Source organism: Theropithecus gelada, chromosome 3 (genome assembly GCF_003255815.1).
Source record: "Theropithecus gelada isolate Dixy chromosome 3, Tgel_1.0, whole genome shotgun sequence".
In the NCBI taxonomy this organism is placed as follows: domain Eukaryota; kingdom Metazoa; phylum Chordata; class Mammalia; order Primates; family Cercopithecidae; genus Theropithecus; species Theropithecus gelada.
This window is the reverse complement of record NC_037670.1, coordinates 77,615,062-77,743,862: the sequence shown is the minus strand read 5'-3', so window position 1 is coordinate 77,743,862 and position 128,801 is coordinate 77,615,062. Positions and strand designations below refer to the sequence as shown.

At 38.9% G+C, this 128,801-nt stretch overlaps 2 protein-coding genes across 2 annotated transcripts; both read right to left on the bottom strand.

Moving 5' to 3' along the window:
- Positions 1-9,397: 9,397 nt before the first annotated feature.
- On the bottom strand, positions 9,398-12,611 carry LOC112621552 (probable C-mannosyltransferase DPY19L2). The gene is made up of 2 exons (XM_025381029.1): positions 11,728-12,611; positions 9,398-9,529 (listed from the first exon to the last, which is right to left on the bottom strand). The coding sequence occupies exons 1-2, from the start codon at positions 12,062-12,064 to the stop codon at positions 9,501-9,503; spliced, it is 366 nt and encodes a 121-aa protein (XP_025236814.1). The 5' UTR covers positions 12,065-12,611; the 3' UTR covers positions 9,398-9,500.
- Positions 12,612-28,990: 16,379 nt separating this feature from the next.
- On the bottom strand, positions 28,991-81,474 carry TBX20 (T-box 20). The gene is made up of 8 exons (XM_025380613.1): positions 80,821-81,474; positions 77,228-77,480; positions 75,972-76,136; positions 72,212-72,320; positions 68,147-68,305; positions 57,966-58,042; positions 31,031-31,143; positions 28,991-29,331 (listed from the first exon to the last, which is right to left on the bottom strand). Exons 1-8 carry the CDS (start codon positions 80,945-80,947, stop codon positions 28,991-28,993), a joined length of 1,344 nt encoding a protein of 447 aa, XP_025236398.1. The 5' UTR covers positions 80,948-81,474.
- Between the last annotated feature and the right edge of the window lie 47,327 nt (positions 81,475-128,801).

The following is a 128,801-nucleotide window of genomic DNA, read 5'->3' as shown; positions in this document are numbered from 1 at the left end:
AAAAAAAAAAAAAAAAAAAAATAGGCCACTAGATATGACCCAAACTGCAATGGAAGGAGATGAGAAAGAAAGAATAGGAGAGAAAGCATATCTTCATGGAAGGACAGAACTGTGGACAATATTGTATTTTCAAACATGTTTGTAATTAGAATCCCAGAAACAAAAGAGACAAAGGAGCAGAAGAAATATTTGGAAAACTAATGGCTGAGAGTATTCCAAATGTAGTGATAGACACTAAACCACAGAACGAAAAAGCTAAGAAAACACCAACCAGGATAAATATTAAAAACAAAACAAAATACCTAGACATATTATATTTAAACTGTTGAAAGCCAAAAATAAAGAGAAACTCTTGAAGGTAGCTAGAGGAAAAAAAGCAGATTTTCCATCTGAAACTATACAAGCAAGAAGACATTGGAGTGAAATCTTCAAAGTGTTGAATTAAAAAACTGTCACTTGGCATAAAGACAGCTTCAGACAAAACAAAAACTGAGAGAATTCATTGCCAGCAGATGCACTTCACAAGAAATGTTAGAAGAAGTCATTCAGGCAAAAAAATGATATAGGTCAAAAACTTGAATTCACACAAAGAAATGATAAGCACTGGAAATAGAATAAATGAAGGTAAAATATTGTTCTTTAAATATTATTTTTTAATTGCTCTAAAACAGGAGTTGGCAAACTATTTTTGTAAAGGGCCCAATAGTAAATATATTCCATGTCGGGGGCAACATTGTCTCTGTCCTAACTACTCAAATGGGCTATTGCAACACAAAAGTCCTTGCTACTCTTAGGTCTGGAGGGACATGGAGCTGTTATAACAACCGGGAGGGCATCTTTATTGAAAAGGACCCAGTCAACCGGTCTTAGTTTGAGTTCCCCTGGGAAGTGAGCCTCAGGCTTTAAGGACAACTAGTTTGTTTGGGAGATACAGGAAGACTAGTAGGAGAGTAAGGAAGTGATGTTAAGAAAAGGAAGGCAGAGAATTAAGTTACTTTCATTAGCTAGATACTAAATGAGCAACAGGAACCTCATAGAAGTTCAAAATCTAAGTGATCAATTAAATAATAATTTCTGGTTCTTCTGTTCCTGTAATTTGTGGGACTGGCCATGTAAAATAAATAAAATCTGCAGATCCCTATGTGATCTGATGGTCAGCATGGTGGTGAACCAGGGAATCTTGCTAAGTGTCAGAATACGATAAGAAAGTAACCACAGAACAGAAAAATATTCCTGGTGTTATCTTAAGTTACAAAGACAGAGCTTAAAATCGAGCACACATCTTATATCTATGTGAAGCAAATGAAAAAGATGAGCGGATATTAGCCTGTAAGGGAATACACCAAACTGTTAATAGTAGTTGCCTCTGGTTGGTGGGGACAAAAAGTGACTATTTTCTCCTCTATGTTTCTTTATGACCCCTACTGAATCTACACTTGTTTTATGATAGGAAATAACAATGGCCTTTGTTTTCAAAATGTATAAAAATGTTTTGCTTTAGAAGTATACTTCAAGGACACAACCTCTGTAAGGTTCCCATTTAATGGTAACATTCAAAAGAAAGAGAATCTGAAATAAGTTTGCTCTGGCTTGGCTGTCTACAGGAGAAACCTGGGTCATACGTAAGTTAGCTCTTGCCTTAGCCTAGATCCACAGCTAAGTGGATCTAGGTGTTGATGTGCAGTGAGAGCAACTGTGTTAGAACACTTGCCCCTGAGGCACCTCAAAGGCAGACTTTAGGGTTTCTCTTTTTCTCTCTCCCTCTCTGTTTTAGACCAATAAAAAATGTTTATATTTTAGCAAGAAAATGGCTCTTTACACAAACATCTTCAGATAGTAAAAATCACACAGCAATGAGAAATCTGTTGAAACACTGAGTTAGAAAACCAGTTTCACAGGATGTTTGAGTAAAATAGCATGGGTCCCTTCCCCTGCAGTCTGCGGGTCTTAGCTGTGTGTTCAGAGCGCACTTCCTCCTGCCATCTCAGACCTCAGATTTTCTCTGTGATTAGAATACCCCGTGTTCAGCCACCTCTCTGGACAAGAGCTTGCAGAATGCTGCTCCTGCTACCAGGCATCCTGGTGGCCTCCCTGTGGACGTGTGAGTTGCTTTACCCAAGGGACATCTCGCTCATTGGAAGGGAGGCACAGAAAGTGTGGACATTTATTTATTTTTAATGTTTACTTTTATTTTCAGTTCAGGGGTACATGTGCAGGTGTGTTATATAGGTTAAATTGTGTCATAGGGTTTTTTTGTACAGATTATTTCACCACCCAGATACTAAACCTGGTACCCATTCATTATTTTTCCTGATCCTCTCCCTTTTCCCACCCTCCACCCTCTGATATGCCCCAGTTTGTGTTGTTCCCCTCTATGTGCCCATGTGTTCCCATCATTCAGTTCCCATTTATAAGTGAGAACATGTGGTATTTGGTTTCCTGCTCCTGTGTTATTTTGCTAAGGATAATGGCCTCCAGTTCCATCCATGTCCCTGTACAGGACATGATTTTGTTCTTTTTATGGCTATATAGTATTCCATGGTATCCCCATCAATCCCTTTACTGGGTATATAACCAAAGGAATATAAATCATTCTGTTTTAAAGACACATGCATATGTATGTTTATTGCAGCACTGTTCACAATAGCAAAGACATAAATCAACCTAAGTGTGGATACTTAAATCACACTATTTTCAGGTGGAACAAAGCCACATGGTAATTCAAGCTAAGCTGACAAATTCCACCATTACCTTGAGTTCTTCAGGAAGAAAATGTAAACTTCACACCCAAGCTTTCCCTTAACAGAAAACAAACATACTATCTTAGTCAACATCAACATTTCATATTGAAAAATTTCAAAATTTTTGGTTTTTCTTTCAGATACATGCGGAGACAATCTTATAACACAACTTGTAACATCCGTCACCAAGAAAAAAGGAAATACAGCATTTCTTGAATGCCAGATAAAATCCAGTACCTTCAAGAAGAATGTATGTATACACTGGTACCACCAGAAGCCAGACCAGCCCCTAAAGCGAATTCTGTATATCTCCTCAAATGAAAATGTAGTCCATGAACAAGGTGTTAGTGAGGAAAGATATGAAGCAAGGAAATGGCAAAGTGACTTGTCCTCCAGCCTGAGAATACACCGAGTTGCCGAGGAGGATGCAGGGATGTATTACTGCGCCTGCTGGGACACACTCTATCAAAATGCTCCACTGTAACTGAACAAAAATGCCTCCCACGCCCGCTGCACCTGTGCAAACACACACCCCCTCTTTTCTGCCTCCTAGAGGCACCTGGCTGCTGACCACAGAGCACTTTTCTCTGGTGCATGTGTCCTGAGCAAAGTCTGAGCACAAGCCCAAGGGCCCAACCTCTGATGCTCCTTTCAATGAGAAACTTTATCGTCCAACCTCACCCCTTGGGAGCCTGGGCTGGCTTTTGGGCTGGTTAATTGACTTTGAATGAATGAAAGAGTGCTGGAAAATACAAGGCCTTTTGAGTAACATAGACATGGATTTCAAATTCCTGCCGGGCCACTTACTGACAGTGTGATCTAGGAAAGGTCTTAATGCCTTTTCATTCTGTTTATTCAGCTTCTGGTGGGGCTAACATTAGTCACCTCATAGAGTCGCTGAGGTCTAAATGAGCCTCCATATACGAAAGCTTCTGAAATAGCGCTCAACAAATCACTTCCTTTGTGTCCTTTCCCTTCTGACTAAATCACTGAGCTATCTCAGCTAAAATAGCCATGTGTAGAAACTTAAAAACAGGCCAGGCATGGTGGCTCGCACCTGTAATCTCAGGTGTGAGTATTGGAGGTCAGGGTGGAAGGATTGCTTGAGGCTGGAGTTTGAGACCAGTTCGGGCGACATAGTGAGACCTTGTCTCTAAAAAACATACAAAAATTAGCTGGATGTGGAAGTAGTCACTTGTAGCCCTAGCTATTTGGAAGGCGAAGGTGGGAGGGTCACTTGAGCCCACGAATTCGAGGCTGCAGTGTGCTATGATGGTGCCACTGCATTCCAGCCTGGGTGACAGAGCTAGACCTTGTCTCTAAATAAATAAATATAAAATCTTATATTGTCCCCTAAACAACAGTAAATTATAACTTTAATTCTGAAAAACTAAAAATTATGCATGGGAAAAGAGTGGAAGGTAATAAACCAAAAACATTTTTTTCCTCCAAAATTTTGCTTCAGTCACAATAGAGTATAACAGCCCAGTGTCTAAAGCAATAACCACATGAATTGTTAATATTTATCACACTGTGAAGTTTGGGGACATTTCCAATCTATAAAATGTACATAGTACTGCAAGAGGTTGTGAAATTATAATATCGTTTGTTACCATACACAGTGATTATACTTTTCCTCCAATACTCATGATACTGCATAGCTACCCACAACTCTGACAAAATATGGCCAAAACGGGAGTGGAGAAAGAGGTCAAAGATAGACCTATTTAAAGTAACACTTAAAAAAACAATAGGAGGGAATTACTCCAAAGGGGAAGTTAACATTGACTTATTATTACAGAAGTGTTTTCACGAGATCTTCTTGGATTTGATAGTTTCTTTACACCAGAACATGACAAATACCACTTCAACAGAGATCTCCCTGTGAAGGACTTTCATTGGTTTTAAAACAAACCTTTCCCTCCCTGTCACAGAGCAACAGCTGCCACTACATCTTCAGTCCTAATCTGTGCTCCCTTGTAGCGTCTACTCTGACTAGCCACTGGCAATGTCAACCTCATGGGTTTTTCTTGTGTCTTTGGCTTGGGTTTGTAGGTTGACTTTACTCCTTTCTTGTCTTTTCATAATTTTTGTGTCCACAGTCATCTGTTTTCAGTGCCTCTCATTTCTCTTCCTTGTTTTTCAGATGGAGACACCAAAATGAGACTATCTCAGGATCAACTCTCCTCCACACGCAGACAAGACAGAACAGTGCACATAAGGTGCAAGCTATCTGGGGTTCTTCTCGAGAAGACCGTTGTGCACTGGTATCAACAAAAAGAAGGGAAGCCCCTGAGACGAATCCTTTATGGCTCAGCCAAAAATTACAAGCAAGACAGGCCCAATCCCCGCTTGGAGGCAGATGATAAACATGATGGTATTTTTTACCTGATCATTAACAATGTTGCCAAGTTGGATGAAGCCACTTACTACTGTGCCTGCTGGGATCTCACAATGTCACAGAGTCAGAAGGGACCTGAAAGAAAACCTTCCTATGACCACCCCCTGACTGCTTTCATACTCCTGCGACCACAACAGACTCCTTAATGCTCTTGTTCATTGGTTCATAGGCTGTTTGAACAGGGAGGGCCCTTGGAACATATTTAGCCCAATGTCCCCACTTCAAATGAGGAAACTGGGGGCACAGAGACAGCAAGTGACTTGTCTCAAGCTAGTTAACCACAGAGGTAGGGCCACACTCTTGCATTTCAGATTCTCAGTCCAGTGCCTCTTCCTGCCTCTCTTGTGGTCTGTGTTGAACTTCTTTCAGCAGAATCACATTTCTTTCAAAAGGGAACTGTGACAACTTCCCTATGCGTCGTCTTCCTCAGTGGTACCCCTAGGCCCCAATTAACTCTGATATCGGCCAAACATGTAACTACCACACTGCTGAGAAGGGGACAAAGGTCAGCAGGGATGGACTCCACACTCCATCTACCCACGTTGTCTTCCCATAGCTATTTACTGCCCTTTGTTTCTATAGCTTCCTATCTGTTCTGAAATCCCTACTAATCAGAGCAGTTTCCCTGGTATGCCCATCACACATATGGGCAAGTGGGAAGTAGAGATTAACTTTTCTTCTGACTACATTAGTAAATTCTTATAATAGAAGTGCCTGCTGAACCAAGGCTGGAATTTCCTACTCTTCACTCTGAAACCTGGAACCAATCCTAATTGGCTGGCCACACACTTGTTTCAAATTGGGTAGCCCTGGCTTGCTTTCTGCTCTCTTAGAGTGACCTAGGCCTTGTTCATGTCCAAGGCCTTACCAGCCACACCTAGAAAATAGCAAGAACAATAGTAGCAACCATATCTATATCATTACATTATAGCTCAGTACCTCTCTTTTTGGATGTCTGACAAGTAGCCAAAAAATTATTGATTCCAATTCCACTCCCTTCCCCCAATCTCCAAGCATGTATTATTTTCCTCACCAGACTTTCCTATTGCAGTAAATGGCAACAGTATATTGTATCATCTGATGCAATGGCAAGGGTTTTTTCTCAAGCAGATAGTGTTTTGTTGACTTCCATGTTTTTTTGTTTCTCCTGGTAATGAGAGAAGAGTGAGGAGACCCAACTATTATGGAGTTTCCTGTGATATGAGATCTGAAGGGAGGTTATAGGACCTCTGGAAACTGGTTTCACCTGCCAGAAAGACACCCACAAACCAGGCCCAACCTGTGTGGCCCAATCTGAGACTGGAGTAGGCTGTCTCAACAGAGCCCCCGACTGAAACACTCCGGACCCAATGTAGAGAACACCTAGTCTTCTAACTTACTGCAGGTTTAGAAACTCTTTGTGTTCCCCCTGACATGTACAGGGCAACAGGCCAGCCATGACAGCAATGATTGTCATTCTGAAGTGCATGGCTCAAATGGCCTCATGGATGTTATAATTTCCTGGTGTCACTGAAAGACAAATACAAAGAAAATAAATTGTGAGATATAACTTGATATTCAGATTCAACTAGTCCCACTCCTCACAGATTATTTTGCTAGGTGCTGGCACTGCCTACTCATTGCTTTTTAGAATATGCAAATCAGCCATTTCATCTGCTTTTTATTTCATTTGATATGCTCTGTGCTTCCTAGAAAGCAATACCCAGCATCCTTTATATGGCCATTTGAGATACAGATTCTCTGTATTATACAGACCTAGACTATACCTGGGAACTGCGTTCCTTACACATATCTTTCCAAGTAATTGATGAACAGGGTTTGGGATCCGGAAAATTTGCACTGAAATCCTGGCTCAGTTTCAACTCCCTAATTCTGTTTCCTCACATGACTTTTAATAGTAATAACCATTTATAGGGTAAGGCAGAAAGAGAGAAATGCATAATTGGTGCCTGACTCACGGTAGACACTATAATTATGAGTTTTCTTCTCTTTCACTATCAAAAAGCACAAGGCCATGGATTGTCATCCTGGAGCAGGGGGAAGGGAAGCGAAAAGGAGATTTAGGGCTTAGAGTAGAATATTAATTTCCCAAGACATTCTTCCAGACACGAGTCTTTTTATGCAAACATTTCTTGTTTGTCAAAAAGAAACAAGTGTTTCACCAGGCATGTTGCCTGTGGGAGCAGTATCAGTTGAAAAGCGTCTATAATATGCATAGTGGCATGTTAAATACCCCAAGTGCAAAAAAAACCCTAAAAGACTAAATCATCAGGTTAAGAATGAAGGCAAGTGGCACAATTGCTAAAAGGGAGACTGATTGAAAATGCAGTGACCTGGCCTCTCCCAAACACTGCTCCGGTGTTTTCAGAAACAAGTAAAGATCCACTGGACTATATCGTAACATATCTGATATCATCTAAGTGATGACATATGTGAAATCAAATTATGCTAATTTTTGAAAGTTAGTGGTCCACAGATGGTCAGTATGTGATTTTTTTATCTCTTGTACATGTCAGATAATGTGTTTATTTTGCTTCAGACAGTGGTCTCTCTTGGAAGTGTCTTAACTTACTTCTGTACCTGATTTAATTAAGATCCATTAAAATTTCTAAAAGACAAATCAATGTGAAAAATAGTGCAAATTATTATTTTGGTTCATGTTGGCCACCAAACCCTGAAATGAAATGTGAGATATGTCTTCATATCTTTTGATGGCCAAACAAATTTGGTTGAAGCTGTTCTCTATGAAAGTTATTATCATCAAATTTGAAAAAGTGATGCAAAACTTCAAGCAATGCAGTGCCAACTTGTGCTTTANCTTTTAAGAAAAGTTTACTTTAAAAATTAGAACCATTAGTCTGATTTACAGAACATTTAAAGAATAGAAATTTTTCTCCCTTTTCTTAGATATAACAGGACAACTAAGACTGCCCTGGCACCAGAGAAACTGCAATCTAGATGTTCTCTGCTTCCAGTCAGCTGAGAAGCCTGCAGCAAATCACTTAAACACTTAGCTGTTTGTGTGCCGTCCACACCCAATTGGAGCTAGAGACTTTCATTAGCCCCTTTCTGTCTCAGAGCTTTCGGTGGTTCTACAAGTCACCAGCCTAGATCTCTAACAATGTGTCTCTCCAAAACTGTTAATACATTCACATCCAAAATATCTCCAGCCACGAAATCCCAGTTTAGAGGTTGCCTGTTCTTGTTGAAGAAACATTTCTACACAAGTACCTGTTGCCTATACCAGATGGCCATACCAAGACCCAAATACTGACAAATGTTTAAAAGAATTTACTGTACTCCCTTCACTTTATTTTTTTTTTTTTTTTTTTTTTTTTGAGACTGAGTCTGGCTCTGTCGCCCAGGCTGGAGTGCAGTGGCCGGATCTCAGCTCACTGCAAGCTCCGCCTCCCGAGTTTACGCCATTCTCCTGCCTCAGCCTCCCGAGTAGCTGGGACCACAGGCGCCCGCCACTTCGCCCGGCTAGTTTTTTGTATTTTTTAGTAGAGACGGGGTTTCACCGTGTTAGCCAGGATGGTCTCAATCTCCTGACCTCGTGATCCACCCGTCTCGGCCTCCCAAAGTGCTGGGATTACAGGCTTGAGCCACCGCGCCCGGCCTTTATCTTCTTTTTAACCTGATTTCCAATTGGCAGGTGTTACTAAACTTTACCACCAGTTATTTCACTGGCTAGCTGTGCTGGCTCATACCTGTAATCCCAACACTTTGGGAGGCCGAGGCAGGTGGATCATTTGAGGCCAGGAGTTTGACACCAGCCTGGCCAACACGGTGAAACCTCATCTCCACTAAAAATACAACAAATTGGCTGGGTGTGGTGGCGCACACCTGTAATCCCAGCTACTCGGAAGGCTGAGGCATGAGAATCACTTGAGCCTGGGAGGCAGAGGTTGCAGTGAGTCAAGATCGTGCTACCACACTCCAGCCTGGGAGACAGAGCAAGATTCTGTCTCAAAAAAAAAAAAAAAAAAAAAAAAAAAGGAAAAAGAAAAAGAAAAAAGTTATTTCACTAGCAACATATAATTACCATAAAATAAAGGAGGGTTTTAAATGAACTACACATGCAAAATACACTAGAAAAGCTAGATATTTAAAGAAACATGTAGTGAATTATTTGGTAAAGCAAAAATATTTTAATTCATAAGTTACTAGTCCCCTAATGCATCTATTTTGTAAATACTGTTTCATATAAGTTTGTAAAAAAGCAGAATATATGCATAAATTGGTGCACATAAAGATGTTTTACAACTATAGCCAGAAGTTATTGTTTTACTGTATGCAAAGAGTGATGGCAATTTTTAATTCAAATGTTTCTAAATATTTCAAACTGAAACTAAATCTTACCAATGTAAAATTGCCACAAAGACGGCTGGAAAAAAGAAAAAAAGGAAAGTTATTAAAAGCTGCTTTATTATAAAATACCATTTAAACAAGTATTTCAAATGTATTATTTTACATGTCTAGAAATATAGCACACAAAGCAAGATGGCCAGCTAATCCTGTCTCTGTGAGCATAGGAAAAAATCCAGGACACAAAGTAAATCCTGAACAGAGCTTACCTCTCTGCAGAGGGGCTTGACAAGCAAAGGGAAAGACTTGAGAGGGTTTTTTTACTTCAGGTAATTGGTAAGAGTGATGGAATTATGGAAGATTGTGACTTTTTTGGTGGTTTTTTTTTCAGTATTATTTTCTATTCCTTTATATGAAATTTTTAAAAGAAGTAAATATATACAGTATGCTTCACTAGTTCTAACCAGGAGGAGCCACTCTAGATCAGTTTCCCTAGAATTCATCAGAAGACGATTAAATATAGGCAATCACTTCCTCAGCAGCACATCTAAAAGCCCCATTGTGCAACTCAACCCTTGATGAACTGCAAGCTCTTTACAAGCGCCCAGACCTAGGAGCTACTAGATGGCCTAGGAGACTAATCTGGAGTCACCTGTGCCAGCGCCCCATGTATACGTAAGACTTCACCAGGGAGCTGGGAGACACTGCTCTGGGTATGGAGCTTTTACAGGAGCTGCAAACGCAGCCTGTGCCCCTATTTGGTTGGGGAATTGCTTGTTTTCAAAGGTACCATGGAGCTGGAAGAGAAGAGTGGGGAATAGGACAAGTTAAAACACCACAAACTTTGCTGTTCTTATAGAGGTTCAGCAGCTTTTCTTGAATTAATGCCCTTTAGATTGTTGTAAACCTTTGCTTAATTTCCAAAGTTTTGAAGATAATGATTTTGATAATTTTCCAAGTATTTTCATTGTCGTCATGGAGGAGTGCATTTCCTTGGCTATTCCAGAAGTCCTACCTCCCCTCTGAGATTTTATAATGGTATTTTTTATGGTTATCCCAAATATACTTGGCAGGTCATCTTATAACCACCAATAATAGCCTCTTAAAAATTCAAAAATTACTCCACTTGGCTAACAAAATAAATGCAAATTAATTCAATAATTATTGAAGAAATTAAATTTTTAAAAATTAAACAATTGCAATGTTGAAATTCTCAACCATGCTTATCCAGATCTTTTCCTACATCACTAACTCTCCTGGGATTATCTTAAATACTTCTCAGATTTACTTGTTTTATATCAAGATAGGCAAAGTATGGCCCATGGTGTATTTCTGGACTGTCTGCAAGTGCGGTTGCTATAATTTTTAAAAGGTTGAAAATTGTAAAAAGTTGTAAAGAGGCTCATTAACTGTTATTAGGCTTCATTAATTTTAAAATATACAGAGACTCTCCTATTCAACTATATTTGTATCCTATTTCTAATTCTCCTAACAATTATATACACTGGCAAAAACTCTTCAGATGATATATAAGGAAAAGGTCAAATATACTACGAAATTCATCCAGCTTTCCAAAGATGCTCAAAATCTTTGTGTCTCTCAATCCCTCCCTTAACCCACATAACACATCTGAAAAAAAAAAGGACACGGTGTAGTGATGCCAGTATTCTAAAAGCTTGAAGGGCTCATCACATGCCTTTTCCAAGCTGTGACAGAAGCATGTCCCCTGGACCCGGACATCCTATCAATCTCACCTCGGAAGGTGACCCAGCCTCATACTTCACTGAAACAGACCATTAGTCGCCAGCACTCTCAACTTCTTTTATCTCCACTTTAACATTTCTCCGTATAGTAATCCTCGCTTTTCTAGTTCCTGCCATCTCAGAAAAGGAATTCTCTCTCCTCTTTTCCACAGTTAGCTTCTCAGAGTTGTGCCTTTAATTCTACCCTCCCAAATATTCCAACCTTTGCTCCGCTAATTATTTCCTCTCTTGGAATCTTAATCTCATCCTCTTCCCTTGATCCTTCCCCTCAGTCTTTAAAACTCCTAGACCTTAAAACACTCTGCGATCTGACAGCCCGTCAAACTAATATACTCCCCATCTCTCTCTCTCCCTTTGTTCAGCGACAAGATCTTTGGCCAACTCCTTTCTACTCGGACCTTGCTATTATTTACTACTAGGCACCCACAAACCCTTGCTTGTTAAATTGCTCTCCTTCAAGACTCAAGAAGAGCGCCATGCGGCTCCCTCTAGGGCTCTCCTGCCTTCTCCTCACCGATGCCGAGAGTGGTCCTGGTGGAGAACCGCCGCGCCTGCAGTTCGTGCACCTTTTCCCGGAGCTGCGCCAGGAAATTATGGACGAAGTGGAAGGGGCCGAGAAGAAATGTATTGGCCATCACCTCCAGCTCCAAGCCTTTTCGCGCTTTCAGATTTCGGATCCTCCGCGGGGAGGACCTCCTGGTGCCCCTTGGCAGGTTCCCGCCGCATAGCGCCGACCTTCCCACCTCCTCCTCCACCTCCGGCTCCCGGGCGGGGGAGGCCCCGCGCCGCCGCTTAGGCTGGCTGGGGCGGGAAGATTGTAGCGGCTTTGACCTTACTCCTTGTTTTCTCATAATCCCTGGTGGAGCTGGGTCAATTTCAGGCACAGCCCAGGCGAGTCGGGCGAGGTTCAGAAAGGCCTGACTCGCCTGGCAGCCTCAACGGACTTTTCCTCGCAGCCGTTGCGGACCTCCCGGTCGCCATGGCGACTGTGAAATGTGGGGTGGGGCGCGTGCGGTCGAAGCCATTCGCGCGGGCAGTCCCTGTGTGTCCGCCCACGTGCTCCCCAGCGCGCGCAGCAACCCCGCCTCCGCGCTTCCCCGAACGTGCAGCCTCGGGTGAGGGCAGCACCACGCACAGCCCACCACACCCTCCCCAGCGCCTGCAGCCCGCAGTGCGCCCAGTCCCCAAGCCCGCACGTGCAGTCGCCACCTTGCGCGCAGCTCCATGTACAGCTCCCCACACGCTGCCAGCCCCCCTGGCGCAGAACCCATCACCGCTCCCCCTTCACGCGCTTCACTGGGAGGGCAGCCCCCGCCCCCCACCCCGAGCGTGCAGCTCCACGCAGCCTCTCCACACTGCCCAGCGCCCGCAGCACCCCGGTGCGCACAGCTCTGCCAGTCGCTTCCCCGCGCGCCGCTTCGGGCCATAACCTTGCTGGCGACTAAGTCTGAAAAACTTCTCGTGGCTTCATTCCTTCGGGTTTAGTCTTAGCTTTGACATTTTAACCAAAAGGTTACACGTTAATTAACGAGGTATTAAAGGGGAAGATCTCAGCTGCAAGAAATGACTGTAGGAAGTGTGTCAGGGAAGCCAGCGGACCCGCCCGTGGTGCACCCGGCATTAGGAACGTCTCTGCTCTCCTACGATCGCGGGGGTATCCGACAGTCAGTGCCTGTTGCCAACGTTGAGGGAACGGGCCGAGACTGCGGACAACACGTGGCAGAGCCGGCCTGAGTCCGGTGGGTCTGACCCCAGAGCCTCAGGTTGACGCCAGTTCCTTGGCACGGGACAGCGTTTACTGAATCTTAAAGCAAAATGCTTTTCCAGTAAGGTTCCGAGAGGTCGTCAGCCCTAGGAGCGGTGTGCTCAAGCACTTTCAGCACCAGCCAGGACCAACTAAGAGGGGAGCGCTTAGCTCCCAGTCACCGCGCAGCCCTACAGGAGGCCAAAGCGGCTGGCACAGACGCACTGGGACCGTTGACATTTTCCGTGTCCTCTGTCACGGCCCCATGCTGGAGCCCACACCGCTTCACTTCCCATCTGTTTGATGATGGATCAAATTGGACTCCCATATCCTAACTGACCTGTCTAAATCATGGCTCATCGTGGTCAGGTTAATTTTTTCCTGATGCAACACAGCACAAAAATATTCATGGCTCCCCATAGCCCACAAATCAAGTCCTAGGCTTGCTCACCAATGCCTTCAATAATTGCCCCATATACATTTTCAACTTTAATTTCCCACTTTCTCGGGCACAAATCTTCCATCCCAGTCATTTCAGGTGAGGTCCACAGCCTGAGACACCATAACTGCTGAATTCCTTTACTCACATGGAAAAGTCACCCCTTGGCTTTTACATCTTCTCCCCGCCCATCTGAGTGCTATTACCTTCCAAGCCGCAGCCCATTTCTCCAGCCCATATTAATTATGTTTTTTCTGAAGGTCTAGAGCACTTAACTGACAGTACTATTTATCTTGTCACTCATTTAAATTCAGTGCTATTACTGTTCATATTTTGTTTTGGGAGGTTTTTTCAAGGAGCATTTCTACATTCCTGGCATTGTGTTTGGTGCTCAAAATGTTTTCTCACTTAATTCATGCAATAACTACATGCACATTTTAAAATCAAGCATCAGGGATGTAGTTATTTGCCCAAGTTTTAACAGCTAATAAAGTGGAGTGATTGTTTTTCTTTTTGGTCAGTTTGTTTTTTCTGGAGTTTCCAATTGCCTTCTGCATCTCTTGGTGTCCTGGTGGGATATAAAATGCTCTTACCCATGGTCTAGCCCTTGAAAGTACAAATCTGGTCATTTTTATCATTTAAAAAATTAATATTTTTATAAGAATGTTTATTGTGCTATGATTTATGTCGTTGAAAAATAGAAATGGCTTCAGTGTCAAACACTAAGTTATGAAACATTCATATAGTGAAGCATTACAGCCACTAAAGTCATTTTGCATGGATATTTAATGAAATAGGAAAATAGTCATGACACAGTAGTGTTGAAGGAAAAAAGGATATATTTTATGATTCATATGTTTAGTGAACACATAAAATTAACTGTGTGCCATATGCTGCTCTAAATCTCATATAGGAAGAATACTGTATAGAGGACTCATATAGGAATATTACCAATATATGACCTTGAGCTAGTAATTTAGCCACTCTAGGATTAATTTCCTCATCTGAAAAATGAAGACAGCTATATTTGTCTTACTGATGGTATGATTGAATGAATGAATGCTTATGAAGCATCAAAAACATAGCACGTGCTTAAACAAATGTTCCTTTATTATGTTCTAGACTGGCCATCCTATAGGGCACTAGTGAGTATTTTTAGGTTGGTGCAAAAGTAATTGCTATTTTTGCCAGCACTTCCAATTAATATTTTGCTCACTTGGTTTCTTTGTCATCAAGTGATATGTTAGTAATTATTGAACAGTAATACATGTTTTAGGTTCATTAGTTAACTGAGAGATAGTTGCCTAAATAATTATGTATCTACTCCTACTAAGGAGAGGAGTAGGTTTGTGTATAAGAGGGAAATCATGACAGTTTTATGTGCGGTTAAATAGAATCATGGATGTTTTCATGTTTTTACAGCTTCTCTAACAGTGGTCCCTTATTTTGACTTTGTTATTTTGAGTTGTTATTTGAGTCACATTTTAGCTGCATAATAACTAATGACAATAACTTAAAGGAGTTAGGCTGATAATTTAATCTATGATGAATTAACAATTAAAATAGCACATTATAATTAGATATGATGCAATATATTCTTGCATTATCTTATCTTTGAAACAGAGATGCCTCATGATTTAGTGCTTTTTTTTTTCCCCTCAAGATAGGGTCTCACTCTGTCACACTAGCTAAAGTGTAATGGTGTTCACTGCAACCTTGAACTCCTGGGCTCAAGCAATCCTCCTGCCTCAGCCTCCTGAGTAGCTTGGACTACAGGTGCAGGCCACCACACACAGCTAATTTGTTTATTTTTGCAGAGATGGGGTATCAGTATGTTGCCCAGGCTGGTCTAAAATTCCTAGCCACAAGCACTCCTGCCGCCTCTGCCTCCCAAAATATTGGGATTACAGGCATGAGCCATTGCACCTGGCTGCAAATTATTTGTCTTACACAAAGATCTCTAATCCAGTTATGGATATCTAAAACTTGCCTCAGTTTTTCCTTTGTCCTTTAGTAAAACAATTGGGAATTTTAAAAAATGCAATTAAACTATGTAACCAGCAGATGGCAATAATGATCTGTAAATGAAAATTTCAAAACTTTCAGTTACTTATTAAATTCATTCTTTAAAAAAATCATGTTCTTATAATAAATCCATTTACTAAATATGAAATGCAGGAAAATTCCAAATGTAACCCCACATAAAAATTACATTGCATATATCATATGTCAAAATAATTAAGATATTCATCATGGCCAAGATTTAGTTTTCCAAATAATAATGACTTTGTTTTAATTGATTCAGAAAATTTATTAAAGTTTTAACTTCGCACAAATACATAGATATAAATTTAAGTGGATAGTTAAGTTCCATCTCTAGCCTCCAGGCTAGATAGAGGTATTTCAGTGAAGACCATTTTGAAAACATTACAAACTTTTCCAGTTACAATTTGGTAATTTAAAGTATGAATTTCACTGTAATTGAAACTTTATGCATAAAAGATTGGTTTTTATTTGTGCTGTCTCATAATTTCTTATGCATTAAGATACTTTTCCCCCTTTGTACAGTGCAAGGAGTTGGAACTGGCACCAAAGTATTTGTCTCTAGTTTATCAGCATTAGTTATTCTAAGATGGTGGCAAAAATCTTGGGATCTCATAGTTATTTTATTTAGTAATTTTATTCATTTTCATTATACCTCTCTAAGACTTTTTCTACAAATTCAAACATGTTTCTGCCAGGCTTTGGTATCAGGATGATTCTGGCCTCATAAAATTAGTTAGGGAGGATTCCCTCTTTTTCTATTAATTGGAATAGTTTCAGAAGGAATGGTACCAGTTCCTCCTTGTACCTTTGGTAGAATTTGGCTGTGAATCCGTCTGGTCTTGGATTTTTTTTGGTTGGTAGGCTAATAATTATTGCCTCAATTTCAGAGCCTGTTATTGGTCTATTCAGGGATTCAACTTCTTCCCGGTTTAGTCTTGGGAGAGTGTAAGTGTCCAGGAATTTATCCATTTCTTGTAGATTTTCCAGTTGATTTGCGTAGATGTGTTTATAGTATTATCTGATGGTAGTTTGTATTTCTGTGGGATCAGTGGTGATATCCCCTTTATCATTTTTTATTGTGTCTGTTTGATGCTTCTCTCTTTTCTTCTTTTTTAGTCTTGCTAGCAGTCTATCAATTTTGTTGATCTTTTCAAAAAACCAGCTCCTGGATTCATTGATTTTTTGAAGGGATATTTGGGTCTCTATCTCCTTCATTTCTTCTCTGATGTTAGTTATTTCTTGCCTTCTGCTAGCTTTTAAATGTGTTTGCTCTTGCTTCTCTAGTTCTTTTAATTGTGATGTTAGGGTGTCAGTTTTAGATCTTTCCTCCTTTCTCTTGTGGGTGTTTAGTGCTATAAATTTCCCTCTACACACTAAATGTGTCCCAGAGATTCTGGTATGTTGTATCTTTGTTCTCATTGGTTTCAAAGAACATCTTTATTTCTGCCCTCATTTCATTATGTACCCAGTAGTTATTCAGGAGCAGGTTGTTCAGTTTCCTTGTAGTTGAGCGGTTTTGCATGAGTTTCTTAATCCTGAGTTCTAGTTTGATTGCACTGTGGTCTGAGAGACAGTTTGTTATAATTTCTGTTCTTTTACATTTGCTGAGGAGTGCTTTACTTCCAACAATGTGGTCAATTTTGGAATAAGTGCGATGTGGTGCTGAGAAAAATGTATATTCTGTTGATTTGGGGTGGAGAGTTCTGTAGATGTCTGTTAGGTCTGCTTGGTGCAGAGCTGAGTTGAGTTCTTGGATATCCTTGTTAACTTTCTGTCTCGTGGATCTGTCTAATGTTGACAGTGGGGTGTTAAAATCTCCCATCATTATTGTGTGGGAGTCTAAGTCTCTTTGTAGGTCTCTAAGGACTTGCTTTATGAATCTGGGTACTCATGTATTGGGTGCATATATATTTAGGATAGTTAGGAGCTTACTTATTTTCTAGGTAATTTCAAATTGGTCTGTTTATAAATGTTAAAAGATCCTTTCAAATTCTTCTTCAGCAAGTTGCCTCCACTAAAAAAGTGTCTTTGGACGTGTTTATTTTATAAAACAACTGCTTCAGTCTAAAACCTTTCTTGGGTTTACATATCTTGGATTGTCTCATTTTTAAATAGCATATTTGCTGCTGTCGAATTACTTTACAGAGCCTCTTTAAATTCATATTGGATGCAGGTGCTTCATCAAGGAGAAAGTGGAAAGACACCAACTTGCCATGAAGCATACAGCAAGTTTAGATATAAATGCATATGTAAGTAATACTTTGCACTTAGCTGTCTTTTGGACTATGGGAGAAAGGCATCTGTAATAACAAGTTGGAATTTCAAAGAGTTCCAATCTATTTTCTGTGTCCATGAGGGGGCTATCCACTCCCCACTCCTAATCGGCCCCCCCCCCAAAAAAAAACTCAAAACCAAAAAACTAGAGCTCTGTAAGCCACCCATGCCCTGGTCATGTAGTGCTCCAGGCCTATATCAGATAAGACATACCTTATAAACAACTCCAAGCCTTTATCAGATAAGACATGCCTTATAAAGGCGTGTCTTATTCAAAGGGAGGGAGGTGATCCATAAATTAATTGGGAGATTTTTTCAGCTCCAAGTAGAGAGACTGCACAATTGCATACTATATGCACATTCATTTGAACCAGATTGGTACTCAGTTATCACTGTTAAATGACTTAACCAACATATACACAACTATACTTATATACATGTACCATGCCCCCCAAATCTACAAAATCCATTTTTCCCTGGATTTGATGGTAATATACCTTGTACAAACTCCATCATATTGAGATTATTTTTATTTACCACCAAAGTAACTAATATAAGAATTACTACATTCGATATTAATAAGCAAAAGCCTCTACTATATTAGTCCATTTTCCCCATTTAGTAAAAAAAAAAAAGTGCAGCTTGCTGCCAGTGCTCATTTAATTTTACATAAACACTTTATTTGAGGCTGACGCAAATCTGACTGATTTTCAACATGAAAGTAAAATATAAAAACTGTTCTTGGCCGGGCTTGGTGTGGCTCATGCCTGTAATCCCAGCACTTTGGGAGGCCGTGGCGGACGGATCGCAAGGTCAGGAGACCGAGATGAGACCATCCTGGCTAACGTGGTGAAACCCCGTCTCTACTAAAAATACAATAAATTAGCCGGGCATGGTGGCGGGCGCCTGTAGTTCCAGCTACTTGGGAGGCTGAGGCAGGAGAACGGCTTGAACCCAGGAGGCGGAACTTTCAGTGAGCTGAGATCATGGCACTGCACTCCAGCCTGGGTGACAAAGGGAGACTCCATCTCAAAAACAAAAACAAAAACAAAAACAAAACAAAACAAAAAAAAAACTGTTCTTGGAGTTATTTATAAAGAGAATTTGTCTCTAATCCTAATGTAACAGAAATGTAGATGATGATGTTACAGTAGGATTAGAGACAAGTATTTTGGGGGCAAACAGGAAATGATTTAAAGAATGAGTTTCAGAGTATTTCTCGGCATATTAAATGTAAAACATAGTAAAAGTGCCAATGATACATAATGAATCTGTGTGCTGTGTTTTACATTATATTTTAGCTTAAGATTGAACTTTGATTATAATATAGAGATGAAGATATATCACTAGACTAGGCCCAGTATGCTTTGGGTAATTTACTTTGTTTCTCTAGTTCTGATTTCCTCAACTATAAAATACTTTAGATGACATGGCCTAAATAAGGTCTTTTAAACTTATTTGATTCTAGTTGGTATTTGTACACATATTTAGGTAGATGCACCTGCTGAGTCATACAGTGGCCTGTACTAAGATCTCTTTTTACCACTTTTTCCCTTCCCTCCTCCTCTGCCTCCAGCTATGTGTTGAGACTCCACCCTGAGGGTCTTACTCTGCAATCTATCCCGCAGTTTGTCCTCCAGTACCTACACTTGTCATTGCCCACCCAGAGGGCTGAACTCATCTCTCTCTCATCTCTTCCGCCCAGCCCCAACCTGGCCTCTCCCTTATCCCTGCCTTTATTCCTCTGATTCCTTCTCACCTGCACTGCCCAGTCTCTAAGTAGGGTGGGCCTCCTTGTTCCTATTTTCTGATTACTTCTATCTACTAGCAGCCTAAATGGCAACTAGAGAATAAGGAGAGTGAGACAGCCCTAAATAAATAATAAGTATTTATATCAAGACCACCAGATTTGTTAGGGGCAGCAGAGCTCTGCTTTCACACAGGTATGGACCCATCTCCTAAAGATAAATATGGAACTTTAAAATGCTCTCCTCATCTTTGCTACCATCTGTTGAAACTCTTTTTGAGATACTTATCAGTGACAATTTATAATCCATTAGTAGAAAAACCATTGAGTTTTGCAGCTTTTATATTTCCTAATTAAGGCTGTATACCTGGGTTCAATAAAAGCAAGGTAGACTTTTTTTAAAAAATTAAAATTTGGAAATATTTAAAGGGCTAGTGCAGTGTCTCAGTTATAAGTGTAAATAGAATTTAAATCTCCACTATTCCTAAGAGAAACCCCATACCCACTTGCAGTCATTTCCATTCCTCCCTCCTTCCAGCCTCTGGCACACACTAATCTATTTTCCGTCTCTATGGATATTTCTATGCTGGACATTTCACATGCATGGGATCATATAACATGTAGTCCTTTTTGACCGGCTTCTTTCTCTTAGCATCCTGTTTTCAAGGTTCATCCATGCTGTAACATTTATTGTACTTCATTTTTTATAGCTGAATAATCTTCCATAATATGGATATGCTGCATTTTATTTATCCATTTGTCAGTTGATGGGCATTTGGGTTGTCTCCACTGTTTGCCTATCATGAATGATGCTGCTATGAACATTCGTGTACAGGTTTTTGTGTGGACATATCTCTTCATTTTTCCTAGGTGTACACCTAGGAATGGAATTGCTGAGTCATATAGTAAGTAACCTTTTGTTTGTCCTTTTCATGAACTGCCAGACTGCACCATTTTATATTCTTACTGACAATATATAAGGGTTACAATTTCTCCATATATATATAATTATAATTATAATTATAGCCATTGCAGTGGTTGTGAAGTGGTATCTCATTGCTGTTGTTGTTTTACTAAGAGGCTATTTTTAGAGCAGTTTTAGGTTTACAGAACAATCGAGTAGAGAATATAGAAGTCCCATATATCCCCTCTCCCCCACCCTGGCAGTCTCCCCTATTATTAAACGATTGCATTATTGTAGTGCATTTGTTACAATTGGTGAACCAATATTGGTGCATTATTGACTAAAAAGTCCATAGTTTACATTACGGCTTACTCTGAGTTGCACAGTTGCATGAATTTTGACAAATGCATGATTTCATGTATCTACTATTACAGTAGCATCATAGAGTTATTTCACTGGCCTAAATATCACCTGTGAGCCATCCCTTCATTTCTCCCTCTCTCCCCCCAAACCGTGGAAACCACCGATCTTCTTACCATCTCTGTAATTTTGCCTTTTCCAGAATGTCATATAATTAGAACCACCCAGCATATAGCCCTTTTTTCACAAGCAATATGTATTTGAGATTCCTCCAAGTCTTTTCACAGCTTGATGGTGCATTTCTTTTTATTCCTGAAAAATATTCCATTGTATGGATAACGAATGTACCACAGACTGTTCATCCATTACCTATTGAAGGACATCTTAGTTCTAAGTTTTGGCAATTAATGAATAAAGCTGCTGTCAACAGTCATGTGCAGATTTTTAAGTGGATATAAAATTTCAACTCACTTGGGTACATACCCAGGAACATACTTGCTAGATCATATGATAAGACTATGTTAGCTTTGAAAGGAGTTGGCCAACTATCTTTTTAAATGGCTGTACCACTTTGCATTCCACCAGCAATGAATGAGAGTTCCTATTGCTCCACATCCTCACCAGCATTAGTGTTGCTAGTGTTTTGAATTGTAGCTCTTCTAATAGGTATGTAGTTGTAACTCATATTTTAATTTGCAACTCCCTAATCACATGTGATGTTGAGCATCTTTTCATATGCCTATTTGCCATCTATATATCTTTGATTAAGTATCTGTTCAGAGAGATCCTTTGCCCATAATTTCTTTCCTTATTGTTGAATTTTAAGAGCTCTTTGTATATTTGAAATACGAATCCTTTATCAGATATGTGTTTTTGCAAATATTTACTCCCAGAGTGTGGCTAGTCATTTTATTCTCTTAACTATGTTCTTCACAGAAGTTTTTAATTTTCATGCAGTCCATCACGTTAATTTTTTTGTTACTGGATTGTGCTTTTGGTATTGTACCTAAAAAAACAAAACTACCTAGATTTTCTCCTGTTACTTTCTAGAAGTTTTATAGCTTTGCATTCTGTATTTAAGGCTATGATCCATTTAAGTCAATTTTTGCAAAAGATTTAAGGTCTGTGTTTAGACTTATTATTTTGCATGTGGATATTCAGTTGTTCTAGTACCATTTGTTGAAAAGATTATTATTTCTCCACTGAATTGCCTTTGTTCCATTGTCAAAGGTCATTTAACTATATTTATATGGGCCTAGTTCTGGGCTCTCTGTTCCATTTATCTAATTGTCTATTCTCTTGCTAATAGTACACTGTCTTTATTACTATAGTTTTGTAGTAAGTTTTGAAGTTGGGTAGCATAAGTCCTCTGACTTTGTCTTTCTTCTCCAACACTGTGTTGGCTATTTTGGGTCTTTTGCCTTTAAAGAAACTTTAGAATCAGTTTGTTATTAGCCACAGGTAACTGGCTCGAATTTTGGTTATGTTTGCATTGAATCTATGGATTAAGTTGAGAAGAACAGATATCCTCACAATATTGAGTCTACCTATCCATGAACATGGACTATCTCTCCATTTATTTAGATCTTCTTTGATTTCTTTCACCAAAGTTTTGTAGTTTTCCTTATATAGCTTTTGTGAAAATTTTATTTATACCTATTTGTTCTTTTTTCTTTTTTTAGTGATGATATAACTTTATTTCAAATTCCAATTGTTCACTGCTGGTATATAGGAAAGCAACAGTCTTTTTAAGTATTAATCTTGTATCCTTTAACCTTGCTATAATTCAACCTTGCCATAATCACTTATTAGATCTATGAGTTTGTTGGAAGCACATTATTTTCTATTTAAAAAAAAAATCAATAAAAATAGGAAGGAAAAGATCCATTAAAACTCCAAACAAACCGAACAAATAAACCCACTTTTATTATGCGTAACATAACTATCCAGGAGGACAAAAAAATGAATTAATCAGAGTAACTGCTCAACATATCATTTGGCTATATACTCGTAGTTGAGTAGTACAGAAACAATGCAAACAAACCCTGACCTCTTTTTAGAAGGTTTGTGTATTGTAGTTGTACAGGTGAAGCAATCCGAAATTAGTTTTAAGTGTATGGTACAGTTGAGTAAATAAATATGTGGAGGTAATTGTTGAGCCTTCTTCCACTGTATTCCATACAGATATGGAATGGGGCAAAGCAAGAAAAGAGGACTCTGTGGGAGTGCATTGGAATTGGAGGTATCAGTATGAATTCATGATTTCTAACACAATGGGAATCCTTCTATCAGGAAAGACAAAGACAGGCTGAAGAGCTATACTATATTTAAGGAGACTAAAGTAGCATGATGACTAAATGCAGTATGTGATCTTGAAGTGGGTCTGTACTGAAGAAAAGATATGCTACAAAAGACATTACTGGGTCATTTGATAAATCTGGAATACAGATGATACATCACAGTATTGCACCATTGTTAAATCTCCTGAAGTTGCTAACTCTACTGTGATTATTTAGTGAAATCTTGTATTTAGGAAATACACTTTCAATTATTTAGAGATAATGGGGCATGACATGCTACTTACTCTCAAGTGATTCAGAAAAATAATTTGTATATATTACATATCTATGCAGGTGCATGTGTGTTTATGCACACACTACTCACTGCAAATGCACACGATAAAGTAAATGGGGCAAAAGCTTAACAATTGTGAATCTGCATAAAGGGTGTACAGGGTTTCTTTACGGTCTTCTTGCAACTTTTCCATAAGCATGAAATTCTTTCAAATAAAATATTTCTAAAAGGTTGCTGTTAGTCATGCACAAAAAATTTAAGGGTAATAGAGTAGACTTTTGAAAGCAGGAGGTATGATAACATCAAATATTTTGAAGGACTGTCATGTGGAAGGAGGATTAAGACTTATAATTTGGCTAATCTTATTTGGTGTCATTCTGGTTTGTGTAATATCATTACAGCATATCCAAGTGCTCATGGCTGAAATAAGATACAGGAGTTTTTAAGTTTTATGGAGTCTTCAGTATAATTCAGTACAGAGAGGCGCAAAATCATGTGATTCTGAGGGTTCATTGGGTAGCATACATGAGTGAAGGGCACTGAGTGCAGAAAATGGAAAATGGTGAGAACTTGAGAGCAATGTCCTTTCCAAATGCTTTCAAATGCGACTAAAGACAAACCCAAAACACTGTGCAGTAATCCCAGGCTGTGTCCAGCCTGTGAGTGGCCAGTTGGAACCCACAATCTTATCTAATCCTTTTTGTCAGGTGAGGAAACAGGTACCAAACATCATAAAACGTGTAAGAGAATGAAAGGTGTAAATGGGTGCATATATATTTAAAAAAAAAAAAACACCATTTTTAATGAAAGAAACTAATATCCACACATTTGTACTTATGTACAATTGGGGTAATATATAATTTTAAGCTGTTTACAAATAATATGTAATGCTTCAAATATTATATAAGGTTGATAATATATTTCTAGCAGAAATAAATATATTGCACTTAAAAAGAACTGCATTAGATGTTACTTCATAGTATTAGGCTTATAACTTTTTTCATAAAACATTTCCCATGCCCTTCCCCCCACCCCCAGCACACACATTTCATTACAGTGACTGTTCTCACGCAATTCATTAAGCAAATGAACACAGCAAACAACAGAACTGTGATAGTGTCTACTAAAGAGGCTATATCCAATTTTATCCTTTAGGAAATAAAACAATTTCTTTTACATTTCTGAAAATAAGGGAGGAAAAAATCCAACTAAACACAATATTTTAATGAACTAGAAGTAAAATACAACTTGTATTTTTTGTCCATATGTATGATTTCACAAAAATGATTTTGTTTTCTTATCAAGATATTTCATTTACAAAGGAGAGGGTAATGAAGTTATTTGAGGGAAGGACAGAGAAAGAAGGGCTAGAAAATACATATGGAATATTTGCCGATCAAATATTTATAAATAAACCTTTCCATATTTAAGCATTCTGAAGAAAGGTAAGTCTTGGAATATTATAATTGGCATAGAATATGAGTAGCAAAGAAAGGATTTGATGGTTTTCTAAAGTTTAAGGAGTTTGTAACCTTCCCTTTGCGTGTTTACAAAAAAATCTGTAATTCTAAAATAACATAAAAACTTCTATAAAACCCATCCTCCAGCCAGGCACAGCTCTTTAAAGGAGAAAGCTGAAAATCTTATCATCTGTCCAGTGATTTGTCTAGATTTAGGGTAGAGTATTGCTTTGTTTGTAATAATTATCAATTTCCTACATGTTTAATAGTGACAACAGTTTTTCTTACTTAGTCACTGGAAGATTAAGTTGTTTTTCTTGCAATTTGTTACTCTGCACATTACATAACTGGATTTTTTGAACTTTTTAGTTACTGAGTCATGGCTAAGCTTGACTAAGTATTTAATGGGGTGTAAAGTCATTTCATCCTCTTTATTCAAAAGTGATTTTTCTCAATATAAATCAGCTTATATTTAAGCAGGACAGCCTTTCAGGCTGTTTATCCCAACATCCTTTTGAAAAAGGCAGCATGGGATAAGGATGCTTTACTTCTAAGAATATTTATTCCTTGGCCTTTCAGAGGGTTTTTTTTTTTCTTTTTTGGTGGGAAGGGAGCAGTTAGAGAGGAAAGTGTGTGTTGTGGCTGGAGAAGCAAAATGACAGAGGTATGGATAAGGAGGGGAGACCTTGGAATGCCCCAGAAGTCAGTGTAACTCCTACAATATAGCTGTACACAGGGCCTTTGCTAGATGATGATTCATCAGGAAGCTTCTTAATATCTCTTACTCTGTGCCCACCTACTAGGAATGACGGTAGGCCTTCTGGACAAGTTACCATTGTTATTAACTCAAAAGATCCAGCAATACAATATAAGCTCATTAATCTACATCTTGTTAACTAATAATCTGTGATGTGTTAGACAAGTTGGATATGTTTACCTACATATTGCTAAGGGTAGACAGAGGAGAGGAGAAGACTAAGTTAGTGAAAAAAAAAAAAAAAAAATTGAGGCTGGGCGCGGTGGCTCACACCTGTAATCCCAACACTTTGGGAGGCTGAGTGGGCAGATCACAAGGTCAAGAGATCGAGACAATCCTGGCCAACATGGTGAAATCCCGTCTCTACTAAAAATACAAAAATTAGCTGGGCATCGTAGCGCGTGCCTGTAATCCTAGCTACTCAGGAGGCTGAGGCAGGATAATTGCTTGAAACCAGGAGACAGAGATTGCAGTGAGCCGAGATCGTGCCACTGCACTCTAGCCTGGGAACAGACTGAGACTCCGTCTCAAAAAAAAAAAAAAAAAAAAATTGAATCTACTCAGAATTATTGATATTTTAAAAACAAACCACAACTGCAAAACCTATTAAGTTCTGAATTAATTCCTCAGGATTAGATAAAGCACGTCTGGCAGGACCTCTTTTTAGCAGCACTTCCCATTAGCCATGCTTTTTGACACTATAATATACTCGTGGCTTGGGGAGAGAGGTGGGAGGAACCCTGAATATATGCCAAATATATTATAATTCATGGCCTTTATTATTCAATTGGCTTTCCCATTAAATATGTAGTTCTTGAAATTACTTTTGCCAGAATGGGCTTTGGAATTTTAAATACTAAACTCCCAAGGGTTTAATAAGAATCAACCACCAGGATACCTCAGAAAGGCCTGGGGGGGGGAAATTTCTACCCCTTGGTTTCCATGACTCAAGTGACTCTGATGAGGTTAAGCTCTGTTTCACTTGTGCTTCTTTTCTCTGGTTCGGATAATACTTAAAAATATACATCCAATTTAGATTTTAGGTCTGACTAGTCTTTGTTTTCTCTAAGCACTCTTATTTATAGTCTTATATTGCTTAATTACAAAATAAAATTATGAAGTCAGGAAATACTAGTGTAAAACCATATTTAACAAAAACACACAAATATCTTTGAGACATGCAGATTGGCAGAAATGTATGTATTAAATGTATGTATCAAAACAGTATGTATTAAAACAATCTTTTCATCCTGTTTGAAAATAAAATTCAGACACAGATTTCACCTTAGTAGACCAGTAAGTTATCAGGGTATTGAGTAGCATTATGTAAAACAGCATCTTTTGTTATTCCTGCTTTAAGCAGCAGTACTCTATATTCAAAAGAGCACTGGCAACAGGCCAGCTATTAAATAGTAAACCCCTATCCTAGCTCTATGGATAGTTTAAACATTACTCATAACAGGTTTTTTTTAAAGAAATGACACCTGTACTTTGTTTGAAAACAAACTACCTGTGGATACTACAGCATAACATGCAACAAGTTAAAAATTAGCCCAGAGTGTTTGCTGTAGGATCGTGAGATGCTTTGTTAACACAGCCTATGCTTTTCTGTAAGTAAACTTCAGAGTATAGTGGAGAATAGCAAGTGCAAAATCCAACAACAGCATCACCTAGACAGGCTGTGCCATGATGCCTTGTTTCACAGGCTGGAAGTGCCCACAAAAGCATGTGATATGGAAAAGGCTAACATTAAAACCACCAAATAAAATCCCACGGGAGTCTGATGTGATAAGTATATTGCATTTCCCCCAAAATACACTTCTACTGTCAGTAGAAATATTTCCCATCTCTTTTAACAGATTCAATACTTTTGTAGCAAGAAGAGTAGAATGAATATTACATACAAAAAATTAAATTAGAGTTTTGGAGAAATTTGCTAAGACGACAGGTTACATCCTGTAGTTGAAGTGCATTAAATCTGAAGTTGAAAAACTATTAATTTCATTAAATATGTTATTAGGGAAATAAATTGTTGCAAAATGCCAAATGTGTTACCCTGACTGTAAATGCTTATATATATATATCTATATATGCTGTTCAAAAACAATATACAGGTCATATATAACTAAAATATAATTTGTTGCTATTATAAACATTAAAGGAAGGCTTAAGAAGATAGCAAAAGTTGAAAATAAAGTAGAAGAATGCTTTAGTTGACTTATAAGAACTGCCAACATTTCAGTTATGAAGCCATTATGTTATCAAGCAATTTAAGATTACAGACCTAGCAAAATGGTAAAGGAGTCACTAAATGTAACACAGTAAGGAAAAAGGCCAAATTAGATGTATGGACACGTTTCCACTCAGGAGTACAGGTTAAATCATGGCTATCCTGGCATTTAGAATGGTCATTCTCAAATCCTTGTCAATCAGTGGCAGCAACAACAAGACAGATTTGCTGAAAATGCGAATTTGTTCAGATGCATTTTAACATCCACAAGGTCTCCCAAAACTAAAGGAAAATGAAGGGACCTCTGGCACTAATGGCAGAGAGAAATCCTTTTGGAATAGAATCACCATCCTTCTGTTGCAGCTGTAAGTGAAAGCAAGCCTCACATAACATCATGCCTAGGCTTTGGAGTGTTCCTCAGTGAATTAGTCAGTAGTGTGTTTAGAACGCAGCCCAGAAAAATCAAACTTCAGTTTTACCATGTAATATAGAGAGGCTCTTGCTTCAAAACTGTACATGGAAGATTTTTCCTCCATAACCCTAGCCCCAACCCTAACTCTGGCAAGTATTGCAATAAAGAAAACTAGGAAGAAAGAAGACTATGAAAACCAAGCTTGTTGGTTACTGGCCCTTCAGTATTACAAATAGAACTTTGTGAGGTCATTACCATGTATTCATCCACAAAACAGGATGCATTAGCATTATCTCAGCTCCTTCCCCAGCAGACTAACACAAAAGAAAACGAAACATGCGTATGCTACGGCACTACAAGTATTTCTCTACTGGCTCCCCTTTTCTACAGGGATAAATTGACTTCAGTTAGTCATTATGGTCAGTATGCTATATAGTATGGCCTCTTTGAAGATTCTTTTATCCTGTGAAAAGCAGAAAGAAACCCTATACACAGTGATTTTATACATTACCGCATCAACACAGCGTTTTAACCATGAGGAATAATGCACTTTAAGATTCATCAGCCTTGTATTATTAAACTTTCAGGCTGGCTGAGAACTTTACATGGATTCTCTCCTGAACCCAAGAGCTGTCCCTCAACTACAGATGAATCCTGGTCCGTGGTGCATTCCCTCAGTGGTAGGTTTTATTGTGAGTCCAGCTCTCCTCTTTGATAGGTCCTGTGTCTCCTGGAAAGCCCCTGCTCCAATACCCCACATCCCACCCACCCAGCCCTGTCCTATATTTCCATACCCATTTGCGCATTCTGGGTCTCCATTTTTAGAAGAGTCATACAAATGGCGTCATCACAGCAGAGGAATGGCGTAGTCCTTGAATGGCAGCATAGGGCCCCTGCTGAAAATAGTGATGGTATCGTGGCATGTGGAATGAAGGGAATGTGGGGCCACTCCCTTGCATGGAGCTGGCAATGGCCGATGGGGTCAGAGGCATTCCCAGTCGGCTATATGGTGGCAGAGAACCCTGGATGGGGTGAGGAATGGGTGTTGCTATGGATGCTGTGCTGGTGCCAAGAGCAGTCAGGGACTGTGGGTGCTGAAACCCAGGAAAACTGGAAGAAGATGATACCCAGGAGCTGAGAGACAAATTATCAGATGTTGTAAAGGCTGACCCTGTAAGGAAAAATACTCATTAGACTGGAAACACTGTGTCAATGTACAGATCAAGAATTAAATTATCTGTAAAGACCCATTTGTGTTTAAGAATATTTAATACATCTGTAATTTAGAAAGACAAACACACATGAGATCTGCCATGAGGCAAATCCACCTTTCTAGATAAGAAGATGATATTTACACCTCCATGGAATAGAGAATTTACTAAATGGAAAAAGACAACTCATTGGATAGCCTGCAGCCTCCCACAGAGTGGCCAAAACATTAATACCCTGCCTGCAGTTAATGACCTGATTCTCTTAAAAGAAACTGCAAATACCTGATATCTGTTCTGACCTCTGTAATGTCATAAGGAAGACTGAATGTATTAAATCTCTTCCAAGCTGTCTGGTTTCCGAAACTGTTGTGAGAACCTAAGAAAGTAAGTTTTCCTACCACAGCATCCAGAAATGTAGAATAGAGTTGACACTGAATTTTCTGACTGTACACAGTTGACCCTTGAACAACAGCGGTTAGAACCGCATGGGTCCACTTACATGCAGATATTTTTAAATACAATTTACACTGAGTGTGCCTGACCCCTCTTGCCTCACTTTCACCTCCTCCACCTCTTCAGCCTCTACAACCTCCGAGACAGCAAGACCAACCCCTCCTCTTCCTCCTCTGCCAACTCAGTGTGAAGATGAGGATGAAGATCTTTATGATAATCCACTTCCACTTAAGGAATAGTAAATATATTTCCTTTCTATGATTTTCTTAATAACTTTTTCTCTAGCTTGATTTATTATTAGAATACAGAATGTAATACATGTAACACACAGGATATGTGTGAATTGACTGTTTAAGTTACAGGTAAGGCTTCTGATCAACAGTAGGCTATTAGTAGTTCAGTTTTAGGAAGTCAAAAGATATATGCACATTTTGGACCACACAGGAGTTGGTTCCCTAACCACTGTGTTGTTCAAGAGTCAACTGTAATACTAGTGGTTCACTTGGACTGAGTAATAAGAAATGTCCTATGTTTTCACGGATTATATAATTTCATATTAAGGACATAAAACAATGACAGAGGACTCTCTCCCCACACGAACTTCCCTGTTCCCAGAATGGAGCACCTCTGAGCTCTTTTCTCTGGACTCTCTTCCCAGATGCAGAGGGCTGCTCTCTGAGCCTTGGGAACAGAGAAACTTTGTTCAGTTCCTGCTGTCAACATTGGGGCCACTGCCTCTATGTATTATCCTTCATTACGAAAATCCTCTTTTAAAAGTGTTTTCTATTTTGGTCTTTGATTCTAACAAATTGTTCCTGACACAGATGGAACAGATATATTCCCTGATTTTCAGATTATGAAACTGAGGTTCAGAAGGACTTGGGGACTGACCCCAAAGTTCAACAGCTCTTATGTACTAAATCATGGACAAGTAACTCCTGATCCCTGACTCAAAGGCTCAGTTTCTTTCACTAAGAAAAACAAACCACAGGAAACCTGCAGGCAGCATCATCGCCTATGATTCAAAGGCAAAATAATGAAATGTGTGAGAATCAGTGTAGGGGCTCTTCCTTCCCAGGGAGGCTCCTGAAATCCTTTCCGGGCATCGTGTACTCTGAGGACTGGCCGTCTCATCAACGACCTGCCCCCATTCTCCTTTAGGTGCTCTGGCTCCCAGCAATTCCATGGCCTTGGAAGCTACCTTACCTCGATTTGGGGTTGTCTGACTCTCATCCCCCAAGACATCTTCTTCTCCTCCATAGGTACGGATGGGTGAGCGCGCATAGGAATGCTTTTGAATCAGGCTCTCCACACTTTCCCTAGGTTAGAGTGACACATCACAGGTTAATTAAAATGTAAAGGACTCAGAGATAGAGAGAGGTCTTAGAGGTAACTCACTAATCAGTAAAGCCATTTTCTCAGCCAAAAAGCAACCACTGCACAGAAAGATGAAATTCAAAACATGTACATTTATTCTACTGTACAGTGACTCCTCAGAGACATGACCTCAGGTGTATGACTGCAAGCAAACATGACTGACTAGGACATGGACAATCCCCTGAAATACTTTAAAATGAAGGACAAAGGGGTGAACAGGAGCTATGAAACCTGACCACAGGAATATGGAATTCCATGATGTGAAAAATAATGGGTGAATGAATTTACTACAAGGAGCTGCAATGACTCTTCTTACTGACTTCATCAGCTAACAAATACAAAACAAATACTCAGTTGATACAAATTGCACTGATCCAACAACCAATGAAATGTTGGCAAAAAGTTCAAATTTTCATTAGTCATCAAAAGACTGTAATACACACCAAGAAATCAAGCAAATTCATAGATTATAGTACAATATGGATAGTTTGGATAATGAACACTAAGATCCTTGTTGCTGTAAGACTGAAAATTACAAAAAACCCATGAAGAAAACACAAATGGCCAATAAGGAGTTTTAGCCTCTAGGTAAATTGGTACATTGTTTTGTAGATGGTCTTCCTCCTGTAACACAGTCCATCAACCAAAGAGTGAGGTTAACTTTAAAAAATAAAAAATTATTTTGGCATTGGACAATCTGACCTTCTGCTTTAAAAAACAAAAACAAAAACAAAAAAAGGCAGTACAATTTTAGCCAATTTGTTTGCCAAAACTGCATACTGATAACAGATTAGTCTGCATGGCACACATTTCTGGAACAGCTGTGGCCCAAAGACCAATGCCAAACTGACCACCGAAGGACAAAAGAGGACTTATAAAATACGTGTTAAATAAGGAAGGACAAACAAAACACCACATTTCATATTGAGGGAATAAGCACAGCAAATAAAATGTCATAATAACTTTTTAAAATGTTAACACTTCAACATTTCACATAAGTATGCAAACTTTACCTGTGAAAAATTACTACCTAATTCATAGTAAATTTGGTGTTGTAGAAAGCTTGTATACCCACATAGATGAAGGCATTTTATAATATATAGTATGACTATGAGGACTTAAGGATATGCCTAAAAGGAAAATTAATTCTGCAACTATTTAAGTTATATCTCTATTCTCAAACGGTTTTAGAGTAAGAAGAAAGCACCACCTCATATTGTCAAAATAACACAGCATTAACACATAGGTGTCAAAAAGAATGAGGTCATTCCATATGTACAGATATGGAATAATTTTCAAGATGCAGTAAGTGAAAAAAGTAAAATACAGAATGATATGTAAAGTATGCTACCATTTGTGAAGTTAGAACACAGGATATGTATGTTCACATATGCCTGCACGTGCATAGGATTTCTAGAATGTTCCAGTTTCCAGAACAAGAAACTGCCTAGAAGAGGTTGCCTCTGCGGGGTGAAACCAGGAACCTGAAGGATTGGAGTAGTGATTCTCAAATTTGTGTATCTGTTTGAATCAACTAGGGATCTTGAAACAAACAAAAAAAACTATATTAAGATATGATTAAAATACAGAAAGTGGCACATATTTAAAGTGTACGGGGCCGGGGCCAGTGGCTCACGCCTGTAATCCCAGCACTTAGGCAGGCCCAGGCGGGCAGATCACCCAAGGTCAGGAGTTCAAGACCAGCCTGGCCAACATGGCAAAACCCTGTCTCTATTAAAAATACAAAAATCAGCTGGGCATGGTGGTGGGCACCTATAAACCCAGCTACTCAGGAAGCTGAGGCAGGAGAATTGCTTGAACCTGAAGGCAGAGGTTGCAGTGAGCCGAGATCACGCCACTTCACTCCAGCCTGGACAAAAGAGCGAAACTCCATCTTAAAAAAATAAAATAAAAATAAAGTGTATAGTTTGATCAGTTTGGACATATGTACGCACCAGTGACAGCATTGCCACAAGTAAAACAATGAAAATATCTAACACTTACGAAAGCTTCCTCAAGCTCCTATGCTCCATCGTCCCCATCGCAACAAATCTTTCCAAGGAAACCACTAATATAATTTCTGTTTTTGCAGATTAGTCTGCATTTTCTAAACTTTTATAAAGATGAAATCTTATCTAATATATGCTTTTTTATCTGGCTTTTACTCAGCAGATTTTAAGATTTATCATGTTGGGGCATACATTAATATTTCTTGCTATGAGTAGCATTATATTACATGGATATATTATGGTTTATTCACTTATTGATGGATATTTGACTTGTTTCAGTTTTTGAATGTTACAAATGAGGCTGCTACACATATTTATGCATACTTTTTAATAAATGGATATATACTTTTATTTATCTTGGAAAGACACCTAAGGATGAAATGACTAAATTGCATGGTTAGGTATAAGTGCAATTTATAAGTGCCAAACTATTTGTCAAAGTAGTCATACAATTTAGCATTCCCACCACCAGCATATGAGAATTCCAGGTCCTCTATACTCTCACTAACACCTGATATGGTCAACATTTAATTTTAGCTATTGTAATACGCATATGCTGGTATTCTATCATACTTTTAATTGTGTTCCCCCAATGACTATAATGTTGAACATCTTTTTCTGTGCTTATTTGCTTCCATATTTCTAGCTGTTAATATTCTGTTCATTTAAAAAATCAGGTTGTTTTCTGAGTTTTGAGATTTCTTTTTCTATTCTGGGCACTGGTGTTTATAGAATATATGATTTGCAAATATTTTCTTCTAGGCTGTGGCTTGTCTTTTCTCCATCCTAAACAGTTTCTTTCTAAAAGCAGAGTTTTTAATTTTGATGAAGTGCAATTTATCCATTTATAATTCTATGGATCATGCTTTTGGTGCCATATTTTAAGATCTTTGCCTAACCCAAGACCACAAAAGTTTTCTCCTAATTTTTTTCTGAAAGTGTTATAGTGTGAGGTTTTATGTTTGTGTCTATGATTCATCTTGAGTTAATTTTATATATGAATGAGTTATCAATTGTTCATTTTTGTGCTTATGAATATCCCATTATTTCAACATTACTTGTTGAGAAGACTGTCCCTTCTCCATCACATACATGTGGGTCTGCTCTTGGACTCTCTATTCTATTGATGTGTTTGTGGAACTTGACACCAAAACTATACTGTCTTGATTATCCTAGCTGAATAAAAGTGTTAGTACTTTTGACATTAGAATTAGTATTCTATCTTTTTTTTCAAAGTTGTTTTGGCTATTCTAGTTCTTTGCATTTCCATGTGAAATTTAATATTACTTTGTCAATCTCTACAAAGAAGACTTCTGTAATTTTGATCAGGATTATTTTAGATCTACATATCAATTTGTGCATAACTGACATCTTAATATTGCATCCTTCAAATTATGAACCAGTATATCCTTCCATTTCATTAGGTCTCCTTGAATTTCTCTCAGCAATGTTTTTGTAGTTTTAAGTACATACATCTTGCATATCCTTTGCCAGATTTATCCCTACTTTGTATTATAGTAAATACTGCTTTTTAACTTCAACTTCTGATATTCATTTATAATAGATAGAAATACAATTTATTTTTTATATTGATCTTATATTCTGTGAACTTGCCAAACACTTATTTGTTCTAGTGGGTTTTGGAGATTTGGGGTTTTTGTATAGATAATCATGATGCCTGTACACAAAGATAGTTTTACTTCTGTCTTTCCAATCACAATGACTTTGATTTTTCCTGACTTATTGCAATGGCTAAAACTACCTGTACAATGTTGAATTGGCAGTGGTAAGAAGGGCTGGGCACAGTGGCTCATGCCTGTAATCCCAACACTTTGGGAGACCAAGGTGGGCAGATCACCTGAGGTCAGGAGTTCAAGACCAGCCTGACCAACATGGGGAAACCCTGTCTCTACTAAAAATACAAAATAAGCTGGGCGTGGTGGTGTGTGCCTATAATCCCAGCTACTTGGGAGGCTGAGACAGGAGAATTGCTTGAACTCGGGAGTCGGAGGTTGCGGTGGGCCAAGATTGAGCCATTGCACTTCAGCCTGGGCAACAAGAGAGAAATTCCGTCTCAAAAAAAGAAAAAGGAAAAAAGAATGGACTTGTTCTTTATCTTACAGAAAGCATTCAATTTTAAAGGTTAAAAATAACCTTTACCAGACTAAAGGTTCTCTTCTATTCCTAGTTTGCTGAGAGTTTTCAAGAATTGAGGTTGAATTTTGTTAAATGCTTTTTCTGTGTCTGCTGAGATAATCATATAGTTTTTAGTTTGTCAGTATGATCATTACATCCATTGAATTTCAACTGTTAAATCGACCTTCCATTCCTGAACTAGGCCCTAGTTATTTATGTCATATATTATCGTTTTTTAAATTCAATTTCCTAAAATTCTCTTCAGAATTTTTCCATGTATATTCATGAAGAATATTGATCTTTCTCTAGTTTTAGTATCATGATAAGGCTAGTCTCATAGAATTAGTTAAAACTCTTCCCTCCTCTTCAATTTTCTAGAAGATTTCAGGTAGAATCGTCATTATTTCTTCCTTAAATGTTTGGTATCATTCACAAGTGAATGTGGACGTAGAGTTTTCTTTGTAAAAGGTTTTTAACTACAAATTCAAAATTATCAGAGTATCTGTTTTCTCTTGAATGAGCTTTGGTAGATTCTGTCTACAAGGAATTTGTCCATTTTGTTTAAATTGTTAAAATTTTAAGCGTACATGTTCACAATATTCCTTTATTATCTTTCCTTTTAATACCTGTAGAATCTGTAGTGATATTACTCCTTTCATTCTTGATTATGGTAATTTACATTTTCTTCCCTTATTTTCTTGGTCAGTTTGACCAGCAAACTGTCAATTTTATTAATCTCTGCTTTTTGTTTCATGGATTTTTCTCTACTGCTTCCCTGTTTTCTAGTCCATCAATTTCTACTCTGATATTTATTACTTTCTTTCTTCTACTTGCTTTGGGTTTCATTCACTCTTGTCCTAGTTTCTTGAGATGGAAGATGAGGTTATTGATTTAGGACCTTTCATTTCTAAAGTAGAGATGTAGCACTATAAATTTCCTGGAAGTAATGTTTCAGCAGAATCCTGCAAGTTTTTATACGTTGTATTTTCATTTTTATTCAATTCAAAATATTTTCTAATTTCCCTCTTGATATCTTCCTTCCCGCAAGGGTTGTTTAGACATGTGTTATTTGACTTTCAAATATTTGGGGACTTTAGAGATATCTTCCTGTTATTTTTTCTAATATAATTCTATTACGGTCAGAGAGCACACTTTGTATGACTTGAATGCCTTTAAATTTATTGAGACTTTTTTTGCGTAGAGTGTATGATCTTTATAAACATCCTGTGTATACTTGCAAAAAAGGCATATTCTGTTAACTTTAGATAATATTTTCTTTTTTTTTTTTTTTGAGATGTAGTCTCGCTCTGTCACCCAGGCTGGAGAGCAGTGGCACGATCTCGGCTCACTGCAAGCTCTGCCTCCCGGGTTCATGCCATTCTCCTGCCTCAGCCTCCTGAGTAGCTGGGACTACAGGAGCCTGCCATCACACCTGGCTAATTTTTTTGTATTTTTAGTAGAGACAGGGTTTCACCATGTTAGCCAAGATAGTCTTGATCTCCTGACCTCATGATCTGCCCGCCTCAGCCTCGCCAAGTGCTGGGATTACAGCCGCGAGCCACTGCACCTGGCCTAATTTTAGATAATATTTTCTAAACATCAATTGGGTCAAGTTAGTTGATACTGTTGTTCAGATCTTCTGTGTCTCCACTCATTTTCTCTCTACTTGCTCTATCAATTATTAAGAAAGGGATATTAAAATTTCCAACTATGATTGTATATTTGTCTGTTTTTTCTTATACTTCTGTCAGACATAAAGATGTAGGACTGTATATTACCTTGAAGAATCGAGCCCTTTATTAGCATTAAATTATCTGCTTTATACCTAGTAACATTCTTTGCTCTGAAATCTACTTTGATATTAACACAATAACTCTACGTTTTTCAAAATTGTTAATATGCTACTTTTTTTCATTGCTTTACTTTCAACTTACGTCTTTACACAGAAAGCACATTTGTTACAGGCAGCATATAATCAGTTCTTACTTTTTAATTCAAAGCAATCTCTGCTTTTTGAGATATTTAGTGTATTTATATTTAATGTGAATGTTGATATAGTTAAGTTGAAGTCTGGCTATTTGTTTTCTATTTGTCCCATCTGTTCTTTGTTATATCATTCCTCTTTCTTGCTTTCTTTTGGGTTTTCTTTAAATGATTTCATTTCATATCCTTTGTTGGTTTATTAGATATAACTTTGTTTTGTTATTTTCGTAAATGACTTAGGATTTATAGTAAATATCTTTAAGTTGTCACAATCTGCCTTCAAGTGATATTAAATCTTTCAAGTTGGTATAAGACCCTCAAAATAATATATTTTCGTTTCTCCCTTACAGCCATTGTGCCATTCTTGTCAAACATTTTATTTTTTACATAAACTCTATTCTAATTGTTATCATATTTGTTTAAAAGGTTAGCTATCTTTTTAAAATATTTACTTAATAATAAAAAATTAATCTACTTATCCATGTAGTTCTTATTCCTGTGCTCTTCATGCCTTTGTTTACATCCAGATTGACATCTGGTATAATTTTCTTTCTGGTTGAGGGACTTCCTTTAACATATCTGTACCACAGTTTGCTGGTGGTGAATTCTTCGCCTTTTGTATGTCTGAAAAAATCTTTATTTTGCTTTTGTTTTCTTGAAAGATATTCTTGCTGGGTAAAGAATTCTAGTTAACAGAGTTGATTTCTCTTTCAGTACAGATGATCCCCAACTTGCAATGGTTCAGCTTACAAATTTTCAGCTTCACAATAGTGCAAAAGCAGTAGGCATTCAATACAGTCCTCGGCTTATGATGGTGTTATATCTGGACTTAGACACTTTTGACTTATATTTTCAATTTATGATGGGTTTATCCAACCATGACCCCATTGTTAGTCAAATAGCACCTGTTCTTTAAAAATGTTGCTTCACTGTCTCCTCATTTACTTTGTTTCTGATGAGAAATCTGTTCTCATCCTTATCTTTGTTCCTCTTATGTAATATGTCTATCATTCTCTGGCTGTTTTAATTTCTTTATATCACTAGTTTTGTGTAATTTGACTACAACGTAATTTGGTATTATTTCTTCTTGCTTTTTGAGCTTGGGTTTGTTGGGCTATTTTGGATTGTGTTTACAATTGTCATTAAATTTGAAAAATTTTTAGATTTTTTTGGGAGGTTTATTTTTTGTCCCACCTCTCAACTACCTTTAAGGTCTCCAATTACACAGATATTAGGCCACTTAAAATTTTCCCACAATTGACGTGCTTTCAATTTTTAAAAATTTATCTTTGCTCCTTGTGTTTCATTTTGGATAGTTTCTATCACTATGTCTTTCAAGTTCACTAATCTTTTCATCTGCCATGTCTAATCTGCCAATAATCCCATCCAGTATATTTTTCATTTTACACACTGCCATTTTCATCTTTAGAATTGTGACTTTGATTTGTGGTAAATCTTCTACATCTCTCCTTAATTTCTGGAATGTATGGAATGTAATCATAAAAAGTGTCTGAATGTCCTTGTTATTAATTAGAATAGCTATGTGAGTTCTGACTTAATTTCAACTGATTATCTCTTCATTATAGGTCATATTTTTCTGCATCTTTGCATTCCTGGTAATCTTTAATTAGATACGAGGCATTGCCAATTTTGTCAGGTACTGAATTTTTTTAATTCTATTTATAAAGACATAAATATAAGACATGTGTTGAGGTTTCTTTTGGGATATAGTTAAGTTACCTGGAAATAATTTGATCCTTTGGGAGTTTGCTTTCAAGATATTTTAAGTAGGACTGGAACACTATTTAGTTGAGGGCTAATTTTTCTTCACTACTGAAGCAAAACTCTTCTGAATACTCTACCAAATGCCTTCTAAATCACAAGGTTTTCCAGTCCAGCTGATTACAACAGGCATTATCTCTGGGCAAGCACAAGGTACTGTTTGTTTCCCCCTAATCTTTTCAGGTGCTCTTCCCTGCAGCCTCTGATAGCTTCATCATATGGATTCCCTTAGCAAATCGCAGCTGAACACTCAAAAGGGATCCTCTATAAATCTTCGGAGTTCTTTAGGATCCTCTGTAGATCTTTGAGTGCTTTTTCCGTGCAGCTTTCACCTCTCCTATTGTCTTTCCTATGAATTCTCACTGTCTTGGTCTCTGCAAACTCAGCTCCAACCTCTCAACTCAGGGAGTCTGGTGGACTCTGCCTGTATTCTTCACCACTGCCCTCATTTGTTTCCCATCCCTCAGAGATTATTGTCTTTTGTTGCCTGATACCCAGTATCATAAAAAGCATTGTTTTGCATATTTTGTATGTTTCTTAGTTGTTTCAGGCAACAGGGTATATTCGGCCTTTGCAGCTTTACCTTTACTAAAAGCAATGTCTCTCCAGGGGAACTTCTAAAAATTCCAAAGCCGACACCACACTCCATACCAATTAAATCACAATCTTTGGGAGTGGGACACAGGCTTCAGTAATTGTTAACATTCCCCCCTGGTGATTCCAATGAGCAGGCAAGTTTAGAAATGGAAGATAGATGTGTGGATGGATACTTTTCACCATATACTCCTGTATAACTTTTCAATTTTTGATATATGTATTATTTATTTAAAATTAATTTCACATTACAAAATGAGACTGTGATAACCCACCAATGAACAAAAACAAAATAACTGCTGGTCTAACATTGGTACTTTGGGAACCTATTATGAGTTGGTTAAAAAATATAATTATGCTGATTTTTAAATCAATGTAATTTATGTATGGTAAGCTGTGCAATATTTTGGAAATATGGGCTTTAATTTCACTTATCAAATGCATGAATGAATAGATGAGTAGGTGGATCATCTACAACCATTTTCACATTCTGGCTTTGTTACTTTCTTAACCTCTCTTCATCTGCAAATTGGGGAGCGTAACATCTGCCTCATAGGGCCACTCATTCATTGAAAAAAAGGTATTGAGTCACTACTACGAACAAGGAATTGAAGAGATAGCAAAAAAAAAAAAAAAAAATCCCTGTCTAATGAGTGATGAGGGTAAAGAGAAAACTGGGAGTCGGGGTGAAAAGTGGGGGAGAGAATAAGAAAAACATGCAGTATATTAGATGTTGATAATAGTGCTATGGAAAATAAAAATAAAACAGAATAACAATAAGAAGCATTACTATAAGGATTAAATCAGAAAATGCATTTGAATTGTCTAAAATAGTGTCTGGCACATAGAACTGACAGTAAATTTAAGTGCCTTTAAACATATATCTAAAACAGGCAAAAATATTTTATTCTCTTAGATTATATTTTTTCCGATCTGTTCTACCTGTCTGTATAATCCTAATTCAGAATAATGTGGTCCAAAAAAGAGGATTTTTCTCAGTGACTGAATGCTAAAGTCGGTGGAGAAATTGACTAGAATATTACTTGCAGTTCTATTACAAAACTATATCTGACATCAAAGAGAAATGTTAAGCTTTAGTGAGTCCATTATCACTTGTTTAAAAGTGTAACCTATTTTTAAATATCCCTTGAACAGACTTACTGAATCCCATGAGTTACGCTTGTTGAAGTGAAAACATTTTATCATTCACTGAGAGGTACTGGTGAATATATTCAAAGCAAAATTTAATGGGGAGGATAATTTGGCATAACATGGACCCTAATTAATTTACCAGCTGCCATATATTTTAATCTTTATATACAAACACCTGATAATGTTGAATCCCAGCAGCCTAAACAGCTGATGTTATTTACTCACAGGCTTAATTTACTACAATATTAGAGAGTGACTATCTTTTGAGGTCATTAAGAAGAAAGTCAAGTGAGCTGAGCAACCCCTAGTAACACGACAACTATAACATACATTCAAGCTGATGTCCTTTAAGTCTGAACCATAAGTCATAGTAACAAAATTTTACATGAACATAGGAAAGAATTAGGTGCTGGTTGTTTTCACATGCAAAGGAACTTGTTTCAACATCTTGGAAGATTTTTTTTGGTACATTTATAAAGGATTTGCTGTCCATGGGCCCAAATTCTGGATGGTATTTTTCTAAGGGGTATTCCTCTTCCCACAAATTGCATATAACTACTAAATTCATGCGCTTAATATTTTTTTTAGAAAAGAGTGTAATAGTTACATCTCTAAAAAGCACACTTAATAAGATCATTTAAATATCTTTCACATAACACACACAAGACAAATAATTTCCCAAGTAATACAGTGAAACATTGTGAAACATTTTGCTTTTCTATAAGAACATTATATTCATTTTGCCCTGGCTAGATCACTGGTATCATTACTTACGCTAGTCTCTAGGAGGGGAAAAAGAGGGATTTTATTGAAATGATTTACTTGTGTCAGGCCTGGAAGTGAACTGAAAGCAATGGCAGTTCTTATATAAAGGACGGCATAATTGAATTATTGCCTTTTAAGTGATTGAAAACAGTGGTGCATATCAGGGCCATCTCTTCGAAGATGTTACAAAGAGAAGTCAGGCCATGTTGTTTACTTTATGTCTAATCCCTGTTTCCAGCAGAACAAAAAGTGCAAAGAATTTGTTTAGCCTAGAAGCCCACTGTGAGAATTTCTAAAATGCTGTACCCTGAAAAGTGAGGATGACTCACCAAACAGGTCAAGTGATTTTGGTATCACAAGCTATGACAGTATCTTGTAATGCTAGTTCTGTCACATCCCAATGGAACAGACTGTAGTTTTAGTAGACTTACCTTTGGATTTAATAGGTAGATAAAATGGGTACTGTTATTGAAAGTCAGTCTTTCTAACATCTAATGCTAAATATTTTTTCTAGGCAAAAAAAGTGCATCATTACCTTATTTGATCTGTAAAACATCTCCTCTGACTACTTTGTAACCATCAATTTCAGAAACAGTACACATGTCAGAGACACAATCATGGCCAGAAAACTGGCAAAACAGGATCACTACAATGATTATCGTGCTCTGCCAAAACATTCAGAACCATTTGAAGTCATTTGGACTATTTATTCAAACTCTAGACAAGCAAAACCAGCACTCTTATCAGTACTGAAACCAGTTGCCCTTCCTCTATCTTTGAAACTAAAGTGCAAATTTCTGAATGCTCAAAAAGCAAAACTTTCTCTTCCCCTCACATTCTCCTTTGCAAAACCACTGTTCCTAACACAGTCCTCTTTTACTGCAATTACTAGATTGATGGCAATTATATGTTTTCAGGTCTGTCTCCACTACTACACTGCTGGTCCTTGATTGAAAATAGTAATACTACTTTCTTGATCTAGGCAGATCTCAGACTAAAGTCTGAGAACTAGAAGCACCTGGAGGGTTCATCAAAGGACAGATTGTCAAGCACTATCCTAGAGTTTCTGTCTCAGTAGGTCTGGGGTGTGGCCTGAGAAGGTGCTTCTCAATATGTTCCAGGTGCTGCTGATGCTGCTGAGAACCACTGCCCTAGTGAAGTGGTTAGGGGCATGTTTGCTGGAGCAAGTCTGCATATCTTGAACCCTGCCCAGCTACTTGCCAGCTGTGTGCTCGTGGGCAAATTACTTCACTTTTTCATGCCTCCCTTTTCTCATCTGTAAAATAAGGATATCAATATGATCAAGTTCTTAGAGTTACTAAGATTAAGTGAATTAATACAGAGAGCTTAATTGGTACCTGACACATAAGTGCCAATAAATGTTTATAGATAACAAAATTAAACTATCTTTATTGTTATTATTGAGCATCAAGATCACGTGTTCCAGAAGCTGCTTACATGATCATAATCATTTTAGATGAACTTGAGACTACCAGTCTCTATAACTTGCCATGCTTTGTTTAAACCTTCCTTCCTTATACACGCCAGAGACGAAATTAATATTAAGTGTTATTTCAATTTACATTTCTCTCCTAAATATAGACCTGGCAAAACTGTGTTCAAGGAGAAAATGTCAAATCCATTAAAATCAAATATAATTTGTAAAAAACAAAATATATAAAGTTGTTTTTGGTCATTAATTTGTTCATTTTTATATCACATCTTACTGAGACTGTAAATAACTCCTTGTCACAACATTTTTCTAAAGATTGATGCAGATATATTATAAATTACTGGAAGACAATGTATCAATATTCATAACTTCCACAAAATACTTAATAAATGAAAACTTTAGATAATACAATTTAGGAGGTATTATAAATCATTAATTTTAATTTGAGAACTGAAATATACAATCCATTTTGGAAAAACAAAATGACTCTAACTTAATCTTTGAAAAAGCTTTTAGGTTTTAGTTTATTTCTAATTATTTGACTTAATCTTATTGATTTTTCTTTTCAGTAATATACATTTCTGGTTTTGTATTATCATTAGAAACTTAAATAAGTAAACTGTACCACTGAAAAAACCCAAAAACTATTATGCTTAGTTTTCTAAGTTGTATGACTATGACAACCAAATAAAAAGTCTGACAAAGTACAGATTACTCAGCTCAGAAAAAACATCAGTAAACTGTGAGGCAGGCAACAAATACTCTTCATACACAGATAGAAAGAAAGACACAGCAAGAAAAAAGGGATAATTTACAACCATAAGTTAATTGTGAATAACTCTATCAAACTCACTGGTCTGGCACCTTCAATTCATACCATTTTATAAAATAAATGCTTCCTCTAAAAAGCTGTGGATAAATGAGTAGCATTTTAAGTGCAGAAACACATCTTGCTAACTAAAAAATTTTGTGGTGACCCCTTCTATAATTTGAAAATAAATTAGTTCTGTTTAACACCATTCCTTCTTTCTTGCTATTGCTGTCAACGGATTTTGATTTTATTAAATTAACATACTTTATTTAAAAGCAGACTTGTTTTGAGATAGAGTTTCGCTCTTGTTGCCCAGGCTGGAGTGCAATGGCACAATCTCGGCTCACCGCAACCACCACCTCCCCGGTTCAAGTGATTCTCCTGCCTCAGCCTCCCGAGTAGCTGGGATTACAGGCATACACCACCATGACAGGTTAATTTTGTATTTTTAGTAGAGACAGGGTTTTTCCATGTTGTTCAGGCTGGTCTCAAACTCCCGAGCTCAGGTGATCCACTCACCTAGGCCTCCCAAAGTGCTGGGACTACAGGTGTGAGCCACTGCGCCCGGCCCAAAAGCAGACTTTAATCTGGCTACCAAACAAATCTGCTTCCATTATATGCATGCAGACTTTTATACTAAGTCTATCTTTGCTAAAGATGTAAAGAAAATTCTTTCTTTCCCAAGAAGCTGTGCATTCAGATTCTTTATCTATATCTGGGCTTTGGCATCTTCTATACAGTAAGCAACTTCTATAAAATAAAGATGTGGTGGAATGGATTAGATGATCTTGAAGATTTACTATGGTTTTAACGATTTATAAATCTGTAAATATATAAACAAAAGTAAACACTTTAAAACAGCTGTTTTGAAAAATCCCAGTACTAACTGCAAAAAACCTGCAGTTCTAGACCCATGTCTTCTACTATTTGTGTGGCACTAGGTAAATCACTTGAACTCCTGTGGCCCTAACCGCTGCATTGTTATAATGACAAGGATAAACTAAGCAACTCCTGAATTTCATTCTAACTTCAAAATAAATACTTCCTAGAAAACCAATTAATTGTAGTCTGGAAGTTTAAAATCAAAATACCAGGGTATGCTTTAGTATATAATTTTAAAATATGTTTTTACTATTTATTTTATATGTGAGAAAGAATAAAGCACATACTAATAATTAAATATAAAGTTATTTCCATTTTTACAGGATTGTAATATTATAATATGTTGCTCTATTTTCCAGAAAAAAAATTCACTCCTTGAGTTCTGTCTCTTTGTTCTGACATCTATTATAGTCTGAACATTTATGTCCCCTGAAGATTCATGTGTTGAAACCTAATCACCAATGTGACAATATTGAGAGGTCAGGCCTTTGAGAGGTGACTAGGATGAGAGGGTGGAGCTCTCATGAATGAGACTAGGGCCCTTATGAAAGAGCCTGAGGAAGCTTACTTGCCCTTTCCACCAAGAAGGCACCATTTATGAAGCAGAGTGCACGTCCTCACCAGACACTAAACCTGCCAGTGCCTTGCTCTTAGACTTTCCAGCCTCCAGAGTTGTAAGAAATAAACGTTGCTTAGAAGCTACCCTGTTTATGGTCTTTTGTTATAACAGCCCAGATGAACTAGGATACATCTAAGCACCATTGTATTCCTGGATCCCATCCCTCCAAGCAGAAGGGATGCAGCTGTCCTCCTCTGTCTCAGAAGCCTAGTCTGCTCTGTGACTCGTCTTACAGAATGTGGGTCTCAAGGGGAACACTGTGGGTTAGTGGGAGCAGGGGGCAGCAAATGTTTTTCTGTAAAGGGCCAGATAGTAAATATGTTAAGTTTTACAGGTCATATGGTCTCTGTCAAACATACAACACTGTCATCATAACACAAAAACAGCCACATACAATACTTAAACAAAACAAAACAAAACAAAAACAGACCATGTTCCAATAAAACTGTATTGGTAAGCAATAGAATTTACTTTCATATTAGTTTCACATGTCAGGAAATATTACTTTAAAAAACTTTTCCAACCATTTAAAGAGGTGAAACCCATTCTTAGCATTGGGCTGTACCCAGCAGGTGCCAGGCTGCAGTTTGCCAACCCCTGCTCTAGGCTGTTTACCTGATTAGATGTGTGCCCCACTGACCCTGCACTGCTCCTAAGGAAACATGCTTTGAAAACTGTACAACCCAACCCAATGCTATGTTAGAACCAAACACCACTTTCTTTCCAGCACCCTAAATTATTATGAAAGACCCAGGAATATTCACAAACCATGAACTTCTTTAGCAACTACGCCAAAATATTTACTTCTTCATTATGCTGACGTAGATCAAATTTCCCACAAATTCCCAGAATATTAGATTTGCAACTTGCTTTCCTAAAGTCTCCTTCCTCACCTAAACTAATAGAGAACACTTGAGCTCCGAACAAAAAGGGCCATATCCCACTGGGCTTATGTCCAAACTTCATGTGTTTGAAAGTTTTATTCAGTGCAAGTGGTTTTAAAATCACTTTTATAAAGACTTTCAGTATGAATTTTGGACCAATCGGGTGATATAAGCCTTTATATTTAATTCCCTGACCTACTAATATGAAAAAGAAAACAAGAGAAACTCAAGAAATGAGGGATGGTGCCAAGTATATATTACAATATTTCAGCCACACACAGCTAAGGAGTAAGGGCAGCACCAGTCAGCATGCCATCCATCAGCACGTAAGGAAGAAAGATACCTGGGGTGGAAACAAACAAGGCTTCTGTTGGAACTTCATCAAAACCCCAACTTGGAGTGAATGGGGTTAAAGATGAAAGCAGATCTTTGAGCAGTTCTTTTGTGAACAGGTTCCTACACAGCTGAAGTCTAGGAGGAAGGAATCCCACGGCAGCCCTCCCAGCCAGCATATGGTATATTTGGCACACTGAACAGTGTGGGCCATCACCATTGCCAGCTCTGGAGGGGGACATGAGGCTGCTGTGCTGGGTGAGGGAACCAGCACTGCCCCAGCTGGTTTCTAGCTGCTGAGGCAGAGAGGGTAGCCACATCAATGGCAAGTCAACACTCCTTTTTCAGAAACGACTTCCTTATCTATCTGTAACAACTCTCTAACTTAAACAGAATTTCCACATTGGTAAAATAACAATAAATGTGTTGCCCCTTCTTCAGTCTATACCTGGAAGATCTAACAAACAGCCTCAGGCTTTTACTTAGAATCAATTTCAGCTCCTAATATTAAACAGACATTCTATTCTACAGATGAGCTAGAGAAAAATAATTGGACATTACAAAATATTCAACAGTTCAAAAGAAGAAAAGTCATTAACAGAGCAGAACAAATGACTTCTTCTGAAGCAGACTTATTGCAAGAAACAGAAGGACACATTTTAAAATCTCTAATTTGTGCTTTTAAAATTTTAGTAAGATTTAAGAAAACCCTCTATTAATAAAATAGGGACAAGTAGCCATTTGAAAAGGAAACAATCTGAGCATGTAAAATTACACTTAGAAATAACACAACAGTAATTCTCACATTTTAAAGGAACTCAGTAAAGACAGAAGACAGAATATTAGATGCTGCAGAAAACAGAATCAGCAAATTAGAAGATATAAGAAGTTCTCCCAAAATTCCGAGTAAAAATCTAAAGAGAGAAGATAAATGGGGAATAGATTAAGGAGATGCAACATACGTTTACATTAACATTAAGAAGATAATTTCTAAAGGATGATAAGAAAGACCAATGAATAAAATTCGAAGTCCAAGATTATTTAAGCAAAAATGATTTGTTGAGGGAGGAGAAGTACAAAAAAATCTCTATTTCCTATTTTATAGGACAACAAAATACACACTTTCAGTCTTGGCAAAAAAAAAAAAAAAAAGAGAAATATCAAAAGAAAAAGAAAAGAAGAAAATTTCCCTGAGATCAATTAAGGCTTGAATTTTCAATTGAAAAGGCTCAATTATATTTAAATACTAATAAAAAAAACTACAACTGAACAGATACTGACACAATTTCTGAATTTCAAAGATTGAGAAAACGTTCTAGAAACATTTTATCCAGACAGAGAAGAAAAAAGTAAGTTTCCAACCTAGAAAGACAATGGGTTTGGTATCTTTTATTCCACAATACTTCAAAACTAGATAACAATACTTAAAAGGAAGGTTGAAAGAGTTCTAGGCAAAAGGACTGTGACTCTAGTCAGGTTCATACATAATGGCAATGGAGCCTCTCAGTTATGCAAGAACTCATAAAGAAGATGACCCACTTATATCATTCCTCAACCAATTACTCAATGTTTACCAACAACTGACAATAAAGTCCGAACACAATTCCAATAATTGAAGAGAGTAGAGAAGAAATGAGCAGTAAACAATGAATATGCCTGCAAGTAAATTTAAAATAATTGCGGCTAATCTATCACAATCCTGATGTTCATTAAGAAAATAATTTAAGAAAGATGATAAGAAAGACCAAGGGCTAAAAATCTGATTTTAAGTCCCAGATTATTTAAACAAAAATTACTGGCTGAGGGAGGAGTAGTATCCTATTTTATAGGATAACAAAACATATACTTTAATTCTTGGCAAAAAAAAAAAAATTGAGAAATATCAATTTTACAATGATGTTCTATTAGAATTTAAGGGCAATAATTATTAAAAAGGAATATAGTGAACATTAGAGAAAAGATTTTGGTTTCAGATTAACTAAACTGGGTTTAAGGTTCAGCTATCACAAATCATGTGAATTTGGATAAATTATTAGCATCTTGAAGTTTTCATGATCTCATCTACAAAATAAGAATAATAGTTTCTTTGTTAGATGATTTTTTTTGAAATAATATATATATATGTAGCCCATTATCTTACACATGGCACATGTGAGTGTTGGCCATTATTGTTAATAATAAAGGGAAGAAAACTCGATAAATATAACAAAAGACAGAAAAAATAAATAAAAACTAAAGCCAATAGTTATATTAAACAGAAAGCAGAAACGGTTCAAAGAAACACCACCAAAAGTATCAGTTATCATAATGCTTGAAGCTGGGTTAAGTTTTTCTATTGAAAAATAAAGACCCTTAGATAAGACTTTAAAAATATAGCTACTCTGTATGCTGTTTTTATAAAGACACATCATTCACTCACTCAACAAATATTTGGATGCTCACTGTGTGCCAGACACTATTCTGGGATCTGGGGATATGGTTAGGAAACAAAATACAAAGGCTTTGACCATTCAGATATGCAGGGCAGCACAATCCAGTAGGAAGGTTAAAGACCCTTGGGCTGGGACAGGCCTCGCCATATTCAAGAGATGTAAGCAGGTCTGTGTGGTGAAGCCAGCAAGCCAGGGGAGAGTAGAGTTCAGAGAGGTAACTGGGACAGGTGGGGTAGATTCTACAGAACCTTTGAGGCCTTGTCTGGACTTTAGATTGTACTCTAAATTAAAAGGTGAGGAATTGGAGGGCTCTGAGTATGAGTGATGTGATCAAATTTCCTTTCTTTGGGAAGATTATTCTGATGGCTGTATTGAATAAAAATAAGGCCAATATTGAATGAAGGCCAATAAGAGTGGAGGCAGAGAGATCAGTTAGAAAATTAATGTAATAATCTAGGAAAGAAAGGACAGTGGCCTAGATCAGAGTGGTAGCAGTGAAGACAGTAAGTAGTTGGACTCCTCTGGACTAGAAGGATTAGTTGACAAGATGAGTTAATTGTTTGGATGTGTAAAATATGAGAAAAAGAAGAGTCAAAGATGACTCCAAGTTTTTTGGCCAGAACACTGAGAAGGATGTGGTTATGAGCAGCTACGATGGGAACAGTAAGGGAAGAGGTGGTGTGGAGGAGTGTGGTTAGGCAGCCAGGTATAGGTATGTGAAATCTGAGGTGCCCTTAGGGGGACAGGGAAAAGTAAAAGCAATAGCCAGTCAGATATTTGAATCTGGAGAGACCAGAACCAGAAATGTAAGTTCAATAGTCATCAGCATATAATGGTACTTAAAGGCATAAAACCAAGACACAGCACCCAGAGACCAGATGTAGACTGAGAAGTACAAGGACTAAGGTCTGGAACACATGGTGTTTACAGACGAATGAGATGAGGAAGAATCAATGAGGGACGTACAGAAAGCATGGTAAATGAAGTGGAATAAAAAACAGAAGACTGAGTGGTCTAGGAAGCCCAGAAAGGAAAGAGGGGAGAATGAACAACTGTGCCAAGGGCTGCTGACAGGCCAAGGAAGATGAGGTCTGAGAACTGACCACTGGGTTTAGCAATAAGGAGGTCACTGGTGACTTTGACAAGGGTGGACTAGAGGGTAGTGGGGATGAATGTCTCAGAGGCAGAGTAGAAGACAGAAAGGGAGGAAAAAAATGGGAAAAGAGAACATACAAAACTTTTTCTGAGGAACTTTAAGGAGTGGATAACTGGGAAAGTCAGCAATTCAAAAGACAAATGGGGTCAAGAAAGGGTTGTTTCTTCTTAATGAAAATGACAGGATATTGATGAGAGAGAATATTGCTGTAGTCCTATAGATTTTTAAAAATTAAAGGGTAAACAAAAGAAAGCAAAAATTTAAAAAGGGTAGCCATATAAGATTAAAGTAGAACTTGAGACAAAAACAATTATGTGGGACAGATATTAACACATATTTGACCAATAAACAATGGAACAGACTAAGAAAGTTGTTAAAGTAGTATTCCCCAAAAGAATACTGCACCCAGGTGAATTTATGGACAAGATTTATAAAATCTTCAGGTAAATGATCATTTCTTTGCTATTCAAACTGATTCTGACAATAAAAGGAAGGAAAATATTTCAATTAATTTGAACAAATTAGCAGAAACCAATACCAAAAACTGACAAGAGAAGGTACAAAATCAAATAATTGTTTTGAGACTGATACAAAAGGTCTTAAATAAAATATAAGTAGTTTAAATCCAGTAACTTAAGAAAACAGATAAAAATCCAGGCAGGAATATAAGGATGGTTCAACATAGACAATATGACTATATTATAATGTCATTTAAAATTTTAGAAAAGGAAATAATCTCAATAGATGTTAAAAGATCATTTAGTATAAATTCAATTAATGTTAAGATAAAAATCATTAACTTAGGTATGAAAGTTATTGCTTTGGTATAATAAAGAATATTCTTCTGAAACCAACAGCCACCAAAAACCATACATAATGAATCAAGAACAAGACAAAAATGCCAACTATTATTATCTTTCAATGGCGTCCCAGAAATTTTAATCAGTGTAATAAAACAAGAAAAAGATTTTTTAAGTATAACTATTAGAAAGGAAGAGATACAATCATAATTTTTGCAAATGAGATAGCAATTTAACTAGAAAACACAAGAGACTAAAACGAAAATTTATTAAAACTGATTTTTTAAGTTCAGTAAAATGGCAGAATGCCAGACACATAGGAATCAACAGCTTTTTGCAGACTAAATTAGGCAGATTTCTAATTTAAAGTTCTATTTACAAAAGTAAGCACCTCCAAAAAATCTCTCTAGTGTTTTCCAATAAAAATGTAATGTGAGTCACATATGTAATTTTAGATAAGCCCAGTTGCCACATTAAAAAATATATATTAAAAATATATTTTATATTAAAACACAATAACCCAAATTATTATTACAATATATCTAATTGATATTTTTAAATGATTTTTTTTCATATTGAGTCTTCAAATTTTAGTGATTTTTGGTAGTTAGCTAACCTGTTTGTGTGTTTGCCACACTTAACAGTGTATTTCACATCCTCACTAGCCACCTGTGGCCAGCAGCTATTGTATCAGACAGAGCAGCTATCATAGGCCTAGATGTGTGCCTAAGAACATCTGTGCAGAACTTACAAACTCGAAAATGGCAAACTGCTACATAACACAGGAGATTTCAGAAAGAGGACAAACATATTACATATTCATAGATGAGAATAGGAATTTGTGTCTTTGAATACTGATATCACTGTTAAGATATCAATTTTCCCTCCCAGGTTGTTATATAAATTCAACACAAGTCTAAGCTAAATTCCCATAACATTTGTGTAGAAAACCTGACAAAAGGATTTCAAAGACTGGAAGCATAAAGATCAAAGACTATCAAGAAATTTTTAAAATGACAAGTAAAAAAAGATTGGAATTTGCCATATCAGATATTTAAATATCAAGTATTTACAATTTAAGAAAATTACAACAATATCATACTGGCAGTTCAACAAACAGACTGTAAGAACTAATATGCATAAGAATTTGGTACAGCATATGACAAAGGGAGAGTGAAAAATAAGTGGGAAATGAATACATTAGTCAATACATATTCATAGTATTCAGGCCACTTGTAAAAACATAAAGTTATATGTCTATTTTATAATGTTCACCAAAATAAATACTACACAAGTCAAAGGTTTAAATGAAAAACTAAAAAGCAGTAAGGTGATTAGAAAATCTATAGTAAATGTTTTTATTGTTTTGGAGTGAGAAAAGTTTTCTAGGATAGAAATCAAAGAACGAGAGCAACAGATTGGTGATAAAACCATCTATGTACCAAAAGCATAAATAAAAAGCTAATTTTCAAACTGGTAAAATGATTCCAACATACATGAACAATAAAATACTAATACCCTTGATACATAAGTAGCTTTTATAGCTCGTTTAGAGAACAAGGTGAACAATACAAAAAAAAAAAAAAAAAAAGACCTAAGGACATAAACAGGCCAATTCCCAGGAGAAAACACAAATGTTCACCTATGAAACTGGCAAAGATGAAAAGACGATGATCATGTCTGACAAAGGCATAAAGGAATGGGTAACTGCTGTGAACAACCTTTCCTGAAGGAAACTTGGCAGTATGCATAAAATGCCTTAAAAACACATACAGTCATGTGCCACATAACAATGTTTCAGCTCACAACATTCCATGTATATGACAGCGGTCCCCTAACATCAGAATGGAGCTGAAAAACGTCTATCACCTAGTGACATCACAGCCATCATAATGCAGCAGCATAACACGTTACTCACACGTTTGTATAAAGTACATCATACTTGATAGTGATAACAATGATGTTACTGGTTTGTATATGTACTATGCTATAATTTTTATAATTATTTCACGGTATACTCCTTCTACTTATCAAAAAAAAAAAAAAAAGTTAATTGTGAAACAGTCTCAGGCAGATCCTCTGGCAGGTATTCCAGAAGAAAGCATTATCATTACAGGAGATGTGTGTTATTGCCCCTGAAGACGTTCAGTGACAGAACATGTGGAGGTATATGACAGTGATATTGATTATCCTGACCCACGGTAGGCCTGCTGTGTCTGATGATGTCTTAGGTTTTAATAAAAATGTTTAGAAAGTAAAAAAAAAAATGAAATAACTTACAGAATAGGGATATAAAGAAAAATGTTTTTGTACAGTTGTACGATGTGTATGTTTTAAGCTAATCTCTTACAGGAGAGTCAAAAAGTTAAAAAGTATAGAAAGTAAAACAGTTACAATAAGCTAAGGTTAATTTATCCTTAAAGAAAAATATTCTTTATAAATTTGGTATAGCCTAAGTGTACAGTGTTTATAAAGTCTACAGCAGTATACAGTAATGTCCTAGGCCTTCATATTCACTGACCACTCACCCAGTGCAAATTCCAGACCTTAAGCTCCATTCATGGTGAGTGCCCTATACAGGTGTACCACTTTTTATGTTTTACACTGTATTTTTACTATGCCTTTTTAATGTTTAGGTTCATAAATACCTACCCTTGCATTACAGCTGCCTGCAGTATTCAGTACAGTAACATGCAACACAGTACAGTTTGTAGTCTAGGATCAATAGGCCATACCAAATAGCCTACGTGTGTAGTAGGCTGTACCATCTGGGTTTGTGTAAATACACTCTATGACGTTTTCACAATGACAAAATCTCCAAACAATGCATTTCTCAGAAAGCAGCCCTCCTGTTAAGTGACTCATGACTATACATCTTTCCACTTATATGAGGTACCCAGACTAGATAAATTCACAGATGCAGAAAGTAGGATACAGATTACCAGGGCCTCAAAGGGACAGTAAATTGGAAGTTATTTTAATGGGTACAGAGTTTCTATTTGGGATGATGAAAACATTCTGGAAACGGATAGCAGTGATGGTTTCGCGACATCATGAATGTACTTAATGTCACTGAATTGTACACTTTAAAATGGTTAAAATGGTCAATTTTATGTTATATATATTTTACCACAATTTCTAAAACCTCTATTGCATGGCTATGAAGTTTATTAAACCATTCTCCTATTATTGAATATCTGAGTTCTTTTTCCAAATTTTTTAACAATTAAAAATAATACTATGATTAAAAAAAATCCTTTGACTCAGCATTTTAATTTGTGGATATTTATCTTATGGTAATAATTAAGAAGATGTATAAAGATACATATTTTCCTCCTGGCACTATTTGTAACAGCAAAAAATCAGAAACCTAAATAACTAATGCATAGGATTAGTCAAATAAATTACAGCACATAATGGAAAATTAGAAAGCCAATAAAAAGTATACTGCAGACATATATCTATTTATATTAAGGGGGAAAATTAAAAATAATATAGTTGGCAAGATAAACTTTAAAGGAAGTAAATGTTCACACGTGCATAAGAAAGTATCTGAAAGAATATATAATAGGTTTTGCCAGCGGTCATCTCTAAGAAAATGGGGTTTCACTGCTTTTTTATGCTCTTTTTCTTACTTGTCCATATTTTCTGATTTTTTGGCAATGCACACAAACTCTTTTAGTAGAAAGAAAAAAATTAATGAAAGAAACTTAATTTTGAATACAACATAGATAACTCCTCCCAGTTATTTTTCCTTTCTCAGAAGTGTACTGGACAAAGTTAACCGCACCTCCCCCCAAAAAAGAAACACAAAATGCCAACTGAATGACTGTCTAAAGCTTATTATATGAAACCAGCCAATAATTGTTTCCCCAATCTGAGAAACTAGACATTAGATTATATAAAGATATCCCTTTGGGCTTTTGGTTTGCTTCCTGGTTGACCGTGGTAGGTATATTACAAAGCAGTAATGAAAATACTTTCTATTTTTGCCAGTGAGGTGGGTTTTCTTTTAGAAATGAGGAAGACGATGTCCCTGAAGAGTAAGGCTACACACAAAGTGAGACATTCAAGTACCTCAATGGAACCTAATAAGATTAGAGCAAGAAAACTAAAACACCTTTAAGAGTATCCCAAAAGCTTGTGTAGCTGTAGAAGGATTAAAACTGTGAATTTTGAGGTACAGGCAAACAGATCCAATCCTAAAGGCATTTTTGTTTGGGTGTCCCACACATTAAGTTGTAAATCTGAAACAGGAAACTTGAAATCATTAAGGTCACATATTTATAACATCATATTCAATTAGGTTAGAAAAGTGCAATATCTGTCATCATGTCATAAAAAGATGTGTTTTTCTCTCAGATCTCTTATAAAGAAAAGCTCCCTATATTGTTAAGGATAGGGCTGTTTTCAATCAGTTACAAGGAGCAATTCAATTACTAGATGGTTTAGTGCAGTAACTGACTCCAGACTAATTTAATTTCTTTAGGTCTCTAAAGATCAATTGATCTGATTTGTCCCATCCCCAAAGGCTGTTTATGAAAAATTCAGACTTAAATATCTGGAAATGAAATCCAAAACCTCGGCCAATTTCACACTACTTAGGTCATCTTGCAAACTTTCAGCTAGTCATGTAAAGAGTGCTGTCTTTGCCCTCAGACCATTGAAAGCTACTTAGCTTCGTGTACATGTGAGTGCTCCCACATCAGGATGCTTATTCAATAAGTGGAAAATGTGGCCGCATGCATTATCAAATCTGCCGTTCTAAAGAGCAGTCAGACTGAGTACCTCCTATCTTGTAAACCCATGTGCAACTACAAGGCTATTTTTACTCTAGGAGTAGTTTATTAAGACTATGAAACATAGAGTTACGTGGAATAAAAGTTGTTAGATGAAATGCTCATATAACAAGATGAAGAACTTGTAATTATTTTACATTTTTAGATTTATAAAATGCTGTCATAAATGCCAGTTTATTTGATTCTCAGAATAAACCTCTGAGGTGAGCAGGGTTATTTTTTCCATTTTCTAGATGAGGGAACAGACTCGGAAGTCTGGTGACTTCTTCAGGGTCACTCACCCAGGAGAAGGCAGAGGTGAGACTCTAAGCCCTAACTTTTTTTTCTCCCAATATATCGTACGTACCCCCATGGTCTGAGACAGAAAAATATGACACACACTATAAAAGCAGATCACTATCACCCCACTGCATCACTGTCTCCATTCTTACTTCATACCTGAATAAAACTGAGAAAAAGTTCACTTATAACAATCCCAACTGCATAAACCCACTGCAGCAGGGCTTCTGGCCCTCAGAAACAGGAAATAAAGTCATGCCTAAATGAAGTTGCCTTTTGCAAGTGGACTCCTTTGTTGCCCCCCACTGCTGGTACCACATTCTCAGTGACTTGTATCCCATCTAATTTGAGAGTTACCACTTGCCTTCTCTCTGCACTTTGCAATGGATTTTCTTTTTTTTTTTTTTTTTTTTTTTTTTTTTTTTTTTTTTTTTTTGAGACAGAGTCTGGCTCTGTCGCCCAGGCTGGAGTGCTGTGGCCGGATCTCAGCTCACTGCAAGCTCCGCCTCCCGGGTTTACGCCATTCTCCTGCCTCAGCCTCCGGAGTAGCTGGGACTACAAGAGCCCGCCACCTCGCCCGGCTAGTTTTTTGTATTTTTTTAGTAGAGACGGGGTTTCACCGTGTTAGCCAGGATGGTCTCGATCTCCCGACCTCGTGATCCGCCCGTCTCGGCCTCCCAAAGTGCTGGGATTACAAGCTTGAGCCACCGCGCCCGGCCAATGGATTTTCAATCACAAGCTCAAGTTTATTTTCCTAATCTCGACACTTTCAACCAACTGGTCAAGCTCTCCAACTATTTCATCTTTCTTTTCTGCTCAAATCCCATAGTTCCTGCCCAACATTCAGCCTCTCCTGCTAGCTCCTCTGCTTCCCCACTGAGCCTTTAAGGCTGTTCCCCTAAATCAAACCTCCACCTCACATTCTGCCATTTGGGAAGGCTTAGGAAGGGTGAGACAGGGGTTGTTAAAATACGTAATTATCTCTTAATTTGAGTTGCCAAGATAGGTTAGACAGAAGTGCTGAGGTCAGGAGATGTGGCTATGTGGGTAACAAAGAGTGCAGCAGAAATGTGCAGCAGTTAGTAGGGAAATTACACAAAGATGTAGAGATAAAGTAAATCAGTGGTTCTGGTGGCTAGGGAACTTCCCTGGTCAACCAAGACATTGGGCCACATAAAAGAATTAGTGTGTTTAAGAAGTACAAATAACCAGTCAGGTTTAAAAGTCTTCTCTTTGAAAAACAATTTTTGACGTTCACACTGGGCAAAATATGTATCTCCATATAGTAATTACTCATCACCTCAATGGTCTCAAACTGCATGAACCATTTTAATTGAGTAAAAAGTAGGGTAAGTTACAGGCACATGATTTCACTTGTCTTCTTAGAGGTCCTGAGGCCTGCCTGATGTCTCTCCTATTAAATATAAGCAGTCTACTATATTGGTAAAATTATGTGACCTTGAACTAAATTACATCTCCTTGTTTTAAAATTCCAAACTACCCTTACACTCTTTGTGTTAGCAAATATATCTACTTGGGAAGGTAAAAGGCTATCACGGTTCTGTTTCTCTACAGACTGCCACTCATTGAGACATGAAGCTTAAGAATATCAAGAGCACTAAGTCTTTAATAACAACAAAGCCCTATTTTTTATAGTAGAATAAATGTCCTGACCAAAGAAACTATTTCACTCAGAAATTAAGCATATAATAGATCCAGTCACAGTAGCTGTCAGACTTAAGCAGTTGCATATGTACCAGGAATGGGGCACAGAGAATAGAAGACTATACATAGTAAGGTTATGATTCTCTGGTGTCAAAAGGAGTGTGTTGTTACAAACTCCCTCTTCTCTTGATCTTATCTGAACAAGAAAGTAAACAGAAAATTCTCATTACCTCTCAATGTCAGTGAGCCTGGAGGAATCCCGGAATCCTTTGGCAAAAGGATTGCTATCTATTTTCAGCTTCGTTATCTGGAGAAAGAATGGGTACAAAACAGTATCATTTCTGAGGCCAAGGAAGTAAAATCAGAAATAGTTTGTTCATTCTCTATAGCACACCAAGAATATCTTAATGTTTCTCAATGTCGTGAGAAGGGTGGAAAGTGCTACACATGTTCACGAGGGACAAATCCCACCCAGGTGGGATGGGAGAGGAAGGTCTCATAGAGGAGGTATTAAGGACAGGCTGGAGGTCGACAGATAGATACAATTAGGGATGGGAGCCTTTGAGGCAAAAGTAGATGTGAACTGGGGTGTGTAGTATTTAATATATTATATAATATGTCAAAGGCTAGGGCTGAACTGAGGAATGGGAGAGCCACCTAAATGGGATAATTATGCAGAATTCCAGCACTGATAGGGAACAAAAGTAAGAATGCAGTTTCATTTGACTTGGTGACATCTTTTTTAGTACTGTGAGTACATATACATACCATAATAGATAAAAGGTAAAATGGCCAATAATAGCCTCATGTTCAATATGATATTGATATACATGACATAAAGCCTTCTGAATAGAAATTTTCTCCTATTTCCCTTTCCATTTGACTCAATCAGAATCAAATTAGTCCATCTTTTGTTATCCTTCCATGAAATGTTATTTATAAATTCTATGTTTTTATGGAAAAATACATTCTAATAATAATCACACTCTGAAATATTAAATGTCCATGCTGTGGTGTTCAGAATTCCCATAGTACTACTATTAGTGTAGAAAGATCCATGAAATTGTATGCACTATGCCTCTGAAGGAGAATACATTAAGTTGCAATGAAAAAATAGAGGAAACACTGATTAAAGGATACTCAACATGGAAAATACTGGAATTGTTAGAGTTGAACGGAAGCTGAGAGACCATCTAGCCCACGGTCTTATCCGACAGATAATCACACACAAACTCAAAGAGCACGAGGGCCAAGATTCAGCTGGTCAGTAACTGAATTAGAACCAAGAAAACCTTTAAGGAGTCATAGCTTCTCAGTATCAAAATTAGAACCCATGGTCACCTTTAGAGAGAAATGCATGCTAAAGATTCTTAACATGGGGAAAAAAAGTTACAGGCATGTCTTCTTCTTTCAAAGTAAGGAGTACACAATCTAAACAGATAGTTTGAAATACCTCTTGCCAGGCCGGGCACTGTGGCTCACGCCTGTAATCCCAGCACTTTGGGAGGCCCAGGCAGGCAGACCACAAGGTCAAGAGTTCAAGACCAACCTGACCAACATGGTGAAACCCCGTCTCTACTAAAAATAAAAAATTAGCCAGGCATAGTGGCATGTGCCTGTAATCCCACCTACTCAAGAGGCTGGGGCAGGAGAATCACCTGAACCTAGGAGGCAGAGGCTGCAGTGAGCCGAGATCACGCCACTGTACTCCAGCCTGGGTGACAAGAGCAAGAGCAAGACTCTCTCTCAAAAGAAAAAAAAAAGAAGAAGAAGAAAAGAAATACTCTTGCCAAAAAGCAACTTTCTCCCCAGTCGGAGTATATCTATAGAACACTTTAAACTGTTAACACATGAGGAATTTCTTTTTTCATTTCAAAAGAAATGTGTTTTGTTTTGTTTTGTTTTGTTTTTTGGCCAGGCGCAGTGGCTCACGCCTGTAATCCCAGCACTTTGGGAGGCCGAGGCGGGCGGATCATGAGATCAGGAGATCGAGACCATCCTGGCTAACCCGGTGAAACTCCGTCTCTACCAAAACCACAAAAATTAGCCAGGCGTTGTGGCAGGCGCCTGTAGTCCCAGCTACTCGGCAGAAGAATGGAGTGAACCCGGGAGGCGGAGGTTGCAGTGAGTCGAGATCACACCACTGCACTCCATCCTGGGTGACAGATATAGGCTCCGTCTCAAAAAAATAAATAAATAAATAAAAGTAAAAAAATAAAAATAAAAATAAAAAAAAGAAATGTGTTTTTTTTTCTTTTTTATGGTTTCTGAAAGTGATCTAAACCAAGGCACAAGCTGCAAAGAAACTATTTATGCCTCGCTTAAAATGAAACCCCCCATACTAACCCAGCCAGAAAGACTCCTCTGTCAATAACACTGGCAAATTATAAGATTAACTCTTTGATAATATTAATTTTAAAAAACATTTGCTCACGCCTGTAATCCCAGCACTTTGGGAGGCCGAGGCGACCAGATCACAAGGTCAGGAGATCGAGACCAGTTTGGCTAACACAGTGAAACCCCGTCTCTATTAAAAATACAAAAAAATTAGCTGGGCATGGTGGCGGGTGCCTGTAGTCACAGCTACTTGGGAGGCTGAGGTGGGAGAATGGCGTGAACCCGGGAGGGAGCTTGCAGTCAGCCGAGATCCTACCACTGCACTCCAGCCTGGGCAACAGAGCAAGACTCCGCCTCCAAAACAAAGCAAAACAAAACAAAAAAAATACATTTGCCTCAGAAATGCTCATTTTTAGCCTATGAACATTCACTGTCAAGCAGCTAAAGAAAATAGCTATGCTACGGCATTGGTAAGGAAGTCTTGTTTCATCCACTCATTCCGACTAGGACTTGTTTTTGAAGGTCAGTTTTGGGAGGGAAGGAGAAAATATTTTTTTGTTTGAAATAAATTACAAACATCTTCTAAAGCCCAGGCAATCAATATAGTCTACAATTACAAATATCAACAAGATTTTAAAATCCTCCAGGACATGAGCTATGCCTCTTTGTAATGAACAACTATATATAAAATACGTTCTACTTCTGAAGGGCTTTATAGTTCATTAATATGCTTTCACAATAATTCATCAGCAAATAATGAGGATTAATCACCATGCACATGCACTGTGCTAGATGTCGGGATGACACGCACAGCTAATCAGAGCTGGAACTGGTTCTAAATGTTGTTAAAGAAGGTGGCACCACCTCCAACACACAGTTAGAGACATTAAGGGCGAATCAAACCCACAGGAAAATTTCAAACTGAAACTGTGAGGTGGAGCAATAAAGGTAAGGCTGCCTTTAAATAGCACATTTATAAAATTGAAAAGTAAACAGGCTTGCCAATGGATAAAATTTTCTACATATAACAACAGATAATATATCTGATGAAAAAATCATTTTGAAAGAACTGTTTACAGTCATCTCTCTAAGACATAAATATATCAAGCTTTTTCTGAGCCTTTACAAACGAAAAGGGTAGAAGGTATTACCTATCTGTTCTAATGATTAAAGATGGACTTTTGACATATTTTATCTCTGAAAAGAATTCTGAAAATCACATTTCTTGTTCTTTTTTCAAAAGATAAAGATATTGGTTCAGAATATGATTGAGAAGTTATCTTAAATTCTTCAGTGCTCTAATACCATAGAAAATACATACTCTCAAAACACGTGTTGCTCAACTGATGTGTCACCATATCTAATAATACTGCCATACTCTGAGCAAAGGAGTAACTTAAATTCAACATGAGTTTTCAGATTTCTTCAAATTTTCTCTCATTATGAGAATTATCTACTTTGAATATCATTTTAATCCAACTTTCATAATTCCTAGGAGTATCAGTGGAAATTTCTTTACATTTTGATATAATTTCAAACTTCAGGAAAGTTGCAAGAATAGTACAAGGTGCTCTTATACACCCAGATTTATCAATTAACTATAGCAATGATTTAATTTTAGTGTACTAATTAGAAAAAGAATTCAAAACAATTACTTTCTCTATTTCTACTTAATCTAATTCTAGGGAAAATAATTGCTTTTGCACATGAGAGCAGAAAAAACCTGAATGGATTTATTATCACTAAAATCATATGGGAGTTCTGGGTTGATGCTACACATTTCTGAACAGCTTTTGTGGGGTATTAATAATTAGCAGCACAGAGATTGTGGATGAAACTTCTTTGTGAGCCCACCATGTTCCTTGTAGCCCACTGTCACTAGACTCTGAATCTACTAGGGTGTCTACAATAAGAACCCCACAAATATTTGTTGAGCTTTACCTCAAGAACAAGCACAGTCAGAAATATGATCTCACCTTTTCACCAATTATGAACTAAGTGAAACCATGAATTTACAGGAAAAGTATTTCATTTTTTAAAGATAAAATAATTTTTAAATAGCAAAATTTTAACATTCTAGGTAATCATACATTTTAAAAGGTCAGACATAGAGTTTATGCCACCATATTTAAATAAAGGCCAGTAGCTATAAAGAAATTCATTTTTTAAGGTGTAGTTTTACATCTCTTTATGAAATGTGGGATAACTAAAAAAAAACAAAACACTTGAGAACTGATGAGAAAAAGAAATTGAGTTACAGACAGTGATTTCAGTTGGACAACATTTCATTCATGTCCGAAGAGAGGATGCCTGCAGCTTGTAATGCTGTTGAACAAATCACCTGTATCAAACGTAATCCTCAAAGAAGTATCAAAAATAAATCAGCTACCAAACATTGTAATGTACAGAAACCAGAGGTATGGCTTCTTTATAACTCAAAAATTCTTAAAAGCAGCAAAGTTTCTCACTTCATCAAGAGAAAACACTAACAAGCATGGTTAGTAGTATGTGCTTAAGAAATGCTGCTATTTAGTGTGGGTCTACATATATCCAAATTACTAATTCAGTCTAAAATACAACCCTGCTTTTTCATGTATTATTTGCAATTCCTGACCAGAATGTTCACTCTTTTGGCATCTCTATTATCTTTAAACAAATGTGTGGAGGGCAGATTGTGACACTACCTGCTGTGCAAAAGAGAAGGGGACCTTTTGCCATGGTTATTCTGTATAGTATCACTGGACTCTGAATCCAGCTAGGGTTCCCAGCCACAAGGTAAAACTGGCCCTCAGAGACCATTTCTCCAATTATCAGGAAAATATCTGACCAAAGGCATTTAAAAATGAAACTTGACCTACACTTCAACTCTACAGCAATGGTCTGCCTGCTCAAAAACAATGCATGACCTTTCAATCTTAAATTATAAAATAGTTTGTTGAAAGTGTAATGTATTTAGCTTTTATCCAATAATGTAAAGAAATGCAATCATTCGCTTGCAAAAACCAGAGAAAGAAACAGCAAATAAAAGGTCCTATTTTCATTACTTATAAATGAAACTACAAGGCACAATAAATGAGGAATTTTTTCACAAATTGTTTTGGAAACTCTGACTTGGATTTCAATAGACATAAAAACAGCAGTCATATCCAAAGCTTAAGATATATGAAAGTGGTCCTAAATGTGAATTTTTAAATCTTCCTCTCTTTTCTCCTCCCTCTTTGTTCTTTTTATGTGAGAAAATTCTAATACTACACCTAGTATATATTTACTTTATTTACTATATATTTATTATATGTTATAGGCTATTATATGGCGCAGGATAATTATTGTATGTTATAGGAAAATTACTACACAAACTTGGTAGAGCAGTGAAGTCAAAGTAGATGGTAGAAGGCCTAGAAAGAGTCAAGGATAACTCTAGAAAATGACACAGGACTAATGAAAATGCTAACCCACAAGTTCATTTATTCACTACACATGTTTACTGAGCACCTACAAGATGAATTTTGATTGGTCTTACGAGGTTTATAAACCATTTGCAAAACTGGCCTGTTAGGACACCTAATCAAATTGTTGACTACTAACTGGATTTCTATTTTAAAGGCATATGGCTTTGTGCAAGGGGCTATGGTTTTAAAGGTGGATATAGAAAAATAAACTCAGACATAGTAGTATCTATGAGAAAATTAATTCTGAATTTAGTCACTTTCATTGTGGTTACTCAGCAATGAAATGACATACTAATCATATTTATACTTAATGCAAGAAAGAATAGCTGGGCACTGATGGCTGGATTTTGATGCCATTTATGATATTAATTAGAAATAAACATTTGCAAAAGGAGCAACTTGTGTTGAAATGTGTGTATTAGTATCTTCACCTATTTCCATTACCCACATTTTCAAAGTCAGTTTTCGATGACACTGTCAGTGGTCACCACTTCCTTGGCCTTGCAATCTATCATGATGTCACCAAAAAGATGGAATTAAAACCCAGAAGATCAAAACCTCATACTGGTTCTGTCACTTACCAGATTTGTGATCTTGGGTGAATGTCTTCACCACTCTGACCTCAGTTTCTAATTCTACAAAACGGGACTCATGGGGCCTTCTTCAAGGCATCAGTGTCAGAATTGAATGAGGTGTTTAGAAAAAAATGTGGAAAGAGTTTTCTAAATTAAAAGTAATAAATCCAAACCATGAATTTTAACTGGATCCTAGTTCAGAGGGGGTTTGGGGACAGTTGGTCTATCCTGAAAATTTTAATATAAACTGAATATTAGGTGATATAAAGAACAAATTCTTATAAATTTTCTTAACTGTGATAAAGATGTTGGGATTACAAAAATAATGTCCTAATTGTCAGAATAGGCTTACAGAGTGTTTAGAAGTGTCATGAGGCATGCAACTTAGTTTTAAAAGGGGAGGGAAGAAAATGGGAAGGAAGAGGGGAAGTACATATGCATATAGACAGAGGGAGAGGGAGGAAAGAGAAAATTTGGGGGAAAAGCAAATTTGGCATTGCTGAATCGGAGTGGAAGGCATGTGAGGTTCATTTTACTATTTGTTTAGTTTTTTGTATATCTGAAATTTGTTCTAAATAAAAAATTGAGTGGAAAAACAAGAATGAGAAAATGTCATTAAAGATGTGGCTCCAGTTGGATGCAGTGAGTACTAGCAGATATTCTGACCTCTTGTTTAAGATGATCATCATCGTGTTACACTTGCTGATGTGTGGTGTGAGCAGCACATTTGTTTAAAAAAAAAAAAAAAAAGAGCATAAAGAGTTGATGCCCTCTAAAATTGACATCTCAGAGTCTATCAGGGCCAAGACCTCAGAGGGGGTGAAGTTCTGCTTCTTCACTCACAGCTTAGAGGTTAAGGGCACCCCCTCTTGAATCTTAACCACCTGAATTCAAATCTGCAATGGGAGGAGCAAGGTCACTTCATATGACTTAAATTTTAACTCGTCCCTCAATTACCCCGACTGGTATGATGCTGAATAAAATTACGATTGTTCCTATCTCACAATATCGTTGAGAAGATCAAGTATGATTATGAATTCAAGTACTGTCTTGCACATAGTAAGCACCCAAATGGTAGTTATTGTTATTTGTATTATGTAAATAAGACCCTCCTATGATATGAGAGGTCCCACCAACACTTAGGCAGGCTTGCTGTCTCACCTATTAAACCAAATCTCAGGCATTATACTTTAAAGTTTACTAGAAATTTTAATTTTCTTTGTCTCTATAATTTTCACTAAAAAAATAAAGAAGAAAACAATTTACCTCTTCTTGCTTTGGCCCTCTTTAAAAAGAATTATGATAAAAGGAATGAGGTTTCCACATGACAAGTGTCTATGTCATTCCCAAACATCAATAAGGTTTCTTAAGTTAGCATAAATTTAAATTGTTATATTAGCATGGTATATATTATAAAAGCTATGAAATCAATTAGTGTAAAATGAATGGAATGTTTTAGGAATCTTTTTGGAGCCTATGATATTTGCATTCCATGTACCCTCAAATAAATTAAAAACAGGATTGCTGGTTTCAGTGTTCCAGATTCTCAGAGAAATAGCATTAGTGCTTTAGGCCTTCGAAGGCTTCCATCTAACCCCCAACTTTTAGCTTGGGCATTCTGTGAATGTTTCCACTCCTGTGTTACCATGTTGGAGATAATTCAAAGGTTACAATACTTGTCTTTACTATAAGATGACCAGCGTGATAACAGTTATGCCTTAATTTATCTCATTAACTAATATGCCACTAAAATTTTAAAATCCAAATAGTGACAAATTCTCTTTTGACATTTCTGAGATAGCCCAATCATAACCACATGCCTTATTTACAGAGCAACTTACAGCTTCCAAAGGCTTGTTTGCAACAAGCCTACACACACCACTATGTTTGAAATATTCACAGCAATCCCCTAAAATGATCTGGTCAGTTCTTGGCCCTAATATATAGGGGTAAGGAAAATAGCAGCCACTGGTGAAATGAAATCTACTCAAAGTTGTACAGAAATCCTAGGAGAGTAAGCCTTATATGCATCCACTCTGGCCATCTGCCCACATCCCTTTTCCAGGCTTCTGCTATCTCATATGTGTGAGGCTGGCTGTGATGTCAGCTTCATCTTGCCTTTCCCGAGAGTTTCCACACCACCTCGCTTCCAGGTGACCATCCCCCTCTGGACTCTGAGCCATTGCCAGGCAGCATCTAACAGCTACTCACTCAGAACCCAAAACCTAACAACATCAAGACAAGAGGAGAGCAACAGTCTTGGCTACCTATGACCAATGAAACAAACACAAGACACAAAGACACCGAGAGGTCATGAACAACTGAATGTGCCAAGTAAACTGAGCATGCAACTTCCTTTTTTTTTTTTTTTTTTTTTTTGAGATGGAGTCTCGCTCTGTCGCCCAGGCTGGAGTGCAGTGGCCGGATCTCAGCTCACTGCAAGCTCCGCCTCCCGGGTTTACGCCATTCTCCTGCCTCAGCCTCCCGAGTAGCTGGGACTACAGGCGCCCGCCACCTCGCCCGGCTAGTTTTTTGTATTTTTTTTAGTAGAGACGGGGTTTCACCGTATTAGCCAGGATGGTCTCGATCTCCTGACCTCGTGATCCGCCCGTCTCGGCCTCCCAAAGTGCTGGGATTACAGGCTTGAGCCACTGCGCCCGGCCGTAACTTCCTTTTATACTGAAGCGTATGAAAAGGAATTCTATTGCTGGTCCTTTCTGACGGAGAGAAGTTACTCACCCTCCCTTAGCTTCAGCTTCCTCACCTATGGAGTGTTAGTACTGCCACAGCCCCTTAAGCTTACGCTAGGCACAAAAGAAGAAAATGTATGGGAAGTGTCTATCAGTACATGGCCCTTAGTATGGCCTTGATAAATATTTACTAAGTTGGAATAAGCCCTATGGATGAAGAAATGCATTAAGTTTACCTTTTTAAATTTTATTTATTTTTTTGAGGTGGAGTCTCCCTTTGTCGCCCAGGCTGGAGTGCAGCTCACTGCAACCTCTGCCTCCCAAGTTCAAGCAATTCTCCTGCCTCAGCCTCCCGAGTAGCCGGGACTACAGGCACCTGCCACCACGCCCAGCTAATTTTTGTATTTTTACTAGAGACAGGGTTTCACCATGTTGGCCAGGTTGGTCTTGAACTCCTGACCTCAGGTAATCTACCCACCCTGGCCTCCCAAAGTGCTGGGATTACAGGCGTGAGCCACCGCACCTGGCCAGAAATGCGTTAATCTTAAATGTGATGTATAACAGAGAGTAAAAAATATAGGTTGAGTACCCCTTATCTGAAATGCTTGGGACCAAAAGTATTTTGGATCTCAGATTTTCTCAGATTTGGGAATTTTGCATTATACTTACAGGTTAAGCATCCTTAATCTACAAATCTAAAATCTGAAATGCTCCAATGAGCATTTTCTTTGAGTGCCATGTCAATGCTCAAAAAGTTTCAGATTTTGGAGCATTCAGATTTTGGGTTTTTGTATCAGGGATACTCACCTTGCATATAATTCAATAATATAAATCAGATATCTTGATGTTACGTACTACTATAGTTTACTATCTAAAAAGACACTTAAAGTCATTTTACCAGAATTATCTCACCCTAAACTATAGCTGAATAAACCTCACAAAATATCTCAAGTATCAGCAGTTTGGGCAGTTGGATAGAATAGGTATGTTTAATTCAGCAGAGAAACTGAGCCTTTAAACGTTATGAAGCAACAAGAACATGGTTATACATGTTACCAGAAGGAGGAAAAAGAGGCAAGTAACTTTCTGGAGAAGAAAATGTGAGAAAGCAGATTGGGATGAGTGTGGGTGGGGAAGTGGGCAGTTAAAAACCTTACCCATAATACAGAGATTCTAGAAAATATAGCGTAATACACAGTCATTCAACACACTCTTAGAGGTCCTAGCACTGAAACTCAATAGCTCTCTGCAAAGTGAACATCCATTTTGAGTACTGGGATATCTCTTCTCTCCAAGAAAATGTAAGAACCTCCTAAATCCTTCTCTTATGCAGGAACTAAATTGTGAACTGTACACTCACCAGTTGATTCTGGTAGGCAGTGACTGCCGTAAAAACTGTTTCTGGAAAGATGAAAGTTCTAAATTCTTCAGACTTCAGGTTGAGCAATGAGGCTGTGTGGTCTTTCTTCTTAATGATGTGCACCCTTGGCTGGTACTTATGCATTGAGTTCAAAATTATCTACAACAAAAAGATGGCAAGTACTGAATTTTACATACTTATACTGCTAAACAGGCAAAATTACAGTGAGGCAAGAACGAACCAAATGGTCTACAATTTCAAAGTCAATTTTAAGATACGGATCTACCCTTTCCAGCCTTAAGGCAAATCATTTTCACAAGATCCTGCAGAGTCATTGTTGTGAATCACATTTTACCAAAACAACTGCAAACCACACAGGTTGTTTCAAGTGTCCTTTCTAAAATGGTAGGGGGAGGGGTCATCTGAAGGATAAGTTTCACCTATTTTTAAAAATAGTCTTTTAAATACTTTTGGTTTGCTAGTCAAGTTAGACCAAAGGATGCAAGTCTAAATTTTCTAGAATAAGAAATCATATATTCTAAGAGGCCAGACTATTATTTATGGAGAAAAAAATAAAAGAGTTTAGAAAAGCAGTGTGGTGTTAGACAGACTTGGGTTAAAATTTTGAATCTGTCAGTTTCTAGTGCTTTAATCCTGAGCCAAGTAATCTCATCTCCCCAGTTCCTAGTTTTCTCACATGCAAAAACAGTACTAACCTCATAGGGCTGGCACACAGGAAACAGGAAGTGCTCAGTAAATGTGAATTGTATTATTATTAGTAATAGAAGGAGTATTTATGACAGCTTCCTTGATTTCTAACTTCCAGTTATTAAACCAAACTTGAATCATGATAGCCATCTTCCATTCTGTAGCCAGTAAAATTTGCCAAGTACTCAGAAATCATAAACACACTCTCGTTAACAAGGCAGCCAAGAGATAGTATTTTTCATATATCTTTTAAATAAAATATAAAAGCTAGCCATTATGAATCAGGGCAATAAAATTCAATTTCAGATAGAAAAGGTTTCTCACATCTTCCCTCCTGCCATTCAGACAGCTATCTAAGTCTGCAAAAGTTGGGGGTATGTCTTTCTGGGGATGAGAGGGCTCACACTGTATGCCCTCCTCTCCAAGGAGCTAGCAGAGAGCGCAACTCTCAGGTGACATCACACGATAAACAGCCTGGCAGGACCAATGGCACTCTGCTGGTTGCTGCTGCTAGTCATGCAACTGATGGCTCCCTGGCTTTCTTGGCTAACCTGGGTGTGGGGCATGAGTGTTTCTGCCAATTGACTTTAGCAGAGTTGAATACTAGTCACTGTGGGATAACTGATATATAATCGGGTCGCTCTCTATGCTGAGGTGTAAGCCAACCTAAAGTTACAGGGTTTCAACTGCGATTGAATTTTGAACATGCTGCCTTTTTATGATCTCAAACTGGAACAGGAATAACTGAAACAAAGGAGATCTTTAAATGAATCAAAATAATGTTTTTGAATGATAATATGATCTCTTTGTCTAATGCATTTATTCCAAGGATTTCAAGCGATTGATCCTCAGCCAAATGCTTGAATAAAGTTGAAGTAACAAAACCAAATATTTTCCTCCTATCACTAAAATAAGAAAAAAATTAACATTCATCATATATTCTACTGAGAAGATAGGAAGAATTTTCACATCATACCCAGTCACCCATACATACACATACCAAAATGGAATATGCCCTAAGCTTTAAATAAGCTTCTTCTTTCCCCAGTTCTACCACCTGAATGTTAATTTCCTTTGGGGAAGGTTACTGGACAGACTCAGACACCAGACTGAGCCTCTAAGACCCCAGGGCTCCTTGACTCTCTGCTCAAGCCCTCCTGTGACTTGAGGACTAAGGAACACTAATAGAAATGTAGACTCTGCTTCACTCAAGAAATAATTCTTGAGAATAAAAAAGTTTCCTTTTCTGAAACTAAAACTGCATCTGTAAGAGAGGCTTCTTCAGAACCTATTCAAAGAAGTTAGCTTAACAACACAGGATCTAAAAATCTTTCCTTGTATTAATAGTTTTCAGAATACACTAATTCTGGTGATAAAGCATTATATTAAATATAATTTTTTGGGGGGACAGGGTCTTGCTCTGTCACCCAGGCTGACTTGCAGTGGCACAATCACAACTCGCTGTAGCCTCGACCTCCCAGGCCCAAGTGATCCTCCCACCTCAGCCACCCAAGTAGCTGGGACTAGAAGTGCATGCCACCACATCCAGCTAATTTTTTGTTTTGTTTCGTTTTCATAGAGATAGGATCTCTCTACATTGCTCTGGCTGGTTTCAAACTCCGCGGTTCAAGCAATCTTCCCAGTTCAACCTCTGAAGTGCTGGGATTACAGTGTGAGCCACCGTGCCTGACCAGTATAAAAGTTTTAAAGCTAAAATGCATATAAGCAACCACCTAAGACTAACCAGTTTTTTTAAGGTATAATCTTGGTATATCCAGGCTAGACCCTAGAGCTTCTGAAATCTAGTTTAGAGCTATTACTACCCAATGAAGCTGATGCTAAAAGAAAAGCATTTCAATTATGGACAACTGATCTCAAAATGGCTCTCAAGTATTTTTGGAAAGACTCAAATAATTCCTCTAAAAATTTCATATATAGAAAATTCTAGAATCGTAAAAGAATTTCATTTATCCCTGCAAAAATTTCCATTAAGGTTCAAGAAATTTTAATATAAATGACATTAAGAATGATCACTGACCTACAAAAAATCACTCCATACTTCATAAATTTTAACCTGTAAAAAAAAATTTATAAGTGGAAGCATATTTAAAAAAAAAGAAAAGAAAATTATGCCAATAACCTTAAAGATAAAGATCAACTTTCTTTTTCAACACATAAAAAAACAGAAGCATATTAAGCTACTTCCAATATCCCAACAGCACCACCAGCAGAGTCCTGAGTTAAGTGGCTACCCTGACTTGGTTTTAATAAACACGGTCTCCTGTGGGTAGAGGGGTAGTGCTAGCGCCTAAAGTGATTTATTTGGTTCCAGGTCTAATCCAACCATTTGAAACCAAACCTGGAACTTTCTTATTATCTACTTATGACCATCTTTGTTGAGAAGGTCTTCAAACACTTCCTCTAAATTGCACAGATTTGATCCTTACACATTGTATATATGTATTCAAATATCACATGTACCCCATAAATACGTACAATTATTATGTATCAATTAAAAATTATTAAAAGAAGAAAAAATTATGGAAGTTTATCTAAAGTTCTCTTAGCATAAAATCTAAGACAGAATTTTTATGTGAATCTTTATTTAAGAGCATGAAGTAACATCCCAGCAGTGCCTTAAAAAGGCATTTTATCAAATATGTAAGGACCTGCATCAATGACTATTTGTTCTATTAAACTACTGATAAGAATACAGAGTTAATTTTTCTTTTTTCCACATTCATAAACTTTATACTAACACAAAATCAAATTGTTTTGTTTTTAATTACAGGGCTTCTTTATGCTTTAATATTCATGAAACTCTCCAAAAAAAAAAAAAAAAGGTTACATAATGAGTAAACAGCACTTTCCCAAACTGATCTGGACATAAAATCCTTTTGTTATTTCATCTATATGTTCTATAGAACACACTTTGGGAAACCCCCATCAGAGGTCCTAGCCCTATTCTCTTTAGGTTTTATTATCTGATATGCGGCTGACAGAAATTAGATGCTTAACCCAACAACAGGCTATAGTAGCCTCCAAAAAATGTATATTCCCTTAGTTTACTTGGCTCTGGTGGTACAGCAATTTCAGAAGCCTAGGAGTTCCACGGGACAGAAGATCCCTGACCCTCTTGCATAGAAATGGCATACGGCATAGCATCCCTGTAAATGACCTATTAACAAAATCAGTCAAAGTCCCCTGAAGAACACATAAATGTTCCCATAAAATGACTCAGAGATAGAAGGTGGGAAGGGGAGAGGGAAGGCAGGAAGGGACTCAGAGAGAGACAGTTTTGTGTGACTTGTCCATTCCATCTCAGGGAACCTGCACAGTCCAAGGCACGGTACTTACATGTCCATGTTGATCCAGTTCATTGTTGGTGAGTTTCACCTTTTCAAAAGACACCATCTGTTTGAGTAGTTGTTCCCCGGTGAAAGGAGAATCTGGGTGCACATAGAGCCTAAGAAAGTTAGGAGAAAACTATTGAGACTTTTTTAAAAAGTCTGTCTCTGTGGGTTATAAAATGTTCTAATTCTAAGGGAACACATAAACCATGTATAAGTGGTAAATTTTACCGCCCCATATATGTCAAATTTATTACTGTTGCAATGTCAAAACAACTCTAAAATGTCTAATGTATTTCTTCATGTACCAATTATCTAAATGAGATAATACTTAACAAATTTTCTATTAAAAGCTGAGCAAGCCATTTTTTAAAGGGGTGTGTGTGTGTGTGTGTGTTCATCTATCTAGTCCACTACTGGTCTGCTTCGATCAAACGCAAAATCTTCTTTCTGAAAGTGCTTTCAAAAGAAAAACTAGCTTACACTAATTGCATAAGTTCCTATTATAAATGTCTCTTAAATAACAATGAAAATGTAAATAATTTAAACGAGAAAATAATTTTAGAGAATCTATTTATTTAAACTTGAAGGTTTAAAGTTTGTGTTTTTAGTAAATACAAGACGGAGTAATTTTAATATAGGGACATGGAGAACTTCCAGTAGTCCAGAGACCAGCTGGCATTCTGTTCTTCCTGTTACATTAACACTACCACTTTCACCATTATCTGTTTATGTGCTCACTGAATGAGAGTTAAAACAAGCTAGACACACTTCACATTATTCAATTTATTTATTTGTAAACAGTGCAAGCCAAAAAAAGCTCTCACTTGGATGGGAAAAATTTGTTTATCATTTATTGATCAGTTGCTACATGCAAGGCAATCTTTTACTCACTCACAGTTAAATGCAGGTCACTTTTTCTACCTGTGATAATCGACTTAAATGCAGCTCTTTGTAAGTCCCCATCCTGGTATCTTCTTGACTTAAGTCTTTCTGAAGTCAGAGAGAGACTACAGAACTAATGAGGGGGAAGCAAAATCCTTGATTTTATAGGACAAATTCCTTTATCCACGTAACAGGTTATTTACACCTAAATTTTATATAGGATCCTTATAACTACAATTAAACATAAATATTTTTACTAGGGCAAAAGCAAGGGATAGAAGTCATAAAATCTTCTTTGTACTATTCATGTAAAGAACAAGAAATCTGTGCCATGGTTTGTCACACAGAAGACTAAGAATAGAAGAATTCTATACAAATGCTTAAACTCACAAAGTCCACCAGGAGCAATGCACAAAAAGGTTGACAGCACCAAAGATTCTTACCAGACCTACAGAGAAACTGTAAAGGCTTCAGGCATTTGCCTGCCTGTTAATTCCACTGTTTTTAGGAGGAGTGCTCACAGTTGCCTTTCAATTATTCTTTGATAACACAATCACTTTTCAAGTACCATCCTTCCAAGACTATAGCTTTATAGGTGCAGTTGTTTTACTGATCAGAACCACATTCCTCCCTCTAAAAAAATTCAACATTATTTAAAGTCCTAAAGTTGATGAAATGTTCCCTCTTTAAGGATCACATTTACCACATGTTATAGCTATTAATAAAATATTAATGTATTTAAATCTTATATACTTTAAAGAAAAGGAGATGTCCTATATGAAAATGTAACATTATTTTAGATTGTAAGTAATATCTTGCTTATTATTACAATCAAGTGATACTGTCAAGCATTATTTCTTCTGATTAGGAATGACTGACCAATGAACTTCAGCCTGAAATAAAACGCTTCAAAGTCCTAAAACCATGGGAAATTTTTGTCATCAGTACAAAAATTATCAACTCCCAAGTTCTTCGCTTTTCTCTTATGGAGACAGATAAATAGCAAACTATTTATTTTAATAATAATAAATAGTTGCTAAATTATCTACAATATTTTTATCCCATAAGCTAAACATTTTTATTTAATATCAATCTAAAAAAGCTGAACTAGGATGAATGAAAAAAATATACAGGAAGCTCCTCCTCTCAAGTCCCCCAGGGACTTAAAATTCCAGCAATAGCTTAAACATGCTTCAGTTAAGATAGTGTATTGGTACACACTTTTCTTCTCCAACCAGAGCAGATTAGTAACATAAACAGGGCATGTCATATTTCCAAAGTCCTGCTGGCCTGCATCAGCTCCCCATACCTTCAGATAGGAAGAAAATGTATGTTTAATAAGAGTGATTAACTTCTTAGAGGAAAGACTGGAAGGCAAAAAAAAAAAAAAAAAAAAAAAGGAGGGTTTGCTTATACAAAATGGTTAGGAATCTGCTAAAATACTCTCTCCGGTTTAAAATGATATTGAAAAGTTTGGAAGGAAGCTCAAGAATAATAGTAAAGTATTTAATAGTAAATAGAAAAGAACGCTAATTTTATTAATTTTAATATCTATTATAAACTGGTGAATCTTACTCAACTAAAAAAAAAAAACCAGCAGCAATTGTTTTTTAGATTTTCTTAGTCTTGACAGTTATTTAATATACTGATTTGAAAGGGCTGGGAAGACGCCCTTTCTAGTCTCTTCCGAGAATGGAAAACTCTGAGAGATTGCTTTTAATCTCTTTTCTAGTGCACTTAGCATACGATAAGCTCAATAATACAATAAACTACTAATTAAGCTGAATATTCTATCTGAACCATATGTGTAATTGTCTGTTGATTCTCTGTCTTGACTATGACTCCAGACTAGACACAAAGTACCAGCCGTAATTTAACAGTTTCCTAATCTGTACATTTAAATAAATTCTTAGCTCTGATATAAACTTTCAATCAATCACAAAAAGTCATTCAACAACAAAAATTACTCATTAAACATAAACAACAAAAATTAGTCATTAAAGAAAAGTTATGAGGCTGGGTTTTAAAATCCCAAATATAAAGTCAGCAAATATGTTTTGTTTTGTATTAAAGTAGGCAGTTACATTCCTGTAACTTCATCTATTATTCTTCATATAAGCAAGTGTATGTTTTCCTGTTAGAATGCTCATTTGGTTAAAACAGTAACAGTAAAGGTTTGCATGTGCTTTTTTAAGGATGGTACTCCTGGAAAAACTGTATTAGCAATGAATTTCACAAGAGTAAATATGCATGATCCCTAATAAGTTAACTGAGGAATGTTTCATGTAAAAGAACCTGTTATTGAATTACATTCATCCGCTAAAATTATAAAGGGAGAAAATAAAACTTAGCTTTTTTTTTTTTTTTTTACTTAAAAATCTCTGAACCTTTATTGGTCAAAAACAACTGAATTTTACCTAAATGGTGTTTATTACATGCAGTTATAACTATATGATTAACAAATACTATAAGCAACCATTTTACTAACATATACTCTTCTAAAAAGAATTTTAGGACAACCACTTCATCAGTAGGTTTATTCACTCTGGTTTTAAGCAGCAATTAGAGAGGATGTCTATATTTATATTTATATTTATACAAAATGGGTCCACATTTCTAACTGAAATTTAAGAAAAACTTTGAAATGAATTGCTGCCTAACGAAACATAAACTTAAAGACAGTGTTTTCTCTACGCACAAACTACCTTTCTCAGAGCCTAGCCCATATTTTGTGTAGTCAATCCTGGAGTGTCCAGGCTTGGAATGCTCTCTTGCCAGAGCCCGTTGCTTTAAAAACACACTTGCTTAAAATTCACACAAGCCAGAAACATTCTGACAGAAGCGTTAACAATTTTCTCGGTGAAAAATCCGGAGGCACGAACCTGGCTGGCAACGGTGGGTCGGCTTTGCCAGCCACCAGCCAGGAGGACCGGTGGTAGGCGTAGCGGTACCTCTTGTTGTCCACAGGGACGATGTCCATCAGGACTATGTACTTGGCCTCAGGATCCACCCCCGAAAAGGACACCCGGATGGTCGGAAACATCCTCCTGACAGAGAGAGACAGAGAATGGGCCCTGTTTATGCTGCCTAATAAACTGGCCTGAATTAGGAAGAGAGGAAGGGAGGGAGGGAAAGGGTCTGACTCCCCTCTCTATCCGGTCCACAAACCCCTCTTTTGTTTTGTTTACAGCCTCAGAGAAGTGAATACAGAGACAGGGTTTTCTTCCAAGCCTAGATAATTTTAAGAGTCACCTTTGCAAGCGTTAATTGCTAGGTGAAAAGGTGTGGGTGGAGGTGGGGGTATGTTTTAACACCAGAAGGTCTGTGATTAGGGAAAACCCTATTCATTTTAACGATCAAGCACTTTAAGTGTCCAAGGAACCGAAGTCCCTGGAGCTGGCCCAGTCACACAACTTACCCGCATCCCAGCCAGAAAACTCTGCTCTTGCAAAACAAAAGCCAAAAGCCGAGGTTTCTGGGAAGGATTTCTCAGAGACCCTGCAGGTATTTTCTGCAGTCCCAAGAGCTAGAGCCACCAAGTTTTGCCGGCCTCTGCTCCATCCCAACCTCCCTGCAGCCCTGCAGCTTCCTGCCTGGCCAAAGCCCGCCCGGCTCTGGCGCCAAGAGGCCCCGAGCAGTGCTCCTTCCTACAGGGAATTTTATCGTTTCAAATTTCATTCTTCCGCCCAGGTTTTAATTTCAGTCTTTAATGGGAGCTGGCAGCTTTTGCAAATTGAGGCTGATAAAAGGGAAGCTACTCACCTATCTAGAAGCACCCAGCAGCTCACCAGGCACCCCTGGCACAAATTCCTCCTCCTTCCAGATCCCGACCCTCCACCCACCAAACCTTCTCCAGCTCCAGGGAAAGCAGACCACACCCTTCAGGCTTAGTGTGCCTCCCTGGTCCCTGTGCCCTTCTCAACAAAGGCAGGGTGGAACTTCCCATGACCAAATCCTGAGAACGCAAATGACTAGACATCCTGTAGCTCTTAATGCAAGCTGGTGGAAAGAAGCTGCCCTGGAGCTCGGCTGTCTCTCTGCTCCACGACCAGCCAGCTCTCATCCAGTTCCTGGAAGCACCCTCAGCTCCCCAGGGAGTGTCCTGACTCTCTACCCCCAACCGCCAAGTCCCAACTACCTGCCAGACTTGGTGATGATCATCTCGGTGCCCAGCTCATGGAATTTGTCCCAAAGCTCCTTGGTTTCCAGGCTGCAAGCGATTTTGGCCATTTCCTCACTGGGGATGATGGGGGTGGTGGGGATCAGCGGCTCAGTGCACAGAGAGGAGGAAGACGGGCTGCTGCCACCGCCTCCACCAAACTCCCCGTGAGCATCCAGGCTGGTCAGCTCACCCAGAGGCTGGGCACAGGACGACTTCTCCACAAATTGCTCTGGAGGCAAAGAGAATTGTGAATGACAGCTGACACTGTTCAACAAGGAACGATCTGGAAAGAACAGCACAACCAAAATGGTCACTTGGATTTGACTCAGGAAAAGTTAAGCTCAGAAACTCCAAGCAGGGCTCTAGGAATGACCTATCACTGTATACTGTATAAAATTACCTGGGATTCCCACAGAGTAGCATGCCCAGTGTTTCCTGACCAAATTGGTGAGTTCTAGAATGACTACTTGTCTCCACCAGTACTGCAACCGACTTTGGGAAACAAAAATGTAAGAGAGGAAGAAGGGAAAGGTGATGATCATGAGGGAAAGGTGATGAGCATGAAGGATGCAAAGCAAATATTCCTATTGTCATCTCTCCCAAATTCTGAACTTTGTAGCTCATGGAACTGATGCCAGTCCTGCCTCTTTGACAACCAGGAGAAATTTTTCTCCATGGAGAGACCAAAGGAGCAAAGAGATCAGCACCTTCCTCACTTGGAGAGGAACTTTCCCTTCCTTCCTGGAGCCCTCTCTCCATAAGAGAAAAGGAAAGGAGGATAGGAGGGTGAAAGAAAAATGGGGAATGTTTAGTCACTTCACCTCTGTGCCTGACTTTCAGTTTTGTAAGCTTTATGATGAGAGTTAGAACATTTTTGTAATATTCCTCCCAGCCCGAGATCTTACGAAAGATGTTAGCGTACAGCTTGCTAAATCACAGGAGCAGGTTCTGTGGGCCATTTTCAGAAGAGGCTTAGAAGAATTACTTGAGGGGTGATGTATAAAATTTTTCTGTCTCCCAAAAAGGTCCTAGAAGTGAGGAAAACCACCTCAAACCCAAGCCAGCAGTGTATTAAAGTGAGAAGAATGCTCCGCCATCCACCACCAGGCTGGAATACTGCTGCCTGTGAACCAAACATTCTCCCCCACAGCTGATAAGGGCCTCGGACTACACCAGTCACTTTGATGGAATACAGGGAGACTTTTGTAATTGTCCCAATTATCTTCCATCCCTTAAAAAAGAAACTACTTGAATTTGCAATGTGAAGTTGATCTCTTAAGAGTCCTCAAGAAATCAAAGCCAGTTCTAAATGTATGTATGTGCATGTATATGATGTGTGTGGGCATATGGGACACGCACAGATCATAAGGTGTTTTATTTCCTACACATCTTTGCATGAAGAAAACAGGAAACAGAATGGTTTTACTTTTACTTCTCATGCAATGATAATCCAACCAATGAAAATGTTTTAACTTAAGAATAATCAAATTAACTGCCATCCTGATTTTTTTCAGATTAAAGAAAGGAAACCATACCATAACAAAATCTTATTTTCTACTAATATTTTCAGAAACACATTCACATAATGTCTTCGGAGAGGATGAAGAAGTAGTCTTAACGATTTTTTTTTTTTTTTTTTTTTTTTTTTGCTGACAACTGAAAGAGGCAAACTCCCTAAGCCACAGACTGACCAATGCATCAGGATGGGAAGTAGGAAAGGAAGAAAACGAAATAGAAATGATTCAGTGGACTGAAGCTGTTCTTTTAAATAGACTTTGCATGTTTAAATGGGCAATCCGGGGACACACTGGAATCCCCCTCCCCACTCTATAGTTTGCTTCAACAAAAGTCCCACATTCTCTCTTAACAGAGCTTTTAGGTGTTTTTCTTGCTGGAGTCCTTGGCTTGCAGTCACCTCTGTGGAACTGGCCAGTGTAAGGAACAAGAACACCAGTTCTTTCAGAGCCCATCTCAAAAGCCAGGAGAGGGATACGCATTTTATAGACTAGTGCCTACGTGTGTGTGGGCATGGGGGTGGCGTTGGAGTTGTCAGCTGGGCATGGCTTTAAAGTTCAAGAGTCACAAACTTCGATATAAGGTGGTTTTTCTCAGAAAAATAGAGAGAGAAGGAAGTAATGTTGAAATGACAGTGCAGCTGGGCCTGGCATGTTTCCCAATTTGCTGTCTACACTTCTGTCAGGAATTGTCACCTGAAATCCTCTTTTCCTGCTATGTAACAAACTGAGATATTTACAAAGTATTCAGGGGCCCCTAAACAGCAATGCATAATGTTGAGAAGTCGCACAATATAACTTTGAAATTGTTAGTTATATTTTTCTGAACAATTGGAGTTTGTTTGATTGATTGTCTCCATTCTTTGGCAGCTTTATATTTAGATGGGAGCTCAGTGGGAAGAACCAGGGGAAGGGAGTGAAAACTTGGAAGACAGATTTTTTACTTTTATTTTTTTGACATTCTGTTTTCTAGAAATCTACTAGTTTCTTTTTCCTTGGTTTCAAGTAGCTACAGGAATTTTACTTCTCTCTTTATGCCCAAGCACCTTATTTTTGATCTCGAATACTTCCTTTTCTTCATGTTATCATTATTTTGGATGTGATATGTTAAAGTATTGGGAAGGACAGAGAGAAGAAAAGAAAAATTGGGGAGGATTAAAAAAGAAAAACTAAGTTTGCTATCTGATTTTCACATTGTAGGGATACCAGATGATCAGGCTGTGTAATAATTATTTCCTGAGGATCCATGAGGCAATGATGAGAATGCTTTTTTTTCTCTGAGTTGTAAAGAGATTTTTAAATATTTACCTTGGGCTGGTTCTCTTCCATATAATTCACTAGTGTTAAGAAGAACATAATTCCTATTCTCCCTTTACTCGTAACCTAGTGTCTTCTATAAATGGTAAAGGTTGTTAAACAAACAATATAACTAAAAGTAGAGAAATGTGAGAAATGGTTACTGGTTAGTGTTTTTGCCAGCCTCAACTGAAAATGACGAGTTATAAAATGATGTCTTGGTGATAAGTATAGAGCTTCAGTGAATAAAATGGTTCGTGCAGGGAGAACTGGCTTTTTCTGCTTTACAGTGGTTTCAAAGAGCTTGCTTTGTTTTGTCTATTCAAGTCAGAGGAAAGCCAAAATTAAACTGGTTTCTTATGAAGTCGTTTAGCGTCTCCCTGGTTTCAAACGCACAAGCAGGTGTTACATGCACAGTAACTCCTGTTGAGCCTTAAAAGCAGTTTTATTATTATTTTTCCTTGAATGTTTTTATGCCAACAAACATACACACATACCATATGTCCGATCTGATATATGGATTCTAGAAACTGGGGAGCCCGACGGGCCCAGATATAAGATGCACACCCATAGCATTCAACAGACTGGAGCCTCCAAAGAAAACCTGGACCCAAAAGAAAAAAATCTCCCACCCGCGATGTATGGCTCACGATTTGAGCATCAGACGCCGCTGCGAGCCGCCTGCAGCCAGGGGACAGGGGCAGAGACGGATGCGCAGCACCCCAAGTCCTCGGCGGACAGCCGGGTAGCCCAACTTACCCAGGGGTTTGATTGTGTTCTCCGTCGCCTCCTTCTCCTTAGAGCCGCCGCTCGACATGAGTGCGGCAATGGAGAAGGCGTTGGCCCGGGAGGAGAGTTGGGGCTTGGGCGATGCCGTGAACTCCATGGTCCCCAGCACGCGGTCCTGGCCAGGGACTGGGTCGTCCGAACTGCCGTCCAGATTCCCCAAGGGAGACAAAGACCCGAAACACAGCGCAAAGTTTCCGAGACCAGTTACAGCGGGGCCAGGGACTCCAGAAGTGTCAGCTCCAATCTCTCCAGAGCTGCACACTGGCCTCTATCCCCCACCGCAAAGCCCCGGAGCCGCAGAGACTTCGAGGGCAGCCGGAGAGGAGAGGGCCCACCCAGCACTACAGCGGGTGCGCACGCCCCGGGGCGCTCGGCAGGACGACAGTCTGCACAGCCCAAAGGCGGAAACAAGCATCAACTGCACAAAGTCTTGGGGTCCCGGAGCATTCCCTCCGTGTCCTTCCTCCCTCTGGGGCTGGGGACAGCCGGGATGTCTCAGGCTAAGGTAGCCACCAGCCGAGCGCGGCTGCTAGGGCGCGAGCGAGGGGAGCGCGGCGCGGAGCCACTGACACTGAGCGCTGGCGCTTGCTGCCCTGCGCCTTAATTTGCTGGCGGCGGCGATCCCGGAGGCCCGCAGCCAGTCAGCGCAGTCCCACGTCACCGCTTCCTGATTCCGCCGCCGGGGGCGGGGCCGCGGGCCGGGTGCTGAGGGCGCGCCTAGGGCGCGGCGTCCGCGTGGCCTGTAGCCCCTGCTGTACCGTAGCCCCGCACAGGTTCAGAGAAAAGGGTGCCTCCACTAGGCTGACGCAGTGGCCATGGACACCCCCGCCTGGTCTCGCAGCCCCGGGCGGGAGGGCGGTGCGCGCTGTCGGGAGAGGACCCATCATCGCGGCCTAACGCCCGCGATCCGGGCATGGCCCAGTTGGGGAAGCTATGACCAGACCAGAGGAAGCCTCGGGAGTTCTCGTTTTTTCCATTCTTTTTCTTGCCTGCGCTCAAAGTTCCAAAAAAAAGTAGGGAAGCGCTCACTAGAGCGGAATCCGGCGCCTCTGAACCGGCGCCAACTGGCCAGGTCCATACTCGGGGCAGATCCCAGGGCTGGGACTCTCGTTCGATGGTCCCAAATTTGATCTCCTTGACAGTGGGGCTGAGCAAATGCAGCCCTGAGAAAGATAAGCTTAGCGAGAGCTGCGGGCATTTGGCAAAGGATGCTGCTCTCAGAACCGTTGCTTCTGCTCCTCACCAGTGCGTCTCTAACCTGGGGCTCCTCTTTTCCCTAGAGGGACCCTGGAAAATGGGGCGGCTGCCGAAAGGAAGGCGAAGGTCAGGGCGCGGAGCCTTACAGTGACCACGCGACGCGCCGTGGGAGAGTGCGAACCTTATGGTAGCGCCCGGACTAAGCGGACACGGACCCCTCTGGTTTTACAAAGGCGGCTGTGACCAGGACTTCCCACGGCCTTGTTGGAGGGCGTCCTATTAGCCCTACTCAGCCTGAATAACTCAAATTCTCTGAATTCGCAGGGTAATCCGCTTCGCTTGGAGCCGTGTAAACTCAGGCTGACATACACACTCAAGCTGTACATGTAAATATTTGTTCTCTTTTCCAGCCAGTTGGTCTGGCTATTAGAAGCCTCTTCATGGATCTTAATAATAATAATAATAATTTTTAAAACCCCAACTTTTCACTGCATCACACCTTACTCCTGACATAAATTTGTGGGGGAAAAACGGCAAGTTAAAATAGCTGTCGGAAAAGTTTGTGTGAACAAAATGACATCTGGAAGAGTCGTGATTTCAGCCTGTCTTGGTCATCGTGTATCAATAGTTTTTAACAAGGTGCTGGATGAAGGTGACTAAAAAATGCATCCTGATATCACTATAGAAGTTCGAAGTGTCGATTTATAAATGTTTGGGGAAATTCGTAAAACCATAGACTTTGGTGCTGGAAGGAATTTACGCTGTCGTCTAGCCGGTCTCCAGGTGCGTTTGAGAGAGAAAAACAGGGCCCGACGTGGCAGAGCGCGCATCTCCCCCCAGTCCACTCCAGCGGCTAAAAGCAGATGGAAGGGCAGGACTCACACTCCGGGCCCCACCCTGATCAGTCCCTGGCCCTGCAGCTGTGGCTGGGCTGTTAGCTGAAGAGCCAAAGTAGGGTTAACGACGGCTGGCAAGCAGAGGGCTTTCAGATTAAACCGCAGGATGCGTCTGAGGATCCGTTTCTATTCTTGAATTTTTTGCTGGTTTTGGACAACCCAGACCCAATCCAGACCCCTTTTTTGGTTATTAAAGTCCCCCACCCCAACCCGTCTCTCCCCAGACACACCTTCTCAATGTAAGTGACATTTCTTTGTATTGAGTGGAAGGAGCACACTGATTCCTTTCCTATAGCAAATGCTTAGGATTTGTCCAGAAAGAAAGATTTCCCTCAAGAAGTGGGGATTTGGGGAGGTCGGGGGATGTTATGGTTAGTCTAGACCTTTATACATGCTTCAACAGGGCGTGGCAAACCTTGTTAGCTGAATTTAGTTTTCAAAAACTTGCCGCAAAAGTATACTTCATTAAAAAAAAACCTTGCGATTGTTTTTCTATACAGAGGAAACCTGTGTCCTTTCTTAATTACCTTAATGATTCTGACTGGAATCTGAATAATATCATGAGAGGAACATTTTCAGAAAATTTGATGAAGCAAGGGGAAAACTGAATTGCCACGAATCTGTTTCCTCCTTCTTTCCAAGTGCCTACGCGGCCTTAGCCCAGCTCTGTGTCTCTTGTGTGCAGGAACCCCCGACTGCTCATCCTACTACAGGTAAAACACTACACAAGAAAAGATGAGTGATCTTTAGGGGGCAGGCGGCAAACGAGAGGTATTGAAAAGGCCACTTTAAACAAATCCGGGTGACCCGTTTGGGGATCTCTAGGCTATGCATCTTGTTGGTGTTGAAACCTCAGCAGTAAAACATATGCTGCAACATTATTATCGGGAGCACACTCTCCCTCCTCCTAGATTTATTGCCTTTGCAAATCAATATGATGCCATAAAACGGGGAACCGGTTCTGGGCAGAGAGGTGCTGTGGAAGGATTATTCAAAGCCTTCCCAAAGAGGAGAGTGGGGAGTTCTGAGGTCCCTTCAAAACCCCACTGACAGCGCAGGTTAACAGGTAAAACCACCCGGGGGCTGGAACAAAACAAGCACGTTAACTCACCTCTCTAGGCCCTTCTCAGGCTGACTGCTGGCAGCGGAGGCTGCTGAAGTCTGAATGTTAACTTTAACACACGCATTAGCCCGGAAACTTTGTGTAGGTTACTAAACCTCTCAAAGCTTCAGTTTCTTCATCTAAGTTAGAATAGGGCCAATAGCTCATTCCTACCTGGAATTTGCTATTCCTTTGGATTAATGCCCTAATGTGTATAAAAAGCCTAACACATAACACTCACAATAAACCCAACATAAGTAAAGCATAATATAGAATTTTAATCACATTTAATTTTGAACTGCAAATTCGCGATCGGAGAGACATGTCTCTCGGGTGCTCATATATAATTTAGTTTTGGAATGTATACAGAGCATTGGGGCCACAGGAGGGTATTGGATTGTTATTTACATCCCGTTTAAACTTTGGAGCCTAAGAATGTAAAATTTTGTTATACATCTGAGTTTGGTTATATGGAATTTGATTATATGGAAGACTGGAAGATGTCTCCTTATATACACCACTCTTTCAAATTCTCATTTGTAGCTCCCAGAACTCAGAAGACAGTCGACCCCCAAAACTGTCCAGGAAGTAATCGGTTTCCGGCTTTGGACAAGGGTCCCTCGCTTAACGAATGCTAACGAATGCTCCCTTAGCTGGGAGCTGCGGGGACCGGTCCCAGCAGGTCTAACCAACCGTCCGCAGGCGCCTTGGTCGAAAGCAGGGCCGAGACGGTGGGGCGGGGTGCCAAGCGGAGGGCACAGCCTGGCAGCCACCGTTGGCGGCGGGAGACAAGGGGAGAAGGGAGACCCGCTTCTCAGCACAAGGGCATCTGTCTACTCCCGAACATGGCCAGAGATTCCCGTCCGCAGCCTCCCTCCAGCTCCTTCTGGTAGACGCTTTAAAAGCGACATTAACGGGCTTTGATGCCTTTGGATTCCTAAATTAGGTTTACGGAACAGGAAAGACTTCCGAAGCACAGTGGAGAGAGGAGCAGCAGTCCCTCCAAGGCCGCTGCGGCGCGTTCCCGGGCGCGCCGAGAGCAGCGCGCGGCTCCGTGCCCCATGGGGAGCGCGCGGCGCGGCCTCGGATTTCACCGCGAGGCTGGAGGGCGGGTCCGAGCCTTTCCTCCGAGGATCCTTCCGACGCACAACCCGCGGGTTTTAGTTTCTCGAGTCACAGTGGTCCCGGCGAGGCGCTCCCTCAAAGCCAAGCTGCAAAAAGTGCCGGGAACCTCCAGGCCTCAGGCCGACCCAGGAAGCCTCCGGACCAGAGAGCTCAAGGCGCCCTTGTCCAAGTCTTGCTCGAAGGGCAAAGAGCCAGCTCCCCTCAGTGCCCCTGAAGTTCGTGGGTGGAGTGTGCGTGCGCGCGTTCCGCCCGAGACCTCAGTCGCGCCCAGCTATAGCGCGGAGAAAGTAACGTCGTGTGGGCGTAAGGCGCATCGCGCCCATCTCCAAGGCCGGTGTGGCTAAGAGGTTGCCGGCGGTGCTGCGACGTTGACCCGCCAGGCCTCGGGCTCAGGACGGCGGGCAGCCCAGGACACATGTAGTTTCAGCAGTCCAGCTACGTGGGCGCGGGACCCCAGGCCACCCCGCGTGTCCGCTCTGGGCTTCCTCCGGGTCCCACGGCGTGGCGCCTCCAGGCCTCTTAGGGTCTTCCTCGGGACCCCGCGCGCCAGGCCCCGCAGCCTGCTCACAGGACCGCCCTCGGGGCTGCGACCCTCTCGCTCCTCCCCGCGGCCATTAGCTCCGCGTTCATTCCCCACGAGCTCACTACCGCGGAGACCGGCCCTCAGAGCCCCTGGCCTCCTCCCGGCAGTGGAAGAATCAGCGCGATAGCATTGGGTGCAAAACTCGCAGCGTGATCAAGAACTGCAAAATAAAAAAGAAAAGAAAAATCTCTTCTGATCCTGTGGGCTTGGAAGCCGGGCCTACTCTCCTCACACCCCTGCACCTTCCTTTCTCCTCCTTCCCCTCCTCCTCCGCCATGCGTGCTCCCACCTTCCTTCTGCAACCTTCCTCTTGGGCCATCGCCGCCTTTCCAAGGGCCCAGCTGCTGATGTATACTATTTATTTTGTACATCATGATTTTTTTTTTTTTTTTTTTTTTGAGACGGAGTCTCGCTCTGCATGATTTTTGTATGAATTTTGACTTTCAGAATTACTGCATTAAAATATCATTTTCTTGACAACTGAGTTTATTGGCATCTAACTTGTGGGTTCACACTCCGGTCCTCGACCTGTCAGGAAGGTTAAGAATTTCATCGAAATTACACAGATTATAAGCAGTAGAACCGGGCTTCCAATGCAAATCTGTGGCTTCGCAAGCGTCGTTCCTACCGTTACATCGCACACGGGACTATTAACCTGGAACCCCATGAGGGGGAGAAAAGCGGACAAAGGACACATTTCCTGCTTCGAGATGAAGGCCTTGTTGGCTGGGTGCCCTGGCCTGCCCGGGTGGACGCGTGGGGCCTGCGTGGATGGTGCACGCTGCAGCCAAACAGGCGGCCCAAGGGCGCTTCCTGAGATGCAGTTCCTCCGGCGTTTAAAAACAAACTCAAACTAAGTGAGAGTTTCAGTTTGGAATCCCTTCACTTGGGAAAATGATCCAGTCTTCCACCAGCAACTGTGCACTGTCCCCTCTAGTGCCTGCTAGAGCATCTCCACACATCCTGTACTCACCTCTCACCTTCGATTTTCGGGAGCCAGAGTCAGCTGTTTTTGTAAGGAGGTTTGAGAGATCAAGGTGGGGAAGACCCACGCAGGAAACAGCCCCGCAAGGTCTCTCCTGCTAGCTCCCACAGTAAGTCATTCCAGAAGCAGTTGATTGAACCTCATCTTACTCCCAACAGTGGCAAAATTCGTACTGTAAGCACTTGGATGCCTATTCCCAAATGTCGACGTGCTCCAGAGGACTTGAAACATGTCTTAAGCAAGGAAACAAAGATATATGCATGTAATAAAAGATAACGAATGCAGAGGATTTGTTCAGTCATCCAGCATTGCACAGCACCTACTCTGAGCTGGGTACTGTGCTAGGCTCTGGGAATAGAATAGAATAGAGATCTGGACCCTAAAATTCCTGCATTGTGCAACTCACAGTCTGGTAGGAAACACTGATAATAAACATATAAACAAATACAAGAACTAGAAATTGTGATGAAGACTTGAGGAAAATATGAACAGACATAAGGAATTCACATTTGTTGGCATTCATTCATCAGGCACTGGCTCATTGGGAGTGGGAACAGAGTTGGACAATTTGCATATAATCCATGCCTCTTAAGAGTTCAAAGCCTAGCTGGGAGATGTATTTAAAAAGTGTCCATATGGCAAACATACATTACATTTCCCTCAACATTTTGTTGAAGAACTCTTAGACTGTATGGGGTGTAATGGCTTAATGGAAATAAACAACTTTAATAAAAATCTTTGTGGAGGAAGATGTTGGGGTCTAGCACCAGGCTATGCTGCCTCTGTTTTTACATCTGTAAAATATGTTTGCTGACAGTCATATGTCCTTACATCAAAGAGTTTGTTGTGAAGATTAAATGAAACAATGTCCCCCTGTAAGGGCAAGGGACTTCACAGACACTACTATCTGCCAACCCTGGAACTGGGGAAAGCTTCCGTTTTGATTTAGGGATGATGTAAATTCGATCTTATCAAGGAGGTGTGTTCAAGAGCCACAATGTCAACCCTGCACTCAAGGAGTTTGAGAAGCAGCCTTCTCTGGGGTCTGTAAGTTGGTCTCAGAAGCTCTGCAGTGGGGGAAAAACCGTGTGCCACTAAGTAAAAGAGCAGCTTTATGCAGATGCACAGACAGTGGGGCCGTTTTCTGTGAATGCCCTGGCTAGAACGGCTGGAGGCCCACAAGAGGCCTCACGGCTGGATTTTCCTTCTTTAACTCATGTACTTTGAGGGTGTCTGCGTGCTTTTCAAGTCCTGATGCCAGCTTTTCAGTGCATTACAGAGAGCATTGAGCCACGCTTAGCATGTGCCAGAAACTGCACTACAGGCTTTCCATGAAATATATAATGTTGATAATAATATAAGTCGGGTAGCATTATTGTGTGCGTTTTTAAGTTGCAGAAAATGAAGCTCAGACAGCTAAGGAACTCACTTGCTTAAAAGGGCACACAGAGAGAGAGTTTCAGGGTGGAGCAGGAAGCGATCCTGGTCTGTGTGACCCAAGCCTGTTCGCTCCTCAATCTTCACCTCCATTTCTATCTTAACCTCAATTAATCTTATTCTCGGTTTCTAGTACTAACTTGGTTAGATTTCTGTTCTAGAAGAAGCTGTTCGCAGGAGAGGGCTGAATTTTCTTGGTGAGTTTGTAAATACTATTAGCAGTCCCAGAGCCCAGAAACACGTGCATTTCTTTGTTGTCGGCCCATAGGGACCCTGGACTTTAGAAGAACACAGGCAGCTGTGACCCCCAATTTCAGCCTTCACTCTCCCGGGGAGCAAAGCGGAAGAAGAAGGCGGGCCAAGTAAAGGTCTTTCCCTGCCGCAAGTAGACAACGGGCCCGGGCGGCCTTTGTAATGTTCTTTTTTCTTTTCTTATGATAATTACCTAGTATTCTGCAGGTTCCTCTGGTGCAACAGACTGTCGCGGGGCAGGGGAGAAGGTGGTCAGGGGGATCGCGCATCGCTCAGGGCCGATCTGTGCTTTTCACTTGGCCTGCGCTCAGATCAGTGCGCCCCTCGCGCAGCACCCATGGCCTCCCGCGTTACCCTCAAATTTTGTAGGCAAACTGTTAGGGTTCGAAGCCAGCTCTGTCGTTTGCGAGCTATGTGACCCTAGGCTATCTGAGCTGCCCGGAGCCTTAGTTTCCCTAGTTGTGAAGAAGGAGGGTGTGACCATGGCCTGGAGCTCTCCGAAAGGCTGTGCAGATTGCTCGGTGGCAGGATGTGAAGTGCGTCTTCTATGGTGCCAGGTGCTGGCCAAGCGCTCCGTGCAGGCTGCTCCGGTTAGGTCGATGCGATGGCGGGAGGTAGACACTTTCCTCTGCAATGCAGAGGCGCCGACACCCCGAGCCCGAAGGCTTACAAGGCGCGCTCTCGCCTCTGGGGTCGGGGATCCGTGGGTTTTCTATCCCGCTTACCCACTCCATCCTTAGCAGCCGTTGTCGGTCCCAGACCCCTACCTTGGAGAGGCCAAGGCGGCCCAGAGCCCAGGGGACTACTGCGCCGTACGCCAGGATCCAGAAGTGGATTCTGACTTCTAAAGACCGCTCCCAAGCCAACGCTATCAGGGTCCTTGCAAGCGGTTGACTGTGGTGGGGGGGGGGGGGGGGGGCAGAACGAAACCCTTTGCTCTGCCGGCGGCGCTCTAGCCTGTCACCCAGGACAGTGCTCTGGGCTCCAGCCGCTGCAGTCCCTGGGGTCGGGACACAGACGCCGAGTTAGAGGCCCCGCCGCTGCTGGTCCCTGCTTAGTCGGCGCGGTGACGGTGTCGCTGGCGGCGGCGGGGGCCTTCCTTTGGCTGCCCCGACATTTAATCAGAGCTATTATCAGACAGGGCTTGCAGGATGGCGCCGGCCGAGCTTTACCCCCATTAGCACAGGGCAGGCTGGGGGCTGGGTCCTGAGGCCACCGCCGGTCCCCTCCAGCTGCAGCGTTTCTGGGGAGCTATGAGAAAGGCAGGCCTGGCGGCTCCGGCCTTCTCTACTCGGCCACTCTCAGGTTGACGTGTTATTAGAATTTTATTTTCTAGCTTCGCATCTGACCCTGGCCAACTTCTGTGCCACTGGAGCAAATCACTGAACTTGTCTGAATCTCGGTTTCCTCATCTGTAAAACTGGTTTGGATAGATACATAACTCGAGGTTGTAGAGATTAAATAAGATGAGGCATCTGAAGTGTAATGCGGCGGACCTGGTGCGCTAAATGGTGTTACTACTACCAACGCACTGGCATTGTATCTGCTTTTTTTGTTAGGTCTCCCTTTTTAATTAAAAAGGAAGGGAAGAGAAAGACCACAGTCAAATGTTTCAAAGAGGTCCAGTGGTTAAGGATTTGCTGGTTTTCCCCACAACTGACTGGTTCAAATTTCACCCCCAGCATCCACTACCTGTGTGACTTTGGGCAAGGCATTTCAAAGGATGAGCACTAGACCTTCATTGGACCGTCGTGCAAGATTCACGGGGGTGCCAGTAGAACAATAGAATGCTGAGCACAGATTGGGCTCTCCATGTGTGTTATTAGCAAAACGTTTGTACAAACCACAAACATCAGACTTTTTTTTTGTTTTTTTTTTTTTTTTTTTTTTTAAAGACGAGTCTCACTCTGTGGCCCAGGCTGGAGTGCAGTGGCACAGTGTAGCCTCACTACAACCTCTGCCTCCTGGGTTCAAACTATTCTCCTGCCTCAGCTTCCGGAGTAGCTGGGATTACAGGTGCACACCACCATGCCTGCCTAATTTCTTGTATTTTTAATACAGACGGGGTTTCACCTAGTTGGCCATATGGTCTCCAACTCCTGACCTCAAGTGATTCACCCACCTCAGTCTCCCAAAGTGCTGGGGTTACAGGCATGAGCCACCACTCCAGGCCAACATCAGACTTTTGAAAGATCTACGAGCAGGCAACTTGCCTCCTAATCCTAAAGAGTATTTACCTCAGGAAGGGGAGATCGTCCAGCTTTAGGCTGAGAGGAAAGGGGGTGCGATTCATCAACAGCAGCTTCTGGTCCCCATTTTTCTCTTTGCATTTCCAGCGCAATGCCCTATTGGTGTCCCACTTAAAGATAAAAGCTTAGCATCAAAATCAGTCACTATTATTTTCAGATGTCTGAAAAAAAAAAAAAAGAAAGAAAGAAAGAAGCACTCACAGCAACCCCAGTATTGTCAGTGGTAGCTTCTAATCAGTAAAGTGTAATTAGCAAAGCAGGGCTAATTATTAAAGTGACCTTCTAAGTAGTGAATGTTTGTGAATGATCGTTAAGTGGGATGTGGTGGGCACAGGGCCCAACCCTGGGAACTGCCTGGGGATTCTTGTCATGCTCAGCTTGAGCCAGGATTGGCTCCAGCTCTCCAGTGTCCCCCAAAGCCTAGCCCTGTTTTTGGATTGACTCTCTCCCTCTGACATGTAAAGCAAATGAAACTTATAATAATAAGAGCTTGTATGTGTCAAGAAGTAGCCTAAGCACCTTTCCTGTATTATCTCATCTGATGCTCCTCGTTTTATGGATGAAGAAACTAAAGCACAGAGATGTCATGTAACTTACTGTAAATTACACAGCAAATACGCGGTGGAACACAGACTGAAATTAATGTCTGCCTTTCTCCCAAGGTTCTTATGTTCCTATCCCCCAGCTCTATTAGCCCCTACTCTTCTGCACCCCGAAAATACTTTGAAACTGATGGCAACTCAACTACTTGGCAGGAAAACAGACAGAAAACCTCAGAACATTCCTCTGCATCTAACAAGGCACCTAGGGGTGGAGGCTACCATACCTGGTAGGGTCTGAGGACATTTGCTAGTCAGCATGACTTCTTGTCATTTACCTTTGGGTCACTTCTTACGTTGTATAATTGTTAAATATATCATATAACTGACATCTGGTGAGATCTAATGTATATCAAAGCCTGTAGGAGGGGTTTTTATATACATCATCTCATTTTCAAATAAATTTCATAAATTTTATTTTATAAGAAATACTGTCTACTTTGCAAGGATGATCCAATGAGCCACATTTTTGTAAGTATTTAGAACAGAATTTATTAGAAATGACTACTGTTTATTCTTAAAATTCTGAAGAAATACATTTCTCAGGACAGTGATTTTTTGATGCGTCATTCGAGGTCTATCTGAATCCACTACACCTAAGAATTTTGTGTCTTTCTTGGCTCCACCCAGAGCCCCTGGACTCTGGGCCCTAGGAGTTGAAGTAAAGAGTGGGGGGAATTTACATTTTAACCAAGCACCCCTAAGAGGCTGCTGAACTCTGGCCGGGTGTGGTGGCTCACACCTGTAATCCCAGCATTTTGGGAGGCAGAGGTGGGTGGATCGTCTGAGGTCAGGAGTTCAAGACTAGCCTGGCCAACATGGTGAAACCCCACCTCTACTGAAAATACACAACCCCAGCTACTCAGGAGGCTGAGGCAGGAGAATTACTTGAAACCAGGAGACAGGGGCTTCAGTGAGCCGAGATTGTGCCACTGCACTCCAGCCTGGGCGACAGAGCGAGACTCCATCTCAAAAAAAAAAAAAAGAGGCTGATGAACTCTGAGTCTCTTTATGGTACTGTAGTCTTCCTACTGGCCACACTTAGCTTTCTACTTGACTAGAGAAAAAGAGATACAGGAACTTCCCAACTCTGCTGAGAAGCTTTTGGGATGACACAGAAGACACCACATTGCAACTTGTAACTTTCATCATTTCTTATCACACCCTTAACCCGAAAATGTGCCTTCTGGTTCTGATATGTCTGTTGTTTCTCTCAAGAATGGATACTGCGGGAGCATGAATGACTGCAGAAAAGCTACGAAGAACACCCCGTTCCCTGCCCCCATTCACTCTACATAGAGGGGACTGTTGAGGTGACTCTCCTTGGCTTGTCTTGCTACAGAGCAAGGACCAAGACATTTCAGAATGTTTGAAAAGACTGGAAGGGTCACTAAAATGCACCCCACCTCTCATCTTATGGATGAGGAAATTGCAAATTGAAGCCTAAGTCAGGAAGTGACAAGTTCAAAGTCATATGGTTGGTCAGGTCTTTGAATCCTGACTTCAAATTAATGCTTGACATAAGCCCTTCTACGTGAGCTCTCCTTGGGAAAAGCAGAAAGGTCTCTCATTTTCTATCTCTGGTTTCCTAATTTGTGCAACTATACCTCTCCTGGTGGTGGCCTACACATATTGGGCTTTTTAGTGATGATCGTGAAGATGGAAAAACTGCTCTGAGAACTGAAACTGAATTTTGCACCATGGTTTTATTTGGCCTTGAGCAGGGAAGAAAATTTGGAGTCTTGTCCTTGCTTGCCTTCAAGGATTCAACTTCTGGTGGAGCTTCTTGTCATCTGGGTTGTACCACAGTCATCTTTGGATTTTAAGGTTGCCAGAACTCCACTAGGAAATCACTCTTTTGGAGGGGAGAAAATGAGGCAACACTTACATATGATCACATAAAATGTGAGTATTTGAAACAAAACTTTTAAGGAAGAGGAGTTAGTTGAGATAATGTGTACATCAATTAGGATTCTATATTGTGAAGAGCAAGATATTGTTTTCACTCTGGTTTGAATAATACAATAAATTTGTTGGTCCATCAGCTGAAATAGTTTAAAGATAGCTTCAGGTGAAATGTGATCCAAGGATCAAAGGAAATCCTCTCTATTTCTCATCTCTGGCTTCTTGGAGTTGGTGCTATTTTTAGTTAGGCTTCTCTCTGGGGTCACAAGATGGCTTCAGCAGGTCTCATGACCATATTTCTCCTTGTTTATACCCATCAGAAAATAGTTCCTCTCTCACAGAAGCACCAGCAGAGAAAGGAATCCAAGAAACATATCTTTACATCTTATCAACCCTGATTTGAGATCAAATCAAATCAGTGCCGCACCTAGAATCTGGGATAGAGGAAGTCCTCCAAAACCACAGGACTGAGACCAGACAAGGAGTGGATTCATTTAGGAGAAATGAGATCACTGTTGACAAGAGAAGGGACAGTGGTCCTGGGGAGACCATCGATAGTGGTTAACCAGCACGTGCAACGGAGGTGGGAAAGGCAGGAAGGAATATCTTTATTCACCAGCATAATTTCCAGCTTTTGTAAAAAAGGCTGGAGTAACAGACACAATGCAAATCCCCACAATGACCAAAAATGGCAGTCAGTGAGGATTTATCACAGCAGATTCTGTCCTCCAAACCTTATTTATTTCCGGAACACTTTAAATGGCCCTTTGCTAGCAGGAGAGAAATTAGGAGGCTGAGAATTAAAGCAAGGTGGGGGAGGTGGTAGGAAGAGAAAATGTCTGTGCTGAAAAGGGATCTCAGAGATAATCTGGTGGGTGTAGGGCGAATGGTAGCTCACACCTGTAATCCCAGCACTGTGGGAGGCCAAGGGGGGTGGATGACCTGAGGCTTGGAGTTTGAGACCAGCCTGGCCAACATGGTGAAACCCCGTCTCTACTAAAAATACAAAAATTAGCAGGGTGTAGTGGTGTGTGCATGTAATTCCAGCTACTCAGGAGGCTGAGGCAGGAGAATCGCTTGAACCTGGGAGGGAGAGGCTGCAGTGAGCCAAGACCATGCCACTGTACTCCAGCTTGGGTGACTCAATGAGACTCCATATCAATCAATCAATCCATCAATAAAATAGATATAATCTAATGTCAAACTCGTTTTAAAAGAATCTGAGGCTCTGGAAGGTCACAACCATATCCAAGATTGAGAAACTTTGCATAAAAATATTTTTTTTTCTTTTCAGGAAACCTGGATTTCTCAAGTGAACCATTGCAGAACACAGGTTGCTTCAGATGTTGCCTGTTTCTGTACAGCTCAAGAACTAAAAATGGTTTTTACATTTTCAAATGGTTAGGAAAAGAATCCAAAGAAGACTAATATTTTGTGACATATAAAAATTATACAAAATTCAAACATCAGTGTCCACAAATACAATTTTATGGGAGGGACTGGCAAACCTTTTCTTTAAAGGGCCAGACAGTAAATATTTAGGTTTTGCAAGCCATATGATTTCTGTCACTATTGTCTGCCTCTGTCTTTGTAACATAAAAGTAGCCATAGACAATATGTAAACAAATGAATATAGCTGTGTTCTGATAAAATTTAATTTGCCACATAGAAATTTAAATTTCATATAACATTCAAATATTACAAGGTATTAGTCTTCTTTTGATGTTTTCTCAGCCATTTAAAAATGCAACAACATTTCTTGGCTGGTAACCTGCACAAAAACAGGTGAGTGGCCAGAATTGGCCTGCATGGGCCATGCTTTGCAGGCTCCTGTTTTATTGCCTGCCTTGGCACCACAGTGGCAAAGCTGAGTAGCTGTAACAGAGACCACATGGCCTACAAAACCTGAAATATTTACTAGTTGGCCTTTTACAGAAAATGTTTGCTGACTCCGATGCTAGAAGGGTTCTTTTAAACTGTAATTTACATGCCATGCAAAGCACCTGGGAATCCTGTTAAAATGCAGACTAAGTCTGGGTCAGTTCAGAGATTCTGCATTTCAACCGGTTCTCAGGTGATGCTGAGTTGTTGGTCCACGGACCGCATTTGGAAGATTTTTCATTTACTCTTCTAATATCCTGTTATCAAACACCTCAGAGTATCTCCTCTCTGGGCACACCCCCACTTGTTGAATTAGAATCATTTTTGCAGGGGGATAAGAATCTGCACGTGAAAAAAGTTCTCCTCTGATTCTTTTGAGAACCATTGATACGTTGATCTAGATTTTTTTTTTTTTTTTTTTTTTTTTTTTTTTTTTTTTGCAATGGAGTCTTGCTCTGTCACCCAGGTTGGAGTGCAGTGGCATGATCTCGGCTCACTGCAACCTCCACCTCCCGGGTTCAATGGATTCTCCTGCCTCAGCCTCCTGAGTAGCTGGGATTATAGGCTTGCACCAGCACGCTCGGCTAATTTTTGTATTTTTTAAGTAGAGACAGGGTTTCACCATATTGGTCAGGCTGGTCTCAAACTTCTGACTTTGTGATCCACCCACCTTGGCCTCCCAAAGTGGTGGGATTACAGGCGTGAGCCACCACGCCCGACTGATCTAGATGCTTTAACAGAGATTCAATGACAAATTCATGGAGGACTGGGTATAATTAGCTAGACAGTTAACCTTGGTGCTGATGGGATTTGGGTAACTTTTGTTTGACAAAGAATTAATAGCATATTTTAAAAAGTCATTAATCATCTAATTATTATGGCTCAAGGATTATTTATTCTTTGGTTAATCTCCAGAGAATGAATGCTGCTTATAGCATCTTGATTTTACATGAAGGCAGTGACTTAGGCATGCTGATTGCAAGCAAATTGATACCATCTTTCCCATTTGAATTGTGCATTTAGGACCTGCCAGATCTATTCATGTACGAATAGGTTTAAAGAGGAGAGATTGGGTTTTATATCCTCCATGTAGTAGCAAACCAATCCTTTCTATAAAACTCCATTAAGTCCTTTTACTGTTTCCTTTCTCTTTCCTTCCTCCCCCCATTTTCTCATTTCTTTGATGGACAATTATCTCAAATTTTTTATCTTTATTTCCAACTGTGGAAAACTTCTGAAGAAATAACCTTTCAAAAACATGCAACTCTTATATTACAGCTAAGAAAGAGAGGAATGAAGGGCCATTAATGAACATGGGGCTTGGGGTTGACAGAATGTGAATCAAAACTTTGGTTTCAGTTACAGCAAGGAGCAGACAGCCTGAGAACCTGGAAGGATGAAGAACTGAGCAGCTGTGGAAACAGAACACTCATGTCCCTAATTGAGTGGGGAATCTGCATTGTGACGTGTGATGTGTCAGACACCCTGTTCAAACCACATTCGTGATGCTGTGGATCACATGACTGGAAAAGCACTACCGGTTTTCCTCTTTTTTATGGTTGTTAATGACTGAAAGCCAGCTCTCTCGTTGATCTGTGCACTTGATTGTGTAAGCTGGGACTGTAAGGACCATCTGCTTCTTACATGACAGAAGGTAAGTGGAGGGAAACATTTTATTTAGAGGCTACATAGAAGTTCAAGGCATGTTGAGGAATTACCAATCTACCATTAATCTAGGCTCTAGTTACTTCAGATGAGGCCTTCATAGGCATTTTTATTTTCATTTAAATCAGCAGAATTTCTTTGGAAAAGAGAAAGTCAGGTAGATGAAATTTAATGATGACAGTCTTCCTTTGGAAAGGGAAGACTATCTTGAATGTTCTCAAATAGTTGTTGATAGCGAAAAAGTAATATTCTCATACACACACACACACACACACACACACACACACACACACACACACCCCTATCTTGTCAGGGCTGGGAATCACGAGTACAGAGAGTCTTCTATTCTTGACTTGATGCTTACCACAATGCAGAATGATTAGCCTTCCGGCTTAAAAGGCCTCAGAGTAAAAGAAACCTGAAAATGAAAATCCCCTTAGACCTCTGAGAATAAATTATGTGGATTTGCTAAGTACACAGACTGGCCCTCTTAACAGGGAGATAACCAGTTTAACTATCGCTTTGGAAAGAGAATCCAGGAGGCCAATTACAAGTCCTATTTTACATTAGTGATTTTACGCCAATAAATAGAACCACCTTGAGGCCTTTGTGGGGTGTTGTTTTGAAACAAAAACCAAACAAATTTGAAATCTGTTTACATTTAAAAGATAAAGTAGCAAAGTGTAGTAAAGAGACTGCCAGACTAGGAGTCAGAAAACTGGGATTCTCCTGGCTCCTTCTGAGTGACCCGAGCAGGCCTGGGAGCCTTAGTCTTTTTCATCTGTGAAAGGCAGAGAAAAACATCTGCATAGCCTTCCTCATGGTATTTTAAAAATTAATTGTAGTTAAAGTTCATGGCACTTTTGTGAGGCACAAATGAGATAACAGATATAAAGTTCCCCTTTGGAAATTATAGATGCTAACAAAGGATATTTTGGAAGGTTACAATAGACATATAGAAACTTTAGTTAACAGAATTTACATGACTATTTTGATGTCAAAGCATATTTCATTTCTCTTTCTCCTACTAGCCTCAGTTTTCTTGATTTAAAAAATTATATATAATGTCAAAAAGGCTTAGAGATGGATCTTTCTTGATGACTAATTATAGGCTCTGTAGTTGCCAGCCTCCAAGATCACGCCAATGAACCCACTTCCTGGTATGACATCCTTGTGCAGCCTCCTCACTCCTACATTATACTAGGATTGGTTTGTGTGACCAAAACAATATAGTAGAGGTGATGAGGTGATGGCATGTTGCTTCCGGGATTAGGTTATAAAATACTGCAACATATATATATATATATCTCCCTCCCTCTCTCATCTCTACCTCTGTGGGAAGCAATCTGCCGTATTATGAGCTACTCTATGCAGAGGCCCACGTGCCTAGAAATGGAAGTCTCCTGCCAGTAACCTAACTTAGAAGCAGATCCTCCAGCCCAAGTCAAGCTTCTAGATGATTTCAATCTTGCCAATCAGCTTGACTGCAACCTCATGAGAGATCCTGAGCTAGAAACAAGCAGGCAAATTGTACCCAGGTTCCTGACCCTAAGACAGTATGAAACAATAAATGTTTATTATTTTAAGCTGCTAAGTTTTGTTATAATTTGTTACACAGCAATAGATAACTTGTATAGGTTCTATCAGGGAAAGAAAATGGCAAAAATGCAGATGATAAATTCTTTTGACCAGAAAGAACTTGACCAAGAAAGCCTATTGGGCGTATATTTCATTACTCATCAGTTTAGCTATGATAAGGATTTGAGAGGCAAAATGTCAATAGATAGTAGTTTAAACTAATGACATGTTTTGATGTTGCTATTGCCCCGATGAATCATAGCACACAGTCGAGGCTACTGTGCAGCATGAGAAGTGGAATTCACTGAGGAACAACATATTTTCATGTTTTAGCTATGCTCTAGTCAGGAACACAGAGCTCATACAATAACTCAATAGAGGGAATTTAACATGGGGATCCAGACACAGAGATTGAAAAAGTCAAAAGCCAAATAGGGAATGGGGAGGCAACCCAGATTAGCAATAATGAGAAGCTTCTGTTACTTCTGTAACTGGAGAAATTAGGTGAGCCACGTGACAGGAACTGGAATGACAATGAAAGCTATGAGACTAGAGATGAATGCACAGAGAAGCAGCCACTGCTGGAGATGCTGCCCTAATTGGAGGGAGACGGGGAGAAATTCTTCCACAGGTGGCTTAATCTTCTGCCTGTCTCCACCATTGGTCAACTAACCAGAATCCATTTATAAAGAGAACCTTGGAAATGTAATATGCCAAATTCGCCCCCTTGTGAAACAGAGCAGGAGAAGGGCGGGAAATGGATCAGAGGGCAAACAAATGAGCATCACCATCTGCCTCTTCTGCTACTCAGCATCTGTTCTCACATTCCTATCTACATTTATTTCCCAGACACGCTTCCATCATTCATACCAATGATGACTCTTACCCTCCCTTGAAAGGGAAACGCAAAGCCGCATCAGTCATTTCAAAGTCCATGACTACTCATTTCAAAGTGTAGAATCGCCAGGTGATATACTCTATAGTCATTCTAAGTAATGCAACCACCTCTTCCATATGCCTCCTGCAGTTAATCTCATTCTTTCTAAGCCTTTGATTAATTGGGCAATATTGCCACTGCCTTTGAGTAAGAGTAGATCAATACCTCAGGATATCTCTCAAGCAAAGTAAACAACAGAATGTACTGCTTAATATTTTTTTCCACTGAGAGTTCCCTTCTTCACTGTCTGGAAGGTCACCCTAGAGTGGAACATTAATGTCTCAGCTGGAACTCCCAGTTGGAAATAGCTGATCATGCAGATTTATATGTAGACCAGGCCCAAGTGTTTTCTTCCTTCAATGACTGGCCATAGGGAACTCTTCATGTAACCATAAAATGTACTAAAGAAGTGGTGATAAGTGCCCAGGTACTCTAAGACACCTACCTGTTCAAGCATTTTACTTGAGCTTTCCAGAACTGCTCAAGTTCAAATCTGTATATACCATTCCCACTTAATGGTGCACTGGGTTTGTGCCCTCCCCAGTTTATGGCTTCATGGGATGTACAACACTTCAGTTCAATGTGAGTGGCTCTGTAGCATAGTCATTGGTGTCCTATACTTAAGCATTCAGTCTCTTCTAGTACCCACTAGCAAGTGAGAAGCTATTCTCAAAAGGAAAAGAAAAATATATCAGCAGCTTAGGACTATGGCTGTGTTCCAAGATTTAGGATCTATATAGGATCCTTCTGTTGTGGCTTGCCAAAGGGCCACATAGCATCCTAACTTGCAACAGACGCTTAAAGCATTATTTTATCTGCAAGTTCAGAAGATCTGAATTGCAGAGCAGCTTACACTCCAGCTTGGACAAACTAAAGAGGCTTCTCAAAACTAGCAGTCTTACAAGTAACTCAGTAAAAGACTTGAAGCATCAAATTTAAATGGGGGACCTACTGCCTTCAAGATGTAAATATGCCCACGAAGCATTTTTACTACCACGCAAGGTGAATGAACTTGTCTTTCATTTACACCAAAATGTTCCACTGTCTTTCACCAACATGTTCCTGAACATCTTACACTGGCAGGAATTATGAATTTTCACGGGATTTATCTTCCACCTGCTAGAATGCCTATGTCTTACTAAGGCAACTAAGATACTTACACTTATTGCTCTCCAGATCCAGTCAACTTGGTGTTATCAATGTCATGGGGCAGTATGATGTTCTCTGGAATGTCAAAATGATCAGGGACCTAGTGGACAATATTATGATGGAGAGCAGGAGAGTTGCATTGGCCCTGAGGAAAGACAGTGAAGTTATACTCTTGCTCCTACCAAGTGAAAGCTAATTGTGTCTTGCTATGATACCAAAACCAGTAAAGGAAACTACAAAAAAAGAAAACTACAGACTAATATCCCGATGAACATAGATGTAATAGTCTTCAACAAAGTACTAGCAAACCAAAATCCAACAGCATATGAAAAAGATAATGCGCCATGATCAAATGGGATTCATATCAGGGATGCAAGGATGGCTCAATATATACAAATCATAAACATGATACATCATGTCAACAGAATGAAGGGGAAAAAATATGATCATCTTAACAGATGCAGAAAAAGCATTTGATAAAATTCAGCATCTCGGGAAAAACGCTCAACAAATTAGACATAGAAAGAACCTACCTCAGCATAATAAAGGCCATATATAACACATCCACAGCCAACATCATACTGAATTGGCAAAATTCCTCCTAAATGGCAAGCATTCTTCCTAAGAACTGAAACAATGCAAAGATGCTCATTTTACCACTCTTATTTAACATCGTATTGGAAGTCCTAGCCAGAGCAATCAGGCAAGAGAAAGAAATAAAAGACATCCAAGTTGAAAAAGAGGAAGTCAATTATCTGTTTGCTGATGATAGAATCTTATACCTGGAAAACTTATATTAGGCATCCTCAAAAGTTTTCTAGATATGATTTGATAAATGACTTCAATAAAGTTTCAGGATGCAAAATCGATGTACAAAAATTAGTAACATTTCCATACACAAATAGCGATTAATGTAAGTGATTGATGTAATAAAGAACTCAATCCCAGTTACAATAGCTACAAAAAATACTTAGGAATACATTTAACCAAGGAGATGGAAGATCTCTATAAAGAGAACTACAAAACACTGATGAACAAAATTATAGATGACACAAACTGATGAAAAGACATTCCAAGAACTAATATTCTTCCAACCCATGATAAAACAACCATATTGCCAATAGAAATAGAAATCTATGTTCAATGCAATCCCTATTAAAATACCAATATAATTTTTCAGAGAAATAGAAAACAATTCATCCTAAGGTTAATATGGAACAAAAAAAGCCAGAATAGCCAAAATAATCCTGAACAAAAAGAACACAGCTGGAGGCATAACATTACCTGACTTTAAAATATATTGCAGGGCTATAATAACCAAAGCAGTGTTGTATTGGTAAAAAAAAAAAAAAAAAAAAAAAAAAAAAAAAAAAGACACATTGGCCAATGGAACAGAATAGAGAACCCAGGAATAAATACACATATTTACAACCAATTGATCTTTGACAAAGTCATCAAGAACAATCACTGGGAAAAGGACATCCTCTACAATAAATGGTACTGGGAACACTGGATAGTTGTATGCAGAAGAATTAAACTAGACCTGTCTCTCACCAATACAAAAATCAACTCAAGATGAATAAACACTTAAATGTAATACCCAAAATTATAAAACTACTAGAAGAAAACATAGTGAAAACTCTTTTAAAGACATTGGTCCAGGTAAGTATTTTATGACTAAGACCTCAAAAGCATAGGCAACAACAACAAAATAGACAATTGAAACTATATTGAACTAAAATGCTCCTGCATAGCAAAAGAAACAACCAACAGAATGAAGACACAACATCTTGAATGGGAGAAAATATTTGCAAACTGCTCATCCAATAGGGGTAGTGTAGATGTATATACACATCTGGAATTTCATTGTAGCTAATACACCACTTTATTAATTTAAGGATAATTCAGTCATTCTCCAAATGGAGTCATTCTGTCTCTGGCCTTTGCTCAAGCCAAAAAAATGATGGGTTAAAATGGGGATGTATAACGAATCACCATCTCTGCATCTATTAACTCTTTGATGTTGACATTAATCTTTGCAAGTCTTCCAGGTATTTAGTATTACTTTGGTTTACTATTTTGGCAGAAAGGGATAGTTTCAGGGTCTTCAACTTGGCCCTTCTTACCACAATAACCCTTACATTAAGCAAGGGAGCCAACAAGGATAGTCTCCAATTCCCTAGTATTATGTCTCCTCCAACTATGCAATATGCGTGAAGTGGTGGATCCTCTAGGTCTATTCTAAGGCTGACTAGGACCCAAACTTCGTTTATTACCTTAGGGTTAACTTTCCTAAACCTCTCACTTGGACCAGTGGACCACAGTGAAATTTTGGGTCCCCAGAAATTAATGTAAACTCAAAGCCAGTGTCTAATAACTTCTGAAAGGTCTTGGTGTTATTGTTACTTTTTCTATTCCTGGTGCATTGTCACTAAATTAAGTGGTCATAGGTCCCTTTGGGAAAGGTGTGAAGAAAGAGTTACAATATATACTTATGGCAGTGGGACTTGCTTTCCCCTCAAGCCAAAGACTGGATCTGTCTTTACATATGTCACAGACCCAAGACAGTAGTATTGATATTGTTTTAAACAATCATTATTTTTCAATTTCCTACACATTTACCTTTTCCAGTGCTCTTAATTCTTCCCCCAAGTCCCGTACTTTCATCTGAGGTTCTTTCTTTAGTCTGAAGAACTTCCTTTAGTAATTTTGTAGTTCAGGTCTGATGACAATGTATTTTTTCAGCTTTTGTTTGTCTGACATTGTCTCTATGGCATCTTTATTTTGTAAAACAAACTTTAGTTTTCAGAACAGGTTTTAGATTTACAGAAAACTTGCAAATAAAGTGCAGAGTTCTTAAATATACCATACCCAGTTTCCTCTATTATTGTGTCTCATATTAGTACTGTAAATTTTATTAAAAATAATTAACCATTATTAAAACATTATTCTTAATATGTTATTAACTGGAGTCTATGTTTTATTCAGATTTCTTCAGCTTTTACTTAATTTTTTTTCTCTTTCATGATTCTGTCTGGGATATCACATTGCATTTAAACCTAATTCTTAGTCTTCACGTGGCTGTGACAGTTTCATTGTTATTTTTGAAGGTTATTTCCACTAGCTATGAAATTCTAGGTAGGTCACGGTATTTTTTTCATTCAACATTCCATTGCAAAGTTGGATGAAATTAGAAAGTGGAATATCAATGATAATGCAATTCTGTTGTCTTCTAATATCTAAAGTTTCTGATGAAAAGTTAGACAAGTTTTGCTAATAAAATGAGTCCACTTAATTGGATCCAGACCTTATTTCTGTAACCAGCAATACATATTTAATAAATTGAAAAGGAGATAAAATTATAAATTAAAGGAATCAATTGTTTGTGTATGTGAATTGTAAACTGATCTAATGCAGATTGGTATACTTTGCTTAATATCGTGATCTTGGTAAATAAATAATATAATATCCAAAATGTTCTTATGTAAATCAACTCTGGTGGTCAAGAAAGGTATTTTGTAAAACAAGCTTGTGTTAAGTGATAATATAATTTACTTGTATGAACCAATCTTATTAATCAACAGGGCAATATATGCTCCAGATAGATCACCCTCATATTCAATATATCCTCATACTATAATGTAAAAATACAATAACTAGCCATAATAAGCAACACATTCAAAAGAACATGAAATCAGATATAGTAGAGTGTGAATCCTCACTCCCTCTCTTGCTAGCTGTGGAAACTCTGTGACTCAGTTACTTAGTCTCTCTGAACTTCAGGTGTCTTACCTGCACATTGGGGATACTAGGACTTACCTCGTAGAGTTGTGTGATGAATAAAACTATTTAATATACATACAGTCTCCAACATCCAAAAGACAATAAATGGTAACTGTTAATAATGATAATAATTGTCATAATATTATTCACAACATAATTATGGTTTATACTTTTTGTTTCATACGCAAGAAATATTTTTACAGTATCTAAAATGTTTTAATAATGTCCTTTGTGGTTTTATAGATACTATCTAATAATGTGGCAGCCCAGCTATGCTTCAGGATGAATTTCTGACTTGATTTTTCCCTTCCTTTTATTTCACATTCCTTGGAATAATACTCTCTCAGGACAGTCAATGTAATCCTGCAAATGCTGCTGAGAGAAAATCAGTGCTAAGAAAGTTCTCCTGAATGTGCTTGGCTCTTGAATTTGTGGTGACAAGTTAGCCACAGGACACCCATCACAGTGAAATGCCTCCACCTCTCTGTCAGATAAATAGCAGTGGCTTATTAATAAGTGAGGAAAATGATAGCAGCCCTAGAGCATGAAACTTGTTACTCTACAAGGCATGCCCTCGGGATAATCCAGAGTTATGTAGTGTCAGCATTTGAAGAATTATGTTAACACAAATATAAGTTACATAAATCTGGAATTACATGAGTTACATGAAATCAAACTCCACCTCAGATGCTGCATCTCAGGTGCCAGCATGTGGATGTATTCAGTAAAAGTTTGCTGAGTGAATGATACATAACTGATGGATGTACTAGGCATCTGGAAATGAAAGAAGGGTAGGACATTGCTCCTGCCCTTGGTGGATGTATCATTGAACACCTAGCAATATAAAAGTAGAATGTGATAAAATTTTAGGAGTTAGGCTGGGGAGATCACAAGTGGAGTTAAGTTGGAAGTGATGGATGAATAGGATTTATGGGTGAAGAGAAATAAGGAGAAATTCCAGAGAAGGACATTAGCATCGAAAGGCAAAAAAGTCAGAGGAAGGAGGGTGTTTTATAGAGAGAGTTTTATCCTGTTGGAATAGAGTTGTGAACTTCACGGGTTTTAACCCAGCGCAGGTGAAAAGAGGGATAGAGTGGGAACTGAGGGTCAGGAACAGGGGCTGTTTGGTGGTCTAGATTTGAGGACCTGGGGCCACACAAGAAGCAGATGAGGGAGAAATATCTAAAGAAGGACCAACAAACATTTGGTTACAAAGATGTTTTTTGGGGAGTGGGGTGAGGTCTGGAAGGGAAGGGAAGGGAAGGTGGAGAGGTAGATGTCCAGACAATTCCCAGTGTTTGTACCTCATTGAGTAGAAGAATGGCTTTACCATGCATAGAAACATGAAGTCAGGATAGAGAGCCATTTATGGGAAAAATGGCGAGTGTGGTATGAGAGTTTGTGAGTGTGTGTTAATCAGAACATCTGTTCTGATGAACTACAAGCTAGAGTGGGACTGCAGTGAAGCCATAAAAACAGAGTAGAAATAAGAGTTGTCAGTGTTTTGGGGTAACCTCTGAGGATTAGCAGTGGGAAAAGGCTATTATAGTCCTCTCCTTCTTCCCCTCAACCTTCTTTAAGATGGTATGGTACAAATGGTACAACGAAAGTAAAGTCTCAGATAGGTTTATCTCAATATTTAAGCAGGTGCAAAACAATTATAAAGACTTTTCCTGCAAGCGTGGAGAAGCCCTGTTCTGTCCTTAGGCACTAAAAAACGTCTTTATGAGGTAGATGCAATGACATTCCAATGCTAGGAGCAGCCACCCTCTGGACTCTGTTTTTGCAGGCAACAAAGTCATCTATTAAATGTGTGTGGAGATGGATGCAGGGCGGGCAGAGAGGTAAACTGAGGGTCAGCCAGACAGTTCATTGTACTTATTCCCTGCAAGGGTAGTAGAGCCCATAAAATCTCTCTAGCCAACCATTAATCTTGTATGCCACTTTTTCCACAGGTTTAAAATGATTTTTAACAGCCCTTGTGCAAACCAGTACTCCCTCTAATGTTGGTTTAATAACAATGTTAGAAGTGTTTGTCATGCACTCACTCCACTCCCTTCACTAAGGGTGTGAATTCTTCATTCAAGCTCTTCAACTGCTAGCTAACCACATGCATATGCATCATAGTCATATACATACAGAAATATTTTAAAGTAAGTTACTACACAGAGAGGCAGACTCAAAGAGACAAAAGCTGGAAACCACATGAGCTGGTTAGACATCTGAGGGAAAGGGTTCTAGGGGAAGGATACATTAATGGAATGAGAACATTTCAAGACAATCAAGGATGCCTACCAGCAGCAAACGCTCAAAGAAAAGGGTCAAAGATTTAGAGATTAGGGAGGCAACTGGTGACCTTAGAGAGAACAGGTGGAAGCCAGATGGTGGGAGTGAGTGTGGCGTTTGCCAACAAGTGGAAGTGGCAGGTGTGAGCTCCCTCTGTCAGAAGCTTCATCCCAATCACAAACCACTTTCTGGGGGCAGGTGAGACAGCAGGGTTGGAGTATAGAGAGCCATGCTGAGGCCCTGGAGCTCCATTTTAATGTTGTCCCAAGAGGCTCTTTCGCCAGGCTACTTTATGAGGAGAGCCTTTCAGCACTTGGATAACTCAACCTCTTAGGGCAGGCCCATGGTGGCCCCATCAAAACTAAATATCTGGGCAGTGCAATGGAAGAGCTTCCAAGTGTACAGGTTCGGTTCTTTTGTAGCAATGATTAGGTCCACATATGTGTATCTGTGCTTCCCTCTTTTCCTTCCTTGGGCAAATGTAGTGACTGCCTCCAGGTGTCCCAGGCTGCACAGCTGGTACCACAGAGGCTCTATCTTCTGGACCCACAGGTGAATTTGACATGGAAGGAAATGTTCACCTTAAGGTACTATGCACTAGAAACATGGGGAAGGTATTGTGGAAATGTTGCCTGGGAAGGCTTCCTAGGAGTTTGCAACCTAGCTAACTAACCCACAAAGCCAGCTAGAATTGGTGAGGCAAGAATTTCTTTATTGGGTGGCTTTATCCAGCTGTGAAAGAGAGAGTTGGGAAAGTGAAGGGAGGTCCCTGAGGAAAGGACCCTTATGCTCTGCCTCTCATTCTTCACACTGTGGGACACCCTGTATGCATCTTTGCTTAGCAATTTAAAGCAAAAATAAACTGTGTCTGTCCGCTTGTGGCTCAGGAAAGAGAGTCATTTTATACGTGATGAGCATGAATTCCAAATAAGAAAATGAGTGACTAAAATGGCATTAATAGTCATGTGATCATAATGTGCTGAGGTCAGGAGCTGCCTGCAGAGAGAGATATGGCTTGCCCAGAAAGCTGAGGCTTGAAAGGAATAAAACACAAATGCACCGTGGAAAGTCAAGCCATCCCACTGTGAGAATTGAAGCAGTAAGTAGATATCATCATACCCACTGGGAGCTTGTCTTCCTCGAGGTCTGCATCTCAATGGCCCCTCCAAAGTCGGAGAGTTGTTTCGGCAACGCCTGGAGCTGCCTCAGCAAGGTGCTGCATGGACATCTTCTCTAATCTTTTCTGACGACAGGTCTGGTGACCTTTAATGGCACTTAAACTTTTTAAGGGGAAAAATATATAAAGTGCAGAAGCTTAAACAATCCAGTCCCCAGGATTAGCAGCCCATGTCCAGCCTTCGTCTTGAATCCTTCATCTTGCTCAGTTTTCCATTAACATGAGACAAGGTATTCAAAAGTTTGGGGTTTTGAACCGTGTGCTTGGTTTTCTTCATAGGTTCATTTTTGCAGGGTGATGAAAAGCCTCACTTTACAAATTCCTTTGCAACTCAAGAAGCACCCTGAAAAATTTGAAAGTAATTTTTAGAGGAATGTTTTATGGCTCAGAGAGAGGCACTCATGGTATTAATGTGAAACTACCTGTTCCCAATCCCCTTTCAATAGCATGTCAGGGAGCAAAGCCTCCCTTATAAGATCTGACAAGCGTATGTTCTTGAGGAAGTGGAGGGGAAGCTCTCCGTTCATATGACTAATTAGACAGACTTCATGCTGAGTTGCTCTTTTTTGATGCAGGTCCTGGTCCTAATTGTCAGTTTGCTCCTCTGGAAAGTAAGGTTGAGTTCAAATGCTAATGTGGCCTGTTTTCTCTTAGCATTCCTGACCTGAAACTGATGCGGGGTGACAGGGAACAAACGGGAAAGAGATTCATTGCACTCAGAGTAAACCTTTTCAAGTTCCCCACAAGGAAGACTGGAACACTAGAAACAGCTCCTGAGGGCTGTGTTTATCACTTAACGTGGCTCACATCAGCTGGAGTTCTGCCCAGGAGATCACTAGCCCCTGTGATGAGCACCCAAGCCCAAGTGAAGAGAACAGAGAAGCTTACTGGCCAAGTCCACTTAGACAGTTCTTCAAAGGGCAAGGCAGTTACTAGCAATGGACACGGTCAACGTGTTTGGGAATAATGCCAGGAAATGGGGTGTGAAGAACTGATTACAAGAATGGCTGCAACTCCCTCCCTATAGCCATGCCCTTTGCAACGTGGCCTTGTAGCTCTTTCTAGTAAGAGGTGAGATGTTTCCTCACTCTTATTTCTGGGCTGGCCTCCTGTTTTGACCACTTGAGTGCAGCAGAAGTAATTTTATGTCAGTTCCAAGCCCAGATCTTGAGAGGCCTGAGCACTTATAGTCTATCTCTTGAGATAATGTCATGTGTACAAACCAGAGGATGAGAAATCATATGCAGAAAGGCTGAAGTCTCCCAGTTGAGGTCATCTACAACCATTCTGTGCCCAATTGACCCACCATCTGACTGTGATGCATGAGCAAGCCCAGCCAACATCAACTGCCCAGCCAACCTATAGACTTACCAGAAAAAAGAAGAAAAGAAAAAAAAGAAATGATGGCTGGGTGAGGTGGCTCATGCCTGTAATCTCAACATTTTGGGAGGCCAACGTGGGAGGACTGCTTGAGCCCAGGAGTTCAGGACTAGCCTGAGCAACATAGTAAGACCCTGTCTCTACAAAAAAGAAAAAGAAAAAATAGCCGTATGATGGTGCTTTTCTGTGATCCCAACTATTCAGGAGGCTGAGGCAGGAGGACCGCTTGAGCCTGGAAGGTTGAGGCGGCAGTGAGCAGTGACTGTGTCACTGCATTCCAGCCTGGGTGACAGAGCACAATCCTGTCTCTGGGGAAAAAAAGCAATGCTTATTGCTTTAACTGATTTAACTTTAGGGCAAGTGTTAATTTAGGTCATCTGAGAAGCAGATGCCAGCCAACATGGAATTGGATGTGCAACAGATTTTTTGGATGAAATGCCTGTGGAGGATAAAGCGGAAAAAGAGAGAGAGGGGAGGAGAACCTTCAGCTTGAGATGCAGGTCTTATTTCTGTGAAAAAAAAAGACAGGAAAGGAAGGATTGAGTAGAAGAGTCTCAGACTGCAGCACAGTTCTAAGAAAATTCTGGCCAACCTGATGGGTAGTCTTTGAGTGGAAGTCACTGTCTGAGGAGCCCTGTGTATCACAGATGTTGGCCTCACTGGGCTCAGTCTCTGGCTGGGAGTGGCCTTGGGAAAGCATGGCCTCCATGGGAAACTGGGGATGAATTCAGAAGGGTAGCAGCTTGGACCATTAGTCCCCTCAGCAGAAGATCTGAGCAGCACAGGGTAGTTTGCCATGCAGCATTATTAGGGCAATAGAGAACTGCTCTGTGGAGCAAATAGGTTTCTGAGTCTTCAGGGATTTTTATTGTGTCCTGTGCTTGATCTCTTTTCACCAAGCATGCCTCTTTGATTAACACTAGAGCAGAAACTTTTCCTTGAATAACATCAAAGTTTTAAAAAGTTCTCTGCTGACTGCAGTCCCTAAACTGGAAATATCCTAACAAAAATGCCACAGACCCAACATTCCACTCCCTAGAAGGCAGAGAAATATGCGAGTTGTTCATCATTTTGCCTAAAAAGGTGACACATGGTACCCTCCACAGCGTGTCAGGAGGAAACAGAGTCCTTGGCTAAGAGGCTTTTAATTACCCAGATTTGAAATTGGCTTCAACCTGTGAGATAAAAGTTATGAAATATTGTTGTTGATGACAAATCCTTTATGTATCTGTGTGGCTTGGATTAGCATGCATCAATATTACTGTTTTCATAAAGCAATTTCATTACTAAGCATTTGCAATCACTATTATTAATTAGTTTTTTATAGACACCTGGGAAGAAGATATAACCTCAGATTCAATTAACATTTATGGAGCTCTATTTATGTGCTAGGCACTTTGCCAGGGGTATATTTTATTGAATTTTCACCAAAACTATGGGAGGTACTTATTATCTCCATTTGTCTTGGTGATCACACTGTTGTGGAACACAGATTGGATGGAGTTAGGTCCTCTGATTTCACAATTCATGTACTCAGTATTCAATAAACATGCGTTGAGCATCTAGCAAATTCTAGGATCTGTACTAGAATTGTTGATAGTGATATCAACACAGTTTCTGTTCTTGAATTGCTCATAGATTACAAGGGGAGACAGATATCATATTCACACATACTTGCTGAGCTCTGTGCTTTATCTGAGAGAAGCACCAGGCACTTCAGACACTGAGAAATGACACCTGTTACGGGCTGAATCGTATTCCTCCAAATTCAAATGAAGAGCCCTAAATCCCCCAGTACTTCACAATGTGGCTGTATTTGGAGTTAAGGCCTTTAAAGAGGTAATTAAGGTAAAATGAGGCCACATGGTTGGACCCTAATTCATATGACTGGTGTCCTGTTGAAGAGAAGAGTGGAACACACACAGGTGTGTGCACTGAGGAATGACCATGTGAGGACACAGCAAGAAGACAGTCATCCGCAAGCCAAGGAAGAGCCCACCTAACAAATCAACCCTGTTGACACCTTGATCTTGGACTTCTAGCCTTCCGAACTGTGAGAACAGAAGTTTCCATGGCATAAGACACCCAGTCTGTAGTGTTTTGTTATGGCAGCCAGAGCAGACTAATTTAGCACCTAAGTATACCAGGTGGGGTTGGGGGCCGCAAGCTGATACAGGAGCCTCCCAAACAGAAAGGCAGCAGGATGTGGTAGAGACAGCATGCGACTGAGAGGAGTGAGCAGGCTTTTAGTCTCTGTCTTGCTATCGATGGGCAGAAAAGCCGGTAGCAAGGCACAGCCTCTCCCTGGACCTCAGTTTTCTATCTGTGAAATGGGGGGATGAGCCTTGAGGCACGTTTCACAGTATGTGTTTCTTGGAACACTGATCCCTTGAGACACTTCTCAGAAAAGGGAGTGGTGGCTCTGTGATCCGATATATTTGGCATACTCACTCTTGGATATTCAGAACAGAGAGTTGCATATTACAGGCTCTGAAAAGTCCTGCAGGGAAAGAGTCCTGTTTTATGTAGAATTTGCTCAACTTATTTAGTCATAGAACCCCATTTCCATGGCATACTCAATACTTGCATTCCAAGAAACCCAGTTTGGGAGACTTAAGCCCAAGTGCATTATGTCTTTATTTTCCAACTCCAGTACTAAGCCACTTAAAAAGAAGGAAAACATTTAAAAAAAACTCAAGTATAAAAGAGGCTAGGAGTTAGACCTGTGATTTAAACTATGAACCCAGCGAAGTAGTTATAACAACAAGGACAAACAAAAAGGAGATGACATTAATTTGGACTATGCTCTACTGCCTGATTCTTTTTGTTTCTAACATTTAAACTTAGTTTTTTCTTGACTTACTTCTTGGCCAAAAGTCACTGGACAGTGTTGAATAACAGTGGTGAGACTGGGAATCCTTGGCTTGCTTCTGACTTTAATACAAATACTACAGTGTTTCGCCTCAGTTTGATGTTTGCTGCTGATCTGGAAAGGCTTCCTTTACTACATTAAGAAAATACCTTCCTATTTCTAGTGTTGAAAGAGCTTAAAACAGGAATGGTTGTTAACTATTAACAAAATTCTTTTTGTCTTTTATGGGAGATAATCACCTGATCTTTTCTCCTTCGAATTTTTAATTTAAAAATTATATTAATTGATAAAATGACCCTTAACATTTTTAAGATAATTGTAATGTGGTCATGGTATAGTGTGATGCATTAACTGGTTTCAGAATTTCAGCCTAATACACTTACTGGCTTTCAGCTGACTGTAGTTAGATGTATATATTACAAAAAACACTTAAAAGAAAACAGATTTGTGCTAATGAGAATTTCACCATATCCTATCAGGGTGCTTTAGTTCCCATTAGATAATCAAACTGCCCAGCTCTGGTTCAAGGTGACATTAGTCAACTGATAATCTATTTGAATATTCAGTAATGCATGCATAGAATTTAACAATCTCCAGAGAGGAACTTCTAAGGAAAATTCTGTCATACAAATTTCAGTTTATACACAAACAAATATTATGGAAACAGTTGCTTTTTTTAAGGTTAAATTATAAAATGAGACCATAAAAAGGTGCTTTAAAAACATATGTTAGCATTTTTCTTTTGCAAATTCTCCTTTATTAACTAAAGTTTCATAAAATACTGATATATAAAAAATATTTTTCTGATACACAATTGCGGTTCTAGCTGTGAAAACACCACATCTGATATCTATTAAAAAATGCACTTACCTGTTGCTTTTCACATGATCCTAGGTAAAAAATGTGTTATCTTATCTAAACCTTTTCTCAGATTGACTTTTAGAATATGTAAACAAGAGAGCTGGACTAATTATTATGATAAAGTAAAGTGGAAAAAATCATTAGGACTGATATTCTCTATCTCTTATCTTAATAATGTAAAACAAATAAAGAAAATAAAACACCAGGGGAAATTGCATAGGGCTGATTTATTTGGTAGTTAACCAGTTTATTTCACATTTATTTTTGATTTAAATGCGTATTCAAATCTTGATAGTAATTTTCAGATACACATCAATGTCAAATTATTAATTTATGCTCATCTCTGCAATGTTACTCAGCCATGGAGATAATCAGGTTTCGGAGATCTTCAGAAAAACACACACATTAAACCTGGTAACATCATTAACCTCTTTTCTCCTGCAACCATAGCAGTAACCATGGAGCTCAGCCTGTGTAGAATCACTGCTACCAAGACCATGGGAAAAAACTTACATGATTTTTCTAATCCCAGGAATTCTTAGATAACTTCTCTGCCAAATGAAGAGCATGATTCAATGTATGATAGAATACTAGGGCTAAGAGGGACTCTTGGTTTGCTGGTGATAGCCCAGCTGGCGTTATCACCAATATTCTCTTAATTTTTTGAATGGCAGTTGAGGACAAATGCCATATCAAGAAGTTGAAGAAAAGTCTCAGATAATAGCAGAGTAGTAATACCCTTTTTATGACACCTAGCAGATGTATGAACCCAAGCTAGGGATATTCTCATCTTGGAGAATCACAGAGTGCCAGAAATGGGTGTGAACTTAAAGATCCTTTTGTTCCACTAGCTCATCTTAGATAATGAAACTGAGTGCCAGAGTGCTTGACTGACGTGCTTCCTCACTATGGCAGACTGCCTAGATGCTCATCTGTCTCATTTCTTTGTCTTGGGAGCCCAGGAAAACTACATTTCCCAAACATGTGGTTAGATTAGAGTATATGACTGCCCATGGGATGTAGGCAAAGGTGAGGTGAGTCGTTTTAAGCTCAGCACAGTTCTCGTCTCTCACTCATTAGCTGAATGCAGACGATCCTGTGAAAGACTCAGGAAATCCTAGAAGATGGCAGCACAAGATGAAAAGAACTGGCATCCCTGAAATACCACAGGGAAGGCTAGACACGTGAGTGAAAAATATACATTTACAGTGTTGTGGTCACATAATTTGGTGGTGACAAAGCTAAACCCAACACTTCTAACATCTTGTCCTTGATCCCAAGTATGTATCATCCTTTAGGCAGAATTATTTACCTCCAAAGACCCCAAGGGATTTTTTTTTTTTTTAATTGAAAACCTTCCAGAAGAGGGAAAATTTAACATTTGCAAGGCAGGAATGATCCATGTTAATAGGTCATACTCAAGAGTTCTCATTGTATGTCACAGTTGCGTGTATTTTTATTCTTTCAGATAGAGCTGGTGGATAGTTGGGCAATTACTCAATGTGAAATGAACTGTGATTTCTTTTTTTTTAATTGCTTAGAAGATATGGAGAAACTTAGCAATATTTAGATGCCTCTGAACACTTCTCAGGAATCAAGGGAAATGACTCAGTCTGCTTAGGGAAGATAGGCTCATTTGTTTTTAGTGATTGCTTTTATACCTATTATTTGCTTGAAAAATGATTAAGAAATGATTAATGATTGAGGGGAATATTCCACTCGACTCTGGCCTGTTGAATGAGTGTTGACCTCATACCCAGATCTGGATGGCCTCTCTATATAAAATTATGAATGAGCCCTACAGCCATATCACTTTATGTTCATGGAGAGATGAAGAAAATGTTGCTACTCTTCTAGCCACTGTGGTAGACTCATTGATATACCTTACTGTGCCAGAAAGAGTGAATCCTGTTTCATAGTTCAAACATTGAGGTTTTTAATGATGTCTCCTGTGAATTTTTTTTGGTCTTTGTTATTTTTTTCTGACATGTATTTCTGATTTAAAAAATTTTCAGACTGGGACACAGTATGACTTGCTGTTAGTCTTCTCATGCCATTTATTTTACACTGTTTTCTTGGATAAGTTGGAATTTTTTTGAAAGATGAATTTTTTTTTTTTTGTGATGGAGTCTAGCTCTGTCGCCAGGCTGGAGTGCAGTGGTGCAACCTCAGCTCACTGCTACCTGGGTTCAAGAGATTCTCCTGCCTCAACTTCCTGGGTAGCTGGGACTACAGCTGCGTGCCACTGTGCCCAGCTAATTTTTGTATTTTTAGTAGAGATGGGGTTTCACCATGTTGGCCAGGATGGTCTCAATCTCTTGACCTCATGATCCACCCACTTCAGCCTCTCAAATTGCTGGAATTACAGGCATGAGCCACCACACCTGGCCAGAAAGATGAAGTTCTTGATGAACATTTTTAACTTGAGTTGAGCCAATTGACATGTTGTTCAGTTCCCAGACAGATAAGTTGCAATTGGCTTTCCTCCAGGGACTGCAGCATAATTTTCAGGGGAGATTGAAAAGCAGTTTGACTTAAACCAATATCTATTTTAAGAAGTTAGAAAAAGGACAGCAAAATAAATCCAAATAAAGTAGAAGGAAAGAAATAATGAAGATGAGAGTAGAAATTATTAAGATAGAAAACACACATAAAATAAAAAGGATAAACAAAACCAAAAGTTTGCTATTTGAAAATACTAACAAAATTGATCAAGAAATCAGCTGGCAAAACTGATCAAGAGAAACAAGCAAAGTTGCTCTTATTTTCTAATATATTCATTTAAGGCTATAATTTTCCCTCTTACAAACTACTTTGGCTGCAGCCCACAAGTTTTAAAAGTATATTTTTTGTTAGCATTACATTCAGACTTAATTTCCAATTCCATTATGATTTCTCCTTTGGTCTACAGATATTTTTTAGGAGTATATTTCTTAATTTTCAAACATATGGATATTTTCTTATTTTCCACATGATTTCAATCATTTCAAATTTGATGAGAGTTTATTTTTGACCTGTCATATATTCCTTTTTAAAGAATATTTCATTTGTGATAGAAAGACATGAATTTGGTAGAGTTTTTTATATGCCTATTGGGGTAAGTATATAATCATGTTGTTAACGTCTTTTATGTTCTTCCTAATGTTTATCTGTCTATAAGAATACAGAAGACTTCAATAACATAATCACAAATAACAATCAGTTTCTGAGAGAGATGACTGTAGATTTGTCTGGTTCTCTTTGCTTTGTAAACACTTCTGTACATATTTTGAGGCCATACTTTTAGGTGTATACATGTTGGTCAAATAAACCTTTTATTTCATTTAGCATATTTTTAATCTCTAGTAACATTTTTTGTCCTGAAGTTTACCTAGTTTAATATTGACATAGTAGTCACACCAACACTCCTTTGGTTATTGTTTTCATAGAATATATGTAAATACTATATATAAGATGTTATATATATTATATATAACCATCTTTCACTTTCTATCTTTTTTATTCCTTATGTTTTAGACACGCATGTTATAAATTACATACTGTATCATTTTTTTCTTAAACCCAATGTGACCATCTTTGTCCATTAATTGGAGCATTTGACCCATTTATGCAGTGAAAGCTATTATGTTAGGGTAATAAAATTAAACTTGTGAAGAAAAGTTAGACCCCAGTTAGTAGCTTGGCTTGGGGTTGTAGACAGTAAGATTTATTTGAGCTACTGGCTGGAAAAGCCCTTCCTGTGTCTCTGGATGGTACCCACACAAGTCAGAAGAAAAGACAGGGTCCTCTGGGGCATTGCTTTTTGCTTCTGAGACAGTCATCCTATCACATGGAGCACAGAAGATGGCAGGCAGGGGAGACCTGCCTAGTCAGCCAGATCAGCCCTATTCACCCTGACTCCTTACACACGAGAAATGTCAGGCCAGATTGCCCTCACACGCGGAATGCCCTGAGGGCTGTTCCGTTCCTTCTGTAGTCCCTGGTGACTGGCAGCAAAGTGGCCATGTGCAGATTCTCAACCTTCTATGCACATTTGGGACTGTAATGTGGGAGAGGGTTTTTTCTCTATGTTTGACATTTATCTAAGGATAATTTACTTCTGAGGGATCACAACCTTTTCCCCACTTCTATCCCAGATTTTAAGAATCTGCTGACATGATTCCAGTTCATTCTGTAGCCTATTCAAGGTTAGGTCTGATAAAGCTCCCTGCATAGTCCTGACTATACTATTTTTATGAACTTGTACTTGTTTGTTTCTTCCATGTGGACTCTGAGCATGATGAGTAAGACTGCCTCTTGTTGATCTTTGATCTTCCTTATATCCAGGCATGCCATCAAATGATGGTGATATGAAAATTGAATAAATAATCTAGGCAATAGGTATCTTATTGGTAGTATGGAAGAGTTCAGTAATATGAGATAAAAGATTCTTTCACATCTATTCACAGACTTTTCTTTGGGAATTGATTTCTATTAAGAGGTAAGACACGCTTAATTATTATTTATAACTTCAAGTTTTAAACTACGTCATTTTTTTGCCCCTAGTTTCTAATGCAAATCCCTATTTTTTCATTAAATTCTTCTCAGCAGCTCTTGGTGTTTTTCTTCCTTCTGAGAGGAGTTGGCAGTGATAATTACTCAATGTGGCAGTTGCCTGGTTTGTGTCCGTTAAATCTCCATGATGTTCAGGTTTCAGTAGAATGATGTGTCACCAAGAATCTTAAGCCCTTGTGGCTCAATTCTTCCTGCCAGGTAGGAGATAAATGTCTTTTAAGACATAAGATGCTTTAAAGCAAGATTATATCATCTAAAATAACATTGCAAACTCTCCAGCTATTGACTGACATCGTTTTGAACATGAAGGAGGCTCAACATCTCCTCCAAGCATTTAAATTATAAACTGAGATCTGTGCCCCTTCAAACAAAACAATCATAGTATCCATGAGGACTCTGCCCTGATGAAGATAGCTGCTTGGCAAATGGGGAAGGACTATTGGAAACCGAATGGACAAAGGCAGCTCTTTCTGAATAATGGTGTCCGAGAGAATCATGAGATCATTGTTGATAATTTGAGATGTGCTCTGGGCTTTGGGCGTATAAACATGATTCATTCTAAGTTTTCAGTTCATAGAGTGCTGGTAGATGTTGGGGACTTAGTTTTAGTAGAATATAAATTGATATCACATCCCCATGGTTGAAACAAAAAATAAATCTGGAAAGTTCTTATATGTTCTAAAGCAAGGCACAAGAGGCAGGACAGAACTACCACATATTTGATACAGTTTTAGGATACTCTCAAGGCCTTCCTCCCTGGTATGGAACTGAGGCTGTCTCAGCCACAGGCACTATTTGGGAGGTCATCCTTTTCTGGCATTTAGAGGAATTCATTCTGGAGTTAGAGAAGAAAGGGAAATTGATCTTGGGCACTGAGATGTTAGCAGAGCTTTACAAAGAAGCTGCAAGATTATATTTTTAAAAAACTGATAATAGTAGTGCCCACAGACATACTAGGGGAAAATGGTCACAAGAAATCAGCATGGTATGGTGGAGGGAGGGTTACTAATGTCAGTGTTTCTCCATGGGAACCGTGTTGGCATCTTTGGGAGGACAACTTTTCTTCTGAGGAGTGCCCTGAACAATGCAAGACATTTAGTATGCCTAGTGGTTAGGGCAGTAGCACCTCCTTAGTCATTGTGTAACAGTGCTCTCTCAGGGGTGATGCTGTCCTCCATCTAGGGCCACTGGTAGGTGTTCAAAAATCCTGTACCTGACTGGGCTTTGCTAGTAATGGACTGTGAGTCTCTAGACAAATCATGTTACCTACGTAGACTTTTATTTCTTCATCTGGAAAATTAAAAGGATTGGAAGTTCTATGAAATCTCTTTCAGCTCTTATATCCCTTGGTTCTTTAATGTCTGAATAAAAGAAATAGTAACGGACTCTCTGGATTCTAAAAAGAAGACTAAGTGCACCCCCAAAAACCATAGGAAAAAGTTAAGTCTGAAATGATTAGCAAAGAAACTAAACATGAGTAGTAATGTCCAGTGAATTATAGGCACTGTGGCTCCTCCGGGACTGATGAGAATCTTTTTCCTTCTTATTTTTTTTTTTTCCTTCCCCAAATAGTGACTCATTTCTATTTGTATTGGGTGGGAATGTGAAGGAGATCAAATAAAAGGGGAGAGTAAAAAAGTTTTATAATTTTAAGTGAGTTGGATGATAAATAATTTATAATGTCATTGCTAGCCTATACTGTTCATTTCATTTTTAACATCTCCCCTCTTCCACCTCAGCCCTCCCTCCAAGGGCCAGGCTTTTATCACTGGGATCTTTTGATAAAAGTTCTGCTTTGCTGTGTGAGATTGCAAAAAGGATCTGTGTACCCAGGAACATTCTCACCATTTTCAAAGTATCCAATTTTTGTCTCACTTTCTTGGTAGAAACGTTTCCCCTTGGGGTGTTCTTACTCACTTGAGTGCTTTAAGTCTACATTAATACACTTATTTAACTAGACCTTTAATCAATATTTCATGGGATGTATTGAGGAGACCCATTTAATCTCTTTTAGTCTCTGCAGGTGCAGGAGTGAGAGAAAGCACTGGCCCGAGAAGACGGGCGTCATTTACACACAAATGAAGATGTTCCTATCGATCATGGGCTTGTTGGGATAATAATACTTGTGATGAATCATTTATAGGAAGGGGACAAGGCGTTTTATGTTTTACAGAATGGGATTTTTGGATCCTTAAATATGTATCAGAGTACCATTATTGAAGGAGTCAAGTGTGACCACTGGATTGACTTCCTGGCAAGAAAAAACACTAATAAAAATAAAATAACTTGAATACCAGAAAAATTGGTACCACAAATGATTCCACTATTTGTAAATTGGGATATTCTGAAGAGATCTTGGACTTCTATCATCGATGGACAAAGAAGACTCAATGAGTGGGAAGGTTAGAGTGGTGTTTAGAATGGTAATTTCTTTTTTGTAATGTTTATAGTGTGGTGGTAAGTAGCCTGTGATTTGGAATCAAGAGGTCTTAGCTCAAATTCTGGCTTTAACACTGGTTATCTATATAAGAGTGGACATTTTACTTTACATCTCTCAAATGTAACTTCCTGAGCTATAAAATATTTGATTAATACCTACCATGTGTTAAACACTTACTGTGTGCAAGGTACCCATCTACATTCTTAACATATTATCTCTTATAATCCACAAAATAATCTTCAGAGAAAAACACTATTGATTACTGTAGCCAGGTAGGAAGTCCATAAAGTGGATTTTTTTTTTCACTTTTTTCTTCTATTTCAAGTTTTCATTCCTTTGTCTTTTCACACAAATTTTTGAATAAGTTTGTCTTATTATCTTACTGGGATTTTGATAGAAATTGCATTCAATCTATGGATCAATCTGGGGAGAAATAACATCTTTACTGTGTTTAGTTTTCCAATCCATGAAAATGGTATGTCTGTTTATTTCAATCTTTCATTTCTTTCATCAGCTTTTTGTAATTTCCAACATACAAATCCTGTACATTTTTTGTTAGATTTATATGTAACTACTTCATTTTTTGGAGTAATTATAAATGGTATTACATTTCCTAATTTCTGTTTTTACATATTCATTTCCATAGAGACATGGTTGATTTTTGTTTGTTATTCTGGAATTTTGCAACTTTGCTAACCTCACTTATTAATTCTAGGATTTTTGTCAGTGACTCCTTGGGATTTTCTATGTAGACAATCATTTTATCTGCAAATAGGGAAAGTTTTATTTATTCATTTTCAACTCATATGTCTTTTATTTCCTTTTCTTACCTTATTGTGCTGGCTAGGACTTCTAGTATTATATTGAATAAGAGTGGCAAAAGTTGATATATTATAAATATTTTTAAATTTCCTGTATATTATCATAATGTTTTCGTATCCTAAAACAAACAAAAAACCCCTTTTGACCAGGGCCAGACTGCCCCTCCTGGGGCTAGTCAATTTATTCCAGAGCACGCCTTTGATACGCAAACTCACTAATTCACGACCACATCTCCTCTTACTGGCTGTACACCCCAGATGGCAATGTTCCTCTGTTTTAACCATCTGAGAGTCAGGTTCTGGGCAACTAGGGACCACCCCTGTGGCTTAAAGCCTGCCAAAATTATTTAAGGTAGCCAGTCCTAAACTGTTCACCCTGTTCTGTCTTGCCTTCCCTTCAAAAACCCCAATGAAGGCAGTGGCCTAAACCTTTCCCCTTCTCCTATCTTTTGCCTCCTGACTACTCCAATGCCTTTCCCATGTGACCCTGCATGGATTGCCATGCCTCCTATCTCTAGGACCTGAGAGTATAATAAACTTTGCCTTTCTCAATCCCTCCTTTGTCTTTCATACCTATCTAAAAATCTCATAAAAGAATACAAAACAACCAACATCTTTGCTATGTTTCCAATCTTAGGGAGAAAGCATTCAGTTTTTTACTATTAAGTCTAATGTTGCACGATTTTTGTAGATATTCTTTATCAAATTAGGAAAATCCTCCTCTATTTCTGGTTTGCTGAGAGCTTTTATCATAAATGGATGTTGAATTTTGTCTAATTTTTTTTGCATCTATTGATATGAGCATATGCTTTTCCTTATTTACTTTGCTAATATAATGAACTGCATTAATTGGTTTTTAAATGTTAAACTACCTTTGCATTCTTGGGAAGAACTCCACTTGGTTGTGCTGTATTATTCTTTTTATATATTGCAAGATTTGATTTGTTAATATTTTCTTGAGAATTTTCTAATCTACCTTCATGGGAGATATTGATCTGTGGTTTTCTCATAATATCTTTGATTTCAGTATTGAGACTTAAAAATTTAAATGTTACATTTTTGAACTGGTGCATAGTAAAACTATTAATTTTTCCACATTGTTCTATGTCAGCCACCTCCTTGAAATTGTGTTTTAATTCTCATACTTTTTAAAGTGGTTTCTTGGTAAACAATTGTTAGACAATTATAACTTTTGTTTATAAAAACACTTTGGGGCCAGGTGCAGTGGCTCATGCCTGTAATCCCAGCACTTTGGGAGGCTGAGGTGGGTGGATCACCTGAGATTGAGAGTTCATGACTAGCCTGACCAACATGGAGAAATCACCTTTCTACTAAAAATACAAAAATTAGGTGGGCGTGGTGGTGCATGCCTGTAATCCCAGCTGCTTGGGAGGCTGAGGCAAGAGAATCACTTGAACCCAGGAGGCAGAGGTTGCAGTGAGCCGAGATCGTGAATTGCAATCCAGCCTGGGCAACAAGAGTAAAACTCTGCCTCAAAAAACAAAACAAAACACTTTGGTCTCTCCCCAACTCCCAACTTGATATACTTTTTAGTTGTTCTTGTATTTGTGCATTATCTAGTGCCTCTCAAATCTTTACAACAATTTTAGTAATTTAAAGTTTTACGTGGTATCTGTACATAGCATTTACTGGTAAAATTAACCTCCTTCCTACTTGTAGTTGTATTTTTTTTTTCACTTGTAATTTTTGCAAACGTGCGCTCACTCTTCTGTCTCTCTCCTGACTGGACGCATCAGAACTTTAACTTTAACTGACCTTAAAAATAACAGCCTTTAATTTTATGATGATCTATTCTTTTTGTAGATTTTTTATTTTATTAATTTACATTCTTATTTTTAATTAATTTCTTTTTTAGCCTGGCTGTGGTAGCTCACACCTGTAATCCCAGCACTTTGGGAGGCCTAGGCAGGAGGATCCTTTGAGGCCAGGAGTTCAAGACTAGCCTGGGCAGCATAGCAAGATTCTGCCTCTATAAAAAAATTTTAAAAATTAGCTGAGGGTTTTGGTGCAAGCCTGTAGTCCTCTGCTATTCTGGAGGCTGAATTGAGTTCACTTGAGCCTGGGAGTTTGAGGCTTCAGTGAGCCGTGATCATACTAGCACTCTCTAGCCTGGGTGACAGAGTGAGACTTTATCTCAAAAAACAACAACAACAACAACAAAAAACACCTCTTCATTTAATTTTTTAGTTTCATTTATTGAATGTTTAGTTTATTTGTTTTCAGGCTATTGATTTTTCTTTGAGCACTCTCGACACATTTCATAGCTATCAAAATATTATGTTTTCATTATCTAAATAGTTTAGAATTTCAATTTTGTTTGTGTCTTTAATGCAAGAATCATTTAGAAGTTTTTAAACATTTGTGAGTGGATAGTTTTTTTTGGGTGTCCAAACTTAAAATAATCCTGATTTCATTGCTTTGTAGTCAAAGAATATGACCTGAATGACTTCTGTTAGTGGAGTTTATAGAGCTTTCTTGTGGCTTAATACACAATCAATTTTTATTCCCATAGATATTTGCAAAGAATTTTCTAATTTGGAGATAGAAAATTCTACATATATGCAGATATATGTAGATATATATCTGCATATATATTCAAATATCAAACTAAATTGTTCAAATCCTCTGTCTACTTACTTTTAAAAAGTCGATCAAAGTTTTTCCACTACTATTGTAATTTTGTGAATTAGTGCTAATACTACCATCAGCATCATTATATATTTCAATGCAATACTTTTTTGTACACAACTATTTTATCTACATTTTGAATTTTTGTCTTTTAGCATTGTAAAAAAAAATCTCGTTTTTTTATTTAAAGCCATTTGTCTTTAAATCTATTTTGTCTACTACTAAAATTGTCATTTCTGTTTTCTTTGTGTTAATGTTGGCTTGGCATCTCTTTGATTATCATTCTATTTTCAGTTCCTCCATATGAGTTAATTTTAGTTGTATTATAGCATAAGAGAGTTTTCTAAAATAGGAATTTGATCTATCCATATTTGTTTTGATCATTAATATACTTGGACTTAATTACTTCCATGTTATTTTATGTATTCTATTTACCATGTGCCTCTACCATTTTCACATTTTCCTGTGTTTACTGGTTGTATGGAGTTTTCTTTTTCTTTTTCTTCCCCGTTAGGTGAGTTTAAAATTTGCACTATTTGCTTTCCTTATAAACAGACTCATTTTTTAGAGCAGTGTTAGGTTCATGGCAGAATTGAACATAAGGTACAGAGTTCCTGTATGCCCTCTGCCTGCACACATGCACAGCCTTCCTTACTTTCAACAACTCCCACCAGAGTAGTGCATTGTTACAACTGATGAACCTACACTGATGCATCATTATCAACCAAAGTCCATAGTTTACATTAGGACTCTCTCTTGATATATATTCTGTGGGTTTTGACAAATGCATAATGACAGGTATCCACCATTGTAGTATCACACTGAATAATTTCACTGCCCTAAAAACCTTCTGTGCTCCACCTATGTATCCCTCTCTGCTTCTTAGTCCCCAGTAACCACTGAATTTTTTTTTTTACTGTCTCTGTAGTTTTGCATTTTCCCAAATATCGTATAGTTGAAATCATACAGTATGTAGCCTTTTCAGATTGTCAGACTGGCTTATTTTACTCAGTAATATGCCTTTAAGTTTCCTCCAAGTCTTTCCATGGCCTGATAGCGCATTTCTTTTTAGCCTGAATAATACTCCGTTGCCTGAATGCACTACAGTTTATATTATCCATTCACCAGCTGAAGGGCATCTTGGTGACTTTCATGTTTTGGCAACTATGAATAAAACTGCTATAAACATCCATGTTTATAGTTTTTTGTGTGGACATAAATTTTTAACTCATTTGGGTAAATACCAAGGAAACTGACTGTGGTAGGTATGTTTAATTTTGAAAAACACTATCAAACTGTCTTCCAAAGTAGACGTACCATTTTACATTCCCACCAGCAATGCATGAGAGTTCCTGTTGCTCCACATCCTTGCCAGTATTTGGTGTTGTCAGTGTTCTGATTTGGGTGATTCTAATAGGTATGTATTGTTTTAATTGGTATTTCCCTAATGACATATGATGTGGGGCACCTTTTCATACAATTCTTTGCCATCTGTAAATCTTCATTGGTGAGCACTATCTTTTAATTACTTGAGTGACTGTTCTTAAAATTTTTATAAACATGGAAATGTATTTATTACGTACTTAAATTATAAAAGCAGCACAAACTTGTTTAAAAATCTATTGATGTAGAAGTCTAAACAGTAAACGTGGAAGTCTGCACACCCCTGGGACAATCATTAGTAAATATATTTTCAAACTTACTGATGCATAAATAAGTATACATATAATTTTCTATATAAATATGGCTATACTATATATGGTATAATATATTTAGTCTCTGCCCCTACAAATTTTGTGTGTAGTTGAAATCATATCTAATTTATTTCAAGACTGCTCACCTTTTTAAAATATTTTGCCTTAATATTACTAACAATGGCATCAAAATCACAACCACATTACAATTCTTTAGCCCTAGTTAATCTTCTGCCATTATGTTTACTTACCAGCAAGACTTTTATTTGAATTCTTCCTCTTTGTTGATTTTACTTATTGTTTTGCTGAGGAATTTTCTTGCATTTTTTTTTCAGAAGGGGCACATGTATGATGAACTTTTAAAGTCCTTGCCTTTCTTTAAACACATTAACTTTAGCCCACATGCTAAGTAACAATTTCATTGTCTTCTAGCATTCTGTGTTGCAAAAATAAAGTTGGGCATTGGTCAAATACTATTTCCTTTGTAAATAACTCATTCTTTCGTCTTCAAGATTAGTTTGGAAATATAGTATAGAATTAGGTAAATTTCTTTATTCATCACTTTTGTTCAGTAGTCAATAGTGAAGTCTTAAATCTTTATTCATTTCATTAAAATTGTCCTCTATTATTTCTTTAATTTTGTTCCCTCTTCTCCAGTCTGCCTTTTCTTTCTTACCCTTCTGGTAAGTAGATATTTTAGTGAATTTCTATTAAGTGAATCTTCTAAATATATTCCCTAAACCTTTTTTGTAATTTTTAAAATTTCTTTGTTTATTATTCTATTTTCTGGGGAATTTCTTTTCTTTATATTCCAGATGTCCAATTTGGTCCTTGGATGGTCCATTTTGTTACTTTACATTTTAGCATTTCTTTTGACCATTTGCTTCTTATTTTTTTATTTCTACTTTAAAAATAGCACCTTGCTCTTTTTCCATAAATGAAACATCCTCCTGAGAGCTTCTGAGGATGCTATTTAGAAATTTCTCTTCTGTTTTTCGTATCTTTTGCTTTTTTCAATTTCTTCAACATGTTTTCTGTTTGTTCACTGTGGCTCTCTTCATTGGTGTTGGTGTTTCTCAAAGGTCTAGTAATCTTTAATTGCCATTTTTATTTATAAATGCATGGATTGCATTTTTCTTGGGCATATTTGTATTCATACTAGATTTCTCCCCGAATGGAAGGAATGACTAAAGGTTTGGCCTCATAATGGGCATGTTTCTCTTTTAGAGTGAAAGAGGGAGGCAAGTCAGGGTCTTATAACCTTGCCACAGCAAGGAAGACTTCACCCTGCTATTAGAAATCTTTTTAGTGCTGTCATTCCTGAAAGAGCCACATTTCTTCCCTATCCACCTACGCTGCAGGGTCCATTATACAGGACTAGAATTTCCTGGAGCTCATCTCTACTTTTCTCTTTTTCCAAACTCAAACATTTCCTCTCCATCCCCTCCCAACAGAGAGGTCTTGCCTCCACAGGAAGCTGGCAGATGCCAAGACTGGCCTCTCATCTACATGCAGAGGTGCATGGGAACAGCAGCCCCACTGCTCTGCCAGAAGTCTTTTACTTAATTTTTCTGAGGATTGCCCTGCAGCCAGGGACTACTCCACCTTCCTGTGCTGTTGTTCTCTGAGTGTGGAGGTTCTACAGCCCTTGGGAAGAACAACTCTGTTCGCTGCAACAGCCCCTTTTTATTGTTGCAGTTTGTTTCATTCTGATTTCTCTATCAATTTGATCTTACCAGTTTTCTAACTTCCAGAAATTCCCCCAAATATATGGTCCCCTGGCGGTATCCTTTCCTGTTTCCCGAGCTGTTGCAAATTTATTTTTTAATTATATTATTTGCGTCATTTCAGATGAATTTTGGGAGAGAGAGGAGGTAAATATTTGTGATCAGTCTGTCATATTGAACTGGAAGTCTTCACCTAGTTTTGATCCATAAGTAAGGGTCTACAGGCTTAGTAACTGGAAGCTGTCACCAGTATCTAGACTCTGGTTTTAATTATCTTTTAATTTCTAATGGAATGTCTATATCAGGAGTTCTTTAATTTAAATTTCTTTTAATTTCTAAATGAAATGTCTATATCAAGTTCTTATTCTAGGGTCCACGGATTCCCTAGAGATCACTACTAAGGGAGTCCCAATCTATTCTCTAGAGGGCTTTCAGGAGAAAGAATTAGAATAAAACCCTTTAAAAGTATTTCTCCATGGACATCTTAAAGTGGCTATGGAAAACTAATGAGAGATACGTAAGGCCTAAAACCATACATATTGTTCAGGGAAACTTTATACAAGGTGATTGTCTCCAGCATTATACTATGAACAATTTTAAGCATATAGAAAAGTCGAGAGACTTGTACAACAAACACTCACATACTCAGATTCTACAATACATTTAATTTTATGTGGTTTATATTATATCTATCTATCCCTCTATTTATTCAAAAATTATTTTTCCCTTTCTATGTATTTCCAAGGAAGTTACATGTATTAGTATGCTTTAGAAGATATTTTAAAAATGTCAGTCCATATTCTCTGACTCTGTTTCCACTCTTCTCTCTTTCTATCATCACATTCTTATGCCAGCAAGAAGTGAGCTTCTCCCTGGACACCAGGGCTATCCTTGCTTGGTTGGCTAGGGTGGATGTTTAGACATGCAAACCAAACCGGCTGCTTTAAGGGCCAGCTGAAGGTCCACTCTTCTATAAAGACTTGTCCAGATGGGTTGGTAATCCTTTCTCCTGTGATCTCAGAAACTTCGGGCGCATCTCTGTGCATAGTAGATGCACTTGACACATCTCTGTGCATAGTAGTTGAACTTGACAGCAATAACTTAAGAAATGAAGATTTCCACATGAAGGTTGCTGAGAGGAGGGTGCTAAGTGAAAATGCTATATTAATGCATGCTTCTTATAAGCAGTCGCAGTTCTCCTGTCCAGCCCGCCACCACTGGACTGCCCTGTAAGTTCCCCCAAATAAACTTTATGTTTCATTCACTGGCTCTGGGTTCTGTCCTTTCACCTCTTGAATCTGGTGCCATCTCTACTGAAGTTAACAGGGGCCCAGCAGGACACTCTGTTAAGCTAGTCATCAGACTGGTGTTGTGATTCTTCCCTTATGTGAACATCTCCCCTTCTGACTATAGTATACTACGCATGTATGTGTCTGTGTGTTTACATGTGCGCTTGTGGGGAACAGAGGGTTAGTGGCTAGGTCTTATTTATCTCTGTATTCAAGTGCTAAAACAGTTCCTGGAATATATTAAGTGAATAATCAGTGAATGAACAAATGAATCAATGCTTGCTTGATTAGAATCGACAAATCAGTTCAAAACTGTTTTTGTGATCATTGCATTTTGACTTGGTAGGTTAAATTAGAATGATTGCTTTGCCTAAGAGTGTTTATAGTCTACACAGTTGGTATGGTTTTGGCATCATGTTTAAAGAAAGTAAGAAGATGGCCCATGTGAGACTCTTTACATGATTCCAGGTTAAACACTCAACATCCAGGGTTGATAATACTGAAAGAATGGAATGAATCTATCAGATCATAATCTCAGACTCATGGCCAAACCTAATGTTACCTGTTTTGCTTTGCCAATGTCATCAGAAACTTTATATATATAAAATATATATTTTATATATATTAAATATATATATTAAATATATATATTTAAATTAGGAATAATAGATCCCATGTCACTGTAAAGAAATTGTTTCTGATTTTCACTTTTCCTCATTGATATTGTTTGGTCCTGTGTCCCCATCCAAATCTCATTTCAAATTGTAATCCCCATGTGTAGAGGGAGGGACCTGGTGGGAGGTGATTGGATCATGGGGAGTTTTCCCCCATGCTGTTCTCATGATAGTGAGGGAATTCTCATGAGATCTGATGCTGTA

Bases quoted from the DNA above. Each gene is read 5' to 3' on its own strand.
- LOC112621552 (XM_025381029.1), bottom strand. From the start codon at position 12,064: ATGAGAAAACAAGGAGTAAGGTCAAAGCCGCTACAATCTTCCCGCCCC. The intron at 9,530-11,727 runs GTGAGGAGAAGG...TCTTTTTTCCAG, and splicing joins CAGGACCACTCTCGGCATCG to CCGTCTTTGTGGCAATTTTA.
- TBX20 (XM_025380613.1), bottom strand. From the start codon at position 80,947: ATGGAGTTCACGGCATCGCCCAAGCCCCAACTCTCCTCCCGGGCCAAC. The intron at 68,306-72,211 runs GTAAGTACCGTG...TTTTTGTTGTAG, and splicing joins AACTGGATCAACATGGACAT to ATAATTTTGAACTCAATGCA. The intron at 58,043-68,146 runs GTGAGTGTACAG...TTCTTTCTCCAG, and splicing joins CTGCCTACCAGAATCAACTG to ATAACGAAGCTGAAAATAGA.